The sequence below is a fragment of the Rana temporaria genome, chromosome 6 (genome assembly GCF_905171775.1).
Source record: "Rana temporaria chromosome 6, aRanTem1.1, whole genome shotgun sequence".
Taxonomy (NCBI): Eukaryota; Metazoa; Chordata; class Amphibia; order Anura; family Ranidae; genus Rana; species Rana temporaria.
The window spans coordinates 149,679,825-149,781,329 of record NC_053494.1 but is presented as its reverse complement, the minus strand read 5'-3'; the positions used below and the strand labels follow the sequence as shown (position 1 = coordinate 149,781,329).

General features: G+C 44.9%; 1 protein-coding gene across 1 annotated transcript; it reads right to left on the bottom strand.

Annotated features, from left to right (window-relative positions):
- Nucleotides 1–29,913: 29,913 nt before the first annotated feature.
- Nucleotides 29,914–100,336, bottom strand: SH3BP4 (SH3 domain binding protein 4). The gene is made up of 5 exons (XM_040357560.1): nt 100,211–100,336; nt 54,018–54,220; nt 41,199–43,558; nt 36,473–36,661; nt 29,914–31,331 (listed from the first exon to the last, which is right to left on the bottom strand). Exons 2-5 carry the CDS (start codon nt 54,133–54,135, stop codon nt 31,107–31,109), a joined length of 2,892 nt encoding a protein of 963 aa, XP_040213494.1. The 5' UTR covers nt 54,136–54,220; nt 100,211–100,336; the 3' UTR covers nt 29,914–31,106.
- Between the last annotated feature and the right edge of the window lie 1,169 nt (nt 100,337–101,505).

The window sequence follows — 101,505 nt, the reverse complement described above, 5'->3', positions numbered from 1 at the left end:
GCCAAACAAGTGAGTACTAAAATGTAATCTGGAACACCATTGAATAAACATAAAGAAAAAAAAACGACGGACCGCGGAACCTGCGTTTTAAGCACAAATTACATGAAGCGGCGAGCCATATGATGTCCTTTGGAATCATTCGAACCACCAGGAACAATATTATCTGTTCTGCAGAATCTTCAAACAATGAAATAAATGGGGAAAGGGAAACGCATGCAGAGCATCTGTTAGCCAGGCACTGGAATGAGGGAAAGAAGATCCATAGGGTTGCATCAGAAACAACGAGAAAGCAAATGATATTTCCTGTAACAACTGGAATCAGAATATTCCCCAAACCAGATTCACAGGAAATATGCAACTTTCACACGACAAATATTGTCACCGATTCTCCCAACAGTGCCGCTTATCAGGATTGTGAGAGAAATACTACTAGTTTACCTATTACTGCTACAAAAAGGGAAGACTTGCTATTAGATAAGGAACATCAAGAGGGGTATAAACAGAGGGGTATATAGACACATGCCAGGTATTATCAGGGCCTGTACTCACCGAGACCGAGATGCTGAGGGCGGCTCACCTTTGCGACCCTGTGCAGACCACTCCCTGGAGTTGGGACAGAGGAGGGACGGCACAAGGAGGCACCGGTGCCGGGAGCTGGCAGGCAGACTTGGTGCAGCTGACAGAAGCAGGGCAGGTGCAGAAGACTGGAGACAAGCGTTGGTCAGGCAGGAACTGGTAGGTACGTCTGGTAGGGTCCACAGGAGATGAAGGCAAATCCGAGTCACAGGCCGAGGGTCAAGGGCAGGAGAGTTCAGAGGGAGTCCATGAGAGCAAGCCAAGGTCAAGGGGCAGGAGACAACAGCAATCCAGGTAGCATTAGCCAAAGGGTCAGAGGTTCCAGGTGAGAGGAGAGTCGTCAGGAATTCCGGGTCAAAACAGGCAGGTACGGCAACAGGTAAACACATAGGAGCTGAAGACAAACCAGCAACCTGTTCAGGGAAGGCTGCTGGTTTAAATAGGAGTGTCCGGCCTCTGATTGGCCCCAGGGTTGTCGCATACCTGCACGTGCGCGCTTCCACGCACACGGCGCGCTGCCGTACCGCGCATGCGCGGGAGCTCAATGGAGCCGGGAATGGAGCCCTGACAGTTATACAGGATAGCACAGGACAGAGCAGAGGGGTATATACACACATGACAGGTATACAGGATAGCACAGGACAGATCAGAGGGGTATAGACACATGACAGGTATACAGGATAGCACAGGACAGATCAGAGGGGTATATAGACACATGCCAGGTATACAGGATAGCACAGGACAGATCAGAGGGGTATATACACATGACAGGTATACAGGATAGCACAGGACAGATCAGAGGGGTATATAGACACATGACAGGTATACAGGATAGCACAGGACAGAGCAGAGGGGTATATACACACATGACAGGTATACAGGATAGCACAGGACAGATCAGAGGGGTATATAGACACATGGCAGGTATACAGGATAGCACAGGACAGATCAGAGGGGTATATAGACACATGACAGGTATACAGGATAGCACAGGACAGATCAGAGGGGTATATACACATGACAGGTATACAGGATAGCACAGGACAGATCAGAGGGGTATATAGACACATGCCAGGTATACAGGATAGCACAGGACAGATCAGAGGGGTATATAGACACATGCCAGGTATACAGGATAGCACAGGACAGATCAGAGGGGTATATACACATGACAAGTATACAGGATAGCACAGGACAGATCAGAGGGGTATATAGACACATGACAGGTATACAGGATAGCACAGGACAGAGCAGAGGGGTATAGACACATGACAGGTATAAAGGATAGCACAGGACAGACCAGAGGGGTATATACACATGACAGGTATACAGGATAGCACAGGACAGATCAGAGGGGTATATAGACACATGACAGGTATACAGGATAGCACAGGACAGATCAGAGGGGGATATAGACACATGACAGGTATACAGGATAGCACAGGACAGATCAGAGGGGTATACAGACACATGGCAGGTATACAGGATAGCACAGGACAGATCAGAGGGGTATATATACACATGACAGGTATACAGGATAGTACAGGACAGATCAGAGGGGTATATAGACACATGACAGGTATACAGGATAGCACAGGACAGATCAGAGGGGTATATAGACACATGGCAGGCATACAGGATAGCACATGACAGATCAGAGGGGTATACAGACACATGACAGGTATACAGGATAGTACAGGACAGATCAGAGGGGTATATAGACACGTGACAGGTATACAGGATAGCACAGGACAGATCAGAGGGGTATTTAGACACATGACAGGTATACAGGATAGCACAGGACAGATCAGAGGGGTATATAGACACATGACAGGTATACAGGATAGCACAGGACAGATCAGAGGGGTATATAGACACATGACAGGTATACAGGATAGCACAGGACAGATCAGAGGGGGATATAGACACATGACAGGTATACAGGATAGCACAGGACAGATCAGAGGGGTATACAGACACATGGCAGGTATACAGGATAGCACAGGACAGATCAGAGGGGTATATATACACATGACAGGTATACAGGATAGTACAGGACAGATCAGAGGGGTATATAGACACATGACAGGTATACAGGATAGCACAGGACAGATCAGAGGGGTATATAGACACATGGCAGGCATACAGGATAGCACATGACAGATCAGAGGGGTATACAGACACATGACAGGTATACAGGATAGTACAGGACAGATCAGAGGGGTATATAGACACGTGACAGGTATACAGGATAGCACAGGACAGATCAGAGGGGTATTTAGACACATGACAGGTATACAGGATAGCACAGGACAGATCAGAGGGGTATATAGACACATGACAGGTATACAGGATAGCACAGGACAGATCAGAGGGGTATATAGACACATGACAGGTATACAGGATAGCACAGGACAGATCAGAGGGGTATATAGACACATGGCAGGTATACAGGATAGCACAGGACAGATCAGAGGGGTATATAGACACATGGCAGGTATACAGGATAGCACAGGACAGATCAGAGGGGTATATACACACATGACAGGTATACAGGATAGCACAGGACAGATCAGAGGGGTATATACACATGGCAGATATACAGGATAGCACAGGACAGAGCAGAGGGGTATATACACATATGACAGGTATACAGGATAGCACAGGACAGACCAGAGGGGTATATAGACACATGACAGGTATACGGGATAGCACAGGACAGATCAGAGGGGTATATAGACACATGACAGGTATACAGGATAGCACAGGACAGATCAGAGGGGGATATAGACACATGACAGGTATACAGGATAGCACAGGACAGATCAGAGGGGTATACAGACACATGGCAGGTATACAGGATAGCACAGGACCAGATCAGAGGGGGTATATAGACACATGACAGGTATACAGGATAGCACAGGACAGATCAGAGGGGTATATAGACACATGACAGGTATACAGGATAGCACAGGACAGATCAGAGGGGTATATAGACACATGGCAGGCATACAGGATAGCACATGACAGATCAGAGGGGTATTTAGACACATGACAGGTATACAGGATAGCACAGGACAGATCAGAGGGGTATATAGACACATGACAGGTATACAGGATAGCACAGGACAGATCAGAGGGTTATATAGACACATGACAGGTATACAGGATAGCACAGGACAGACCAGAGGGGTATATAGACACATGACAGGTATACAGGATAGCACAGGACAGATCAGAGGGGTATATAGACACATGGCAGGTATACAGGATAGCACAGGACAGATCAGAGGGGTATACAGACACATGACAGGTATACAGGATAGTACAGGACAGATCAGAGGGGTATATAGACACATGGCAGGTATACAGGATAGCACAGGACAGATCAGAGGGGTATATAGACACATGGCAGGTATACAGGATAGCACAGGACAGATCAGAGGGGTATATACACACATGACAGGTATACAGGATAGCACAGGACAGATCAGAGGGGTATATAGACACATGACAGGTATACAGGATAGCACAGGACAGATCAGAGGGGGGATATAGACACATGACAGGTATACAGGATAGCACAGGACAGATCAGAGGGGTATACAGACACATGCCAGGTATACAGGATAGCACAGGACAGATCAGAGGGGTATATATACACATGACAGGTATACAGGATAGTACAGGACAGATCAGAGGGGTATATAGACACATGACAGGTATACAGGATAGCACAGGACAGATCAGAGGGGTATATAGACACATGGCAGGCATACAGGATAGCACAGGACAGATCAGAGGGGTATATATACACATGACAGGTATACAGGATAGCACAGGACAGACCAGAGGGGTATATAGACACATGACAGGTATACAGGATAGCACAGGACAGATCAGAGGGGTATATAGACACATGACAGGTATACAGGATAGCACAGGACAGATCAGAGGGGTATATAGACACATGGCAGGCATACAGGATAGCACATGACAGATCAGAGGGGTATACAGACACATGACAGGTATACAGGACAGATCATATATTAGAGTGTAAGCTCTTATAGTGTAAAGTCACACACACTGGAGAGATATGAATGGTGTATAATAATGACACACAGAGGAGGGGAGAGGGGAGATCTGTCACACACAGCCCCTCACCGGGAAGACATGGTTGGTTCTCCTCCGGAGATCTCCACACTCTGCTCCCCTCATATCACAGCCAGCCTGTCCTCACTGCACAGCGGAGCTCTCTAGTGCCACCTGCAGGCTGGAGGGAGGAGAAATCCTAATCCTCTATTCAGCTGCCGGAGACCGCACAGGCAGTGCGCGGTGGCGATGAGTCATAGCGCGCGGTGGCAGAGCGTGTTGGCGATGAGTCATAGCGCACTCGCCTGACACCAGCGCCATTTTGTCCCATTATAAAGAGCACTGAGCATCGTCGCTTTGCTTCGCTTGTGACAGGACAGCGCCCCAAGTGTAATCATCCGAGTACTACAACCACAGCGACTTCCCTAATCTATCGGAGAGACAGTAAGTGTCATTATTTCCATGTAATCTTATCGGTGAGGCCGGGCAGTGATGTTAGGGGGGGGGGACACCCATCACCATAGACCCCCCCTCTCCACCCGTCATTATAATGCCCTATACTACCCCCAACCGTCATTATAATACCCTATACTACCCCGACCCATCATTATAATACCCTATACTACCCCAACCGTCATTATAATACCCTATACTACCCCCACCGTCATTATAATACCCTATACTACCCCAACCTGTCATTATAATACCCTATACTACCCCCACCGTCATTATAATACCCTATACTACCCCCAACCGTCATTATAATACCCTATACTACCCCCAACCGTCATTATAATACTCTATACTACCCGACCCGTCATTATAATACCCTATACTACCCCGACCCATCATTATAATACCCTATACTACCCCAACCCGTCATTATAATACCCTATACTACCCCCAACCGTCATTATAATACCCTATACTACCCCCAACCGTCATTATAATACCCTATACTACCCCCAACCCGTCATTATAATATCCTATACTACCCCAACCTGTCATTATAATACTCTATACTACCCCCACCTGTCATTATAATACCCTATACTACCCCCAACCGTCATTATAATACCCTATACTACCCCCACCTGTCATTATAATACCCTATACTACCCCCAACCGTCATTATAATACCCTATACTACCCCCACCTGTCATTATAATACCCTATACTACCCCCACCTGTCATTATAATATCCTATACTACCCCCACCGTCATTATAATACCCTATACTACCCCAACCCGTCATTATAATACCCTATACTACCCCGACCCGTCATTATAATACCCTATACTACCCCAACCTGTCATTATAATACCCTATACTACCCCAACCTGTCATTATAATACCCTATACTACCCCCACCTGTCATTATAATACCCTATACTACCCCGACCCGTCATTATAATACCCTATACTACCCCGACCCGTCATTATAATACCCTATACTACCCCCACCTGTCATTATAATACCCTATACTACCCCCATCTGTCATTATAATACCCTATAGTACCCCAACCTGTCATTATAATACTCTATACTACCCTGACCGGTCATTATATCACCCTATACTACCCCGACCTGTCATTATAATACCCTATACTACCCCCACCTGTCATTATAATACCCTATACTACCCCCATCTGTCATTATAATACCCTATACTACCCCCATCTGTCATTATAATACCCTATACTACCACAACCTGTCATTATAATACTCTATACTACCCTGACCGGTCATTATATCACCCTATACTACCCCGACCTGTCATTATAATACCCTATACTACCCCAACCCATCATTATAATACCCTATACTACCCCAACCTGTCATTATAATACCCTATACTACCCCAACCCATCATTATAATATCCTATACTACCCCAGCCTGTCATTATAATACCCTATACTACCCCAACCTGTCATTATAATACCCTATACTACCCCAGCCTGTCATTATAATACCCTATACCAGGCATATCCAAAGTCCGGCCTGCGGGCCGCGATGTCCACTTTTGAGCGGCCCGCCTGGTTATCTACACACATATATATCTTTGTTGGCCCCTGATGATCTCCCAGCGCCAGGGCCACAAAAGATATACCGTATTTATCGGCATTTAACACATACTTTTTTTCCCCTTAAAATCAGCGGTGTGTATTATACGCTGATCCCTGCTGCCTGTGAGGGGAAGAGGAGCGAGCGCCGCCGAAATAGCCCAAGCCGAGTGTACTGTGTACTCAGCTAGGCTCGGCTCCGCTCGCAGTCATGCCCAGTCCCGCCATTGAACGTGTGTTATGTCCATCATAGAAGCCAGGCCAAGGGGCGGGACTGCAAGAGGAGCCAAGTACAGCCGATTACACAAGACATCTGGCTCTATCTCGGCGGCAAAATTTAAAACTAAGAAAGCTTAATTTTTGGGCACGGCTGGCTACAGATGGACACTTGGGCTTTGCTGCAGATGGGCACTGATCATTCCTGGCAATGGTGAATGCATTCCCGGCAATGATAGGTGCTGCATTCCTGGCAATGGTGAGTGCATTCCCGGCAATGATATGTGCTGCATTCCTGGCAATGGTGAGTGCATTCCCGGCAATGATAGGTGCTGCATTCCTGGCAATGGTGAGTGCATTCCCGGCAATAATAGGTGCTGCATTCCTGGCAATGGTGAGTGCATTCCCGGCAATGATAGGTGCTGGATTCCCGGCAATGGTGAGTGCATTCCCGGCAATGATAGGTGCTGCATTCCTGACAATGGTGAGTGCATTCCTGGCAATGGTGAGTGCATTCCCGGCAATGATAGGTGCTGCATTCCTGGCAATGGTGAGTGCATTCCCGGCAATGATAGGTGCTGCATTCCTGACAATGGTGAGTGCATTCCCGGCAATGATAGGTGCTGCATTCCCGGCAATGATAGGTGCTGGATTCCCGGCAATGATAGGTGCTGGATTCCCGGCAATGATAGGTGCTGGATTCCCGGCAATGATAGGTGCTGCATTCCCGGCAATGGTGGGGGTGCATTCCCGGCATATGGTGAGTGCATTCTGGCAATGGTAGGTGCTGCATTCCCAGAACAATGGTAGGTGGTGCATTCCTGGCAATGATACGTGCTACATTCCTGGCAATGGTGAGTGCATTCCTGCAATGATAGGTGCTGCATTCCCGGCAATGGTGAGTTCACTCCCGGCAATGATAGGTGCTGCATTCTCGGCAATGGTGAGTGCATTCCCGGCAATGATAGGTGCTGCATTCCCGGGAATGGTGAGTGCATTCCCAGCAATAATAGGTGCTGCATTCCTGGCAATGGTGAGTGCATTCCCGGCAACGATAGGTGCTGCATTCCCGCAATGGTGAGTTAATTCCTGGCAATGATAGGTGCTGCATTCTCGGCAATGGTGAGGTGCATTCCGGCAATGATAGGTGCTGCATTCCCAGCAATGGTAAATGCATTCCCAGCAATGATAGGTGCTGCATTCCCGGCAATGGTGAGTGCATTCCCGGCAATGATAGGTGCTGCATTCCTGGCAATGGTGAGTGCATTCCCGCAATGATAGGTGCTGCATTCCTGGCAATGGTGAGTGCATTCCCGACAATGATAGGTTCTGGGATTCCCGGCAATGGTGAGTGCATTCCCGAAATGGTGGGGCTGCATTCCTGGCAATGGCTGGGGCTGCATTCCTGGCAATGGTGAGTGCATTCCTGGCAATGGTGAGTGCATTCCTGGCAATGGTGGGGCTGCATTCCTGGCAATGGTTGTGAGTGCATTCCTGGCAATGATAGGTGCTGCATTCCCGGCAATGGTGAGTGCATTCCCGGCAATGATAGGTGCTGCATTCCTGGCAATGGTGAGTGCATTCCCAGCAATGATAGGTGCTGCATTCCTGGCAATGGTGAGTGCATTCCCGGAAATGGTGGGGCTGCATTCCTGGCAATGGTGGGGCTGCATTCCTGGCAATGGTGAGTGCATTCCTGGCAATGGTGAGTGCATTCCTGGCAATGGTGGGGCTGCATTCCTGGCAATGGTGAGTGCATTCCTGGCAATGATAGGTGCTGCATTCCCGGCAATGGTGAGTGCATTCCCGGCAATGATAGGTGCTGCATTCCTGGCAATGGTGAGTGCATTCCCAGCAATGATAGGTGCTGCATTCCTGGCAATGGTGAGTGCATTCCCGACAATGATAGGTGCTGGATTCCTGGAAATGGTGAGTTCATTCCCGGCAATGATAGGTGCTGCATTCCTGGCAATGGTGAGTTCATTCCCGGCAATGGTGAGTGCATTCCCAGCAATGATAGGTGCTGCATTCCCGACAATGGTGAGTGCATTCCAGCAATGATAGGTTGCTGCATTCCTGGCAATGGTCAGTGCTGTGTGCGGAATGTAGACATGTGCCATTTACAGTGTTTGAACTACTAGATCTATACATCAGGGCAAGGTTTGAAATATGCCAAAATCTGTAACCATAGCATCTAATCTATGTATTTTTCAATGAAGTGACATCTGGTTACTATAGATTACTGCACTCTGCACAGCATCATGTACCCTTTAACCACGTAAGGACCGAGCTCTCTTTCTGAGATTTTGGTGTTTACAAGTCCAAAAAAAAAGAAGTGTGTGTGTGTGTGTGTATGTTTGTGGTTTCTTAACACCCTAGAGAATAAAATGGCGTCGTGTGAATACTTTTTGTCACACCATATTTGCGCAGGCGGTTTTTACAATGCGCACTTTTTTGGGGAAAGAATTTCACTTTATGTAATTAAAAAATAAGACAACAGTAAAGTTAGCCCAATTTATTTTTATTTTTTTTATATTAATAAAGGACTCGTAGTCCTTCACTAGTTGGGGGGGGGGGTCACATTCTTAGATATCAGGGGTTCATGCTGGGACTTGTAGTCCTTCACTAGTTTGGGGGGGCACATCCTAATGCCGCGTACACACGACTGTTTTTCATGATGTGAAAAATGTCATTTTTTTTGTGTGGAAAAAAAACGCGCATGCTCAGAAGCAAGTTATGAGATGGGAGCGCTCGCTCTGGTAAAACTAGCGTTTGTAATGGAGATAGCACATTCATCACGCTGTAACAGACTGAAAAGCGCAAATCGTCTCTCACCAAACTTTTAATAACACAAAACCAGCAAAAGCAGCCCAAAGGGTGGCGCCATCCGAATGGAACCTCCCCTTTATAGTGCCGTCGTACGTGTTGTACGTCACCACGCTTTGCTAGAGCATTTTTTTTTTTAACGGTCTTGTGTAGGCAAGGCCGGCTTATCAAGAACCAGTTTCGAAAACAACGTCGCCTTTTTCTAGACAATTAAAAAATGGTCGTGTGTACGCGGGCATTAGAGCTCAGGCATTAAATGCTTGGACTTGTAGTCCCTCACTAGTTGGGGGGGGGGGGTCAGTCCTCAGCTGTGAGGGATTCTTACAGGGACTTGTTTGCACTTAGTTCCTGGAGGCCGTGGTGGTCCGAGTCCCCCACGGGCCCTGGAGGGCCACAATTGTCCTCCTGCCCCTCCCCCCACCTTTGTGATCATGGAAAAGCTTAGACTGTTTTCCTGGTTCATCACTTTGCCACTGCCAGCCCTCCCCTGGTCATTACTTTCTATGTAATCTTAACACTGAGGCCGCCATCAGGCAGGACAGCCAGTACAGATGTAGGGGGCCCGGCTCCGGTAACTGGCTGGCCTGAAGGGGGCGCCCCGGACACCTTCCCCATTCCTCCATCTCTTGCAGGATGACTGGGTACCGAAACACAGCGATCACCCCTTTATGGAATCCTCCTCCCAGCACAACCCTCCCTTAATTCCTCCTCCCAGCACAACCCTCCCTCAATCCCTCCTCCCAGCACAACCCTCCCTTAATCCCTCCTCCCAGCACAACCCTCCCTCAATCCCTCCTCCCAGCACAACCCTCCCTTAATCCCTCCTCCCAGCACACCCCCTTAATCCCTCCTCCCAGCACCCCCCCCCCTTAATCCCTCCTCCCAGCACCCCCCCCTTAATCCCTCCTCCCAGCACCCCCCCCCTTAATCCCTCCTCCCAGCACAACCCCCCTTAATCCCTCCTCCCAGCACAACCCCCCTTAATCCCTCCTCCCAGCACAACCCCCCTTAATCCCTCCTCCCAGCACAGATCTCCCCAATTACTTTTTCCAGGACAGATCCCACAAATCCTATCCATTCCCTCCCCCCAGCACAAATCCTATCAGTCCTCCCCCCAGCACAAATCCTATCCAATCCCTCCCCCCAGCACAAATCCTATCCAATCCCTCCCCCCAGCACAAATCCTATCCAATCCCTCCCCCCAGCACAAATCATTTCCAATCCCTCCCCTCAGCACAAATCCTTTCCACTCCCTCATCCCAACACAACCCCTCAATATTTCCTCCCAGCACAAATCCCCCCCCCCAAAATAAATAAAATCTCCTTGCAGCATAAATCCACACCATAATTCATCCTTCCAGCACAACCCCCCCCCCCCCCCCCCACCAATCTTTCCTCCTAGCACAAATCCCCCCAATTACTTCTTCTAGGACCGATTACACCAATACTTCCTCCCAGCACAGATCCCCCCAATCCTTTCTAGCACAAATCCCCCCCCCCCCAAAAAAAACCCTCCTTGCAGCATGAATCCCCCAACAATCCCTCCTTCGAGCACAAATCCCCCCAGTCCTTTCTAGCACAAACCCCCCCCCCCCAAAAAAAATAAAACCTCCTTGCAGCACAATAACCCCCCCCAATCCCTCACTCCAGCACAAATCCTTTCCAATCCCTAATCCCAGCACACCCCCCAATCTTTCCTCCCAACACAAGTCCCCCAATTACTTCTTCTAGTACCAATACCACCAATTCTTTCTCCCAGCACAAATCCCCCAATCCTATCTAGCACAAATTCTCCCCATCCCTCCTTTTAGCACAAATTCCCTCCGTCCCTCCTTTTAGCACAAATTCCCTCCGTCCCTCCTTTTAGCACAAATGCCCCCCTGTCCCTCCTCTTATCACAACCCCCCCCCCCAGTGGAATTCCACTGTACTGAGAATTATACCCAGCATACAGGACAAGAGAAGTGGTACTGTGCGGGGTCCATACATACAGAATAAGAACAGATACTGAGAATTCTACCCAGCACACCCAGCCATTTAAATTACCATATTACAGTTTAATTATATGTAAAATCTATACAATGATATAACATTTATTTGGCTACACCGTTACATGACCAAGGTATTCCCAGTCAGTTTCCAGGCCTGAAAAGTGTCAGTTGGTATGAGGTGTGTGATGTCACAGTGGGCTGAAGTTGTTTTAAATCATTCCTGCTCTGGGAGCTGAGCGAGTCACATTATAAGATTGTGTTTCCTGCGATTATTAGCATTTTTATTTAAATATATTTCCATTATCATATTATTATTGTATATATTACTATTAATATTAAAAATTTTTTTTTTGTTCAGGTACACCAGCATAAAGATGCCCCGACCTTCTCGACGCCGGTCAGGTGGAAGGCGACACCCGGAGGGAGGAGCGGAGCCGATCGCCCACCGGACGAGAGGACGGCTTCGGAGGCAACGAGAGGATGCCGCCAGGGATCAGCAGCCAGCGCCTCCGAGACCATCGGCAATGGAGCAGCGTACCTGTTCCATTTGCCTGTGTGGGTATAGTGAGGAGGACTCTTATCAGTTAAGCTGTACTCACAGATATCATTTTTCTTGTATTTACAGTTGGCTTCAAGAGTCCCCGGGCCCGACTTGTCCCTTGTGCCGGGCATTGATTCCAGTTTGGTATGTACGTCAACGTGAAGACGGTAGTGTGTATATTATTTAACGTGCAGACGGTGTGCACATTGATGGTCTCCTGGTGATTGATGCAAATGGATCCCCCATCCCGCTTTCCCAGGTTGTACAATGTTCTCTTTCAGATCCCCTGAAAACATCATGGGGTACAGGGGGTCCCCGACTTACGAACGCCCGACTTACGAACAATTCCTACTTACGAATGGGACGCTGCGGGGACTATCTGCCGTTTTGCGTATGCGCGGCTAGACGGAACCTCGGAAAACATCGTAAAATGTCAGAAATGTTCAGAATTGCCATTCTGCGCATGCACGGCCTTTCAAAGGAACATCGGAAAATGTCGGAAATGTTCGTAATTGCCGTTCTGCGCATGCACGGCCTGACTTATGAACATTTCCAACTTAAGAACAAAGCGAAAGTCCCTAACGCGTTCGTAAGTCGGGCACCCCCTGTAATGTATTATACCAGTGATGGCGAACCTTGGCAACCCAGATGTTTTGGAACTACTTTTGCCATGATGCTCAATTACACTGCAGAGTGCATGAGCATCATGGGAAATGTAGTTCCAAAACATCTGGGGTGCCAAGGTTCTCCATCACTGTATTATACCAATGTGTATATTTATACGTCAGACTATTACTACAGAAAAGGAGTCGCTTTACCTTGATTGAGCTACTACCTCTCAGGTGAGTACTACAGAAATGTAGTCCCTTTACCTTGATTGAGGTAATACCTCTCAGGTGAACACTCCAGGCAACTAATACAGAAAAGGAGTCGCTTTACCTTGATTGAGCTACTGCCTCTCAGGTGAATACTACAGAAATGTAGTCACTTTACCTTGATTGAGGTAATACCTCTCAGGTGAATTCTACAGAAAAGGAGTCACTTTACCTTGATTGCGGTAATACCTCTCAGGTGAATGCTACAGAAATGTAGTCACTTTACCTTGATTGAGGTAATACCTCTCAGGTGAACACTCCAGGCAACTAATACAGAAAAGGAGTCACTTTACCTTGATTGAGCTACTACCTCTCAGGTGAATGCTACAGAAATGTAGTCACTTTACCTTGATTGAGGTAATACCTCTCAGGTGAACACTCCAGGCAACTAATACAGAAAAGGAGTCGCTTTACCTTGATTGAGCTACTGCCTCTCAGGTGAGTACTACAGAAATGTAGTCACTTTACCTTGATTGAGGTAATACCTCTCAGGTGAATGCTACAGAAATGTAGTCACTTCACCTTGATTGAGGTAATACCTCTCAGGTGAATGCTACAGAAATGTAGTCACTTCACCTTGATTGAGGTAATACCTCTCAGGTGAACACTCCAGGCTATTATTACATTAACATCAATGGATCCACCTGGATGTCTCCAGGCAAACTAGGGCCCTGCGAGGGCTTGTGCGACCTCTCCTCAAAGTAATTCGTAAAGCTGAAGCTATTTGTCGCTGGGGTCACCCTTTTCATTTAAGTGTGCGGAAGCAGGGCTCTGACTTCTGTCTTCGATCCCCAGACCAACTACCAGAGCTGTTCAACTTCCTAGACAAGCCTGCTATCAGCATCCCCAATTAACATGACTATCTGCTCACCCATGAGGCACTCGCCTCTCCCATACCCAGACCACAGCGGATCAGGCGACTATGACACACACTGGACAACATACAATGACTGGCATGCACTGACCTACACTAACAGAGGACGTCCAGATGTACATAAACTGACTGCTCCATGCTTTAGAGAGATAAACACAGACAGACAATCAAATTAGGAGAGAGTAGATTGCACACACAGATTATAGGATGAGGCCTACTACAAACATACATCCAACATTAGAAAAAGGATGACTAGCATCCAGTAGGGTAGCTTAGTGTAGTTAGTGTAGGTCCTGCCCTAGAAGAGTCTACCTTGTCGTGGTGGGCAGGCTTGGAATCTGTTGGTCAAAAGTGTGACAGCTAATGGGCGAGACGATCACTAGATCTTCACTTCTGGCCAACTGATGTTACCAAAGGACTCTTGGTTTAATCAGAGTATATATAATTGGAAAAGAAAAACATTTGTATAGGTCCATAATTATACTTTCATAAACACACAATAAAAATGTGTTATATAAATGTGTTATATTTGCTTCCTCTTTTATTTAATCTTTTCATGACCGGGGGTCATTACCTCTTGGATGCACAGGCCACATTTGCTGGAAGGGGCTCTATGGCTACTTCTTCCACTTCTGCTGTGTGTAGGGATGTGTAATAGGTGTTTATGCATTAACGTGTGTCCTAACCATGTATATATGTATGTACTGACAAGCCACTTATGTGACAGTAGTGACAACAAGGTCCTCTCAAGGGTCTTCTAGCTTCACCCCAAGAACAGGTGGGCACCCAATCAGGATTGGCGAATTCTGCAGGAAGGACACTATGGGGACGACAGGCCTGTCTTTGTCTTCTTCTTGGTGGCAGCCGGACACTACTTGTGCTTGCCACCTCGCCAGCTTGAACTGCACTTATGGGACTCGCCACATCACCAAGTGTTACTGCAGTGCTGGATGTACGACCAGGATGTACTAGGCCGCTGGTGCTTGCCAGTTCACCAGAAGGATAAGGGCGCTAGTACTTCTCTGCTCCATACGAGAGCCCTGCGGTTCTTGCACCTCAACAGCAGAAGAATGGGGTCGGGTACGCCTGACCTTGGCAGGGACCTCAACTTCATCGTCCAAGCTATCTGTCATGGAGCCGCTGTCATCTACAGGATCGTATTCTGAGCCTGAATCTGACAGAAGAGTGACCTCCTCTTCACTATCTGTCATGCTCAGAAACGTGTAGGCCTCTTCACTAGTATACCTTTGATTTGCCATTTTGGGCTCTAAATTTACTGGTACAACTAGTGAGATTCACAGGTAAAAAAGCACCTGACTGTCAGCGACTGTCAAACGCTACAAAAAAAAAATGTTCGCGATCGCAGGGATCAGGCCTGACTGCGAACGCTGCAGTTATGTGTTTAGTGTTTTGTAAGTGACAGTGATCGATTGATACTGCGCTTGGGTGGGCTGGGCGGAGGGGCAAAACGCAAATGGTAGCAGGTATCTGGGCTGATCCCGCCAACGCTGCGTTTTTGAGAACCCTAAACTGCTGGGGACGCTAGTATAGATCTGATCAGATGGTTGATTTGTGTGCCTATGTGTCCTGGTGTCAGTGTAGTGTTAGCGCACTTACTTGATGTCTTCTCTACTTGGCGCTCCAGATGAAAAGACCACCGCAAGGAGAGATGACATCACTTCCTCTGCTTCTGTTTACATTTACAGAAGCAGAGCAAGCTTCTCATTCGCCTGGGGCGATCGTGAGGGGGTGGCCACAAATCGATGGCCGCCCCCTCATCACGGATCGCTCCTGGAGGGATTCCGACTGCCGTGGGCACTGGGGGGGGAGGCTCGACCGAGCTCCCCACCCACTGGGAGGATAGGGACGTACGGGTACGCCCATCTGCCTGCCTGTGCTATTCTGATGACGTATATCGTCGTGAGGCGGTCGGCAACTGGTTAAAGTGGTTCTAAAGTCTTAAAGTAATTGTGAAGGTTTTTTTTTATTTAATAACAAACGTCTCTATACTTACCTGCTCTGTGCAACAGAATTGCACAAAGCGCTGGTGAACCTCCTCTTTTTGGGTCCCTGTCAGCGCTCCTGGTCCCTCCTCTCTGTCCAGTGCCCCCTTAGGAAGCCGCTTCCCATGGGGGCACTCGTGCGTGCTCGCATCTGAGCCCCGCTGCTGCGTCCACTAACACTGTTGGTCCTTTTCTGACTACATCCAAACAATGGATGGAAATCTCCCTAAGATATACAGGAGTCAGACAGAGGGATAGAGGCAACGCTGTATCTTGGCCTAGGCCAGGCATGCCCAAAGTACGTCCCGGGGGCCAATTGCGGCCCCCGTTCCAGTTTAATGCAGCCCCCCTGGTAATTTGGATATATACTGGGCCAGATTCTCAAAAGAGATACGACGGTGTATCTCAAGATACACCGTCGTATCTCTGTTTTTGGCCCCGGGTATCTATGCGTCTGATTCCTAGAATCATTTACGCATAGATACGGCATAGATCCGACAGGTGTAAGTCACTTACACCGTTGGATCTTAGATGTAATTCCACGCTGGCCGCTAGATGGCGTTAATGACGATTTCTCATTTGTCTATGCAAATGAGCCTAATACGCCGATTCCCGAACGTTTTTGCGCTGCCTCGTCGTCGTTTACGTTGTTTCCATAAGCGTAAACTTGCCCCCTGAGGGGTAAGTTTATGAAGGTCCGTCGTATGCCATGTTAAGTATGGCGTCAGGTCAGCGTCGTCTTTTTCCGTCGTTTACGTCGTTTTACTAAGTCGTTCGCGAATAGGACTTTACGTCAATGACGCTCAAGTCGGCTTCATTGACGTTTTCCGTCGTGAGCTGGAGCATGCGCACTGGGCTATTTTTACGGCCGGCGCATGCGCAGTTAGATCGGGCCGGGCCATTTACACTACGCCGCCGCAAATTACGGAGCAAGTGCTTAAGGAATACGGCACTTGCTCCACTAAGTTGTGGCGGCATAGTGTAAATAGCTTACGCTACGCCGGAATCTACGTGAATCTGGCCCACTGTATTTATCGGCGCTGCCTCGGAGGGGAGGGAACGAGTGCTGTCAAATTACATACAGGAGAATCTCCTGTTTACTCGGTGGCATCTGTAATAGGAAGTCCGGTCTCCTGGGCTGCCATTGCATGACTCCTCTGTCTATCATAGGAGGCGGGACATTGTATTAAAAAGGCTGCTGTGTAAACGGGAGATTCTCCTGTATGTAAATCTGTTGGTGCTCGTCCCGCCCCCTCCCTGTCCCCTCCAAAGCAGCAGATAGACATCGATCAGGCTGCATTCATGGCAGTGGAGAGGCTGCATTCGGGCAATGTTGAGGCTGCAGATGGGCATTGATTAGGCTGCATTGATAGGCAATGACCCTTTTGCTTCACAGTTCTTTTATTTACATTTTTTTCCTGAAACTTCCCTCCCAAAGTAAAGGTGCGTATTATACGGTATATCCAAATAACACGCCCAAGCTCATCTCTTCAGCACACAGCCACAAAGGCAAGATAATTCTTGTTGGACCGTGTATTCGTGGACCAAATTTTAATAGTTCAAAAAATGTCAGGCAAAATGTTCGGCCCTTACGCATGTTTACTTCATCAAATCTGGCCCTCTTTGAAAAAAGTTTGGACACCGCTGGCCTAGGCCAACAAGTCCCAGGCCTAGGGCAGCACTTTGCAGGGGGCAGCATGAAAAGAGTCCCCGACGGCTTGTGAGGTGGACTGGGCCGCAAGACAAATCAGTCTGGTACCCCCATAAGGCGGCCGCACTGCTGCCAGTATGATAGGGATGGTGCAGACACAAGGGACACTGACATGGTCACCTATACCTGGCAGGTAGGTAGTAAGACTCTCCTGCAATCCTTTGCTTGTGTCAGTTGTACATTTAAGGAATCTTAATTTATTTCTGTTGATTGCTGATGAGAAAAATAAACAGATGAATTTATTTGTTCCTACCCCCAATCCTTCCTTTGCTCACTGCCTGGACCACATACCTCCATCACTGTGCCACATGTTTCTGCTGCACCACTGGCATGGTTATATCCTCTTAGTCCTCCATAAATTTTGCAGAAATTTGTGCTTAAAGTAGAACTATAGGCAATACTTTTTTTCCCATTTTGAGTAAGGGATGGTTATAGCCCCTGTTAATTTTTTTTTGCGATCCATTAATTTCCTGCCCCATAGCCAAACAGGAAGTGAGAGGGAAATCTCTGCAGAATAAGGGAAATCCCCCCCCCCCCCCCCATGGCCATCAGATCTAGTTTCCCCACTGGAAAATTGCAGGGCAGGTCTTAAACAGGAAGGGGTGTGACCTTGGGGTGAATCCTATTTAAATTAGGGGTTGCACGAGTTTAGTCAGGCCCAGGACAGCACAAAACCGAAATACACCACTGTACTTAAAGTGAAAAGTGCTTTTGCGCTAAAATGGATCCTAAATGAGTGAATCCACCAAAAATATATAGTGCAGCAAAACCTAATTATGTTTACATGACATAAAACAGGAATATAAATAAATGGTGATTCTGCGCAACATATCACACTAATGGAATAGTGATATCACATAAACAAGATAAATGTAAGAGCTTTACATATTCTTTATATATTTTTGCACATTCGCCTTATGAGTATTATATATTTTGGACTCACTATTCACTATTTGAGTATATATATATTTATATTTGGACTCACTATTCTCTTTGCATTTAATACTATATGCTGATTATTTGTCAGCTCTTACATTTATCTTGTTTTATGTGATATCACTATTCCATTAGTGTGATATGTTGCGCAGAATCACCATTTATTTTATACCACTGTACTTACCTGCTCTGTGCAATGATATTGCACAGAGCGGCCTTGATCTCCCTCTTCTGCTCCCCTTTTTGCTCTGTGTGCCACCATAGGAAGCTGCCTGATATGGTTTGCACACTTGTGGGGCTTACTCCGAGGCTGGGTGCCTTTGCAACCACTTTCAGTTGTTTCTCCCCCTCTGTGCATCTGTCCTCCTCCGTGCATCTGTCCCCCTCTCTTCTCCGTGCATCTGTCCCCCTCTCTTTTCCCCCTCTGTGCATCTGTCCCCCTCTCTTCTCCACCCTCCGTGCATCTGTCCCCCTCCCGTGCTGCCGTCCCCCTCGACTATCTCAGGATTGAAGAGCGAGGTAGGAGCCGGTACCTTCTTAGTGGTCACGACTCTGTCCATTTCACATAACTGAAACATCGTAACCTCCTGTGATTACGATGTCTCAGTTAATGAATGAAGAGGAGCCGCTGTCTTCTTCTTCCATTCATTTTCAGGCAGGCGGAGGCTGCTGAGGAAGGGGACTGGGGAATAGGTGTCCCTAGTCCCTTTCTCTTTCCTCAAAGGAGGAGATGTCAGAGGTCTGTTAAGACCCCTGATATCTCACCATAGCCCCCCAACAGGGCTGATAAAAAATAAATAATAATAATTGCAATAATAAAAAAAAATAGTAAAAAATAGCAAAAAAATAAAAAAAAACACACCGACACTGTCCCCACATCCCCCCCCCTCCCAATTAAAAAAAAGCATTGTAAAAAAATACAAATAAAAAATGTAAAAAAATATTGTAAAAAAAATAAAATAAAATAATATATAAAAAATACTGACACGTGCAACTGTCACATGATATTAAATATAAGTAAAGGTAATCGGTATCGGCGAGTACTTGAAAAAAAGTATCAGTACTTGTACTCGGTTTTATAAAGTGGTATCGGGACATCCCTACTTTTTATATACAATTACATAGGTCAGACAAAAATGAGGGACAAATGCGCAGGAATTAGGGGACAGTCCCCTTGAAATCAGGGACAGTTGGGGTGCTATGAATTAAAACTGCCTGTTCACACGTTAAATAAGGCCAGTTCTCACTAATGCCTAGCTAAGCGTTTATCTGATACCCGACACATGCTAAACAGAGGCATGGGAATTTTAATTATCGACTTGAAAGGTCCCATTTTAGTTTTGTTTGCCGTTTTGTGTTCTTAGTAGATGTTGAATTTCTCGGATGGTAATGCAGTAGTGTCTAGGATTTTACTGTTGCCCCAGGGAACAGTAGAGACGAACAGCTGTTGCTTAAAACTGTATAGAGGTGATACAAACAAAAGCAGTGCCACAGGTGATGGGCAGTGATGCGCTTTCTGCATTATTGAAACAGAAGTACATTATCAATTACCAGTATAACTGGTATTCCTTTGTCAACAGATTGGTGTTTGGCTCAACCTAATCTTAGGTCATATAATAGACCTAAGTAGAAACAAATACTTCTATATACCCTGTAAGTTTTGGGAATTACTTATTATTGGGATGGAGGGCAGGCGCTGCCCAACTTATATTAACAAGCGGGTGATTATGAAAACACTCTCTCTGTGCTCCTCCGGGCCCCTGCTCTGCCGATAGGATGACATAGTCGGTGAGGTGGCAGAACCAGAAAAGGAGACACAGGCATGACTGCATAGCGCAGTGTTTCTCAATTCCAGTCCTCAGGCCCCCCCCAACAGGTCAGGTTTTCAGGATTTCCATTATTTTTGCACAGGTGATTTGATCAGTTTCACTGCCTTAGTAACACCACAGCCTTTTCATCTGAGGGAAATCCCTGAAAACCTGACCTGTTGGGGGGGGCCTGAGACTGAATTGAGAAACACTGGAGTGCGGACCACGGTCTGTAATAGGCCTGTCCGGACCGCGGTTGCCGCGTACCTCCTGCTGTCGGGCCCCAGTAATCAACAAGGGGGTTACAATAGTTAGTCAAGCTGAAAAAAAGACACAACTCCTTCTAGTTCAAAATAAAAATCATACAATACCATATATACAATCCTCAAAAGGGCCTGGTATAGTCAGATCCCATTCATTGAAGTTGGACATGAAGTCATAGGGCAAAGTCGGATCAGAATTGGTACAACTTTCATGTTAACATAGCCTTAAAAGCGGAGGTCCGTAAAAAAAAAAAAAAAAAGGCAACAGCTACAAATACTGCAGCTGCTGACTTTTAATATATGGGCATTTACCTGTCAGCACGCCCCGCCATGCCGGCAGCCGATCTGTGTGTCGGCTCTCGGCTGCTGCCACCGCCATCCTCGGTAAGAGAATCAGAAAGTGAAGCCGTGCGGATTACTTCCTGGTTCCCTACTGCGCATGGCGTCGCGCCGTGCTTCCTCACTGGTCCCTGATGTCTTCTGGAAACCTGTGTGTCTCCACAGAAGACAGCGGGGGAGGACAGTGTAGGTGCCGGAAGTGGCGTTAGTCACTGCAGTGATCTATGCCAGGAGTGGGAGCAAATACCTGTAATACACATGCGACACCGAGGGGGGGGGGGGGGGGATTCCCAAAAAGTGGAAGTTCCATTTTTGGGTGGAACTCCACTTTAACCCCTTAACGCCCGCCGCACGACTATTTACGTCCGCAAAATGGCACGGACAGGCAGATGGGCGTATATATACGTCCTTGCCTTCTAGCGGGTGGGGGGCGGATTCCCTCGGGGAGCGATCCGGGACGACGGCGCGGCTATTCGTTTATAGCCGCTCCGTCGCGATCGCTCCCCGGAGCTGAAGAACGGGGAGAGCCGTATGTAAACACGGCTTCCCCGTGCTTCACTGTGGCGGCGTATCGATCGAGTGATCCTTTTTATAAGGGAGACTCGATCGATGACGTCAGTCCTACAGCCACAACCCCCTACAGTTGTAAACACCCACTAGGTGAACCCTAACTCCTACAGCGCCCCCTGTGGTTAACTCCCAAACTGCAACTGTCATTTTCACAATAAACAATGCAATTTAAATGCATTTTTTGCTGTGAAAATTACAATGGTCCCAAAAATGTGTCAAAATTGTCCGCCATAATGTGGCAGTCACGAAAAAAATCGCTGATCGCCGCCAATAGTAGTGAAAAAAAAAATTAATAAAAATGCAATAAAACTATCCCCTATTTTGTAAACGCTATAAATTGTGCGCAAACCAATCGAAAAATGCTTATTGCGATTTTTTTTTTTTTACCAAAAATAGGTAGAAGAATACGTATCGGCCTAAACTGAGGAAAAAAAAAATGTATGTATGTATAGCAAAAAATATTGCATTTTTTTCAAAATTGTCGCTCTATTTTTGTTTATAGCGCAAAAAATAAAAACCGCAGAGGTGATCAAATACCACCAAAAGAAAGCTCTTTTTGTGGGGAAAAAAGGACGCCAATTTTGTTTGGGAGCCACGTTGCACGACCGCGCAATTGTCTGTTAAAGCGACGCAGTGCCGAATCGCAAAACCTGGCCTGGTCATTTAGCTGCAAAATGGTCCGGGCTTAAGTGGTTAAAGTCACTTGTTCATTGATGGCAGCCCTGCTGCATAGATATTGTGTCCCTATGAACATCACCTGCATGCAACACTGTTGTTGAGACTCCAGTATCATCAATGGAATATACAGAAAATATTCTTGACCATCATCAATATATCTCTGTGTAGCAGCAGATGGCACCCTAGGCCACATTCCTCATGTAGAAGCTGCAAGTTAAGAAGAGTGCATTCATACATTGTTTGGCTGTCACCTTGTTTACAAATGTCTCTTCCTCCTCCAGCTGGGTCTCTCTGCACCCCCACCGCAGCAGGAAACCGCTTTACTGTCAAAATGAGCAGGACTGGGACACTCTATTACATTGTTCCCAGTGGAGGCAGGGAGTGGAATTTTAGGTTGCTTCTATAGCAACTAGTGTTCTTCCAGGATTCAGAGAACATTTACTAATAAGTAAATAACGGTTAGGAAAATACTGCCAGTGTAATAGGATCTGCAGCAGGTACAGGTAGAACAAGGCATGAGCAAGCAGGAAACCTGTAGGCGGCGCTGAGAAAGTTATGGAATGTGCAGAATGGAGTCTGCCTGCCTCCCTGCCATAGAAGGACGGAATTATCTCAGTACTAATGACTGCGAAAGATATCTGGTTACCTTCCTGTCTTCATCCTTATCAGTTCTAAAAATAAAAAAACTGCATTATGGATACAAAGTGGCCATTATGTTACAGATGCACTCCAGGCAAAACTGAAAAGTTTATGTAACCCTCAACTTAAAGGGTGACTTTTGTTGGGGGGAGGGGGGGTTAATAAAAAAAAAAAAATGCAAATTAAAAAAAAAAAGTTATTAAAAGTTACCTTTCCTTTTCAATCTTAATTTTTTCATTTTTTTTTGTAAAATTAAATGCTGTATGACAACCTGAAGGCGTTCTGTACCCAGTTGGTATATAGAAATGTAATTTCCTGCTTGTGTGATTGGCTTACCGATTTCCCCAGAACACAGCGCCCAGAGGCGATTCAGTTCGCATGTGTTGCGCTATATAAAGTTTTTCACTCACTCACTCTGCACTAAAATGCAAGTAAAATATTAAAAGGGGTTGCAAAGGTTAGTTTTTTCATTTTCTAAATAGGTTCCTTTAAGCTAGTGCATTGTTGGTTCACTTACCTTTTCCTTCGATTTACCTTCTAAATGTTTTTTTTCTTTGTCTAAATCACTTCCTGTTTCTCCTCAGTAAGCTGTTCTGGCTGACTAACATAACCAAGCTTACTGAGGAGAAATAGGAAGTGAGAAATTCAGACAAAGAAAAAAAAAAATAGAAGGGAAATCGAAGGAAAAAGATAACGATGCACTAGCTTAAAGGAACCTATTTAGAAAGTAAAAAACAAACCTTTACAACCCCTTTAAACAATGGCCCAGATTCAGGTACATTTGCGCTTTATTTGCGGAGGCACAGGGCAACGATTTTGCCCTGCGCCCCCGCAAATATTTTGCGCTGCCCTCGATTCACGGAGCAGTAGATCCGTAAATTGTGAGGGCGCGCCAGCAAAATTGCCCGGTGTAAGCGCGCGCAATGTAAATGATCCCGCCGGGGGCGGGAATCATTTAAATTAGGCGCGCTCCCGCGCCGAGCGCATGCTCCGTCGGGAAGCTTTCCCGACGTGCATTACGGCAAATGACGTCGCAAGGACGTCATTTGCTTCAAAGTGAACGTGAATGGCGTCCAGCGCCATTCACGATTCACTTACGCAAACGACGTAGATTTTAAATATCGCAACGTGGGAATCCTATAGCATTGGCTGCGCCTGCTATTAGGATGTGTAACCTTACGCGAAACCCGACGTACGCAACTTACGTAATTTGCGGACGCAGGGCTCGCGCAACGTTGTGAATCGGTGTTAGTATGCAATTTGCATACTATACACAGATCACAATGGGAGCGCCCCCTAGCGGCCAACGCAAGAATGCAGCCTAAAATTTGCGTGGCATAAGAGCCTTATGCCACGCAGATTTTAGGCTGCAGTCGGTGTAGCGATGTTCCTGAATCAGGAGCATTCGCTACGCCGGAGCAAGTAAGCAATTGCGCTGTGTAACCTATGGTTACACAGGCGCAATTGCTTCTTGAATCTGGCCCAATGTCTCCAATAGGAATTATATTTTGGCAAGATACTCCCATAGGGTTAATGCAGGGGAGTAGCTGTTGCAAAACTACAGGTTCCATGAGGCATTGCAAGGCTGACGGTTACAAAGCATGACTCCCACAGGCAGAGGCATGATGGGACTTATAAACTCACAAGAGCAGTAGGGCCACCAGTTTGAGACCCCTTGAAAGCTTTATTAACCACTTCCCTACTCGCCTACTGTCAAATGACATCCACAAGGTGGCTCCACCATCCCGGATGGACGTCATATGCCTTTTCCTGCCTCCCGGACGCTAGGTGGTGCGCTTGCCCGCCACGTCTCGCAGGTTCCGATTCACGTGCCTGGTGGGGGAGATGCCCGCGATCGGCAGTTACAGACACCGATTGGTCACCTCCCACAGTCAGTCCCCTCTCCCTACAGTTAGAATCACTCCCTAGGGAACACATTTAACCCCTAGATCGCCCTCTGGTGTTAACCCCTTCCCTGCCAGTAACATTTATACAGTAATCAGTAGTGGTGCAACGGATCACCCCCTTTGGATCGGCACACACTGTGATCCACGGATTGCCGCCATAACATTAGGAAAGGCCACGGCTTCGGCCTAGCTCCAGAGCCGCGGCCCTCCTCTCTGTTTACACCCACAGAGGAGGAGCCCACACTCATGGGACACACTGCTGGGAGTAATACTGATGGGGGGTGTCTGTACTACAAGGGGGGTCCATACTGAGAGGGGGGTACTGCTGGGGAGGGTATGCACTGAGGTGGGGGGGTCTGCACCAAGGGGGTGTCTTTACTGAGGGGGGACTATAGTTGGTGGGGGGGGGGGGGGTGATACCATTTTTTTTTTTGCACCGGGAGACACCAACCCTAGTGACAGTTTGGACATGAATAGGATCGCATGGGTGTGAACTTCAACTTACGATCCGATTCTGGTGCGGACCAAAAAAAAAAAAAAAGGGTCCTGTGCGAGTTTGGTCTGAATGCGATGTGTATTCAGCCATACTACCTGTATGGCTGAAATTGCATGAGATTTGCAATGCGGTGCGAATCAAATGCAATCTCGCAGAGCGCATCTATGTGAACCGGCACTAAAAGGTTAACTTTATTTCTTAAATGCTGTTTAGGTTACAAGATTGTTCTAATGTGTAAAAAGGTGCCTATACTAGTAGAATAAGGAAAGGGATGGTCGATACTCAGGATGACATCCAAAAAATAGTATTTCTTTACTAGGTAAACATGTACAATGCTGAAAAAACACCTACGTGTTGTCCGAAGCCTTGAGGTCTGAGCACCGGGCGGAGCCGTTATGTGGGAAGGTTGTAGCACCTAAACACCTGTTTTTCCTTTTCTTGTAGGATATTCGCAAACTGTTTAAGCCAAAGGCTTTGTTCACACTACCATTACCGAGTTTGTGCTATTTAACAACTTACCGATCACCGCACACACATTTGCGCCTGGCAGAAAGGCTCGTACAGGCAAATGGGCATACCTGTACGCAGGGCTGGATTAACATAGGGGCTATTGGAGCTGCAGCTCCAGGCTCCTTTCTCAAGATAGGCCCATTTGTCTCCGCCCGCCCCCCCCCCCCCCCAAAAAAAAGAAAGAAGATGGACTTCGAGGGTTGTAGCTCAGCGTTTTTTTTTTTTTTTGCTAGAAAATTACTCCAGAACCCTCGAACATTATATATTGTTTTAGCAGGAACCCTGTGGAATAAAATGGTGGTCTTTGCAACTTTTTATGTTACACAGTATTTGCGCAACAATTTTTCAAACATGTTTTTTTGGAAAGAAACTGTTTCATTCATAAAAAAATAAATAACACTAAAGTTGGCACGATTTTTTTTGTATATGTAGCACTACCCCCGAAGGAGCTGCTGGTTTGATTTGGGTGGCACGTTACCTCTGTCTTCTTGCCGTCTAGGGCAGTGGTCCCCAACCGTTTTGGCACCGAGGACCGGTGTTGTGGCTTAGAATCGGGCCCAGGGGGAGGTTGGGTTATTCCGTAGCTTTTTGCGGGCAATTTGTCGGGGAAATGGCTAGTGTTAGCACTTCAATCATCACAGAACAATGGCTGATATGGTGTTGGGATGATTGAAGTGCATAGTTTCTGTCATTGCATTGTAATATGTAATGAAATGGTTCAAACTCACCATAATGCAGAATCTGCCACCAGATGCGGTCACTTGCCACGTCGCCTTCCCCTAGGTGTGGATTGTCGCTTGCCACGTAACCTGCCACCAGGTGTGGATTGCCATGTCACCTGCCACCAGATGTGGATTGCCACAACACCTGCCATCAGGTGTGGATTGCTACGTCGCTTGCCACCTTGCCTGCCACCAGATGTGGATTGCTATGTCGCCTGCCACCAGGTGCGGGATTGCTACCTCGCCTGCCACCAGGTGCAGGATTGCTACGTCGCCTGCCACCAGGTGCGGGATTGCTACGTCGCCTGCCACCAGGTGCGGGATTGCTACGTCGCCTGCCACCAGGTGCGGGATTGCTACGTCGCCTGCCACCTGCCACCAGGTACAGATTGCTACTTGCCATGTCACCTGCCACCAGGTGTGGATTGCCACATCACCTGCCATGGTGGCAGCACAGGCCAGTGAGGGAGAACAGCATTAATGCGGGGCGGACGGTGAGAGATGAGTAAAGCAGCCCCGCTGTGTGGGCGGAAGTGCCGTGTTCTGGGTGGGCGGCGAGATATGATCTCATCTCTCTGCTCCCATGCCTCGCAGCAGTGTAACAGCTCCGCTGTTTGGGCAGAAGTGTCGTGATCCGGCGGGCGGTGAGAGATGTCATCTCTCTACTTGCCCGCTGCCGCAACTCACACAGTGCAGCCTTTGCAGCCTGGCTGCAAATAGGCCACGGTCCGGCAGTGGGCCGCGGACTGGGGGTTGGGGAACCCTGGTCTAGGGTACTGGATGAGAGCTGTAAGAAAGTAAATGTCCACATGGCAGGTGTCTTTTCTGTGCTTTTATTACCCAGCCGGGTAAAAACGATAAAAGTAGAAATAGGTGAAGGGACAGAAGAAATGAAGTTGTCGGATTAAGGGTCAACTGGTACTGGAAACAGTCCTGCTCCCAAAGACAAACTTCTTCGCCACTCTAACCAGAGTGGGTATAGTGCACCTGGACAGGCCTCACTCAGAAACTTTAGGTTGAAGTCTCTGCCACAGAACCTCCTAAAAGGTGGAGATAATCTCGGTCCAAAATCCTTCTCAGCTGGATTTAGCACCTGGATCTCCTTCCAACAGCTTTAGTTACATTAGGAAACCAATAGGCTACCATTGTCCAGCCTCTCAGATACGAAGTGTCCTTCGATGAGCAGATAGGCCTCTCCTGCAACACCAGCCTCGTGCTCAGTGTTCCCCATCGATTGCTTCCTCCACTTAGGACGGACCACACAAGACCACTTGCAAATTGTAGACTCAGTCTGCCTACCGAGTCTACGAGGTAGATTAGGGCTCCAGACCAACATGGTCCCCGGAGCCAGGGAAACTGCAACACACACACACACACACACAAACACACACACACACACAAACACACACACACACAAACACACACACACACAAACGGGGGTGGTGGGACAACTGCCCAGGTGGAAGGCGGCGACCCCGAACCAATGGCGTCTGCCCCCTAAATACCCCTCCCAGCATGCACAGCGAGGCAATCAACTCTCCTGATTGGCTGCCGAGGAGAAGTATCCACACGACAATGATTCCACTGTTGCCACCTACCGCCCAGGGGTACCTGAAGTCCCCAGACAGGCGGATAGGCACACAGTACAGCCAGAGCTGGAACAGAGGCCTTACATTTAGCCAAATAAACCTGGTCAGAGTCACTTAACTCTCTGACCCCCTTCTAAATTTGAAAGTGCACCTGCCACGAAAGTAGCCAGGCACTACATATACTAAGCAATGTTTTACTTTTTTTTTTTAAAGGTTACACGTTTAGAGTTACAGAGGAAGTCTAGTGCTAGATCTATTGCTCTCACTCTAACGATCGTGGCATATGTAACCTGTGTGTATCTGGCTCTGATACTAGCCAGTGCCTACCCAGCCACTGACTAGTATCTCTCCCCAGCCTGTCCCCACACACCCTCCCACTTGCTGACCTGTGGATGGGGAATCACTCCTGCAGCGTTATTGTGTTCTGCCAGTGAATACAATGATCAGTGTTGTCAACTATAGCTGGCAGCACTGATTGTTTTGGGAAACACATAACAAGCTGATTGTACTCAAGTTGGTTAATAGATTGACTTGTGCAAACCAGCTAGCCCATACATAGATCAACTATGGCTGGTCTCTGCTTAATTTCAATCCATGTATGGCCGGCTTAACCACTACGCAGTCTCTAAACATCCTTCCACAAACCTTTTACATTTTTCCTTCCCAGATTCCTTCATCCTCTTCACCTGTACACAGTGCCCACCGTAACACACTCACTGTCACACCCTCCACACTCCTCTCCCTTACATAATGCCCGCTGTCATACACTTCTCTCCTATACATAGTGCCCACCTTCATACCCTCCACACTCCTCTCCTGTACATACTGCTTAGTGTCCCAGAATCACATAGACATATATGCAATTTATTTTTGGGCAATTTTGTTTAGAGCACAAGAAATAAAAACTTAGGGGTGATCAAATGCCACCAAAAGAAAGCGGGAAAGAAAGGACATACATTTTATTTGGGTACATCGTCGCACAGCCGCGCAATTGTCAGTTAAAGTAACGCAATGCTGCATCGCAAAAAATGGCCTGGTCAGGAAGAGGGGGTGTGGTAAATCTTCGGGAGCTGAAGTGCTTAAAGCGGTGGTTCCCCCTAAAACAAATTTCTAACAATACATTCGTAAGACCCGTTACACTGCGGGTAGGCTGGCTTTTGTTTTGTTTTTTTAGTACATACCTCGATATCGGCGTTTCGTCCCTTGGCGGTGGGCGTTCCTAGTTGATTGACGTTCCTCCGACGGGCGCATACTGCGCGTCACGACTTTCCGACAGAAGCCGAACGTCATTGCGCAGGCGCCGTATAGAGTCGGCTCTATACGGCGCCTGCGCAGCGACGTTCCGCTTTCTTTCGGAAAGTCGTGACGTCACGTATGTGCCCGTCGGAGGAACGTCAATCAACTAGGAACGCCCACCGCCAAGGGACGAAACGCCGATATCGAGGTATGTACTAAAAAAACAAAACAAAAGCCAGCCTACCCGCAGTGTAACGGGTCTTACGAATGTATTGTTAGAAATTTGTTTTAGGGGGAACCACCCATTTAAGAAGGCATGTCCACTGCACAATATATGTTCTTTACACAGCAAATACAAAAACCATCTACATACAATTTTTTTTTGTAGTCTTGTTTTTTAGATTCCAGTTCTTCCCAACCTCCACCATATAAGCAGGAAAAACAAAAACATTTTTTTTTTTACCTTACATTTTTATTAGACTTGTGTTAAAATCAATGCGAGGTAGTTAGCAATCTGTCAGAAATAAAACAAAGAAATAAAAATAAGGTCTGTCTGCCTGTTCCTGTCCTCTGCTTCTACTTGTCCCTGGCAGTCACTAGATACTAGGAAACCGTATCCAACCTCATTGTACGAGCCACCCTCCCTTGATGAAAGACATGTCATTTGTGATGCAAGCAGGAATGGCAAGTCTGCCGGGCTAGGCTTGCATTAATAAAACAGGTATAAGGCACAAAAATACTAACATTGGGACCTGAAGACCATTTAGATTAAAATCATCTGACCCAACACACCAGGCAGAAGATCACAGAACTTCCAAGCTAGGTCAGCACAACCAGTTAAACTGCACTGTTAGACATGGGGGTAAGGGTTTGTCCTGCCATTAGGACTGTCATTAGGAAATGTTAAGCCCACTCTAATTCTCATTTATTGCTTTAACAGGCGCATGTAACAGCAGATTGTCTCAGATGTTGCCCATATAAAGTCTGAAGCGGGCCTGTCGGATTTACCTACATATATACATGGCTCCACATTTTAGCCAAAGATAAATAACACATGGTAACAAAAACATGATGTATAAAAAAAAAAAAAAAAATCACACAGGGAGTGACATATAAAACACAGATGACCCAGGAGGGGCAGTGATTACACAACGCAAGTGTATAAACGGAAATTTAAGAAGAAAAAAAAAAACTATGGAAAAAAATAAAAGTGTATAATGCATTTGTGCTCATAAAGGAATTCAAAACAAGACAAATTGTCAGGAGGACCAAGTCTCTGGCCTATGAAGCACCCTGTGCCTGTGAATCATCACTACATATTTACATTGTACACACATTCCTTAGAACAGACAGGAGAGAACTAGTGCCTGAAATGCATGGCCATCCGGTACAAAAACTTGATTGTCTGTCCATACGGATTTATAAATGCAGCACAAGGTTAAGATAACCCCCGAAAATTCAGGAGTAATATATCACTAATATACAGGACCTTTCTGAAGAATTAGAGGACATTTACGACTTTTATGCAAGAAACAAACTGAAATTCCATTACGCCCCATAATAGGTTCTTCTTCAGGCAAATTGGATCTCCAAAAACAATGTTTTAACATAAATGTTAAGACAAATCCTTCCCCAAGACATGATTAGATAACAAAGTCCTCATGTTCCTGGGTGCTAAAGGCCATTGACCGAAGGGTGTCCAGAGAATTGACTAGAATCAGCGTTCCTGTAAGATGTTTCCATCTCTTGGTGATAGGACTGCGCATTTTGTCCAGTCCTGTGTGGAGCTCCTGGATGACATCTCTGTAACTGTCCCCAATCTGAGCACTCCATGTCAGAAGAAAATCATAGGCTGGTTTCCACATAGCCTACAAAAAAAAAAAGATAAAAAAAACTTTTTAGAACACAGACACACAAGTCTTAAAAATGTAACTTTGCAGATAACACAAGGTTCACAAAGTGCCGAGGTGAGTACCCAAGCAAATGAACATCAGAGATAGTCGCCACGGTTTGGGGCACCAGGTACAGCTCCCAAGGTTTTATTATGGTTGCATCAATCAGGATACACCACCTATTGCTGTATTAGAAGATTGTGAGTAGTTCATTGAAGATAAATAATAATAAAACTAGTTAAGCTAAAAGTGCTTTCTCTGTAAGGGAAAAGAGGGCAGTCACTATCAAAAATGGAAAACTCATGCAGTGGGGTAGGGATGCACAGAGCTTGCCAGAGTCCAGTCATTTGAAGGTATTAATTATTATTATTATTATTATTATTATTCAGGATTTATATAGCGCCTACAGTTCGCGTAGCGCTTTACATCAGGGAAGACAGTACAGTCACAATACAATTCAACACAGGAGGCATCAGAGGGCCCTGCTTGTTAAGAGCTTTCAGTCTAGAAGTGAGGGTCAAGTGGAACAAAGGGTAGTAGCTGTGGGGGATGATCAGATTGGCAAAATGAAAATACAGTTAGGTGTGGTTAGGATAGGCTTCTCTGAAGAGGAGGGTTTTCAGGGATCCTCTAAAAACTAATAGAGAAGGAGAACGATGGACATATTGGGGTAACGAGTTCCATAGGCTTGGAGAAGCTCTGGAGAAGTCCTGGAGACAAGCATGGGAGGAGGTGATGAGAGAGCAAGAGATCTTGAGAAGAACGTAGAGAACGATTAGGTTGGTATTTAGAGACTAGGTCAGTGATGTAGCTGGGGGCAGAGTTGTAGATGGCTTTGTAGGTAGTCGTTAGCATTTTGAATTTAATTTGTTGGGTGAGCAGAACCTAGTAGAGGGATTGACAGTAGCAGAGAGAGCGGTTGGTAAGGTGGATGAGTCCGGCAGCAGCATTCATGATGGACTGAAGGGGGGTTAGAGTATGCAGAGGTAAGCCAATGCGGAGGGAGCTGCAGTAATCGAGGCGAGAAATGACCAGGGAGTGAATTAAGAGTTTTGTTGTGTCATTGGTTAGAAAGGGGCATATTTTGGAGATATTGCTGAGGCGGCAAGATTTGGACAGTGATTGGACGTGAGGCTTAAAGGAGAGTTCAGAGTCCAGGACTACTCCTAGGACCTTGGCATGTGGGAATGGGCTGATAGTTGTGCCATCGATTTTGACAGAGATCAGGGGAAGAGGCACGCAGGGGAGGAAAAATGACAAGTTCAGTTTTGAATAGATTAAGTTTAAAGAAGTGGTGTGACATCCAAACTGATAGATCGGATAGTAAATTAGTGATACCTGAGGAGAATGAAGGAGTGAGTTGAGGGGCAGAGAAATAGATTTGAGTGTCGTCAGCGTAGAGGTGGTATTGGAAACTGTGGGAGGCCATCAGCTGACCCAGGGAGGAGGTTGTAATGGAATGACCCATGACGCCCAGAGACTTTTGAGAGATGGGGGGGTACTCCTGTGCCAGCCTCACTAATAACTCTTGGGTCTAGGTTCACCCTGTGCCCCTTTTGGGCATAGGGTGACTGAGAAATATTAATTATAAATTACATGAGATGTGACTGATAATTCATATTGCAGGATTTATTGAGATATTCAAGTGGTTATTCTGACCCACAACAGGTCAGTGGAGTGTTTTCCTTCAATGTGAGGACACATGCTTTTGAGGTGTTAATTGGGTCTGCTCCAAGACCTTTCATTATGTATGCTAATAACACCGTTTGTGTGAAGATGCTATTGATGATAGATATGTGTTGTGAGTTAGCAGTCTAAGGGTCAGATGTCTCCTTTCAGGGATAGGGAATTAGCATGTCAATTATGTTTAGTAAAGGAATGCGACTTCTCAGCTGTAGTAATTAGGTCATGTTAAATCTGTGCCAAAACGTCTGACATAGAAATGTGTATTATGCAGGTGAATCACTTGGTATCGGAGTCCGGACGTCTGGGGAATAATTAACTTCTCTGAATGTCATTCTCTAAAAGAATGTGATTGAAGCCCCCCCATGGTGTGATGTGTGGGTGGAGAGTTCATTTGTTCCTTTGATTACTGTAAACATGCCTGTACTGTATATAAAAGAGAGCTGAGATACCATTAAAGTTCATTCATACATTTTGAAACCAGTACCAGAGCTGTGCGAGTCTCGGTTATTCTGGGAAATGAGTTGGATCGTGTCTGCTAGATTGTGGAGTGTCAGATAAGCTGTCGTGGGTGATGGAATGGGAATATCATAAACGGTGGTGACCGTTACAGAGGTGTAGATTGAAAATAGGAGAGGTCCAAGAACAGAACCTTGGGGGACCCCAACAGAGAATGGGAGAGAAGAAAGTAGAGTTGTAAGGAACGCTAAAGGTGCAGTTGGATAGGCAGAGAACCAGCAAAGAGTACACAGTCACGGAGACCAAAAGGTGGTTTTTTTTTTTTTTTTTTTTTGAGGAGGAGGGGGTGGTCAACCGTATCGAAGGCAGCAGAGAAGTCCAGGAGTAGGAGTACAGAATAGTGTCCCTTAGTTTAGGCCGTTAGGTTTTAGGAGAGTAGTTTCTGTGGAATGCTGAACGAAATCCAGACGGCAAGGTGGACGCTCAGTCAGTTGTAGACTAGACCTTCAAGGAGTTTGGGTAAAAAGGGGAGCGTGGAGATAGGGCCAAGATTGGATGGGTCCAGTGAGGGTTTTTAAGTATGGGGCCAACTAGTGCATGTTTCAAAGCATTAGGGAAGATGCCAGAAAAGAGGGAGAGATTGAAGATGTGGGTTAGAGGGTGTAGAATAGAGCCAGAGGGTGAACGTAGCATTTGCGAGGGAACAGGATCCAGAGCACAGGTGGTAAGATGGACGTTAGCAAGTAATTTAGCAACCTCGTCTATAGTGGTGGGGTTAAAAGAGGGAAGTAATGATTGTGCCTGTGGGCATGAGGCGTAAACTGTGAAGGGTATCTGAACAGTAGACCAGACTTATGGCTCGTACCAGACATATGGCCTGTACACGCGATCTGAAAATCGGACAACAGATCGTCTGACTTTTTTTGCCTAATAGTCACAAGTAGAAATTGAATAGGTCACAAAAATTCTCGTACGACAGAAAAAATAAAATCGCTAGTGATGTCATGTGTTGTAATGTATTTGTATTTTCGGACGACAACTGTACTGACTAAACGAAAATCGTACGATCTGGTATCGTACAAGGAAAATTTTCGTGCTTGTCCGATCGAAAAAAAAAAAAAAAAAAAAAAAAAAAAGCGGATGAATTGTTGTGATTGGCTCTCGAAAGCCCTCTACGAATGATCCGATTATTGTACGATTCTTCCTCAGACGACCGTTTTCGTACGATATTCGGATCATGTCTACGAGCCATAACCCAGGGTCTACGGATGTGCTGTACAATTAAAATAAAACCTCCACCAAGCACAATTAATATACCAAGAAACAAATTCAGAAAAAAAAAAAACTCGCCGTTTGGCTCCTCCATGCAATTAATAGTATTATTGTGTTGTATTGCATTTGCTGAACTATTGCAAACAAAGCAGACTTTCTGAATATTGGGGGAGAATTTATGCAATTACCATGCCCAAACACTGTCACCAGAAGGCCCTGCGAGATTTACCTTTTCCTAGCTCTGATACCAAAGTTTGGACAAGGTGGGACGCTGCAGCGGTGCATAGGTATGGCTCAGGAGGTACAATGCCCTAGTGAGGATGGTTGTGTGTAGACCCTGCCACTTGGCACTGATTGGGCTCAGCCAAACGAGTCTAATTTATATATAAAAAAAAAAAAAAATCACCACGACTTCTTTAGTAGTACTTGTGGTTTAAATAGTAGGTTCACAGATTTATTTATTTTTTTAAAGCATAATCTAATCCCTTTACTGCCAACAAAAAAGACTAGCTCAGTCTTTACAATAATGTGTACCAAGTTAAAAAAAAAAAAAAAAAACCCTCACTTTATTATTGTATAAACAAATTGTTCTGAGGTCATAATGAATAATTCAAGATTATTAATGATTTCTTTAGTGACTAAATACTGACTATAAACAATAAGCATCACTGTACATGCAAATTAAATTTTAACTGGAAACTAATGTTAACTCTTATGCCGCGTACACCTGATCATTTTTTGTCATGAAAAAAAAAAAACTACGTTTTTTTCGGCATGTAGAAAAAATGACGTTTTTCCAACTTCATCATTAAAACGAAGACACACACACACACACACACACACACACACACCATCGTTTTAAAAAAAATGCTCTAGCAAAGCGCGGTGACGTACAACGGCACTATAAAGGGGAAGTTCCATGCGGATAACGCCACCCTTTGGGCTGCTTTAGCCGATTCCGTGTTAGTAAAAGACGATTCACATTTTTCTGTCTGTTACAGCGTGATGAATGTGCTTACTCCATTATGAACGGTAGTTTTACCAGAACGAGCGCTCCCGTCTCATAACTTGCTTCTGAGCATGCGCTGGTTTTTAACGTCATTTTAGCCCACACACGATCATTTTTTACAACCCGAAAAAAACGACAGAGTTTAAAACGTTGTTAAAAAATGCAGCATGCTTGAAAAAAAAAAAATTTTAGTTTTTCAGAAGCCAAAAAATGATGTGAAGCCCACACACGATCATTTTAAATTACATTTTTTTTTTTAAACAAAAATTTTATTGCACCTGACCTTTTTTTGGATTAAGCCTGTGTGTTGCTGTGCTCTTAAAAAAAAAACATGCATTGTGGTCCCATTGAATGAAAAATGAATGGCACTGCGTTTGTGTTACCATGCATTTGTTTTAAAAGGAGCAGTTTACTCTGTATTACTGTAATCAGGGGTGGATTTGATTTAAATCAAATTTAAATCATTTTGCGCAGCATAGAGGTTTACCCTAATCACTGCACCAGGAGATTATTATTTATTAATTCTTTAGATAACTTTGTCAAGAGTACCAGAAACTTTACAAAGACACAATCATTGAACCCTAGCTTTAAATAAAACAACCACCGTGCTCAGCAGTTTTATGTGTTCAGTAAATTAAAGTTTTGCTTAAAGGATTTTATGTTACAAGATGAAAATGCACCAGATTTCTCTTACCTCGCTATCAAGAACTCCATTCTTGTCACGATGTGGTGCTTCGTAGCCATCCATTTGCTGTTTGGACACTTTAGCTAGTTTCTCTGCCAACTCTCTCCAACGCTGAGCAACCTCAACCGCTGTAGTGAGCAAGACAAAATCCTGAATCAGGCGGACCACCAAACCTTGGCAGTCCATCTTCAACAAGGCCTAAGCAAAAAAATAAAATAAATCAAAATCATTCTCTATTCAATGCAAAATAATGTAATTATTGAATGAATACAATATTTATAAAAGGAACAATTCCATGTAGAAACCCACACTATAACAAGATATAACAAACTGGGAACCTATTTGTTATTATGCAGCCTTGGGTCACTCAGCAACCCATTACTCACTGAATAAATTATAGTCCATAAAAGTTCATAGTTAAAACGGTATTAAAAATTAAGACTTTGGCAACTTTGCTGCTGTTCCGAAGTGGGTGGAAGCTCATCTGACCAGCTGGGCTCAATTTACAGCCACCCTAAAGTGGAACTTCGGATTACTCCCTCCCTCCGGTGCCACAATTGGCACCTTTCGGGGGGGGGGGGGGGGGGGGCGCGACGACAGGATACCTGTCTTTAACAGGTAACCTTTTCCACTTCCGGAAGTCAGGCCATGGCCTGTGACTCAGCAGCGACTACACCGCGGGGCTCCCTCCTCCTCTGGCCGCCGGGCTAATAGGAGAGAGGAGCGGGCCTCATGCATGCGCAGTAGGGTTCACGGCGTGAAGCGGAAAGGCTACACTGCCGGGTTCCATTGCCCACAATGGCGGCGGCAGTGTAGCCTTTCGGCTTTTTTTTTTTCCCCCGTACCTCCTCTTTAAAGTCACTTGTCATGAAAAAGAAAAAAGTTAGGGGTCCGTCATTGCTTGCCTTATTCTGAAAATGCTAGATTCCTGGCTGTGTGACTTCAGGTGGTTGTAAAGCCTAAACATTTTTTACCTTAAAGCGAAAGGAAAGTCAAAAGAAACATGACAGACAGGAACTAGCATTTCACAAGATGACAGCAATGGCAGTTTACATTACCTCATGATCGATTCTCTTTAGCATGTTTTAAACCAACAAAGACTCTTGAGTACTGCATCTATGAAGAGGCAACTAGGTAAATCTATAGCCAATTAGTATGATCCGGCTTCATGGTCATATCTACTTGGCTATGACTGAAGATCTAAAAACTGCTTTCATGTTGATGTTCACAAAGGCCACAAGTTCTGCTCTAGACATGCATACTTCTCTTGAAGTTTACATAAGTAAGCTTGGCTAAAGCTACTGGAGAGTGGTCAAATGTGCAGGTGCAACTAGACCATCTTCAAAGCAACACACCACCTAACCGCTGCAGTATGTGGCATAAATTGGTCAGTTCTGCCAACCCAACAAGCACATTTCTATAAAAGAAAAAAAAAAAGGAGGAGGAGAATGAGCATATAAGATGTGCAATGCCTTCTAATGGTTCCTACGGAAGAACCGTAATCAGTATGTGTTCGATAACCTACCCACAATCTATTATCCTTGTGGGGGGGGGGGGGTTACCACACAGAACTGTGGAAGAGTGCCTTTTTCCCCCCCAAAATAACATGGCAGATTACACAGACCATGCTCAATACCATGCTTATAAAATAATAACCAAGCTATTGTTTATCCATCTGGACCTGTCTTGGGATCCACTATATTTTCCAAGCTGACCACCACCACTATAATCTGCAATATTTTACAGGGCTTTATGTAATTTCAGATTAAAAGCTTAACCGGCATTCTTTTAAATACATAAAAGTCAATTTGGGTTAGAAAAAAAAATGCTTACGTTAAATTCTAAAAAGTCACCATGTCAATATAATTATTTTACGTAATGAAAACGCAACATCCCCTATACTCAACTCAGCCTTTAAAAAGAAAACACAGTCTGTATGATGGATAACCACATTTTCAGCATTTAGGATTGATTTTTTCCAGCTCTATGAATGACCAGGGGCAACGCAGCATTTCCATCTACTGAATACATCAAAACATAAGCATTCCAGCTTTTAAAAATGTGGCCATCACTGAATTGTGAAATTGTTAGAGGCCACCAAAGTAAACAGGTCACCGACGACCTATACATCTACATTGCAGAACATGATATTTTAGGTATAACAAGGCAGTGGGTGCTCCAGCCCACGGCTGACATACGTGACAATTCATTCAGTGGTAATGGGATGTGTAGTTTGCATTGCAACACACTATGCTGAAAAAACGCACATGCAGAAATTCTCAGCACACACCACCACAACATAGTGGTGTGAACGGACTTCATAGAAAACAAGGCAAATTGTCTTGTCTATGCATTGGGGGGATGAGTTGGTCAAGGCTGCCCAGAGCAGCCAAGGCAAACCGTGTGAAAGGGAGCTTAGGGTTACCAAATCAAATAAAGCTCATGTTCAGGTTTAATTTCACTTTAAATAGTTTGATTGGGCCAAGCAACAAATTTCCTTCACCGTCATGTGTGCCCGCTGGGTGCACAGTGTTGTGGACATTTTATTAAGATGCATTTAATATGTATTGTCACAGCCTGACTGACGCCAGTTGAGACCTGTTTGGTAGTGGAAAGCTTCCTGAGGTTGCAGAGAAGTGTTTGCAGAGTGGGGATATGTCTGCCAGCGAAGGGCCTCTGTACAATGCACAGATGATCATTACTGTTCACTCTGCAAAGACATTATCAGTTATTAGGGGCTGTACGCTCATGACGCTCTGTTTGATCAGCACATGGAGGGGCTATGGCCTGTCTCTGCAGATACCCTCCCATCAGCAGGAATGGTAGCATAATCTGGGTATGCATTGTTCTCTGAATACAGAAAAAGGATTCACCCAATGGTAAAAACATTGAGTCTTTGTGTGCGTTCTGGTCAGGGACAGCGCTCCATGATTACAAGGCCAGCCATGTGGCTCTATTTGTCTTACAGGTACAGGGGCAGGGAATGATACACACTGCCCCTGCATTACTCACCCCCAGACCTTCCCTGAGTCATTGTTCATTGGTTGAGATTTGTATAACTCCTCCTGTTTGAAGGAATGCGTTTGGTCGATTGTGAAGCTACCAAGCTCTATTGGTAAATACTGGGGTAGATTCAGGTACATTTGCACTTTTTTTGCGGAGGCGCAGGGCAACGTTTTTGCCCTGCGCCACCGCAAATTTACTGCACTGCCCTTGATTCACGGAGCAGTAGCTCCGTAAATTGTGTGGGCGCGCCGGCAAAATGCCCGGCGTAAGCGCGCGCAATTTAAATGATCCCGTAGGGGGCGGGAATCATTTAAATTAGGCTCGTTCCTGCGCTGATCGTAGAGCGCATGCTCCGTCGGGAAACTTTCCCGACGTGCATTGCAGCAAATGTCGCAAGGACGTCATTTGCTTCAAAGTGAACGTGAATGGCATCCAGCGCCATTCACGAATCACTTACGCAAACTACGTAAATTTGAAATTTCGCGACGCGGGAACGACGGGTATACGCAACATTGTCTGCCCCTGCTAATAGCAGGGGCAGCCTTACGCGAAAGACGCCGTACGGAAACGACGTAAACTACGTACGCAGGGCTCGCGTAACGTTGTGAATCGGCGTTAGTATGCAATTTGCATACTATACGCTGAGCACAACGGGAACGCCACCTAGCGGCCATCGCAAGAATGCAGCCTAAGATATGCGGGCATAAGAGCCTTATGCCGCGCATATCTTAGGCTGCAGTCGGCGTAACGAGGTTCCTGAATCAGGAGCATTCGTTACGCCGACTGCAAGTAAGCAATTGCGCTGTGTAACTATGGTTACACAGGCGCAATTGCTTCTTGAATCCAGGCCACTATGAACAAACAACACAGGCTCGCCAGAAAGAACTCTGGCTGTGGAGCCAAGGATGTGAGGACGGTGGTTATGTCCATTTACTTGGGAAGATTCGGGAAACAGTGTTTTACCAAGATGCATTATCCCAAAAGGTTGAAAAGGGCGCTCATTAGTGCAGGAGACATAGATTATACGTAGCATATAGTGGAATTTTCATTCCAACGGTATAAACTGTATGTAGCCTCATCTACATACAGTATACAGAACTGTGGTCCAGATGTGAGATGGGATCTTCTGTTCTCACATCCGGAACAAAACAGTGTTGGCCAAGTGCCGCTCAGCCAGTTTTGTATTATATTAATAAATACAAAGGTTCCTATGACTGGCTAAGTTGGAGAGGCAGGCTCATATTATGAGCCCGCGGCTCCAACTTAGCCAGAGAAAAGTTTGCATTCATTGATGGAACACAAAGCTGCCTATGAATGGCTGAGTGTCACTCAGCCCGACATTTTTTGTTCTAGGTGTGAGACAGGCAGGAAGGTCTTGTCCCACACCCAGAACAGTGCTGTATACTGCATGTAGCTGACGCTACATACAATTTTTAGTGTCCAGCCTAGTGGGCACACAGGTTAGTGAAGGAGATGTTTTTTTGGGCCAGATGTGAACGTAAACCTGGACATCAGCTTTAACTAAAACATACTGCAGCATGCACAAAGATTGCTTGCACCCCCTTTTTAAAAAAAAAAAAAAAAAATTATTTAACCACTGCCACATGTTTTTACCCCAGTCATGTGGAGATCAGAGGTTTTAAACGTGAATTAAAACAGTTCTAGATTATTAATCATTACTGGACAAATAAAAACAAGTCAAACTATTGCAGCATGTATCTCATCTTACCGAAATCAGCTCTTTTTGGAATGATTTCCTTTCCTTTCCCTCATTGTTATTGCACTCCTCTTTCAGTTTCTCCAACACAGATGCCACTCGTTCAGACTCACTTTCTAGTTCCACGCGACAGAAGTAGGAAAGAGGAAGGTTTCCATATCCAAGTGCATCAGCAAAGGACCTCCAGCTGCCGATGTTCTCCATTAAAAGAGTTCTCACTGATGCATAAATGTATGTTAAGAATTTGCATGGACGCAAGATCTGCTCTAATAAGGCGCCTGTGGTCAACTCTGGACCAGAAAAATAGCTTGGTTTTACTTTGCCTACTACCAATACATTCTTTGCATGAACCAGGCCCAGTTTTCCTTGATGATACCCAATGTACCATTCTTTAGTCCACAACTGTCCCTTAAGCTTGATTTTTTCCTCACTCAAGAGAGCCATCACATCTCCCTTCTTGTACTCCAGCAAATATGGATTTTTGCTTTGACGCACCACAGTCTTTATTAGTTTCCCATATTTCAGATTTGTTACTGGTCGATCCTGAAATATTGGATATTTGCTTGTGATCGCCAAGGGAGACAAAACAATCTTTGCAACTTCTTTTTTCTTGAGAAATCTTCTTGGTCCAGTGGTTTTAAGCCCAGTTTTTGGTGGTGGCCGTGGAGTCTGTACACAGTATTGGGACAAGATATTACCCAATTCATCCCTAACTTGCGCCCTCAGTGTAAAGTCAGAAAGTTGTGCAGGATCATGGCAACTAATGGGAAATATTAACCTGCTAACCTTTCCGAGCTTTAGTTGGAAACCTCTCACAATCTTTCCCTGATCTCCAGCATCTACTCTGTAGTTTGTCATGTTGGAGAAAAGGCAAATCTGGAGATCCTGAAGCTTGGGAAGCACAAACTGTTGTTTGCCCCAGAGATGCAAAGTCACTGGTGCTGCCCCATGAGTCTGTTGGCCTACTTCATTGACTAGAAGTGTCTTGGGTGCACAGTCATGACCAAAAATGGCCACAACAGCCTTAAACAAAGGATGAATATGTTTAGGCCCATATAGTCCAACAGTGATCCTTTTATTAATATAGTCCCAGACGTTGCAAGGAGGCACAATATTTTGTTGTTGAGCCACCATCACTATATACATAACTGGCTCAAGATTTTCCAGCTTTACTTGAATCGTGTCTCCATATGTGTAGGAGTGTGGCAGCAAGTTGTATGGGCCTTCTTTAGTATCACTACGCAAACATTTTATTGCTACTGTATTTTGACCAACAACATTATTGCGCACTTCCACAGATGCTTTTACCTCTAGGCTTAACGAACTTTGCACTTCCATGTTGCTCAGTTTGATTTCCATTACAGGGCTTACTGTGGTACATTTGTCATTATTGAGTTCTAAGGGCGGATCCAACATGGCTTTTAAGGAGATTTGCTGTGTCTCACCTGGAGCTACATGTCTTTCTGGAACATGTATACTAATGTTTGTATCCGGAAGCTGCACGGCACCCCCTGAGCTGTCCAGCCTGCAGACAATGCTAGTCTCCACAGGCTGAGTCTGACCCCAGCCAGGATTCTGGCCCAACAAGTCTAGATCATGGCAGGACCGGGCCAGCTTGCGGTGGTTGAGCCATGCAATTCTGAAATCCTCCCTACTCTGGAACTGCTCAGGAGCTGGGGACTTGAGACCAGCAAAGAAGCTGCCCGTGGCTGGACTCTCAGACTTTGCCTGGAGGATGGACAGCTCGGAGAGGCTGTAGGAACGCTTACTCCGGAAGAATGGGTTGTCCCTTCTGACAGGGACAGGCTCTTCAACAACATTTGTTTCATTGGCACGAGGTAACAGATCTAAGAACACATCAGTACTTGTTTCTGTACAGCTAGCAGAAGGGGGAGCCAATGGGTCAAACAGTAATAAATCAACAGAATTTACTGAATCATCACCATTCTTCATTTGGGTTATCAAAGGCGCATTGACAAAGGGATTTGACACAGCTGGCTTCAAAAAAGGGTTGTTGTTATTGGTTTTAACAGAGTTCTGATTTAAAAAATCTGTCCAATCACCCAAGAGATCCATCTCCTTTACTCCTTCATCAGCACTTTCCAACAGTCCATCTATCATACCGCTGTCACTCAGACAAGAGTCTCTGTAATTGACTGGTTGCACATATGCAGATGGTATGTAACCCATTTCTGTAGTATTGTGTGCGTACCACCATTCTCCACCAGATGCGTCCAGCACATACAGATGTTCTCCCTTTGAAAATTTCAGGGTGGTGAAGTTGCTGGGACAATAATCCTTGATGGCCACCACTTCCTTAACATTATCGAGTGACGTAGGACTATCAACACGAAAAGAGCTTGGTGATAACACTAAAAAGGGAGACATAAAAATTTCAATTAGAAGATAAAAAAAAAACTCTTACCCAGCAAATAAAGGAAATCAACCAACAAGTAGAACACCTGTCAAAGAGGTGTTTAAAGAAAGCCCATTGCCCTACTCACAGTTCTAGGGCTGCAACATAATGTGCAGTGAAGCTAAATGGGTCCAGAACTTAGAATATTCCCGATGTCATCTATTGTTTCTAACTCAAGCTGTTCATTCGTTATTTTCGTAATAAAATGATTCCCTTTTATCACTTCAGCCCGCAAGAATTTACCCCCTTCCTGACCAGAGCACTTTTTGCGATTTGGCACTGCGTTGCTTTAACTGACAACTGCGCAGTCGTGCAACGTTGCACCCAAACAAAATTTACGTCCTTTCCCCAAAAATAAATTTGCAATAAGTGTATATGGATTGGTTATAGCGTCTACAAAATAGGGGATAGTTTTAATGCATTTTTGTTTTTTACTAGTAATGGCGGCAATCTGCAATTTTAATTGTGACATTGCGACGGACATATCTGACACTTGACACATTTTTGGGACCACATTTATACAGCGATTAGTGCTATAAAACTGCACCGATTACTGTGCAAATGTGACTGACAGGGAAGGGGTTAACACTAGGGGGCACTGAAGGGGTTAAATATGTTCTCTAGTGATTCTAACTGTAGTGGGTGGGGACTCACAAGGGGAGGAGACCGATGCGTGTTCCTCTGTACTGGGAACACACATCGGTCTCCTCACCTCTGACAGAACCTGGATCTTTGCGTTTACACACACAGAGCCATGGTCCTGCCGTGATCGCAGGCAATCGTGGGTGCCCGGCGGACATCGCTGCCGCCGGGCATGCGCACCGGGTCCTGAGCGAAAGTGGCGGCGTGCGCCCCCTAGACGGTCGGGAAGCCCAGGACGTCATATGACGTCCACCCAGGATGGGAGATCCCATCTGTAGAAGTTGTACGACTATGGGCGGGATGTGAAGTGGTTAAAAATGCCATCCTTCCCAAAAAAGTGATATTTCAGATTTGGGTAGGTGCTGTTGGGTTGAGCCACTCACCAGCTTCTTACACAACTCAAGAATGTCATCCACCAGATTTCTAGGTTCAAGCTTTTAGAATTTAAGTGGCTATAGCCATTATGGAAGTTGTAATTTTATTGAGATATGGTGATTACGGCAAGATAGTGGTCATTGTTCGATTCACAAAGCCAACAAGTTTTAGCCGAGATGACACTTTAATGTACAGAATAAACAGCAATAAACCAGTCTAGGCAGCCAAATATGTGGAAACAAAGAATGACAAGTGCTGTCAATTGATCTCACTTGGAAATAACAAAAATTACCTGCTAAGGGAGGGCCAAATTCCGTGGAATTCAAATATGTTTACTGTAATCTTTGAACTGTTTTATATAAATACAAGTCATAAAAGAAGAATATTTAATTAATTAAGAATGAAAAGTAGGATAGCACCTGGAATATCGAACAGACAGTGACAGTATATATAGCCAATTTCTGTTTCCTTCAGGAGATGCACAAGGTTTCAGGTTATTAAAAAAAAAAAAAAAAAAAAAACTACCTTAAAATGCACTTTAAAGTGACAGTAACACAAAGTGCTGTGAAAAACTATTTGCCCCTTCCTGATTATTCCCCCCCCGCATATTTTTTTAACACTTAAATACAAAATGCAGTTTTTAGATGATTTCATGTATTAAAAAGGGAAAAAAATTAAAAATAAATGTTCAAACCTTCCTAACCCTATGTAAAGAGTCATGAATAAACCAATTAAAAACACATTTTTTGCAAAGGGGAGTTAAATTTCACCTGCCATTTAAAATAAAATAAATAGAAGCTGTCTAACAAAGTGAAGCACGCTAAAAGATCTCAAAAAGCAACACATAATGCCGCAATCTAAAGAAATTAAAGAACAAATGAGAACCAAAGTAATTGATATGCATCAGTCTGGAAAGGGTTACAAAGCCTAATGCCGCGTACAGACGGTCATTTTTTGTGATGAAATAAAATGACATTTTTAAAAATGTCATTTAAAATGATCGTGTGTGGGCAAAATGTCATTTTCTGTCTTCTTAAAAATGACAAAAAAAAATTCGAACATGCTCGAATTTTTTATGTCATTTTTTAAAAGGTCATTTTTTGTGTCATAAAAAATGATCGTGTGTGGGCAAAAATGATGTTTTAAACCCGCACATGCCCAGAAGCAAGTTTTGAGACGGGAGGTAAAACTACCATTCATAATGGAGTAAGCACATTCATCACGCTGTAACAGAAAAAAAAGCGCGAATCGTCTTTTACTAACAAGTAACCAGCTAAAAGCAGCCTCAAGGCGAATAGAACTTCCCCTTTAGAGTGCCGTCACTTTGTTCATCATTTTTCAAAACGATGGTGTGTATGCTACATCGTTTTTGAAAATGAAGTTTCAAAAATGTCGTTTTTTTTCATCACTTCAAACTTCATTTTTTTTTCCATCGCAAAAAATGACCGTCTGTATGCGGCATAAGGCTCTGGGACTCCAGCGTACCATGGCGAGAGCCACTATCCACATTTGGAGAAATCATAGAATAGTGGTGAACCTCCCCAGGAGTGGCCGAACCCACCAAATTTACTGCAAGAGCATGACAGGAACTCATCCAGGTCGTCATAAAAGAATCCAGAACTAAATCTAAACAACTGCAGGCCTCACACTTCTTGCAGACGTGGCTCACAGCAGGGGTGCAGTGTGTCCCTATTCTCTGTTTCAGGGATGAATCTGGGCCAAATTTTTGCCTGAATTCGGACCTGAAGACGGAGCCAAAGACGCATAGGACCTCTCTGTGCAATCCGCTCTGCGGCCGTCACGGAGATGTGTGAACCAGCTCTATTGAGAGCCGGGCACACCATCATGCATGTAGAACATGCTGCATTTTTCACACTGGGGCGACTCGTCAGGCGACTCAGCCGCCTGACAAGTCGCTTCCCATTCTATTCAATAGAACTATTCTAATAGGAGCGACTTAGAAAAAGGTTCTTGTATGACTTTGGGGGCGACTCGCATTGACTTCTATACAGAAATCATTTTGCAAGTCGCCTTTGAAGTCGTCTTCAGGACGCCTTGCCGAGTCGCCCCCGAAGTCATGCCGCCGCAGTGTGAACAGGCTCTAACGAAAAGTCCCCCCCCCCCCCCCAAAAAAAGTCGGACCTTCAGAGAGCATGTGCCAATAAGGTCATCAGCTGCATGCACTCTGAATATCTCCTAAACCTGCACAGTTTAGGAGATATTCACAGTACCTACAGGTAAGCCTCATTATAGGCTTACCTGTAGGTACAAGTGGTAGTACAGAGTTTACTACCACTTTAAGCAGCAGAAATGGTGAGAGGTTTGTGCCCAATCCAAAAGACATATGTATATGTGATCCCTCTACAGCCAGTCCCTACTCTGCTGTGCAAAATGTCAAAATACTTAGCTGCTTATAGCATAATTTAATGGATATAAAAGTGATAGAAAGACATATGAGAGCTACAGATCCCTGTCCCTATGCAAAAGTCTGTAGAAATATGTAAAGATAATATATAGCATTGTAAAGACAAGATCCTGGACCTGTCAAACACTAAAGGCGGGAGGGCCCCCAAACAGTAGGAGTCATTTTGCGCATAATGTGCATCATTATACATTATGGGTAAAGTCACCCAATGCCAATTTTTGTGCGCTATAATGCAAAGGCCAGTAACCAGGGCTCAAGTCCCTACGGGAACGCCCCGTGGGCACGAGAGTTTCCTGCACTTTTACTTTTTTCACAGCAGGAACGCAGTTCCCTTTGCAGGACTAGAGCAGCCTCTAGCTGCCGAGCCAATCCTTCACTAAGCGGCGATGCCCAGCTCGAGTCACTGTCAGGGGCAGGTGAACATTAGTAATCCTTTATGTTACAGGTCGCTTCCTGTATATGGATTCATCGGGTAGTGTGCGGGTTTTCCGTCACTTCCTCGATGCCGCAATGTCTCCTGGGAGCTTTTGTCATTGTTCCCAGGAGACATTGTGGAGGCCTGCCGTGAGTTATTGTGGGATTTAGAAAGAACTTGCGGTTTAGTAATTATGCATATGAGCGTATCATTTTTTTTTTTTGGTGGGGGAGTGGATCTTGGGTGGGAGTTCCCACACTTTTTATTTCCCCAGGACTTGATCCCTGCCAGTAACGCATTTAAAGTAACTAAAAGCAAAACTTTTTTTGGCCACTTTGGGTAGAGCAGCGTTTCTCAATTCCAGTCCTCAGGCCCCCCCCCCCCCCCAACAGGTCAGGTTTTCAGGATTTCCCTCAGATGAAAAGGCTGTGGTGATTACTAAGGCAGTGAAACTGATCAAATCACCTGTGCAAAGTAATGGAAATCCTGAAAACCTGACCTGTTGGGGGGGGCCTGAGGACTGGAATTGATAAACACTGGGGTAGAGTAAGGGAGGGTTATAAACCTGTTCAGTTTTTTTTTGGGGGGGGGGGGGATGTGGATGTCATGATCCTTCCATGACATATACAGAGTGTTAACTTCTTGGTGCCCACATAACACATAAGCAGTGGCAAAGAGGGTGGACCCCAACACAATGTATTCATAGATGGCCAAGATTCCTGTGCTACGAATACACTCATTGTGCGCTCCCAGCACAGTGACCAAGCATTTATAGAACCCCCCCCCCCCCCCCCTGGTCTTTCATTATGATTGACTCCCAATCATTTGACCATTGTGACAGCCAATCACAATGGTCATGTCGTCAGGAAGTCCAATTCACCACCCTCCTGTCTGTATAGACTCGCTTAAAGGGATGCAAGAGTTGGGTGGAAAGAGGTTAAAATACATACGTAGATGTTGCCATTTTTTTTTATATTCAGGCTGGAATTTCTGCTTAGTAACAAGTATTTGTGATTTACCGTCCCTCACTCGTCTACAATAGGCCAAATTGGGAGGATTTGATAAATACCCTTTGACCATGCAGACTCTAGACATACACATGTTCAGAGATGGCTAAAATAAAGAATACATTTCCAGATGGTTGGATAATTATTCTCTGGAGACGCCTATTTGAGAAATGTTATCAGTTCAAATAATCATTTAAAGGCAGTTGCAGTCTAAAAGATATGCGCTACTGTTCTTGGGAAATTTCCAACTAATTATGATCAAATTTACACATTACAATAAATGACTGCACTGTGTTTCTGTTTATCATTCACAATCATTCATTCGTGATTTCCTCCATCAACACAGTCAGGAGCAATTTTTCTTTAAAGTGGTTCTAAAGGCTTGAGGTTTTCACCATCCTGCATTTTTTGTAGGATGGTTAACAAACTAAATAAATAAAATGAATTACACCCCATGTGCACATCCCCCCTAATACTCACTTGAGCTCCATCTGGATCCAGCAATGTGCACAGGAGCACATTGAGGGGACTCTTGCCTCCTCATTGGCTCCGCTGCGGTCAGCCAGTGAGGAGAGAGATGGGACAGGGCCGAGCTGCTTCTCGGTGTGTAAATGGATACGCAGAGCAGTGGCTCAGGAGTGAGCCTGCCTGGGTGCCCCATAGCAATCTGCTTTCTCTGGGGGAACTCAGCAGGCAGGAGGGGCCAAGGCCACCGGCGGTGGAACAGAGAAGAGGAGGATCAGGAGTGCTCTGTGCAAAAACCACTGCACAGAGTAGGTAAGTAGGAGAAAGGCTGAGAGCAATTAAAAAAAAAAAAAAAAAAAAAAAACTATTCCAAGTTAATACCCGCTTCGATTAATTTTTTCCTTTAACCAGAAGGTTGGTGACACTTTAAATTCCTAACATTTAAGAGTTACAATGTTTTAGAATACCAATACATAGCACTGGTTTGTGCAGAATACAATTAGAGAAATGCTGATGGAAGAACTGAAGAAAATGGTAATTTCATGCAAGGGAAATTAAAGTCAGAGGGTCAATTCACCAAGTGCAGGTTCACACAGGGGCGGGCTTCAAAGTCGTCTGAAGATGCCCCATACAGCTATGATTAAGCAACCGAGTTAGTGTGTGAAACGCGTCAGCTTTTTATCTGTTTTTTTTTTTTGCTGTGGCAGCGTATTTTTTGCGATTTGATTTTACAATAAAAAAGGAAACAATTTTTGGAGTGCAGCTGTCCAAACCTTCTTCGTATTGCTGCCATCCGTACAGCGCCGCTTGCAAAACTAATTGTGTATAGAAGTCAATGCAAGCCGCTCTGAAGTCGCCCCAAAGTAGTACGAGGAACATTTTTCTAAGTCGGAGCGACTTGAGTCACTCCTATTTAGAACGGTTTCCATTGCAATGCATGGAGTGCAACTTTGTCAAGGCAGCTAAGTCACCTGACAGGTCGCCCCTGTGTGAACCGGCACTAACCTGTACAATTTTTTTTCAAACTCACCTTGAAATAAGAGTACAAGTTATTTTATCTCCAACGAGTTTCATGGGTAATTTAATGATTGGAAGCCTTAATCTCTCGAAATCATAGTTTATAGAACATGAAGTCCAAATGTATTTATGATGCAGAAACAACCAAGGAACAAAACACACTGAAGTGAAGAAAACAGGAAAATTTCCTAAAGCAGTGTTAAACCCAAGAGCAAACCTTATAGTGCAGCTTTAAAAATCCTTAGAGATGTGATGGCTGTATTAGTTTCCCTTTTTAGGCTTTTTTTTTCTATTTTCATCTAGTTATCCAACCGACAAGTCTGTTTTTTTAAAACCTCCAGTAGAATGTATTAATTTACATGGATGAGACAAAAACACCCAACACTGTCAGGGGTGATTAAAACTTATCAGATTTTATTTGTTCGTGCAAAAAACTACCTTTATCCCAGAAAAAAAAAAAAAAAAAAAAAAGTTTGCTGTAACGGATTATAATGTGCAAGATGGAAATTGGTTTCAATTTGTGCATCTAAATCTTTGAACGCATTCAACACCAATCTCTCCAACGCCCCCCCCCCCCCCCCCCCCCCAACAATGCTGCTGTGCTTTCTGTGCGCATTTCCTCCAGAGTTGTCTCACTAATAGAGGTGGTGTTACACGGGCCCAGATCTCCAGATGAAAAGAAAACTGATGAAGCCACCACATCTAATAATTGGTAAGCTGCAATATAAAACATTTTTTTGTTTAATACCACTTTAAAAGCAGAGCTTCACCCAAAGGGGGGAAGCTCCGTTTGTTTGCATCCCCTCCACTGCCACATTTGGCCCTTTTTTTTGGGGGGGGGGGGGGTTTACCTGGTTTTGAAGAGAGGGCACACCTGGGCACTGCCCAGGAGCCCCAGCTGCATGGGCCTTTGGTTCCCCAAAGCATCTGGTCATTGAGCCCACGCTGCCCCAAATTTGGGGGCCCCATGATGGCACTGAGAGTGATGGATGCACAGGGGAGGCAGGCTGGCAGCGGTGCGCCACGCGGTGCAGAACGATACCCATTTCACAGCGAGCAAGGAGGGGCAGGGCCGGCGCACCAGTGACGCTCTGACCCTGCCCTATGCAGCTTGAATGCTCCGAACTCGAAGGCTGCGGGGTAGGAGCTGGAGTGAGAGCTGCCGAGTCGGCAGCACTGAAAGCCCACCTGTGGAAGTAGAATTGTGGATGGCGTCATGGTGAGCCCAGCTGTCCAGCACTGTTTTCACGGAAAAGCTTGGAATGGCCAGAGGGATGCTCCCTCCTATGCTTGATTGGTATAGGTGAGTGCAGTGCTGGAGGTGGGCACAGAGAAAAAAAGTTTACATGCACTGTATCTCCACTGGAACAGGGGGTACTACATGGATGGAAAATGGTGCTGGGGGATCTTGGGTGGCTATAGTGCTAGAGCTATCAAGGATGTAGAGAGATACAGTGTAGGGGGCATCAGGGATGTAGTGGGGTCACAATACAAGGGGTATCTATTGGTATATGGTTACAGTCAGGGCTCAAGTCCTGCGGGAACGCGTGGGAACGGAGTTCCTGCTCTTTTTTAACAGCAGGAACTAGAGCAGCCGAGCCGCCCGAGCCAATCCTTCACTAAGCGGCGATGCAGGGGCAGTCACTGTCAGGGGCAGGCGAACCTTAGTAATCCTTTATGTTACAGGCCGCTTCCTGTATATGGATTCATTGGGTAGTGTGCGGATATTCCGTCACTTCCTCGGTGCCGCAATGTCTCCTGGGAGCTTTTGTTATTGTTCCCAGGAGACATTGCGGAGGTCTGCCGCAAGTTATCGCAGGATTTAGAAAGAACTTGCTTTATTTTTCGAAAAAAAACAAAAAAACTAAAAACACATACGGTTCAGTAATTATGCATATGAGCGCATCAATTTTTTTTTTTTTTGGTGGGGGAGTGGATCTTGGGTGGGAGTTCCCACACTTTTTTCCCCAGGACTTGACCCCTGGTTACAGTGCTGGGGGAATATCTAGGGTGTAGAGGGATCAGAGTGCTGGGGAGATGTCTGGGGTATAGAGGGGTCAGAGTGCTGGGGGGATAATCTGGGGAAAAGGGGAAGCTCCGCTTGTCTGCCTTCTATCTACTTGATGTCTGTTTACCTGCACAGTCTCCATTGTAGGGGCCCCAAAGCATTACTTTGCCCAGGGGCCCATGATGCTATTAAGACGGCCCTGGGTACCCGCTCCCACTTCTGGGCGAGATCGCCCAGGTGATCCAAGCCAGACGTTTGCCGCCACCCAGGCCCCCATCCCAGTCTTCTGGGACACATCACAAGCACCAGAAAACTGCAGGACCATTCACAAGGCACAGAGCGACTTGCACATGCACAGTAGGAAACAGGCTGTGAAGCTTCACTTTCAGTTTCCCTTGCTAGAGATGCTGGAGCCTACCCCCGAAGCAGATTGAAGAATCGGTTCGGGTGAGGAAATCGCTTGATCCCTGAACAGGCAAGTGCCCTTATATCATATTAGTACATCGGCAGCTACAGTATTTGTAGCTGCTTACTTTCATCTTATTTTTTTTTATTTATTTTTTTTAGGGGGAGCCTGGAGTTCCTCTTTAATTCATCCTAGTACCACAGTGCATCCTAAAATGAAAACGTACTACACCGAGATTACTTTCACAGGAACCACGAAGAGAAAAAGCGGATTTATTTCAGACCCCCTCATATCAATATGCATGTATCTACAGCATTAACTTTTCCAAAAGCACATCTCTTGTGAATTATCTGGCTATGAGAAAAGGGCTGATGTGTATTTTAATTGACCTTGGTGATAGTCCCAGGCCTGCAGTACAGAAACTGCAGCTCTTTGAAGCCAATGCAAGAACAAACAAGGACACTGACCTTCTCTTCACACCAAAGCAAGCTCTTTATTTTATGAATAAAAATTGGGTCCTTTGTGATGTGCTCATTCACTTAATATGCTTAGAATGGCACAATATCAAACAAAGGGTTAAAATTAGATACAAAAATATGGGGATTACCGCAGTGAGATTTCCCCACACTAATTTGTGTGCCCCCTAGAAGGTCAGAACAAAGGGGTCACCCTCACAGCTGGACTCCCCCAATTAGTTTCTTCTACATTACAGAGAACCCATTAGTGGAGCAGGACACAATATGTCTGTTTAATAGATCTAGTAATTTTACCAAGATTTCACGTTGCCAGAGTCCCTGACGGGTATAAAAAGTCAATATGTGATTAAAATTTCAGCAGCCGGGTAAATTTGTTTTCAGCAGAAATGCATGCACAGCATTTTCCCCATGTATTCCAATGGCTCTAGTTCACACCATGCAGTTAGTTTCCAGTCAGTTTCTGCACCGGAACCTGACTGCGTGGTGTGAACTAGAGCGATTTGAATACATGGAAAACATTGTGCATGCATTTAGTGCAGAAAAAATGCACACAAAACTGTACGGAACTGTGTCTGGTGTGAACTGGCCCTAAGGGCCCTTTCACACGGGGCGGATCAGTAATGATGTTCCATCCACCGATTCATACTTACCTCGGTGCATGGAACATCAGACCGATGCTGCGCCTGTCCCCCGGCGTACCTGCACTGAGAACGGAGCCACCGAACACCGCAGATTGCTCGGTTTTCACAGATGCGAGAGGAAAGCTGCTGACTGTCAGTCAGCATCTCTCCTGCTCCAATCCTCCACACTCATTGGAGTGATGAGCTGCGGAGGAGCAGCTCGCTGAGACTGCCATCAATCAAGGCAGCTGGCGGATCCAGACTTGGAAGTAGATACGCTGCCTCGACTGTTCTGTGTGACGTCAGCGGAGAGCATACTTCAGACTGCTCCCCACTGAAAACTGGTCACAGGAGTGCAAAATTAATTGCAATCCTGTGTTCCAGAGGAGAAGCCCAGCCTAAAAAGCTCAGGTTGGACTTCTCCTTTAATGACCGTGCACACAAAGTCATAATCAGCAGCTGAACTAACCTGCTATTTACAATAGAACTTTCCAAATCGCTTGGCATGCATAGAAGACTCCCTTATACATGTAGAGAATTAGTACTAGTTATGGCTCACCTTTCACATCAGTAAGGTTTTGGTCAGGAGCATTGCTACTAATGTCTATCAGTGTCCCCTCCGATTTGCAACGAGGCAGACCATTGGCATTCGCAGATCGAATCTTCTGAGCAGCCATCGTGTTATGGGAGCCCGCTTACTCAGGAAGTCATTTTCGGCTACCAAGAGGCTTGTCCAGTCAACCAACCAAAAATGAAAGGCAGCTGCAAATAAAAAAAAAAAACAGTTTGTTAGGGAAAATGTCTAGGCAAACTAAAAATAATAATGTAAATTTATATATATATATATATATATATATATATATATATATATATATATATATATATATATATATATATATATATATATATATATATATATATATATAAATATATATATATATATATATATATATATATACATACATACATACATACATATATATATATATATACATATATATATACACACACACACACACACACACACACACATATACACATTCAATAATAATAAATTTATAAAAAAAAAAAAAAAATAATAAATAAAAAAAAAGGCAAAGATGAATTCAATAAGGCTGCTGCGCCACTTTTCTGGCTTTAATCCCTCATTAATGTATACCAAATTCATGCATTTGCAACACTTTTGGTACCCGACAGCAACTCGTGCACCAGATTCAGGTAGCTTTAAAATTTTGGAGCAGTCAGTGCAACACAATGTAAAAGTGGGCCTAATTAGGACCAACTTTCTTTTGGCATACAGAGAGAAAAACTGGCTTGGACAGATTGTGAAAGTGTCTCATGCATTCTAATAGTGGCGCAGCATGAGCCAAACTCACATACATATTCTAGACCGCCAAATTTGGAGCATTTTTCACCCCTTTTAGAATGCAGGAGAGACATCTGCCTGCACCAGACTTTATAAACTCAAGGGAATGAGCTCCACAAAAAAAGGATCAATAGATCTCATACATACAATAAAAGTACATCAGAAGTAGCTACTAATATTCACAAAAGGTTCCTAAAGGGTGCATCCAAAAGGAAGAATACAGCCTCAATTTACCTATAACCATTACGTGGATGGTAAACAGCTGATGACCCATTCCAGAAATACAGCTGTTGTGGGAATCAACACACACACACACACACACACACACACACAACCTAAGACCTACCAAGTGAAGATCACAAAAGATAATTTATGGTGTATGAAAAAGTCTCACATGGGCAGAAAAAAAAAAAAAAAAAAAAAAGTGCAAAAATAAATCACTGGAGTTCAAAACAGTCAAAGTAGAATGTGTTGTATTCAATAACTTGCTTAGACATTTGCCAAGTGCCCTTGATTTTCCTGGTTCTCATGAGGTTTGCCTGGAAAATGTTATCCTTGGAAACATGCAATCATCTGTACCATTCTTTGTTTCTGCACCGGGTTTCAATCTTTACATCTTCCTGGCCGATAAAAGCAAAAATATGTTTATAGCTGACATTTAAAGTGAACCCATCCTCAAAATACGGTCTCCGGCCAACCTTGCTTACCTTAGGCCAGCCATACACTGGGGTTAATTTCTTTCCTGCAACTTGAAGAAATTGGCTTGATTCCCCATCAACACACAGACAGTGTTAATGTGGGAATCCCTCCCACCGAGCCATTGTTTGCTCCCGGCCACTAGCAATGATTACAGGTAAAACCCAGCATTCTGGTTTTACCCAAGTTAATCGATCAGCTTGGTACATTCAGTCTGCCCATACATGGTTCAAATCTCGACTGGTTCCTGCTGAACCGCCCAAGATTTGAACTGTGTATTGCCTTCCCAAGGCCCCATATACACAGGCTGAATGTCGGGAGAGTAGTAGTGTGTACCCAGCTTCAGACTTGTAAATTGGTTACAAAAGCCCCATTATAAAAAGCCACAAAAAAAAAAAAAATGTAGTGACTGATTATATGATATATGATATTTATGGAAGAGGATTAGACCATTTGAACATCCGGCTGCAGACGACACATGAACCCCCTGACATTTGGTAATTTGAGAGTGCCACAGAAGAGCAATGGCGAAATCCTCTCAGGTATCTATAATCTAACAAAAGTAAGAAGCACATGGGCGAGGCAATCTGTAGAACAGCACAAAACTTCCCTAGCTATAGGAGTTCAAAGCTTGGATTATACAGTGAGGGGGGGGTTATTGACCCCCCCCCTGCTGATTTTGTACGTTTGCTCACCGACAAAGAAATGATCAGTCTATAATTTTAATGGTAGGTTTATTTTAACAGTGAGAGAGACAAAAATATCTAGAAAAACGCATTTCAAACACATTATAAATTGAGTTGCATTTTAATAAGTAAAATAAAGTATTTTACCCCTTCGCAAAACATGGCTTCGTACTTGGTGGCAAGAGGTGAGAAGTTTCCTGAAGTTGGCCACCAGGTTTGCACACATCTCAGGAGGGATTGTGTCCCACTCCCCTTTGTCGATCCTCACCATGTCATTAAGGTTTCGAGGTTGCCGTTTGGTAGCTCGAAACCTTCAGCTCCCTCCACATATTTTCTATGGGATCAAGGTCTGGAGACTGGCTAGACCACTCCAGGACCTCAATGTGCTTCTTGAGGCACTCCTTTAATGCCTTGGCCGTGTGTTTTAGGTCATTGTTATGCTGGAATATCCATCCATGCCCCATTTTCAATGCCCTGGTTGAGGTAAGGAGGTTCTCACCCAAGATTTGACAGTACATGGCTCCGTCCATCGTCCCTTTGATGCAGTGAAGTTGTCCTGTCCCCTTGCAGAAAAGCACACCCAAAGCATAATGTTTCCACCTCCATGGTGTTCTTGGGTCAGAGGCAGCATTCCTCCTCCTCCAAACATGGAGAGTTGAGTTGATGCCAAAGAGCTTGATTTTGGTCTCATCGGACTACAAAACACTTTCACCCCAGTTCTCTGAATCATTCAGATGTTCAAGAACACATGTCAGGCAGTGCTTTTTTGAGCAGGGGTACATTGCGGGCCCTGAAGGATTTCAGTCCTTCACAGCATAGTGTGTTACCAATTGTTTTCTTGGCGACTATGGTCCCAGCTGCCTTGAGATCATTGACAATATTCTCCTGTGTAGGTCTGGGCCGATTCCTCAACTACACAAGGTGAGATCTTGCATGGAGCCCCAGACTGAAGGAGATTGACAGTTATTTTAGGTTTCTTCCATTTGTAAATAATCATACCAACTGTTGCCACCCTCTCACCAAGCTGCTTGGCGATGGTCTTGAAGCCCATTCTAGCCTTGTGTAGGTCTACAATCTTGTCCCCGACAGCCTTGGACAGCTCTTAGGTCTCGGCCATGGTGGAGAGATTGAAATCCTATTGATTGCTTTTGTGGCCAGGTGTCTTATACAGGCAACAAGCTGAAATTAGGAGCACCCCTTTTAAGAGTGCTCCTAATCTCAGCTCGTTACTTGTAAAGAAGACACATGGGGAGCCAGAAATCTTGTCGATGGGATCAAATACTTGGTAACTTTTTTTATGGATATTTTTATTCTGTCGCTCACTGTTCAAAAAAAAAAAAACACACACACACACACACACACACACACACCTAACCACCATTAAAAACTATATAGACTGATCTTTTTTTCTTTGTCGGTGGGCAAACATACATCAGCAGGGGAGCAAATACTTTTTTCCTCCCTATCTGTATAGCAATGCTATAAACCCCCCCCCCCCCCCCATTTTAATTTTTTTCCTATAGAGGCAGCCACCAACATACACTATATTGTCAAATGTATTGGGACACACATGAACTTAATGTCACCTCAGACTTAGTCCGTAATGCCCAATATAGATTTGGCCCTCCCTTTGCAGCTATAACAGCTTCACTTTTCCGAGAAGGTTGTCCACAAGGTTTAGGAATTTTTGACCATTCTTCCAGAAGCATATTTGTGAGGTCAGGCACGAAAACTGGAAGAGAAGGCCTGGCTCGCAGTCTCCGCTCTAATTTATCCCAAAGTCGTTCGATCGGATTAAGGTCAGGACTCTGCAGGCCAGTCAAGTTCCTCCATCCCAAACTCGCTCATTCGTGCCTTAATGGACCTTGCTATGTGTACTGGTCGAACTCATTTGGTGGAGGGGGGGGGTAATTGTGTGGGGCTGTTTTTCAGGGGTTGCGCTTGGCCCCTTATTTCCAGTGAAGGGAACTCTTAAAGCGGTAGTTCACCCTCCTTCACCCCATTATTCCATTACTTTCGGCATCGTAGCGCGAGCTACGGTATGCCGGTCTTAAATTTTTAATCCCCGTACTCACTGTGCTATTGTTGATTGAAGATTCTGACTCCCGCGGGGAATGGGCGTGCCTATGGAGAGGGAGGATGATTGACGGCCGGCTCTGGCACGTCACGCTCCCCGAAGACAGCCGGAGTAGGTCTCGGCTATTCACAGCGCCTGCGCACAGGCTATGCGCAGGCGCCGTGAATAGCCAAGCCTATTTCGGCTATTTCCGGAGAAGCGTGACGTGCCAGGGCCGGCCGTCAATCACCTTCTCTCACCATAGGAACGCCCATTCCCCGGATTCTTCAATCAACGATAGCACGGTGAGTACGGGCATAAAAAATGTAAGACCGGCATACCGTAGCTCGCGCTACGATGCCGAATTTAATTGTCTAATAAAAAAAAACTTTTTTTTTTTTTTAACAGGGCGAACCCCCGCTTTAAGGTGTCAGCATACCAAAACACTTTGGACAATTTCATGCTCCCAACTTTGTGGGAACAGTTTGGGTATGGCCCCTTCCTGTTCCAACATGACTGCACACCAGTACACAAAGCAAGTTCCATGAAGACATGGATGAGCAAGTTTAGAGAATGGTTGCAGAAAGGAAATTTGCTTGATTCCCCCATCAACACAGACTAGTGCCGATGTGGCAATCCCTCATGCCAGGCCATGGTCTTCTCCTGGCAGGAGAAGCCGTCCCCACTGGTAGAAGATAGCAATAATCACTAGCAGCTATAGCAATAATCACAAGAGAATCCGGCAGGCTGGCTGTACCCACGTTAATTGATAGATCAACTTGGTACATTCAGCCTGCCCATTAACTGTTAAAATCTCTGCCTGTTCCTGCGGATGGTTAGACAGATCCACACAAATGACATTCCACACACTGCTCCCTCAGTGACATGTATTACGCTCTGCTTTTCAAACATGCATCAAACAGGTGTTGAGATATGAAGGCAATTTCTTATCATTATGAGGCATTGAGATACTGCAATGTTTATCTAACCCTCACACTTGGAAGGTGTTCCTATGTAAACAGTCTCATGGTATAAACCAGAATAGAAACCAAAAAGGACACATCACTAGATGACAATCATACAATCAGGAGGTAACAGTTTATGAAGAGTACGCAAGAGAAAAGGGCGACATTTAGGCAACCCTCTGAAATGCTACTTTTCAAACTGCCTCACAATTACAAATGCAAAATCACCAATGGCAGCTTCACCTGAGAATGTACCAAAGTTATGAAGAAATCTTCCAAGAGATAAGACATTATTGGTAACATTTGCAATACATTAACAAGATACCAGTCGCGTGTGTGTGCACGCACAAAATAACGTAGAAATAAGCTATTTCATTTAACACACACAAGCACATCACACAATAAGTTTTGATCGTTAAAAGGCGGTTTATATAATTAGTAACATTTCATTTTTCGAGCTACCCACTTCCCAACGGGTTTTCAACACAGTACCAGCGACTTAATTTCTGAAACACTCTACAAGGTGATAATGGGATTTGCAGCACCGAGAAAAAAAAAAAAAAGTTAAATATAAAATTTGAGAAATGCATTTGCATTTCACAGTATATTATTCACCCATGAACAACTCCATTCATTTCCAATGTACCATGTGCAAAAGATGTGGTATGCTAAATAAACTTCCAAAGACAAAACTATTTATCATTGTTCTAGGTGTGGTACAAATCAGTATGACTGTTCAGGTTGGACGATCAATAGATTCAATACAATTTTTTTTTTAATTAGCGCAGTGATAACCAGTGTATTCTGACAGCGGAGGAGTCCGGCTCTCAGAATACAATAGCTCAGCGGGGAGGATTCCTCCACCCACCTCATATGTGTGAACACGTTTTTATTTTTATTTTTTCGATCAACCAAAAAATAAAATTAAACAATGTATGGGCAGCTTTAGCCACTAAAGTTGAGTTCCAGCCTGGAGGAAAAAAAAAAAAAATCAGCAGCTCCAAAATACTGTAGCTGCGGCCTTTTAATGTAGGGGCACTTGCCTGTCCGGGGGGCCCGCGATATCCGCACCCCAAGCCGATCCATCCATCCGCTCCATGTGCAAGCATTGCTAGCAAGGGAAACCAGTAGTAGTAAAGCCTTCAGGTTTCACAGCCGGTCGCCTATTGCGCATGCGCTTATCGCTATCTGAATGGTCCTGTCATCTTCTGGGGGACACACAGGTCCCAGAAGGCAGCAGAGGGGGAAGGAGGGCCCAAATCATTTTGAAAATGCCGTACCTTGCCGCAGTGACATAGGACAAAAGTAAACCCCCCCCCCCCAAAAAAAAAAAATTATATATTATTTTAGATATATAGAAGTGTACTATTGCTTAATACAGAATCGTCTTTTTGCCTGGAACTCCACATTTTACATAGCCAGTTTAAAGCAAAAAATTGAAGGGTTAAGAAAACTGCCTTTGTCTCATTGTAGACAAAACTGGTCTTGCTGTTGACCCAACATTTTGTTGTTTTCTGTGAATTTATCACTCAAGTCAATTCAAAAGAAAAGTCAGCAGGAGTCGGTCTATTAGAGACAAATTGTAATTCACATCGGTTTCTGGGAATCACAGGATCAGCTTAAAAAACAAAAAAACAGTCAAAACCAAAACAGAGTGAAACTGCAAGCCAACAATAAAAAGGAGTATACCGTCTGCACACACTGAAACTGGAGAACAATGGCTGGAACAGCATGAATGGATCCACACACCTTCCTAAACCCTGGGACAACACAGTCTCCCAATCTTCATGGCATCTACAGTACATGTTTATAAAGAGATCAATGCAGTTTAGAGACCCATTCAAATCACATTTAACCATACAGGATGCAATCTGGGGCGGCTTAACAGCTCATATATATGAATGCACAATTTGCGCTGTTGTAATGTAGATTTACATTGCATTTGACATGTGCTGCACCAAAGTTTTAAAAGGATCTCATTAAATAAACTTGAATGGACATAACAGGACTTTCCCCCCAAAAAAAAAAAAAAAAAAAAAAAAAAAAAAATCGATTCACTGTTAGAAATTTGTTAGTTTGAGAATTTTATTCCCATCCTGCTCCTTTGAAATTTCTCATCGCTACAGAAAAAAAAAAAAAAAAAAAAAAACAATTAAATAAAAAAAAAAACCCACCACACGATCAATTTGACCCACTAATGATTGAAACGCAAAATTTCTAACACAAAATTCTGCTATGCGTGGCCAGCCTAAAAGCCCAGCCCACACAGAGAAAAAAAAAGAGATTTTTAATACAGCTTACCTGTAAAATCTTTTTCTTGGAGTACATCACGGGACACAGAGCGGCATTCATTACTATATGGGTTATATGGAGTACCTTCAGGTGTAGACACTGGCAATCTCAAACAGGAAATGCCCCTCCCTATATAACCCCCTCCCATAGGAGGAGTACCTCAGTTTTGTAGCAAGCAGTATGCCTCCCAAAATGGTCCTCAAAAAAGAGGGGTGGGAGCTCTGTGTCCCGTGATGTACTCCAAGAAAAAGATTTTACAGGTAAGCTGTATTAAAAATCTCTTTTTCTTTATCGTACATCACGGGACACAGAGCGGCATTCATTACTATATGGGATGTCCCAAAGCAATGCTTACAATGAGGGGAGGGAGAACATCTCCAAGACAAAAGGATTTAATTTAGAGATATACTCAAATCATAATAAATCCAACTTAGTTGAGAAAATAATTTTAAATTTTAAATTTAACTCAAAAAAGAGGAGCCCCCGGAATCCGAGGGTCTCAAACTGCAGCCTGCAGCACTGCCTGCCCGAAGGCAGTATCAGTATTCCTTCTTACGTCCAACTTGTAGAATTTTGTAAACGTGTGGACAGAAGACCGGGTTGCCGCCTTGCAAACTTGAGCCATAGAGATCTGGTGGTGTGCTGCCCAGGAGGCGCCCATGGCTCTAGTAGAATGAGCCTTTAATGATACTGGAGGAGGCAACCCTTTCAAGCCGTAGGCCTGAGTGATTAATTGCTTAATCCACCTAGAAATGGTGGACTTTGCAGCTGCCTGCCCCTTCTTGGGCCCCTCCGGTAGAATGAACAGCACATCTGTTTTCCGGATCTTCTTTGTAGCTTTAAGATAGGCCTTCATGGCCCTGACAATATCCAAGGTATGCAGCAACCCTTCCTTTCTGGAAGTAGGTTTAGGGAAGAAGGATGGTAATACCAAATCCTGGTTCAAATGAAAACTGGATATGACCTTCGGTAGGAAGGATGAGGGCGGAGAACGACCCTGTCCTTATGAAAAACAAGATATGGTTCCTTACAGGATAAGGCCGCTAGCTCCGAAACTCTTCTTGCGGAAACTATGGCAACCAAAAATACTAACTTCCTTGTCAGTAGAACCAAAGGAATTTCAGCCAACGGCTCAAACGGTTGTTTCTGTAAACTTGACAGAACAAGATTTAAATCCCACGGACAAAGCGGGGATTTAACTGGAGGTCTAATACGTAAGACCCCTTGAAGGAAGGTCTTAACCAGCGAGTGGGTGGCCAGCGGCCGCTGAAACCACACTGACAGAGCAGAAATCTGTCCTTTGATTGTGCTTAATGCCAATCCTTTATCCACTCCTAGCTGGAGAAAACTTAATACTCTATCGATGGTAAATTTTGCGAGAAAAGCCATCGCTTGGACTCACACCAGCCTACATAGGCCTTCCAGACCCTGTAATAAATCACCCTAGAGACCGGTTTCCTGGCTCTGATTAGGGTAGAGACTACTTTCTGAGACAGACCTCTACCCCTGAGAATCAGGGATTCAGCTTCCAGGCCGTCAAATTTAGATGCCGTAAGGCAGGGTGGAGGATCGGACCTTGCGATAGCAGGTCTGGCCGTAGAGGAAGAGTCCAAGGGTCTCCCACTACCATCTTTAGGATGAGTGAGTACCATGCCCTTCTGGGCCATGCTGGAGCTACCAGGATGACTGGTATGTGTTCCACCCGGATCCTGCGCAGCAGGCGGGGGTAGTAACTGGAGCGGGGGAAACGCATAAAGAAGTTTGAACTGATGCCAAGGGCAAACCAACGCATCGGTTCCGCAGGCCATCGGATCCCTTGAGCGGGATATGAACCTGTCTAGTTTCTTGTTGAGTCTCGATGCCATGATATCCACGTCCGGCACTCCCCATCTTTGGCAGAGTGCTTGAAAGACTTGTGGATGCAGAGACCATTCCCCCGGCCATAGAGTCTGGCGGCTTAAGAAGTCCGCCTGAAAGTTGTCCACTCCTGGAATGAATATTGCCGATATGCAGGGCACATGCGCCTCTGCCCATAGGAGAATCAAGCTCACCTCTCTCTGAGCGGCTTGACTCCTGGTTCCCCCTTGGTGATTTATGTATGCCACGGCCGTGGCATTGTCTGATTGAATTCTCACCGGGAACCCCTGCAATTTTGACGTCCAAGCCCTGAGGGCTAGTCGAGCAGCTCTGAGCTCCAAGATGTTGATGGGCAACTGCTTCTCTGGCTTTGCCCAAGTACCTTGGCGAGTGCAACCATCCAAAATTGCTCCCCAGCCCGTCAGGCTGGCGTCTGTGGTCACTATCTTCCAAGCCACTGGGCTGAAAGACTTCCCCTTCTGTAGATTCTGAGGGTCTAACCACCAACACAGACTTTGTCGGACTCTTGATAAGAGCGGCAACGGGATATCCAAGGCCTGTGGCCTTCTGCTCCATGCTGACAGGATGGCTGCCTGTAGGATGCGAGTGTGGCTCTGGGCGTATGGTACCGCCTCGAACGTGGCCACCATCTTGCCTAGTAACCTCATACATAGGCGAATAGTCGGTTCTTTCTTGCTTAGAACCAGTAGGATTAATTCCTTGATGGCTTTTACCTTCCTCAGAGGTAGGAACACTCCTTGTTGTTCTGTGTCTAATCTCATGCCGAGATATTCCAACTGCCTTGTGGGCTGGAAAGCTGACTTTTCTCGATTTAGGACCCAGCCGAACCTCTCGAGGTATTGGACCGTGAGGGCCACTGCTCGCTCCAAGCCGGGAGACGAGTGGTCTATGACTAGGAGGTCGTCCAGGTATGCTAGGATCGTGACCCCTTGGATCCTTAGCTTGGCTAGGATCGGAGCTAGGACCTTCGTGAACACCCGGGGGGCCGTAGCCAACCCGAAGGGAAGCGCCACGAATTGGAAGTGACGCGAAGCCACCATGAAGCGTAGATATCTTTGATGTGGCGGATAAATTGGAACATGAAGGTAGGCATCCTTTATGTCTATGGACACCATGAAGTCGTCCTTCTGGAGTGTGGCAGCTGCTGACCGCACGGATTCCATCCGAAATGAGCGGATCTTTAGATATGCATTTACCATCTTTAGGTCCAAAATTGGCCTGACATCTCCATTGGGGATGATGAATAGGTTGGAGTAGAAACCCAGCCCCTGTTCCAGGACTGGCCGGAATCCGAGGCGGATCGTTTGGAATCCTCGACTCCTGGAAATGAGGAGGAGGAAACCTTAGGAAATCTAATTTGTAGCCTGTGGCCACGGAAGACCGTACCCACTCGTCGGGAATGCTGGCTTCCCAAATCTCTGAAAAGAGTCGCAGCCTTCCCCCCACCTTCGTGGGTGGGGGCGCCCCTTCATAAGGTTGGCTTGGGGGCTGGTTTTGCTGGTTTGCGAAACCACTGCCTTTTGCCTCTAACAGCCTGTCCTTGTGATTTGCTGTTGAAGCCGAAGTTTGCTTTTGCAGGAGGCCGTCGATACTGCTTGGCATTAGAGGGCCCCTGCCCAGGGGAATACTGTCGTTTAAACGCAGGCCCCTGAACCTTCTTCTTAGTTGGCAAGAGAGTACTCTTGCCGTTTGAAATGGTCTGAATGTATTTATCTAGGTCTTCTCCGAAGAGTCGTCCTCCATGGAAGGGGAACCCTACCAGGAGCTTCTTGCATGGGGGCTCAGCCTCCCAGCTCTTTAACCATAAGAGTCTTCTCATATGGATAAGGGATAACGATAAACGTGACGCTTGCTGGATAGAATCCTTGATTGCGTCTACCGTAAAACATATGGCCTTAGGGACATCCGAAAATTCTTCTGCCTGCTGGGCAGGAATAAGTTTAAGCATCTGCTTAAATTGATCCGATAATGCTTGAGCGACCCCAATCGCAGCCACAGCTGGCTGTACTACTGCCCCTGCAGTAGTGAAGGAGTTCTTAAGTAGTGCTTCCAAGCGCTTATCAACTGGATCCTTGAACACCTGTATGTTTTCTACAGGGCATGTTAACGATTTGTTAACACATGAGATGGCTGCGTCCACTGCAGGAGTAGCCATCTTTTGGAAAAAAATTTCTTCCATAGGATATAGGACAGAGAACTTCTTAGGTGGTAAGAAGATCTTATCTGGCTTGTTCCAATCTTGGAACAAAACTCCCTCTAATAGAGGATGGATCGGAAACACAGCATTGCTTTGAGGCGCCCTCAGTGAGCCCAAAGCTGAAACCGTCGATACCTGGAGATCTGGTACTGGCAAGTTGAATGCCCTATGGACCAAGTCCGACAATCCTTGAATCCACCAGCTCTCCCTCAGGGAGACTGCCCCAGACTCCTCTGTATCCGGATCTTCGATCCCTGAACCTACTTGGTCCTTGTCCAAGAGGTCGTCCAATTCCCCTGAGGAAAGGACCTCCTCTTCTGAGGGTCCGCGCTCGGGCGACGGAGATCTATTCCGCTTACTGCCCCGCATAGCTGCGGCTATCATTTTACCCATGCTTTTCTGCATCTCTTTTAAAGAGGTGAGTAATACCTCCTCCGTGACCATCTTAGGGTTGGACTGACCCGCGTCAGCTCCAGCCCCAGATCCCGATGGCCCCAAGGCTCCCTGTGGGGAAAGCAGCGGCATAGCATTGTCCGAGACCTCAGACTCTCTGGGGGAATCCCCACCTCTTGTACCCTTGTTTTTGATGCCATGGTACAATACCGAGGTACACCTGCTACTTATTGGTACCTGGGACTTATAAATAGTTAAATGCCCAAACACCTGTTTGGGGGATAAAAAATGCTTCCTCTCCCCTAGATGACACTTTTTTTTTTTTTTTTTTTTTTTTTAAATCTAGGAAAGAAAAAACATTCTGTCCCCCTGAGTAGTATTGCAAGAAAAAACTATGAGATGGAAAAGAAACAGCCTATTCCTAGGCTTGAAAACAGTCTTTCTGAAGACTGCAATATTCTTTATGGCCACTGTGTGTCCTCGGCGCCCCGTGCTTGCCGTTCTGGTCTTTCCTCCTCAGTTCCAAAGTATTGAATGAGCTATATGGAACAAACAAGGAAGGGCCGCCCCTTCCTTAAGCCACTGACCCGCCCTTCCCCCCCAGCAATCTCAAACAGGAAATGCCCCTCCCGACAGGGGGGGGGGGGGTTGGGAGGAAGGGACCTCTCTGCTCCAGCAAACTGCAGCCTGCAGCCTGGAACCATGAGGAGGTCGGCGTTTTGCCTGCTTTGCAGGCCGTGAGGAGGAAGACTGAATGGAGCATCGCCTGGAGGCTTGCAGGTAAGCACAGCTCTCTGACACACACATATACTTTTATATCACAGGCCCCACTCAATGCTTTTCCAACACTACAAGGGAGGTCACATCTTATGGGGAATAATACATATAGAGCCATCCTATCTTTATGATATGTGACTAGTTTGCCAGATGCAGTGCATAACTTTAGGCATGTCCCCTGTGACCCCCCAGAAAAAACCTGCTAAGAACCAAGTTCCGCAAGTTTTTCCCCTCACTTACCTGCTCCATGCCGCAGGACTTTGCCAAGCAAGAGGCCCAATCTTCCCCCATCTCGGTGGGGATGTCTAGACCTTCAGGCCCTGGGTTCCTATGAAGGATCCACTGTCCTGGGCCCATATAGCACTCTGGCAACAGAAACATTAGGCACCCAAAGGTTTCTAAGTTCTGGGCCCAGGGTCCAGCTCTCTAAAAAGAAAAGCATTATGGGCTATACCCCAAGGGTTTGGGGTCCGGTTACTGACCACTTTAGCGCTGAGGCTTTTTTGGACAGAACCGGTTAGCTCACCTAATCCCAAGGATGTGGAGGCAAGCTAAACCATGACTAACACCTAAGACACTGGCGGAAAAACTGAGGTACTCCTCCTATGGGAGGGGGTTATATAGGGAGGGGCATTTCCTGTTTGAGATTGCCAGTGTCTACACCTGAAGGTACTCCATATAACCCATATAGTAATGAATGCCGCTCTGTGTCCCGTGATGTACGATAAAGAAAATCAGACGCATGGCCCGGTTTTCCTTGACGTTTCACAGCACGTCAAAACTAGGGTACCAAGGCTCGGTTCACACCTAAACCGGCCGCGGATCGCACAGCAACACTGTTCTCCATTTTAGGGCCGAATCGGGGCAAAAATCTTTGCCTAAATTTGGGCCTGAAACAGAGGCAGACGCATAGTGCACTCCGCAGCCGCCCCGGAGACATGTGAACTGGCTCCATAGAGAGCCAGGCACATTCTCCTGCTATGCGAAGAAACCCGCATCCAATTCGCATAGGTGTAAACCCAGCCTTAGTGTACAAAACATTTTTTGGGTGGTTTATGATCATGCGCAGTCTTTTACATCAGATTTTGCTTTTACGAAAACGGTACAAATGAATTGAAAATTATTAGTTCGGTTTACGTACAAAAAAGTGTTTTTTTGGAGTTTTTCCCCTTCTGAAATTTGTTTGCAAAGTCTGAATCAGATGTTGAAAATGGTTTATGCACAAAAAGAAAAACAAAAACAAAAAAAACCACACACAATCGCTCCACGTACCAATTTTCTCATTAGTGTGTATGTCACGTGTTGCAGCTCTCATCATTTCTGATTTAAAAGTAAAAACAATCTGATTGGTTGCTATGGGACAATGACTGTATACTTTTGATCCTACTTCTATTGCCTTTCAATTTTTTTTTTTTTTATGAAATTGGCCCCTTAATAAGCCATAACTGAATCACATTTACTAAAAAACACTTGTCATTGAAATGCTGCTGATCTCTGGTGGCCTCTTTCCAGACACTTCCTGTCTACATGCCCTACAGAAAGTTATAGTTTGCATCCTTGTGTCCACACTGAAATGCAAACCAGGGAAATCCAGAATATAATGTGCTGCCCCAACATTCCTAAATGAAATGCCCATTTCAGGTGCTGTGTGCAGAAACCCAGAGGGTATGGCAATATTCACATACTGGCATTTTGAAAATGGGGCCCCCTGGTCTCAACAGGGTTAAGCACCCACTGATCTATATGGCCCACAAACCACAACAACTGAAAAGGAGTGTACGGGAGACGAGAGGGGATTTGGCAGCAGATCATCTGGGTCATGCCTAATTACACAGCATTATACAATTAATTCCTGTACTGTCCATCTGCATCTATTTTATAGGACCATGTATGTTCCCAGCGGTATCCCAACATCAAAGGCCACGCAGAGAAGTTGTATGTTGTAAGAAGCAATATGTAAGATATCAGAGTGTCTCTGGCTGGATTCCCTGCTCGCCTGGTCTTACCTCCTCCTCAGTAAGCATGCAGGATCAGCGCTCTTCCGGTTTACACTCACACAATAGCTCAAAGCTATAAATACTCGTTAGTTTGGGCAGACTGGGTGGGTGTAAAATGTCCAAACTCTCCCCCCCTCCAGGGGATCTCTTGGGAAACTCAGCCAGTCACTGCTGAGAATTAGTGAACAGGACATCAGATTTCACCTTGGAGATAACTCCAGGCCAGTCTATTGTACACATTAAGCAAATCATATTTCACATGCTGGGAGACCACAAAGGCTCAGGGGGGTCAACACTACTGATGGGATTAAATATTAAACCCATCAGCCCCTGACACATGCCATTTGCAGAGCTATAATGGCCGTATGTGCAAAGTCAAAAAGGTATGTTTGCTGTATGTAAACATGAAAAGTAGCTTTCTATTCTTTGGCAATTAATTATTATTTCTTCAAAAAAGTATAATGAGATAATATAAACAGGCATGTCCATCAACAGTGCAAAACATGACGGCTATTGAAGGCACAAGAGGATTTTTAGCCTAGGTTTACACTGCTGCGAATTCAAAATCGCGGTAAAATGCGCGATTTTACCGCGATTTTGCGGCTGCGATTTTGCCGCAATTTAATGTAAATCGCGGCCCGAAATCGCAAAAAGTAGTACAGGAACTACTTTTTGAAATCGCAGATGCAGCGTCGCACTGATTAGGACAGTGCCATTGCCGACAATTGCCGCCGATTTGAGATGCGATTTGACATGTCAAATCGCATCTCAAATCGTACCCAGTGTGAACCAGGGCTAAAGCCTTGATTTTAAAATGGGTTGTTAAGGTAAAAGTTTTCACCTTAATGCATTAAGGTCAAAAAACATCTGTGGATTAGCGGCCCCCCCATACGATTCTTTGCAGTGCGATTTGAGCTCATTCATTTTGTATGGGCTCAAATCGCACTGCAAAAGGCATCAAATTCAGGTTTTGGAACATTTTTACGAATACGAGCACTCGTGCCAATGCTTACCATTGGCACAGATACCGATATCTGTGCAACCCCAATTGTTATTATTCAAGATTTTTATAGCGCCAACAGTTTGCACAGAGCTTTACAAGATGAGGGCAGACGTACAGTTTACAATACAGGAGGAATCCTGCCAATTAGAGTTAACAAATCTAAAAAGACTGACTCAATCCTCCTGACTCTACGTTAGAGTTAAGATAAACAGTGCGGAAAATGTGCACAACAGAGAGTGACAAAAGCATGCAATGGAGTGCGATGGATGGGATGCAACAGGGACTGCATGGAAGACGCACTACAATGGAATTAAAGCAGAAGTCAAATTGGATATCCGGTGGGCTGCTTAAAGTCATTGTAGCAGTACACGTTACATACAATATCTATGATCTTCCCAGTGGTGCTCCAGCAGGTTCCCCTCTGCACACTGAGCATACAGAGTTACTCACCTGCAGTGATTGCTGCTGAATGCACACAGGTAATCTGCTAGCTGTGCAAACAGCCACAGATAGCTGCGGCCACTGGAGACCTGTCCTGAAGCGTATAGGGCTCAGCGGCTGCAGCTAGCCACGCACAGGTGGCAGAAATAGCAAAAGGGAAAAAAAAAAAAAAATTAAAAAAAAAATCAGCAGATTCCTTCTGCTGTCATTCACACCGTAGCTAGTCGCCCATGTGAATGCTACCCAATTCGATAATGTGGAGATCATAATTTAATCTGTACCTCCTCTCCACCTCCTACAACTGAGAAACAAACACACACACACACACACACACAGTGTTGCTGTGCAAGTGACTCCCTGTGTTCACTGGGCAGAGGGAAGTCACTGGAGTAGCACCCAAAAGACCACAGCTTTCACTGAATGTAACACTGACTACTACAGATGATTTTCATCATCCCCAGCGTCCCTCCAATGCAAATGACAAAATCAGGGATCCGCATAGAGGCTGCAACACTCACTTAAAGCAGGGGTCTCCAAAACTTTCTGAACAAAAGGGCCAGTTAACCGTCTGGCAGACCTGGAGGGGGCCAGACTGTGGTCAGTGGGAGTAAAGAATGCCCCATCATTGGTGTTGAAAGGAATAGTGCTCCATTGTTGGGTCAGTGACAGGAATCATGCCCCATTGTTGGTGTAGAAATAGTTCCTTGTATCAGTAGGAGAAATAGTATCCCAAGGGCCTGATAAAAGCAAGCATAGGACCACATCCGGCCACCGTTTGGCGACCACTGACTTAGAGGGTTCTAGATTACCCATTAAAATTGTTGCACATTTTTAGATTATGTATTTTTTTTTTTTTTTTTAACATCTGCATTCAGTATTTTACACGGCAAGGCTTTACAAACCTTGTACAAAGTGGTTGCACATTCCCGAAATGAACAAAGCATACCCTTCTATATTGTGTAATTGCCTCCATTTAAAGCACCTAGTGTGATTTCTGTCTACTCTGGTCATTCATCTGCCATCTGGAAGAATTACATCCAAGTCTTTGCCAACACCAAGAACTCATGGGAGATGGTCTGCTCCTCCCTCACCCACCCGCCATAGCCCACAGCAAGCAACTGACAGCCTTAGCTGTGCATGTTTCCTAATGAGACTGTGTAGAGGGGGCTGTGACCTTACCCTGCATTCAGGTCTCAGATTACACTCGGCTCCACTCTGGTTAGTTTGCGACATTGAATCCCCACCCCCTGACTCAAAGCTCAGAAATGCAAAAATAGCAGCTGTACAGGAGAGAGAGGGCTTCAGAAAAACAGGTATAACTTATTTAGGAGGATTTGTTTCATCAGTACGAATCACCTGAGGGTAGTCACTTCAATTAGTATATGTAAGGGTTTACAACCACTTAAAAGGTTAGGCCCCCTTAGCAGATATTTAAGGCGTTACTAAACCCAGGACCCTGCATTCGCTATATCTGGTCTCAGTACACAGAACATGGAAATGCAATTATTTTAGTAAATATAAAAACTGCCAAATCTCTTCTCATCAGCAGTATATAGCAGTCGTGTGACTTCTATCAGTGTGTGGCAGAGCACTGGTTTCTTTTTGCCTATTAGCCCTGTGCTGATCACATGCACAACACAGCAACCAACCACAACAACCCAACCACCTTGTGCAGAGTCCAAAAACAAAATAGGGAAGAGAAATGACCACTCCAGATGGAAAGGCTTGGCTGATTATCTATGAGTAAGCACTGAGTATCAGTGCGAAACATCAGCTGTGTATCCCGTTCATTTTTTGCTGTGGATTGTAGTGCAGGGCTCAAAATTTCAAGTCCTGAGCTACTAGCCAGGCCTCAAGGTTACTCACCACCAGTTGCCCTGCCCCTAAACACCAGGCAGCCCACACTCACCAGCCCGCAAAATGCGAGAAGGCGAGTGGAATTTTTGAGGGCTGTTGTAGTGTATTCCATTAAAGGACATTTCAGGAATTTTTTCCAGGAGTCCGGCTGTCCAAATATTTGTTTATTTTGTACCTTGTGCAGAGTGCCTCCAAGGCCCGGTACTATCAGAAGATGGATTGGGGACAGTGGAAGAAGGGGAGGATCAGTGAAGATGTGTTTACTGAATGTGGAGGATTAACCCCCTTAGGTTCCACAGCGAGTATAACAAGCATGCTTTACTGCATATACAGACATTTTACTTTTGTGGGTTTGGCAACACTAAGTAAATCTGGAGTATCTGCAGAAAAAAACACACACACACACACACACACACACACACACACACACAATCTAAATACCTGTCTGAATGGAAACGCTGACTCCATGTCTAGGCTGAGTAAGAGTTAACAGGAGCACCTGCACGTCACCAAATCCTAAGCAGGTGACACACGTCACTGTGATCCTATAATCGGGAACAGACGATGTCAGGGCAAGGGACTTCTATGGACACAACACAGGAGCGGGCATGGCTTCCTGGATAGTCACACAGTATTAACCAACACCCACACACTTTGGCATTAAAAATAAACAATTATACTACATGTAATTAAGATCAATAAGTATTTCATTATTCCTAATTTCTGAAGAAGTTTTGGTAATTGTCCCTATAAAACCTTTTATTACAGCGTTATGAAATTATTGTTTGGGTTCTAAATGTTTTCAGAGTGTTTGCCAAGTGACCAAAATTTTTTCCCTGATCCAGTACAGCTGTGATATCCAGCGCCGGCTCGTGTCACCTACAGACTGCAAGAACCATATGCTGCGCACGTTTAGGAGGTCACTATGAATAAAGAGGCAGCTGTAGACTCTTGACATGCTGTCAGACCTTTCCTTCCTCACTAGAAGGATCAGATCCTCCATACAGTGAATTTACATGAAGAGCAGTTGTTTATAGTGCGTTTTATTAAGGATACATGATTCTGTAAGAATCTTTTTTCGTTGTTTTTTTGATGTTTGAAGAAAGGGACAGCAATATACAAGCATCAGTTTTCAATATTGTAATGCGTTTTCTCTGAAACAAAGATCGCATAACCGCATCGTAGGAAGCACAGTGCCCTTCCAGTGCTTGTAGGGATATTTTATATTCTCAAGCCTATCCAAGCTTACCTAAAGGCAAAGTGGCTATATATATATATATATATATATATATATATATATATATATATATATATATATATATATATATATATATATATATATATATATACATATATATATATACACATATACATATACACACACACACACACACACACACACACACGAGAAAAAGGAAAAATAGTGCAATTTATAGCATGTTCAACATTTCGACAGGGCACAGCCCACCTTTTACCGAGGCAACCAGCAACAGTGATGGCTAACCCTTAGCACTTCTAAATTCCATACTAAATGAGGATTTAAAAGGTTACCATCAATTAGGCAAGGATTATAGTCCAGGTTGGACTAAACATAAAGCAGTTGTAAACCCCCCCCCCCCCCACGCTTTATAGCGCAATGTACAGCATAGTGGTTTTGCAGAGTAATTTGTCCCTTTCTTTGCTGTAAAATACCTGCCTGCTCCTGTGTCCCCATGTGTGCAGACAACGGTAAGCATGGCAGCTGATGCACAATACCGTGGTCAGTTTATGCCTGCTGTCTCTCCCTCTCTGCCTGTCAGCTATTGAGTCAGTGCCGATCTGCTCCCTGCCCCTCCTCCTGCTAGCCTTTGTAATTTCTAGAATCCCCTCTGTTATATGCAGCTATGTTGCAGTGTGTTTTATAAAAAAAATTATGCAGCTCAATACCTTATTGCAGAGCACCACTGTGCAGTCACGTGACCACCGTGCTCTCCTCCCGAAAAACATCAGGAGAATCTCAGCCCCTCCCGCTGTAGTCCTCAGATCTGGAAAGGAGCGCGGCGGGACGTCGTGTGACCACACAAGGGCGCTCTGAAATAAGGTATTGAGCTGCAAAATTTCTAGAAAAAACAAACACTTTAAAAAAGGCGCTAGTTCTCAGAGTTAGACATATTGTGCATGTCCAGTACAGTCTCTGGTCCCAACATCAGATCAAAATAAGTTTGACCGCAGCCACAGTGCAGATCTCTCATTTATTTTATTACACACACATATTTTCTTATTCAATTTCCTTTAGATTTACCTTCAACTATGCAGTGCAAGGGCCTGCCTGATCACATACACATTGAAGTGTTTGACCTCATTATGGTTTTGGTAAATAAAAAAATTGCACAAGGAAATTGTATAGTGTATGGCCAGCCATAATGTGGTCAACCATGTGCCTAGCAAATATGAGTGATGGGTAATATGAAATGCATCATATTACTGACTCAAATTGTTATTCTAGTTGGCAGATTCTAACACTTATACTCCTTTATGAAACAAGCCAACAGATCAATACAAATGTATTATTGACTCGATCCTTTTATATGTTACACAAGGTTGGATTATTGCTAACAAGTTTAAGATCAGGATCATGTATTTTCTACTCTGGCATGGTAAAAATAAAGGGAAACCAATTATTTCCACTGGCAACGTTTCTTAAATAATTTTTGCAGCCTATGGACACCGGAATAGTATCCATTTTAAAGGATCTAAAATCAACTTATTAACAGATTGGGAGAGTTGGATGCAATGCCAGCACATATAATGTGATCAACAGCCTATATGTAGCGATTCCTCATAAGGAAGGCATGCAATCTAAATCAGTTAATGAAATACTCAGAGGTTACCCAAATTGGTCCTTTAGGCTAGGTTCACACTGCTGCAAATTCAAAAATCGCGGTAAAATTTTACCGCGATTTCGGCCGCGATTTAAGAGACATCTGTGCAGGGTTCAATGTAAATCGCGGCCCGAAATCGCAAAAAGTAGTACAGGAACTACTTTTTGAAATCGGTGCAGCGCCACAGATGCAGCGTCGCACCAATTAGGACAGTGCCATTGCCGACAATTGTCGCCGATTTGACATGTGAAATCGCATCTCAAATCGTACCAAATGGTACCCAGTGTGAACCTAGCCTCAAACTTACTCAAATGTAGCACCTTTTAGCCGGATTCACGTAGAGCGGCGCATCTTTAGACCGGCGTAGCGCATCTCATGAACAGCATTCACAAAGCACTCGCGCCGATGTAAAGTAAATTGGCCAGTGTAAGCACGTTTAATTCAAAGTAGGAAGGTAGTGGGCGTGATCTATTAAAATGAAGCGTGACCCCATGTAAATGAAGGGCCGAACGAACGGCGCATGCTCAGAATCACGTCGTGAACGTAACCCTACGCCCAGCCCCATTCACGTACGACTTACGTAAAATACGACGGCTGTTCCGACGTCCATACCTTTGCATGGGATGCGCCTCCTATATATCCCATTTATTTGATTTTAATCTAACCTTGGAGCTTAAAAAGTTAATGTAAACACATTAGCACCTCACCTGCTTACAGTTCTAGTGCATAACAGCATTTAACACCATGGTCCATTTAACCCATCTGTGAATACAAAAAAAAAAAACCTTGTGCGTTTGGAGGTGAATGAGGGAAGAACACACTTCTGGGTTTATAAGCCTATTGCTCCTGCAGGTACAGGTCAGGGAACCTACTTGTTTTGCAAGACACAAAACACCCTATTACATGCACATACAGTGTCTTGAAAAAGTAATCACCCCTTAAAATTTTCCATATTTTGTCTTGTTACAACCAAAAATGTCAATTTATTTTATTGGGATTTTATGTGATAGACCAACACAAAGTGGCAAATAATTGGGAAGTGGAAGAAAAATTATCTGAAAAGTGTGGCGTGCATTTGTATTCAGCAAGGCTTCACTTTCCGATTCCCTTACAGAAGATGGCGGCGGCAGCACTAGAGAGCTGAGGGTCAGATCGGCTTTGGGTGCCGACATCACCTGGACAGGCAAGTGTGCTTATTTAAAAAAAAAAAAAAAAAAAAAAAAAAAAGTCAGCAGCTTCAGTATTTGTAGCTGCCAACTTTAAAATAAATAAATAATAAAATAGTCGGTGGAACTCTGCTTAAAATACAAGGGTGTGCATAAGGTTCAGAAGGGCAGTATTTTCAGTATGAAGTCAGAATCAAGAACACTCGGGCATGATCTCAAACTGGAAGAAAGTTCATTGTTCATAGAAAGTATTTGACTGAAAAAGAATAGTTGCTGCTTGGAATAGACTTCCAGCAGAGGTAGAGAGTCAGTGTACACCAATACTACTTTCACACTGGAGGCGTTTTTCAGGTGCTAAAAATAGCACCTGTAAAGCGCCTCCCGTCACCACACTGTGAAAGTCCGAGGGCTTTCACACTGGAGCAGTACGCTTGCAGGACAGGGAAAAAAGTCCTGCAAGCCGCGTCTTTGGGGCGGTGCATCAATGGCCAGCCCAGACACACACCTGAAATCTATTTTTATATTAGCACGTGAAGAGCATTTACATTTTCATCCAAATTCAGGTGAGGAAAACAACATTATATCACTAAATGTGCCAAGCCACTCACCTTTTATTAAACAGATAGCAGGTCTCCCTGCTGTGAGTGTTGCCATTAGCGAATATAACAGCACAGCTAACAGCCCAAGTTAGGACTTTGCAAACACATCTTTTCCCACACCTCAAAGTCGCAAATGAATCCTGGCACTTACAAACTTGATTGATAGCCTCCCGTTTCCACACTCCAGGTCAAAACTGAGAATTAAAGCAGATCTAAACCCAAAAGCAAAACTAATATATTGCAGTTTACCAATCCTTAGATATGGATGCATCAATAGTTTTATTTTCACCTGATAATCTAGTCAGTAAAGCCCCATTGGGCCTGCTAGCGGGGCGGTATTAACCCCTGCTATCGGCCGATAAAGGGTTAATACCGCCTGCAATGCGCCTCTGCAGAACCGCGATATTGCCGCGGTTCCCATTGTTTTAAATGGGAAGGAGCGGTATACACGCCGCTCCTCTCACCGCTCCAAAGATGCTGCTGACAGAAGATTTTTTTTGTCTCCCGCCAGCGCATCGCCTCAGTGTAAAGGCCCTCGGGCTTTCACATCGAGTATGCAGTGCAGGAGTTTTTCAGGCGGTATAGCAGCGCTATTTTTATCGCTGTACCGCCTGAAAAACCCCTAAGTGTGAAAGGGGTCTAAGGGTTCACTCACATGTGCGGTTGGGAGGCACTGGCCAGTAATGGCGGCCATTTGAGCAGCGATTTTACTGCCCCCCCTCCAAATGCCTACCTGAAGGAGGACATGTAGCCGCTCAGGGCTGTACGCATGTTGTGGCCACAATGCTGTGAATTACAGCCATGGTAAAAATTAAGGGCATGTTGCATTCGGCAGGCGTTGCCACCGCTGAACGCAACTCATGCAAATCTAAACAAGAATTCTGGATTGGTGGATGCAGGAGATGCAAGGTTTAAGGCAAGATTGTTTCCTGTGCCACAAAAGGAGAAACACTGACAGATTAGAAGGATGAAGTCTGCCGACATCAATCAAATCAATAGTAAAAGGATTAGCTTCAAGTGTTTCAAACTTCTTAACATTACACTGTACCAATATATTTAATTTTTTTTGCCATGTTGTGAGGCCACCTATATGGCATTTTTTTCTTTAAGTCTGACTGCATTCATTTCTGATGACCCAACAGCTGCATACAATTAGCAGGGCATTAGGAACGCATTGATTGGCTTCACGTGTGGCTTGCAATTGGTCATTCTTAAGAACCCAAGAAAAAAAAAAAAAAAAAAAAAAAAAAAAAAACACATTCTCAAAACTTATTGGTCGTCATACCGGACAACAGCTGCCAACTCCTAAATGTATGTTCCCCTACTTGCAAATATAATTACACTCTTAAAAATGTAAAGCTGGGATTTGCCTAATTGACTGTGATAAACAGGAAGAACTTTGGCAATTATATTTTCATTCCTACAGTGAGGAAGTCATTCTCTGGAGAGGAATGGAGTTCATGCACAATCTGGAAAGGGCCGAGGAGGAGGAGGCAGATTAAGTAAAAGGTTAATATGTTGCTGCAAAACTTTTTTTTAAAACATGAACAAAAATTATAAGGCCAGAAGTTAGGCCCCATACACACAGTCGGTTTGGTCCGATGAGAATAATCCGAAGTTCATTTTCATCGGACCAAACCGACCGTGTGTATAGGCTATCGGTCTGGTTTCCTTCGGTCCAAAATTTCTAAACATGCTTCAAAACCGAACCGATGGACCGCTGCCCCATCAGACCAAACCGATGGTTAGCACAGAAAAGCATTGGTTCAAAACCCGCGCATGCTCAGAATCAAGTTGACGCATGCTTGGAAGCATTGAACTTCGTTTTTTTCAGCACGTCGTGTGTTTTACGTCACCGCATTCTGACCCGATCGGATTTTGAACTGATGGTGTGTACACACATCAGACCATGAGGCCACTTCAGCGGTGAACCGATGAAAACGGTCCGTCGGACCATTCTCATCGGTTTTGTCCGACCGTGTGTACGGGGCCCCAGAGTGCCTGTTGACATTTTACAGCAAGTAAAATGTATAATTTATTCAGAGCTCTGTGATACGTGTATCAAATTGTAGACACTACCGGGTTCTGACGAGTAGCCACAATTTCTGGAAAGGTTGTTGTGAATCTGAGACGCCTGAATGCAAACGTAAACCTTCAGAAATCTGGAGCCGAATCGCCCAGCTGAATGTATGGCCTCTGCAACCTCTCATTGAGGTATGTTGGTGTTTTTTTTGTTGTTTTTTTAGTCAGAGCCACTTTTCTTAACAAAAAAAAAAAAAAAAATGCCCAGTACTGATCAGCATTTGGTGGTGCCCAGGGTTTGATTTACAGATCTCGTTCATGAGCCAGATTGAAAAAAAAAAAAAAAAAAAAAAATTATAGGTATACCTTGCAAGGAAATCCTATACATTAGCAGTGGCCTGCCTCCCCAAAATAAGACAGCACCCTTCTTACTCACAGTTGTCATCACGACCACAGAATCGAGATGCGCCAGATTCCTGGACTGACACCAGGCTCAGCCTCACAGCGAGCTGCGGAGAGCCTGAGCCAGCTGCGCTCGCCCCTCCACAGCCCAGCGCCCCAGTGACCAAGGGGGCAAAGCAGAGAGCCGCCGACTGACAGTCTGCAGTTCTATGCTCAGGAGCCCCGAGAACCGAGTGATTGGCGGTGTTTGATTCTCAGTGAAGAGGCGCCGGGGGACAGATGCAACATCCACCTAGGCAAGTATGAATAAAAAAAAAAAAAAAAAAAAAAAAAAAAAAAAAGCCCCTACACAACAAAAAGGCATAATTAGCCAGTATGCATACCAACTCATTATGAAATACTTACCGCACACCGATGTGACCGGCGACAGACCTCCTGAAGTTATTTATGGGTTTGAGGGCTCCGCTGCTGCGATTGGCCGGAGCCACAATGTCATGCGCTCAGGAGCCACCGGTCACGGCACAGCTCCTGAAGAAACTGCATGAGTGAACCATTTCTTCAGTGCACATGTGCCGATGTATACAGTGAAAGTTTAGGAGATATTGACGGTACCTACAGGTAAGCCTTATTATATTTAGGGCATAGTGCCCTAAACACGAGTGTTCAGCCCCATCCAGTCACACGGTTTATCAGACCACCAAAGACGGGCAGGCTGTAGACAGTGGGGGTGGATGCTGCCCCTGTGCCTCCCAGGTGCACTAGATGCCAGGAGATAGACGTCCAGTGTCCAAGGGCCCAAAGTGTTTGTAGAATCCCTAAATGTATTTGGGTTTACTAACAAATCTTAAAGTACATTTCCATATTTGCATCCACAATTGGGAGAACACCTACTCTACATTTGTTATACAGGTGCATCTCCCAAAATTTGAATACCATCAAAAAGCCAAATTTTAGTAATTCAATTCAAAAAGTAAAAAAAAAAAAAAACTCAGATTCATTAAACACAAAGTGATATATTTCAAGCATTTTTCTTTTAAAGTTTTTTAGGATTATGGCTTACAGCCAATGAAAACCCCAAATTCTGTATTTTAGAAAATCAGATTACAGAGGACCAAAAAAAAAAAAAAAAGATAAGATTTTTTAATACAGATATGTGGTCTTACTGAAAAATAGGTCTATGTACAGTATAGAATGCACTCAATATTTGGTCGGGGCTCCTTTTGCATGAATTACTGCAACAATGTGGCGTGGCATGGAGGCGATCAACAGGTGGCACTGCTAAGGTGTTATGGAAGCCCAGGTCGCTTTGATAGCAGCTTTCAGATAGTCTACATTGTTGGATCTGGCGTCTCATCTTCCTCTTGACAATGCCCTACAGATTCTCTATGAGGTTTAGACCAGGCGAGTTTGCTGGCCAATCAAGCACAGCGATACCATGATCATTAAACCAGGTATTGTGACGATTGGCAGCATGGGCATGTTCCAAATCCTGCTGTAAAATTAAAGCAGCATGTCCATAAAGCTGGTCAGCAGTGGGAGACATGAAGTGCTCTGGAATTTCCTGGTAGAGGGCTGCACTGACTTTGGACTTGATAAAATAGAGTGGACCAACACCAGCAGATGACATGGTTCCCCAAATCATCATCATCGACTGTGGAAACTTCACACTGGACCTCATGCAACTTGGATTCTGCCTCTTCACTCTTCCTCCAGACTCTGGGACCTCAATTTCCAAATAAAATACAAAATGTACCTTCATCTGAAAAGAGGACTTTGGACTATTGAGCAACAGTCCAGTCCTTTTTCTCCTTGGCCTAGGTAAGACGCTTCTGAGGTCTCTGGTCCAGGAGTGGCTTGACAAGGAATTTGACATCTGTATGTGGTGGCTCTTGAAGCACTGACTCCAGCTGTAGTCCACTCCTTGTGAATCTCCTCTGAATTCTTGAATGGCCTTTGCTTCACAATCCTCCCAGGGCTGCAGTTATCTGTTGCTTGTGCACGTTTTTCTACCACTTTCCTTCCACTCAACCTTCAATTATAATGCTTGGATACAGCACTCTGAACAGCCAGCTTGTTTTAATGAAATTTTTGTGACTGGAGGGTGTCATTGATGGTATTCTGGACAACTGTCAAGTCAGCAGTCTTCCCCAAGATTGTGTAACCAACTGAACCAGACAGACCATGGCTCAGAAAATTTGCAGGTGTTTTGAGTTAATTAGCGCGTGACACCTAAAACTGGAGAGTGCAAAATCTCTTGCAGCTCTGCATAGAAACCAATCAACTTCCAGGTATTATTGTCAAAGATTAAGGGCCAGTTCACACCAGACGCATTTCCGTGCGCATTTTTTCTGCACTAAAAATGCATGCACAGTGTTTTCCATTGGCTCTAGTTCACACCATGCTAGAAGCGGATTGGCTACCATGCACAGCTGCACCAGATTCTGCATGCTAGTTTTAGTAAATAAACCCCCACGAGTCTACAGTATTGAACCTTTTCACAATATTCAAAAATTTCGGAGATACTGAATTTTGGATTTTTACTGGCTGTAAGCCTTAAATCAGCAAAATTAAAAGAAAATGCTTTAAAATATCAAGTTGTGTGTAATGACTTTATACAAGTTTCACCTTTTGAATTGAATAAACAAGCTGTCCCAGCCGGGTACCCACACTTGCAATTCCGGCAGAGAGGAGCGAGGTTTCGGGCGGCCACATCACTGGACCATGGGACAGAAGAGTGTGTTTATTAAAAGTCAGCAGGTACACTTTCTGTAGCTGCTGACTTTAAGGCCGGGTTTACACCGTAGGCGCATGTGGCTCACAGCAGGTGTCCGGTGCCTGCTGGTTCACTGTTTCAGGTATGATTTCAGCCCAAATTTTGGGCTAAAAATCGAACCTGAAACGCACCAAAAAAGGCACGCGTTTTTCCGGCACATCGCACCGGACCCGCTGCGGAGATATGTGAACCGGCTCCATAGAGAGCCAGTCACATACTCCTGCTATGCAAATTTAATGCCTTAATACTTTCAAATGAGTGGAACTCCGCTTTAAGCATTGACAATAAAACCTAGAAGCAGATTGTTTACTATACACAGCATCACCAATTTGTGTGCTCCAGTTTTAGTAAACATCCCTCATAGTTCTCCCCAAATTTGACTGCAAGTGGAAATACACTTTAAGCGATCTCTAAAAAGCCTTTATTTATATTCTACTTCTCTGTATTTACCTGCCACAGGCCTCATCTTCCTTGATCACAATGACAATTGATAGGTGCTGTGCAGCAACTTGTCCTAGAAGTGCTTTCTCTCTTCTATAGCTTTATAAAATTGTTTGCACAGCTTTCTGGCACGCGAGAGTGGTGTCCTCCACATGAAAAATTACACACTAGCATTGGGAATAGCCGCTCCAGGTGGGAACCTAAACGAACATCCACCGATGCAGGCAATGCACTTAGCAAAGCAGGAACAAAAAATGTCTCTGGACAGCCGCACTCTGAACAAATTGTGGCCTTTATTAAAAAAAAAAAAAAAAAAAAGAAGAAGGACAGCACTAAAAGTCACAGCAAAGTAAAATAAAACCCAACCTCTTATGCGCTTCACACCGAAACTAGTGCTTAGTCATAGCCAAGTCTCCCTAGCATGCAAGGTTAGTTCAGCGATCTCCCCCTCCGCTAAACTGTTGTGTTCCGACAGGGGGGACGTACCCGCCAGAACACTTATCAGTGCTCTCAACCAATGGCATTTTTCTTTTGAACCGGCCGTTGTCTGACATTCAGCCCTTGTGTACAGGGCTTGGGGGGGGGGGGGCCAAAATTTGAGAACCTACAGAGCAGGCTCATGCACAGTTCTGTCATCCAGGGGGCTACACCACTGGCTGATTGTCCAACAGGGTCCTTGGTGACAAGTCTGACTTCAGCAAGTTCCATTATGCTCAGCTAGAATTATGGCCCCCCAAAAGAAGGCAAGGGTTGCTGGGGGAGAAGATAACATTTTTAACTGCATGCATACCTGTACAGTTAGAAATCTATATGTAAAGCCTAGTACACATGTTGGGCGGCATCAGCCGGTTCAATAAAATCCAGCCAACATTCAGCCTGTGTGTGCAGCAGCTGGTCCAACAGAGGCTAGGCGTTCAGCTGGCTTCTGTCGAAGCAACATGACCAATAAAGGTCTGCCGATCAGCTCCTGATCAGTGCTCTCAGACAATGGCAGAGTGTCTGGTGTGGGGGGCCGTACCTTTGTCAGAACACAAAAAGCAAAGCAAAAAGCAAAGCACTGTAGCAACATTAGTTAGTATAGCGACTGCTCCTGAGCTGTCAGTTTTAGTAGGGTGTATTAGGCTTTAGCCTCAAAATTGCAGCGCTACAGTAATCAATAGGGATGACCCGAACATCTCCCCTCCCCCGTTCGGTTCGCACCAGAACCTTCGAACGGACCGACCGTTCGCGCGAACATTTGGAACCCCATTGACATCTATGGGACTCGAACGGTCGAATTCAAAAGTGCTCATTTTAAAGCCTAATATGCAAGTTATTGTTGTAAAACATCTTTGAGAAGCCGGGTCTTTCCCCAGGGAACATGTATCAATGGAAAAAGTTTTAAAAACGGTCGTTTTTTCTGGAGCAGTGATTTTAATGATGCTTAAAAAAAAAAAAAAAAAAAAGAATTCCTTTAAATATCGTACCTGCTGGGTGTCTATAATATGCCTGTGAGGTGGCACGTGTTTAGAACTGTTCCTGCACAAAATGAGATTACTATAAGAAAAAGGTAATTTAAAACTGCTTGCGGCTTTAAAGCGGTAGTTCACCCCCCCCCCCCCGACACATTTTACCATCGAGACAGGCATTGTAGCGCGAGCTACAGTATGCCTGTCCCGATTTTTTTAACCCCGTACTCACCTTGTAGTCGTCCATCGTAGATTTCGGCTCCCGCGGGGAATGGGCGTGCCTATGGAGAGGGAGGATGATTGACGGCCGGCCCTGGCACGTCACTCTCCCCGAAGACAGCCGGAGTAGGTCTCGGCTCTTCACGGCGCCTGCGCACAGGCTATGCGCACGCGTCGTGAAGACCAAGCCTATTTCGGCTATTTCCGGAGAAGCGTGACGCGCCAGAGCCGGCCGTCAATCATCCTCCGTCTCCATAGGCACGCCCATTCCCCGGTATCTTCGATGGACGACTACAAGGTGAGTACGGGGGTAAAAAATTCGGGACAGGCATACTGTAGCTCGCGCTACAATGCCTGATTTTAAGGTAAAAGAAAAAAAAAAAAAATTTTTCCCCGTCGATAGGGTGAACCCCCGCTTTAATGTAATGTCTGGTCCCTGCAATATGGATGAAAATCATTGAGGAAAAATAGCACAGACACAGACAGTACACACACAACGTAGCTTTAGGTGCACACTGCAGAGGACACGGGCAGTACACACCAAGTAGCTTTAGGTGCAAACTACAGAGGATAAAGGCAGTACACACACCACGTAGCTTTATGGTGCACACTGCAGAGGACACAGGCAATCCAGCACGTGAGAATACGGCAGCTAGCACAATCACCTGCCTGCCAGTAAATTATGAAGAGCAGTGTGTAATATATTATATATATATATATATATATATATATATATATATATATATATATATATATATATATATATATATATATATATATACACACACACACACACATATATACATATATACACACACACACACACACACACACACACATACCTGGGATGCAAATATATCCTCTACACACAAACTTTATCTCTCTCCCCTTTTGGAGCTTCAAGCTTGAGTTACAGGTGTCTGAACGCCAACAGGGACAACTTAAAAAGCATAGGTTTTGGGTTGTTGAGCTTTTTTTGAAGTTTCGCAATTTAAAGCGGAGGTTCACCCTAAAAAACAACTATGTACCATCCCATCCAGCATACTAGCGTCAGCTACAGTATGCTTTTTTTGCGCTGTACTTACCGTTTAATCCTTCAGTTTCTTTTCAGACTCCCGCGGGGAGTAGGCGTTCCTATGAAGAGGGGAACATGATTGACGTCCGGCTATGGCGCGTCACGCGTTCCGAAAATAGCCGGACTAGGTCTCGGCTCTTTATGCCGCTATACGGCGCCTGCGCATGGACTAGGAGCTGACTGCGCGGGCGCCGTATACAGCCGAGTCCTATTTCGGCTATTTTCGGAACGCGTGACGCGCCATAGCCGGACGTCAATCATGTTCCCCTCTTCATAGGACGCCTACTCCCTGCGGGAGTCTGAAAAGAAACTGAAGGATTAAACGGTAAGTACAGCGCAAAAAAAAAAAAAAAAGGCATACTGTAGCCGACGCTAGTATGCTGGGCGGGATGGTATAAAATTCTTTTAGGGCGCACCTCCGCTTTAAGTTTCAAAACCTTCAGGTTTTTAATAGGGGTCTTCTACAGCAGCACAGCTGAAAAAAAAAAAATGCAAGCTGTGTCATTAAAAATAACAACTTTCTTCCCTGATTTACATAGGGCTTTTTATTCACCAGTACCGGCTTTGGCCTAGTCCGCAAGGCCTGACACCGCAGACTAGGCCGAAGCCGCGGCCTCGCCTAAAAACTCCTGTCCGCAGCTCCCCATTTTTTTTTTGGCATAATGTGAAAGATGATGTTACGCAGAGTAAATAGATACCAAGCATGTCATGCTTTATAATTGCATGCACTCGTGGAATGGCGACAAACTACGGTACCTAAAAATCTCCATAGGCAAAGCTTTAAACTTTTTTTTACGGTTACCAGGTTAAAGTTACAGAGGAGGTCTAGTGCTAGAATTATTGCTCTCGCTCTGACGATCACGGCGATACCTCACATGTGTGATTTGAACACCGTTTTCATATGCGGGCGAGACTTCCGTATGCCTTTTCTTTGTTACGCAAGCTCACGGGGAGGGGGGCACTTTAAAAAGTATTTTTTTCTTATTTTTATAATATTAAAAAAATGTTTTTTTTTTTTTTTACATTTTGATCACATTTATTGCTGTCACAAGGAATGTAAACATCCCTTGTGAAAGTAATAGGTGGTGATAGGTACTCTTTATGGAGGGACCGGGGGTCTAAAAGACCCCCGATCCCTCCTTTGCACTTCAAAGTATTCAGATCGCCAAAAACAGCGATTCTGAATACTGTGTCCTTTTTTAAATCCGGCACCATTGGCAGCAGAGAAACCCGGAAGTGACGTCATGACGTCGCTTCCGTGTTTGCATTGCGGAGACTGAATCAAAGCCGTTTAGGGCTTTGTTTCAGTCTGCGCCTGGACACTGAAGGCGCTGTATCGCGTATCGGTGAGACGAGAGACCCGGTCGGAGCGGCGAGAGGGGATGCCCACTCCCGCTCCTCCGGCATAACAACCGAGCAGCTTTTAGCTGCATCGGTTGTTATGTCTGGATAGCCAATCGTCGGCTCTAAACAGTACCGGGATTATGCCTGCAGATCCCGGTATAACCCCCGAAAGCCGAGGACGCATATATGCATACGCTCGGCGTGAAAGGGTTAATCTATCAAAAGGTGTTTTCCCATCACTAAACCTTTCATCCGATTTCTAAATTGTTGCATTCGTAAATTCCAAAAGCCAATATAAAAAAGGGAATAGTAGTGGTAAAAACCAATCTTGTTTTTTTGTACAATTCTCCTCTAAGGGGGTGTGGCAAGGGGTGCGTCCTTTACCTACATACTTTTGCTGATCTGTGTCCCTCATTCCCATCTCAAAAAGTTGGGAGGTATGCTTCATGCATAAAAGGTCTATCGAGGTCGAAAAAAAAAAAAAAATATATCAGCAAAAAGTAGTGCAGGATCTACTTTTGCAAATCAGTGCAGCGCCGAAAAATTGGTGTCGCACCGATTGGAACAGTGCCATTGCCGCCAATAGGCTGGGACTTGTCATGCGATTTGATCTCTTAAAATCGCTCCAATGTGAACCTGGGCTAAAGTGGCCATGCTAAGGAAAATAAACAAATGTTTCTACATACGAGACAGAAGCAGCATGGAGATACAGTACCACAGAACTCATTCCACCCCAGAGGAAGGGCTGTATTTTCTTCCCTTTAATTACAGTGTGGTGATGTTATGTGGCTATTTAAGGTACAGACAGCACATGGCGTAGCTCTTTCACTTGATGAGGGTAAAGTTTCAATACAAAGCTGCATGCAACACAATACATTAGCAAGTATTTTTTTTTAAATGCCGGCAGGTAGGAAAAAAAGTGTAGGGCAATAAATTACCAAAACGTATTTTGAATTCACCATCTGGTTAGCTAGCAAGCAGTTTCTAAATTAAGCGTACTAACATTCAACCAGTCGTCAAACAGTTAACGGATGGAGGATGTAAGAGGGCAGGGAGATGGGCCCTAATCCTCTCATCAAAGGAGAAAGCGTACATCCACCCATTCCCTCCCAGAATCCCACACTGCCTGGAAGAGTGACACTTCTCTAAAACGCTAGCAGAATACTTTATACTGTCTTCACAGCTCCAAACAGAACCTAAAGAATACATGACGCTACATCAAAGTGCCCGAGAGTGTTTTGCTTGAATGCTGGTCTGTATTGAACCATGACAACCAGTATTTCCCCTATTCTTGGGACACAGCCTGTATGAACTAGAGGTAGCCAGAGGAAAGGAAATGCCAGAATAGTGAGTGAATTACATTGTAAACTAGGGAGGAGATTGAACATTTATCCCAGATAAGAGGCTGTAGCTGTGGGGCACTGCTGGGGCTATTCAAGGATAAAAGATAAGCACATCTGTCTGTAAACTGTGAGAGCACCCAAACAGTCATCTGATACTGCATGTAGACGGTGTATAGCTTTTCATTCACCAGCAGATTAGATTAATGTATGATGAGGTCTGGGGACTACATCCAACTGTACACTGAAATGCACATATGCTGGAGCACGCTTATGCCCAGTACACACGGTTAAAAAAAAGACGAAAAATACCCACTTTTGAAGCGATCGTACAATAATCTGATCGTACGTACGTACGTACGTACGTACGTACGTACGTACGTACGTAGCCTTCGAGAGCCAATCACGGCAGTTCATGCAGAATTATGCAAAAAGGGACGAACACAAAAATATTCTCATACGATGCCAGAACTTTTAATCAGTACAGTAAACCTGGAAGCCCAAGACCACGCATACTCAGAAATGACAATATACATTACAATATAATACATTACATCTGAAGTTGTATGGAAATTTTTGTAAAGGCAGAAGGTGCAAAACTTTCTGGGGCATATCCACAAAAGAATTACGCCGGCGTATCTATTGATACGCCGCGTAATTTTAAATTTCCTGCATCGTATCTTTGGTTTGCATCTACAAAACAAGATTCGATGGCATCTCGGATCGATCCGACAGGCGTACGTCTTAGTATGCCGTCGGATCGTAGATGCATTTTTTCGCCGGCCGCTAGGTGGCGTTTCCGTCGAATTCCGCGTTGAGTATGCAAATTAGCTAGTTACGGCGATCCACGAACATACGTCCGGCGCATTTTTTTACGTCGTTTGCTTTCGGCTTTTTCCGGCGTATAGTTACCCCTGCCATTATGAGGCGTACTCAATGTTAAGTATGGCCGTCGTTCCCACGTCAAATTTAGAATTTTTTACGTCGTAGAATGACATCACCGTCGGAAGCATTGGATTATTTGAGCATGCGCACTGGGATACCCCCACGGACGGCGCATGCGCCGTTAAAAAAAAAAAACCTTGTTTACGTTGGGTCACAACGCCGCCGTAACTTACGGTGCAAATTCTTTGAGTATTCGAAAAAAAGAAAAAGTTGCGGCGGCGTAGTGTATCTTAGATACGCTACGCCTGGCCGATATATGCACCGATCTACGTGGATCTGCCCCTCTGTGTCCAGGAGCCCCCCTAATACTTGCCTGAGCCCCATGGCGATCCAGCAATGTCAGTGCCTGGGCGTTCTGGGGGGGCTTTTCCTCCTGATTGGCCAAGACACAGCAGCGGTGCCATTGGCTACCGCTGCTGTCAACGTCAGTTAGCCAATGAGGAGAGAGAGGGGGCAGGGCCAAACTGTGGCTCAGTGTCTGAATGGATACACAGAGCTGCAGCTCAGCTCGGGTGCCCCCGAAGCAAGCTGCTTGTTGTGGGGGCAGGAGGGAGGGGCCAGGAGCGCAGATGAGGGACCAGAGAGGAGGAGGATCTGGGCTGCTCTGTGCAAAACCACTGCACAGAGCAGGCAAGTATGTCTTTTTTTCTATAAAAATAACAAAAGACTTTAGTATCACTTTAACCACTTATGGAACAGGCGCCACAGGTGTACTGCGGCAGGTTGGCACCCCTGCGCGAATCGCTGTCATTGTACATCGGCTTGCAGGAGCATGCCAGCAGGTCGGGTGGACCCGTGATCGCCTAGTACAGAAGCAGAATGGGGATCTGCCTTTGTAAACAAGGCAGATCCCCATTCTGACAGATCTACTGTTTCCAGTCATCAGGAACAGTGATCTCTGTCGTGTCCCAGGCAGCCCATCCCCCCCCTACAGTTAGAACACACCTAGGGAACACAGTTAACCCCTTGGTCGCCCCCTAGTGTTAACCCCTTCCCTGCTTATCATTTTTATAGCACTGATCAATGCAATAATGTCACTGGTCCCCAAAAGGTGTGATATTTGTCCACCGCCACCAGTAAAAACAATAAAAAATAAAGGTCCCTAAGGCTGCATTCACACCTAGGTGTACAAAATCGCAGCGTTTTGTCCCGCGAATTGCGGCGACAAATTGCGGCGTTTTGTATGGCGATTTGCGGCGACAAAACGCCACGATTGTGAATGCAGCCTCACCCCCTCTATGGAGATGGTTCACATCTCCTATGCTGAACGCCGCCTGAAAAAAAGGTCAGGGACTTTTTTTCAGGCGGCAGGCGTACGGCGTGGAGATGTGAACCATCTCCATAGAGGGCAATGTGTTTTCATCCCTCCAGCGTCTCGGGGCTGCTACGGCGTCACACTACAGGCGACAAAACGCCTAGGTGTGAATGGGGGCTAAATCTATCCAATATTTTGTAGACGCGATAACTTTTGCACAAATCAATCAATATACGCCTATTGCGATTTTTTTTTTTTACCAAAAGTATGTAGAAGAAATAATTATATATATATATATATATATATATATATATATATATATATATATATATATATATATATATATATTCTGCCTAAACTGGTGAATACATTTTTTTTCTTTTTTGATATGCATCATAGCCCAAATGTTTTTTTTTTTTTTTTTTTTTAAATTGACGCTCTGTTTATAGTACAAAAAATAACGACTGCCGAGGTGATCAATTGCCACCAAACGAAAGCTCTACATGTGGGGAAAAAAAAAAGGGGGGGGTACAGCGTCACACAATTGTCAGTTAAAGCGACGTAGTACCGTATCGCAAAAAAGGGCTTGGTCATTAAGGGAGGAAATTCTTCCGGGCCTTAAGTGGTTAAAGTAAAGTATGTGTATTATTTCTAAATCAGACTTTTTTTGGTTTGTTTAATGAGTAGGCTGTGACTTCCATGGAACTGGAATGATTTTCCTTATGAATGTGTTTGTATATATCCTCAAACAGGACCAGCAAAGACCTATTCAACAAATATTCGAACATTGTAACTACATTTCTTTAGTTGGGACCAACCACTGGCTTGTTCCACGACTGGCTATACTAGGACTGTCCAGGAATGGGATTGAATTTCCCCATTTTAATAAATGTTGGTTACGTATACCCTCAAACAAGAGCAACAAAGACCTAGTCCATCAAATGATCCAACATTGTAACTTCTTCCCTGAGGGCTTGTTTCAGAAACACGCATTGTCACATGATTGGCTGCATTAACAATGCAGACATGAGAAAATTCCTTCTTTCCCCCCCCCCCCCCCCCCCAAGAATGCCTGTTCCCAACAAAGCATTGATGTGCATTTAATAAAAAATAAAAAAATGTGGGGGGGGGGGGGGGGCTTCTGTGCTGCATTTTCTTTTTTTTTTTTGTTGCTGCATTTTCAATGGCCTGACCAGCAGTTTGCCATTCAAGGTAATGCAAATGGTTCTTTCAAAACACGTATGGCAACACCTATTACAGCAATGCATGTCAACCTATGATGCGAGTTGAAACAATTAAATTATTTTTAATTTAATAACAGAAAAAAAAAAAACAACAACCACCAACACACACACGGCAGAATCCGAAACATGAATTGTCACATTTCAGATGTATTGCCTCAACCATCGAGGATGAGCTTTAATATGAACAGACAGTCCTACCTTTAGAAAACTTTAGCGAGGCCCATTTATGTTTTTCGCCTACAGCCTTCTTCGCTCACAATCAAGACATATTTTACCAAAAACCAAAGTGTAAAGATCAAAAAATTAACTACAAAAATAAGCAAAGAACAAAAAGGGGGTTGTTTTACTAAAAACTAGAGAGTTCAGAAATCTAGTGCAACTCTGCAAAGAAAACAATCAGCTTCCAGGTTTTATTGCCAGAGATTAAATGAACAAGCTAAAGTTATAAGCCGATTGGCTACCATGCACCAGATTTTGCACATTAACCCCAAAGAGTCCGTTCCCAAAAAATTATACTGTACTTATCAGTGAATTCAGATGCATAAATACACCAGAGTCTTGTGTATATTTGGGATTTCAGCTGCAAAATCTCATTCCCGGAGTACCAAGCTCTGCAACACCTGACATGACTCACTAAACCTCAAAACAGGGAAAGTAAGACTGACCCTCATTCACACTGCCGCGACTTGTCATTCAACTTAGAGGTTCAAAGTCGCATGACAAGTCACGCACCATTAACTGCAATGGAACCGTTCCAATCGGTGCAACTCAAGTCACTCCAACTTAGAAAAAGGTCCCAGCACTACTTTTGGTGCAACTTCACTACGACTTGCATTGACTTCTGTTAAAGAAGTCGTATGCAAGCAGCGATGTCGTCGAATTAGAAGCTGTGGCAGAGTGAACCCGGCCTAACTGGTGCAAAGAGCTGGGAGATTCCGTACAAAGATCTTGTTGGCAGGCTCCACAAGAAACGTGAAAAGTCTGTGTTTAACTCAATCCATCGGCCTATCGAAAATGGAGACATCACTTTTGGGCAAGCCAAGCCTTTTTCACATTAGCTCAATGGACTGTAGTATTTTTAAAATTGCCTGCGACATTTTCTGGAGATGAAAGCCTGCAGACTATAATCATTGCAGTGAAGCATATGTGTCTTCCAGCTGCTCTGTTTGGAAAACACTGCTGCCTACTATATGATCATAATGGCAGCAAAGAATGCCTTGTATGTATATATATATATATATATATATATATATATATATATATATATATATATATATATATACACACACACACACACACACACACACACACACACACACACACACACACACACACACACACACACACACAGTGCACGTCTCTGTTGTCCGATTAGAAAACAGGACAAAAAAAAAAAAAAAATTAAGTAAACTCGCCTGAGAAAAAAAATAAATAAACGACACAGCACATTTGTCCTTAACTAACTGGTACACTCCCACAGGTGCTCCAGCTTACATGTCACCCTCAGAAACGTGGCAAAAATAAAGTCTATTTACCAAAACAGAAGAAGCCCGGAGGAAGTGACCTTCTCTAATGCGGCGTACAAGAAAGGCAGGTATAGTACAGCAGATTAGCAGTAATTTACTCCATGCAGCACCTCAGCTGCGGCTGGCGGTGTATTACGTAGCCCTGGCTAGAAATCTCTTTTGCAATGAAGGAGTTAATTTGTCGGCGGTCTCCTGTCTACTTATTGTACAGTCTTCCAGCAGCTGGGACAATGAATGAGGATTTGCCCTTAGGAAAACCTCCTGAGAGCCCTTCAGTGCAGAGCCAGGGCCTTGTACACACACATTACCATGGATACCTCAGTGGCTGTCCCGACATCCGCTTGTTTTCTCCATTTCCAGTTGTGCGAGTCGGTTTTACGTAAACAGAGAGCTTCTGAAAGCAGCGCGAATAAAAAAAATATATAAAAAAAGAATTAACTAAAACCTGACCTAGCGAAGTGGACCAGTCTTCATTTTCCAGTCATAGCCGTCATCTCCTCAGCATGGTCTTATGCCCCATACACACAACCGGTTTTCCCCTTCGGGGGGGTCATGGTTTTCCCGACGGAATTCCTCTCAAGCCTGCCTTGCATACACACAGTCACACAAAAGTCCGGTGAACTTTTGACTGCCAAGAACACGGGGACGTAAAAGACTATGACAAGCCGACAAAATGAAGTTCTATGCTTCCAAGCAGGCGTTGCATTGTTTCCGAGCATGCATGTTTTTTTTTTCCCCGTCGGAAAAGCATACAGACGAACGGTTTTCCCCACTAGGATTTTTTCCTGGCGAGAAAAACGAGACCCTGCTCTTTTTTCCCGGCAGTTTTCCTGTGCGGAAGAAGTCAGAGGGAGCATACACACGGTCGGAATTGCCGACGAAAAGCTCTCATCGCAGTTTTTCCTGACGGGAAAACCGGTCGTGTGTACAGGGCATTACTTTTTTTTTTTATAAAACCTGACCTAGCGAAGTGGACCAGTCTTCATGTTCTAGTCATAGCCGTCATCCCCTCAGCATTGTCTTTTATTATAAAACCTGACCAAACAAAGTGGACCAGTCTTAATTTTCCCAGTCATAGCCATCATCTCCTCAGCATTGTCTTACTTTTATCATAAAACCTGTACGCCAAATGCAGGTGCGGCATTGAACATATATCCCCAGGAAACTTCATGTAGAACATGTCCTGCGGGTTTGGGAAATGAGTGCTGTAAAAAGGGAGGCAATTAATTCCCAGCAGCTCCAGAGCAGCAGTAAGCAGAACGCCTTGGCTTTACAGCTTGGGTGAACAACGTTTACAACCAATTAATGGCACGCTTGTAAATAATAAAAACAGATTATCGTAAAATAAAATAAAAACACCAGAACTGGTAATCCTGGTTATGTGAAACAATATGATATACTATGACACCCCCCACCCCCCCTCTTCTCTCTGGGACCAGGAACTGAACTGCAAGCTGCAGCCAAGTAACCTGACACAGAAGAGAGCAGCTCAGCTAGATGACCTACTACAGTTGCCAGCCTCACACTACTTATATAGCACCCCCGAAATAACCCCCAACCTGGGGAACTAACTACAACCAGATCCAGCCTGACCGCGCATGCACAATGGAATTAATGCACACACTTGCTCCAGTACTTAATGTAAGGAAAAAGCATAGAGAGTAAACATTTACTGAGGACAGCTAATTTTAGCAGCTTGCAGGAAGGGTCATTAGCATGTCCTGGTGTCAGATGACTGGCTACAAAATGAGCTACGGATATTCATCATAAGCCATCAGGACGTGAGCACTTTCTGTACGTAATGCTCACTGAACACGCATTAAGCAGCATTTAATTGCCACAGTTTGTAAAGTTCAATTTTTTTTAAGAACATGTTGTTCCATGGTCACCCAGGACTGGCAGGGTTACATTTCCCTTTCAGCTCCAAGGTGTCACCAAATGGGAGGAATCAGAAGAACATTCCAATGACGTCAGCTTACCGGATCTTCACATAAGTTTTGTATAAAAAGTGTGCCAATATGAAAATTCCTTCTTACCCAAAACTACCAAATCAGCCGACAATGGTTTCCCCCTCCGCGCAGAGTCGAAAATGAAAAAGAATTCCGATTGGTTGCTACAGGCAACAAGAAACATTCTTTCTTGCATGCTTTTCATACACAAGTGCCGTAGGGTGACCATCAGACAGTAGTTAATGTGAATTTGCATAGAGCTGTGACGGAACAGAAGTCATTATCACCTCAAGGCCTCACACTAATGCGATTGCAGACATCGCATGTGATTCGCAACGCATTCATGTGCACATCACATGCGATGTCTGGCTGAATTTGCAGCACCCATACAGTCTGAAATCGCATTCACACCAAAATGGAGCAGGACCCCCTTTTTTTGTCCGCACTGGAATCGTATTGCATTGGTGTTCAGATCCATGCGATCCGATTCCATCCAATTCCACAGTTTGCACTGCATTCTGCGAACCGATCTGGGGGGTGTCATTAACTTTATATTGACACCCGCAGCGATTTGCTGAGCACAGTGTGAACAGCCTATGATGCGGATGCGGTGTGGGAACCGGCACAGGAATCGCTGTGGTTTCCACATCATACTAGTGTGAACTGAGCCTAAAGGGCTGTCCAGTACAAATACTGGATTCATAGAAAAGAGCTCTGAGCCCCCATTCACATCTCAGCATTTTCTAGCTGAAAGATCTAAAAACAGTCAACAAGCCAAGTTCCATTCTCGTCAATTATACCTGTTCTTCTATACTTTTAATAAATGGACACTTACCTGTCCAGGGCGCCCTCAATGTCGGCAGCCGAGGCCGACCTGTTGCGGCTTCACTTCCCGGTTCCATACTGCGCATGCACGAGTCACGCTGCGCATCCCAACTGGTCCCCATTGTCTTCTGGGACCTGTGTGTCTCCCAGAAGACAGCAGAGGGGGGGTGGCGTGATCCCCGCGGGAGTCTATGCCCAGAAGTGGGTACAAGTTAGACAGGCATCTGCACCCCCCTCCCCCTGAAAAGGTGCCAAATGTGACACTGGGGGAGGGTTCCAAAAAGCAGAGATTCCATTTTTGTGTGGACCTCCGCTGCGTTCAGGTGCCTGGCTTGCTTCACACTGCAGCGATGCTAGAACACTGCAAATCCAATACGGTTCCTGCATTGCATGACTCCCGCAGGCAAGTTCACACTGCCCTCTGAACTTCTGGGAGTGTCAATACAATGTTAATGACACCCCCAGATCAATTCGGAGATCGCAGCGCGAACTGTCAATTCGGACAGGAATTGGATCGCATGGGTGCAAATCCAATTCTGGTGCGGACCAAAAAAAAAAAAGGCCCTGTGCAAGTTTTGTCCATCTAATGCAGGGATATGCAATTAGCGGACCTCCAGCTGTTGCAGAACTACAAGTCCCATGAGGCATAGCAAGACTCTGACAGCCACAAGCATGACACCCAGAGGCAGGGGCATGAAGGAACTTGTAGTTTTGCAACATCTGGAGGTCCGCTAATTGCATATCCCTGATCTAATGCATGGGTCTTCAAAGCTACGGCCCTCCAGTTGTTCAGGAACTACAATTCCCATCATGCCTAGTCATGTCTGTGAATGTCAGTGTGTTACAATGCCTCATGGGATGTGTAGTTCTACAACAGCTGGAGGGCTGTAGTTTGAGGATCCCTGATCTAATGTCTCACAGCGCAAGAGTGTGAACCGGACCTTGAAATACTGTCCGAATATTTAAGTGATCACAGTGGTAGAGTGCAACGTTTCAGGGACCCCTTCATCAGGCTAAGGCGACATCACAAACCTGACAAAGGGGTCCTGTGTGGCCCTGAGACAATAACCTTTACCAGTGTGACGTAATCACCTGAATAAATGTTCAGACAATATTCAACGATCCGTGGTGAGCTTGGCGATATATTCTTTGACTTATAGTACTGGTTTCCAGCTGTCAATTGCTACAGCGCCGGCTTACATTGTGTGGGAATATCACATGTATAGCTCAAAATAAGTACACAAGCTACTCCTGAAGCAGAATGGGGCGTTTTTGGCCCCGATAAGTTCAATGAGAGCACAAAAAAAAAAAAAAAAACACACACACACACACACACACACACACACACACACACACACACACACGTGTTATGCCATTTTTGTTATTTAGGTGCTATCATAATAAAAGTCTACAGGCCAATTATGCAATTTAAGAAGCTTCTGTGTGGCACTGCACCCAAAAAAACAAAAATCACCCCCCTACACAACTCAAGGGTAAGTGGGGGCTGAGAGCACTGACAAGTACAAGTTACAAGACTTAGCTGATCTCTTTGTCCAGTAAGCCTGGATGCACTCCAAAGACATCCTGGTAGGTTAATTGTCTCAGGTCTTATCTGGCCCTAGTACATGTATGCATGTGACATAGGGACATAAAGTTGGCCACACACTATTGGGTTTTTTTCCCTTCCTCCAACAACAGTACAGATGGACAAATGCTCCTGTTGGGCTTCTGTATTCTGGCAGCGGCAGAATACCCAAACAGCGAATGCATCTGAATGGATGCAGCTGCTGTTCGGCTGACTATTTTTTACCCGGCTCTTTTGATTAGTCCAATCAGAGGATGTCATGCATGAGAGGACCACAGTGAATTTTGGCTGTTTTGTTTAGATTGCAAGTTCCTTGAGGGCAGAGTATGTAAATGTACAGTGCTGTGTAAATAGTCTGTCTTATATAAATAACTAATAAATAAACGTTGAACAGGCAGCACAAAAACGCACACCTTAGTAGTCTTTGGTGGTTCCTCTGGGGCCCCTGCCAATCAGCTGTCTGAGCACAGCTTGGAGACCTGGGTATTCTGTAACTGCCTATCATACACTAGGATTTGCAAGGCCATTATACAAAAACCACAGATATTGATTTCAACAAGTTTCAATCTACAGGGACTTATCACTCTAAAGCTCGGTTCACACTGTTGCAGGTCGTGCGTCCCGCGTTTGCTCGGGTACGACAGTCCATTCATTGGAACGGGCTGCATGAAAAACGCACAAAAGAGGTTCATGCGCCTTTTTAAAAATGCAGCCGCAGGGAAACCACAGTGGGGTAGATTCAGGTATCTCCGGCCAAAGTTACGGCGGCGCAGCGTAGTGTATTTACGCTATGCCTCCGCAACTTACAGGAGCAAGTGCTGTATTCAGAAAGCACTTGCTCCGTAAGTTGCGGCGGCGTAGCGTAAAAAGGGGTCGGCGTAAGCGCGCGCAATTCAAATGATCCGGTACGGGGCGTGGATTATTTAAATTAGGCGCGTTCCCGCGTCGAACGTACTGCGCATGCGCCGTCCCTAAAATTTCCCGACGTGCATTGCGGTAAATGACGTCGCAAGGACGTCATTGGTTTCGACGTGAACGTAAGTGGCGTCCAGCGCCATTCACGGACGACCTACGCAAAATTTTCAAATCGCGACGTGGGAACGACGTCCATACTTAACATTGGCTGCGCCTCCTAATAGCAGGAGCAACGTTACGACGAAAATGACTAACGCAAACGACGTAAAAAACTACCGCCGGGCGCACGTACGTTTGTGAATCGGCATAATATGTAATTTGCATACTCTACGCTGACAACTACGGAAGCACCACCTAGCGGCCAGCGTGAGAATGCACCCTAAGATACGACGGCGTAAGAGACTTATGCCAGTCGTATCTTAGGCTAATGTCGGCGTATCTAGCTTTCTGAATACAGAAAATAGATACGCCGGCGTAGCTTTGAATTTACGGGGCGTATCTATGGATACGCCGGCGTAAATCGTTCGTGAATCTACCCCAGTGTCTTTTCGACCATGCTTTTTTTTCCCCCCCATCAGTTCCCACACCTGCAATTGCGCTGCGGGCTGAGATGTATGGGGGGGGGGGGGGGGGTAACATTCAGAATGAATAGTAGTCTCGTGCGAGTCGCATGAGCAGTGCGATGCGGGTAGCGATACGATTCTTGCACCCACAACTGGAACACCCTAGTGTGAACTGAGCCAAAGAAAAGTAGTCCTGCAGCATGGTTTATAGAGGAGCTACCCTACCACTCTGCCTAAAGCTGACCACACACTCTACAATCCATCTGTACAATCGCCATAAGGCCAAGTTCATATCTATGCACGTGTGGTTGATGTGTTTTTGCAGCAGGTTTCTAGTGCATTTTGTTTTTTCATGCGTTTTAATGCCTTTTTTGTAAAGTGCTGATGTTGCGTCCGTTGTCACACAGGAAACCGCACCAAATCACATGTACATTCGCTTTTCACGCGTATTCCATCAAATTTTAGGTAGCCAAAAATGCACAGTGCAAAAAAATTCTCGCGACCTTTCCTAAAAACGCATTGCAGGGAACAGGAGGTGTGAAAGGGACCCATAGGAAAGATGGTGAAATGGATTGTGCGTTTCTGTGGATCGCCAAAAGCACGCGCACACACACACAAAATGCAGATGTGAACCTAGTTTTATGCCCCGTACACACGAAAATTGTACAAAAAAAAAAAAAAAAAGACACTTTGGAAACGATCGTGCGCTAAACTGATCGTTAGTACAGAGCTTTCGAGAGCCAATCAGGACAGTGCATCCAATATTATTCTATCGGACATGCATGGAATTTTTTTTCGTACAATGCCAGGTCGTACGATTTTCGTACAATCAGTACAGCTGTCGTTCGAAAATGCAACACAAATATATTACAACACATGACATCACTTCCGACTTTTTATTCTGTCATGCGAGAATTTGTGACTTTTTTGAGATTAGCATGCAAAAAAGCAGACGATCATTCGTCCGATAATCGTATCGTGTGTTCAGCATTACATCTACCATCAGCTACGTAGGGTAAAGGCTCACCTAATTGGATGGAGTTTGAATGGATGGTTTAGGCATGTCCTCAGAACATACTTTTGGTAAATCCAAGGCTCACCATATGTGACCATACGATCTGTGTACAATCAACCTTAGGATTTACCATAACTATGCAATAAGAGGAACTGCCTCATCTATCCAAACACAGTATCCAATCAAGCAGCTCCTTGCACTAAAAGGAGATTGCAATGTGTGTGGGGAGCTTGAAGGAGAGCATACAATCAGATTGAATGGTCAGTTCTCAGACACAAAGGTTACCCCCAATAAAAGTGGAGAACCCCTTTAGGTAAAGCCCATCCAATAGAGGTGCTGTACTAGCATTAGTAGATCCCAGATTTCTCCCATATGTTCCCTGCCTCTGCAGTACACACAGATCTCCATGAGACGTGATCCAGGAATACCCCAGAGAGGGGCAATTAGAGGAGATCACCCCCCCCCCCCCCATGGGAAAGTCAGGAACAAACATGAATCACCTCCACAAGGCAGACATGCTCACCAATACGTGCCCAGCATCCATCCCCGGCCACACAACACTAAACAAGGACAAAGTAAGTTGGTGTCCCCTCCGGATGACAGCTGTGTCCGGGGTGTCACCGTGTGATCGCTCACCTCTGTGTCCGGCATGTTCCTCCTGTCACCCCGGGTCACCGCAGCCCCATCACCTCCTCTACTCTCTATACTCTCTACAGCGGCTCACTGCTCAGTCTAGGCAGCTTTCAGAGGAGGGGCGGAGTGCGGGGGCGGGGCTTGTCCGGGGACGAAGGAGGAGACTCTTCATCCTTATTAACTCGTGCAGATCCTAATCTGTAGACTGTGCCAGGAATCCCGCAGGATCGGGGTCAGCTTAGTGCACACGTCACATCAGGGCTGATAACAGAACATACAGCTGGATAGTGACCAGCAATGCAGTCACGTGATCCCAATCATCATCATCTGATTAGAAAATAAATGTTCAATCCAATGGGATAAACAGGGATGTTACTATACTGTTTATGTATTTATTTTATCATTTGTATGACTATCGTCCATTACTTGGAGATTAGTATGAAAATGTTTTACCTGATTGTTATACACCAGAACCAGCTACCTTTCATTTTTCTGTTATTTATATGGAAATTTCAATAAAAATTATTTAACCACTTAACCCCCGGACCAAAATGCAGCTAAAAGCCCTGGCCAGGTTTTGCGATTCGGCACTGCGTCGCTTTAACTGACAATTGCGCGGTCGTGCGACGTGGCTCCCAAACAAAATTGAGGTACTTTTTCCCCCCACAAATAGAGTTTTCTTTTGGTGGTATTTCATCACCTCTGCGGTTTTTATTTTTTGCGCTATAAACAAAAATAGAGCGACAGTTTTGAAAAAAAAATGCAATATTTTTTACTTTTTTCTATAATAAATATCCCACGAAAATATATTAAAAAACATTTTTTTCCCTCAGTTTAGGCCGATACGTATTCTTCTACATATTTTTGGTAAAAAAATCGCAATAAGCGTTTATCGGTTGGTTTGCGCAAAATTTATAGCGTTTACAAAATAGGGGATAGTTTTATTGCATTTTTATCATTTTTTTTTTTTTACTACTAATGGCGGCGATCAGTGATTTTTTTCATGACTGCGACATTATGGCGGACACTTCGGACAATTTTGACACATTTTTGGGACCATTGTCATTTTCACAGCAAAAAATGCATTTAAATTGCATTGTTTATTGTGAAAATGACATTTGCAGTTTGGGAGTTAACCACAGGGGGCGCTGAAGGAGTTATGTTTCACCTAGTGTGTGTTTACAACTGTAGGGTGGTGTAGCTGTAGGTCTGACGTCATCGATTGTGTCTCCCTATAAAAGGGATCACTCGATCGATGCAGCCGCCACAGTGAAGCACGGGGAAGCCGTGTTTACATA

Coding starts and splice junctions, on each gene's coding strand:
- SH3BP4 (XM_040357560.1), bottom strand. CDS start 54,135: ATGGCTGCTCAGAAGATTCGATCTGCGAATGCCAATGGTCTGCCTCGT. Junction 43,559..54,017: donor AAACCTTACTGATGTGAAAG/GTGAGCCATAAC, acceptor CTCCCTTTTTAG/TGTTATCACCAAGCTCTTTT. Junction 36,662..41,198: donor TCCAAAAAGAGCTGATTTCG/GTAAGATGAGAT, acceptor TTTTTTGCTTAG/GCCTTGTTGAAGATGGACTG.